The sequence below is a fragment of the Gorilla gorilla genome, chromosome 1 (assembly GCF_029281585.2).
Source record: "Gorilla gorilla gorilla isolate KB3781 chromosome 1, NHGRI_mGorGor1-v2.1_pri, whole genome shotgun sequence".
NCBI classification, from domain to species: domain Eukaryota; kingdom Metazoa; phylum Chordata; class Mammalia; order Primates; family Hominidae; genus Gorilla; species Gorilla gorilla.
In genome coordinates, this window is record NC_073224.2 from 152,140,006 (window position 1) to 152,284,184 (window position 144,179).

At 38.0% G+C, this 144,179-nt stretch overlaps 1 long non-coding RNA gene across 1 annotated transcript; it reads left to right on the forward strand.

Moving 5' to 3' along the window:
- The first annotated feature begins 38,315 nt into the window (after window positions 1-38,315).
- LOC129529452 (uncharacterized) lies at window positions 38,316-96,660 on the forward strand. The gene is made up of 3 exons (XR_008674958.2): window positions 38,316-39,073; window positions 93,008-93,101; window positions 96,584-96,660. It is a non-coding gene; the product is annotated as an uncharacterized lncRNA (long non-coding RNA).
- Window positions 96,661-144,179: the final 47,519 nt, after the last annotated feature.

Genomic DNA, 144,179 nt, shown 5'->3' on the forward strand with positions numbered 1-144,179 from the left:
TAACGAAGGAAAAAGCATCAAATTCTAATACCAGCTAGATAGAACACGTGCTGCCATGCCAGGCAATGAGCTCCTCACCAGTAGACACCATATGTTCTTCATCTTTGTGTCCTCATCTCTCAGGCATAGTGCCTGATGTCATGGATAATTAATGTTGAATGAATGATAGTTTAACAATGGATTAATGCTGGAATGAAATGGCCCTTAGATCTAAGAATGGCTTCCTTTCTAGCAGGGCCTTCTACCCATCCAGACATCCAAGAATTAATTAGAAAGCTTATGGAAAGGCATATTCCTGGGCTCTACCTCCAGATATTCTGGTTCAGTAGGTCTCAGATAGAGCCTGGAAATCTGTTTCACAAGAGGTTCTCAGGTGGTTTGACGTACGTGTTCTGTGGATCACAATTTTAGTAACTAGCTTTAACCTCCATCTCCTGATGCCAGCTATCTTCCCTAATTTTTGGCAGAAATTGAAGCTCAGGGCTAGAGATGGACAATGTCTTTTTCTACAGGGAAGTATGAAATAAGTAGCCAGTTGGAGTTTTTCCATATATGTGTATATATATTCAATATAAGAAGAACATTATAATAACCGGAACTGTCCAGAAAGCAAAAATGACTTGTGGTGTTATGAGCTTTAGAAACATTCACATGGTTGAAGACAGAGCCTCTCGGGGTGTCATATAATACATTCTTTGGCACTAAGGGATTTCACTTGGTTGGCTCCTAGGGTTCCTTCCAACTCAGACTCTCTGATTCTCTGATGAAACAAGTTGGGGGCAGAAGAGGCAGATAATGCATGTACATTTAACCACTTTGAAAAATGTGGATTTCTATAAAAATGTGAAACATTGTTTTCATTATTCATGATATGGGGCAGTATCTAACATTATTTTTGGAAGATTTCTGATCTTCATTTCTATTTTCATGAGAGTGTTTAATAAGAGAATATTATACACAAATAGGTGAGTTTGGGAAATTTGAATTTTATTTGTAAAATATACCAGGTATGATTTTTTTTCAGGACTTATTTTGTGTTTAATTTTAATAATCTTATTTTTTTCTGACTTTGAAATGAATAAAGTCTCATAGTAGGAATTTTGTAAAATTCAGAGACGTTAAAGAAGACAACAAAAGCTGTATTATCTTACTACTGAGAGGTAATCTCTATTAGCATTTTGAACTATTTCTCTTTCCCTTCCACCCAAATACACACATATACAAACACAACATTTTATGGTTGGCATTTTACTGCTATTTTATATGCTCCTTATAACATGTTCTTAACCAATAGCAAACTATTTCATTAACAAATTTATTAATGACAGCATAAAATGGCCATTATGTCAAGTTTGATGTTGTCCAATAGAAAACTGAACTCAGGAGTCCATATTGCCATCTTCAAACTGAAGCAAGCCAAACAAAACAAAACAAAATAACTGTTTTTTTAATTTGATTCCTATCTTTGCAAATTTAGATTATTTCCACTTTTCTATTATAATAAATATGTAGTGAAAGTGCTTGTACATGGAACATTGACTTATCTGTATGTCTTTAAGATGGAGTCTCAGGTATGGCAATTGTGGTTTAAGCCCTGTGAACATTTGTAGACATTCAATGCACATTTTCTTTTTTTTTTATTATTATTATACTTTAAGTTTTAGGGTACATGTGCACAATGTGCAGGTTTGTTACATATGTATACATGTGCCACGTTGGTGTGCTGCACCCATTAACTCATCATTTAACATTAGGTATATCTCCTAATGCTATCCCTCCCCCCTCCCCCCACCCCACAACAGTCCCCAGAGTGTGATGTACCCCTTCCTGTGTCCATGTGTTCTCATTGTTCAATTCCCACCTATGAGTGAGAACATGCGGTGTTTGGTTTTTTGTCCTTGTGATAGTTTGCTGAGAATGATGGTTTCCAGTCTCATCCATGTCCCTACAAAGGACATGAACTCATCATTTTTTATGGCTGCAGAGTATTCCATGGTGTATATGTGCCACATTTTCTTAATCCAGTCTATCGTTGTTAGACATTTGGGTTGGTTCCAAGTCTTTGCTATTGTGAATGGTGCCGCCATAAACATACGTGTGCATGTGTCTTTATAGCAGCATGATTTATAATCCTTTGGGTATATACCCAGTAATGGGATGGTTGGGTCAAATAGTATTTCTAGTTCTAGATCCCTGAGGAATCGCCACACTGACTTCCACAATGGTTGAACTAGTTTACAGTCCCACCAACAGTGTAAAAGTGTTCCTGTTTCTCCACATCCTCTCCAGCACCTGTTGTTTCCTGACTTTTTAATGATCGCCATTCTAACTGGTGTGAGATGATATCTCATTGTGGTTTTGATTTGCATTTCTCACATTTTCAAAGGGCTTTACAGGAAAGCTTTACAGGTTTCACCAAATTATGCTTCCACTAACTAAGGATGAGATCTCTTTCGCTGCATGGTGGCAAGCATTAAGTATTAATAAAAATAAAGCAGAAAACTTTCCCATCAAACTTAATGGACAGAAATTTGAAATCTTGTTTTCACTTGCTGATCAATAGTAAAGTGAATATGTTTGCAGATTCATACACCTCATGTGTCTTTCTTCCTTTAACCTTCTGGGTTTTAATTCTATAGTTTTCCATTTCTTCACCTAAGGCACAACTCTGGTGAAGTTTCAACTTCAAAATTCTTCTTAATGTTTTGTAGAGAAAAAAAAGGAATTGAGAATGAAAATATTTTACAGAAGATACAATTACCAAGTTATTTTAATGTTTTTATTATTGAAATTTAAAAACATTTGTGGCATTATGTGGTTCTTGCAGAGCTATGAATGGTGACTTTTTTTCTTAAGGAAAATAATATGACAATAAATATGCATGACTCTTTCAACTGCATCGAAAGAACCGTGTAGTTAATAAATATAAAATTTTCACTACCTGTTCCAAAATTTTGTTTTCAATAAACCAAAAGGTTTAGTCAGATAGAAGTAATTCCAGGTAACATTTTATTTCTATAATTTAAAAAACAACCACCTCAAATTTGACAAGTTTTCGTCAACTTCTACAATAATCAGAATGTCCTATAGAGATTACTTATAAAATCATGACTTTACTATGTGATATTTGTTGCCACCTGACAGCTTTGGGACTTGTCCTTGAAACTACATCTCTTGTCTGGGTAACTACCAACAGGTTATTGGAGATGTCCGGCTTATGAATATGAGCCCATTCTACGAGGCATCATACAGTCACAAAATTCTGAATTTCATATACAGTGGTCCCTCTTATCCATGGTTTCATTTTCTGAGGCTTTAGTTACTCAAAGTCAAATATGGCCCAAAAATATTAAACTGAAAGTCCCAGAAATAAACAATTCAGAGGTTCTAAATTGTGCACCATTCCTAAAACTGATGAAGTCTCATGCAGTCTGCCCCGCCCAGTTCTCCTTTCGTCCAGTGTCTCCATGCGAGACATGCTACCTACCCATTAGTCACTTAGTAGCCATCTAGATGATCAGACTGACTGTCACCATATCTCAGTGCTTGTGTTCACGTTCCCCTTATTTTACTAAATAATGGTTTCAAAGTGCAAGAGTAGTGACGCTGGCAATTTGGATATGCTAAAAAGAAGCCATAAAGTGCTTCCTTGACTTTTCTAAAAGGTAGAAGTTCTCAACTTAATAAGGAAAGGAAAGAAATCATATGCTGAGGTTGCTAAGATCCACAGTAAGAATGAATACTCTATGAAACTGTAGAAAGAAAAATAAATTTGTGTATAGTATATACACGGCTGGGTACCGTCCTCAGTTTCAGGCATCCACTGGCGGTCTTAAAAAGTATCCCATGAAGATAAGGAGATAGTAGTTTTCCTCAATTAAGCTTTTTCTTATAAAATAAAACATTTGTTATAATAAGTAACATAAATACAATCATGTGCTACATAACAACGTCAAGACAGACTACATATATGATGGTGGTCAGAAAAATAGGCCATACCATATAGCCTACGGGTATAGTACGCTCTACCATCTAGGTTTGTGTAAGTATGCTCTATGATGTTCACACAAAAATGAAATTGCCAAACGATGTATTTCTCTTAACTCATGCTCTAGTTGTTAAGCGATACACAATTACACATGGCTAAATTTTAACATTTCCAAGTCTATTAGAACAAAAATACAACTTTGGAGCAAGATTTAAATGAACACAACTTTCTAGACACTGCATTTTCAATAAATTTTACCCTAATTTATTATATTGAAGCTACTTTGTTTTAGAAAATAAACTTCTTTCTTTCCTTTGTAAATGCTTCAGGTGCTGAAAATTTTTTGGGTTATACTCAGTTTCCTAAAAGTAGCATTACAGTTTTAATTTAGCTTGAACCTTGTCATATGACATCGTGCCTTGTTTTACCACTGGTACTCACATTTCACTGCTTTGTGTCTTTTACTGTCTTGCACAAGGCAAAAAAAAAAAACCAATACTTTCTTCTCAATCATTTTTTTCTCCACTTTTCATGGAAAGACGTAAAATGACAAAAAACATTATGGGAAGTAAAAAATGATTTCTACTAAACAATATTTTCCAATTATTTTTTACTCTTCTGTTAGTTTTTATATCAAAATGTATAGACTATGATTCAAAATGTGCAAAAGAATTGCTGCCACTTATTTTTTATGACTAGTCTAAACTTTCAAATCCCACTATCCCATTTGGGTATTGGGGAGTACAAACTTAAACTTGGGAAGAAATCCCAGACTTGCGCATTTAAAACAAAGTATTTTGGATAAATATTCAGCTAATTTACAGTCTAGCTTCTTCTTAGTGATCTCCTCCCTTTCCTATTATTCAAGATGGTACCTGGATTCATGGAAAAGCTTTTGTGTCCTGCTTGCAAAGAGGAAGAAGTGTTTCAAGCTGTCCTTCACATCTTTGCTGGTCTATGATCTGACAAAAGCAGTCTGGTCTCCTCCAGTCACTAGGCATCTGACACTAATGGCCACCAAATTGTTGCTGATAATGCTTTTTGCCAGGGAGTAGTGGAGAGGGATAGGCATTGTGCTATGGCTGAAATTTACGTCCGGTGAACTTCAAGGAAATGTCTAGCTCAAGTTTCACTGGCCTACTCAGTTCTTGATTGTGCATAATCTCTGGTCAGCTTCCTTTCATCTGCTCCTAGCCTCACCACAGTGGTCCCGCTGAAGGTCGATTGTGTCTAATTCTGCCTTCCCGTGCCTCCTGGATCCATAACAGAACTTGTAGATCTCTTCCACACTGCCACTTACTTTCTCTGCCTCAGCATGTCATGCTGCCCTTTCTCCTCCTTAAAGGTTGCCCTAAGGCCGATGTGAGTCACTCTGCGAAGACTTCTCAGGTGCTCTCCGATTAATGACAGGCCAGAAATTTCTAAAAACACCCTAGGTGATATGGCGTGGTTATCATCATGCTGGCCTGAGGTATTTCTTTTCAGAGGTCTGTAATTTTTCTGAGCAACCCCCCGGAAAAATCAAGTCCTGATAATTTTTCAAACCTATCTGAGTTTCAGACCCCACTTTTCTTCCCTTTTGCCTTTTCCTGAGGGGAAAGCCAGGACACTCCATTTGAATTCTTGCTTCATTTCCCTTGAATTCTCTCAGAACTGCTATCAGTACTATACCTTCTGTTTTCTTTTGGGCAAAGTTGATCTTTCCCTACATCAAGTTCTTTTTCTTCTTTACAATAAAAGCATATTTTCATACCTCGAAGGCTTAATCTGGATATGTAAGAAGTTCTTGGAATTTAGAAATCTTCTTTCTTTCTTTTTTTCTTTCCTTTTTTTTTTTTTTGACGGAGTCTTCACTCTGCCCGCCAGGCTGGAGTGCAGTGCAGTGGCGCTATCTCGGCTCACTGCAACCTCTGCCTCCCAGGTTCAAGTGATCCTCTTGTCTCAGCCTCCCAAGTAGCTGGGATTACAAGCGTGCTCTTGCACCCCTGGCTTTTTTTTTTTTTTTTTTGTATTTTCAGTAGAAATGGGATTTTGCCACGTTAGCCAGACTGGTCTCAAACTCCTGACCTCAAGTTATCCCCCTGCCTTGGCCTCCCTAAGGCGTAAGCCACCACACCCAGCCAGAAAACTTCTTTCTGTTGCCACAAATCCTGATTCACAAGACTTTTGTCTTACTAAACACTGATTTAAAAAGAAAAAAAAAGACTTTCTTGAACAATGACTTTTTTCCTCTTTGTGTTCCTGCTTTAATAATGTAAATCCTGCCTGAGATAATGGATGCCTCTGGCTGAATAAAGGGGGGGTCAACTAATTTATTTCAAAAAAAATCTTATCCTTGTTATAGTCGAAACTGCTGATACTGATAAATTACTTTTATCTTTCAGTTATTTCCAAATTCATTTATTAGAAGAACCATTCCGTTTTCTGAGAAGCTACTTTTTAAAACAAAGTGTTTTAAAAGATATTCCACAGTTTATCTTCAGTTACACAATAGCTTCAATGTATTATTATCCTTAAGATTTCAATAAAAATCTGTTCATTTGTTTTTATTTCAATCCAATTCAACAAGCATCAGTTAATACTTCTAAACTAGCCTCTAATTCTGTGTACCATATAGGGAAGAGAGGTTTATAACAGGAATAAACAAGGTCATAGCTCTTCAAATGTAAGTAACAAAATGCATACATTAAATAGTCATAATAGAATGGAAGACTAAGAAATGTGTCCACATGTGTGCATTGCTTGAAATAGTTACTTGATAGATATTTATTGTTCTATATTATTTCTTGTACAGGTAAAAAGGTGTAGGTTATCTGAGGAACTTGAAAATAATATGTGTCAGGGAAGACTGTTCCAGGCAAGAAGAAAACAACATGGGGAATGACTTGGGAAATAAGCATTGTAGGTTCAGAGGACAACTCTCTTATGTAAAGCTTTAAATTGAATGAAGACCACAAGTCATTCTAGAAAAATGTATTTTCAGATATTTGTTCTTGGCATTGCCTTCCTTTTTCCCCCCACCCCCGTATTTTTCATAAAGCAAATGCTTCGTCATATTCTTCCTCTTCAGTGACTGATATTGGCTCATTCCACTGCTTCTGTTTGCTTGGTCACAGCTGTCCATGAGTCTTTCTTCTCCCCAGTGGTCTGACTAAGCGAGGCTCATAGCTCATAACAGGTAGCCCAAGGGTCAGCCCTGATGGGGCCGCACATTTCTGACTTTGGAATAAAGCCATTCTTGCTACTAGTGAGGCTTACAAGGGTTTGTTTTTCTTCTAATATTGCAGCTAAATTTCCATTGAAATAATAATAACGCAAAAAAAGAGATGCTATTCTTTCATCTTTTCTTATTCCTTTCACTGCCAAGTTTACTGGAAAAATGAGAATATGTATACATAGCTAAAACTCTCTCTCAATCCACGACTCTACTGATACTGCTTCCTTCAGAGTTCCAGTGGCCTAAAAAGACCCACTCAATGATTATTTCAATTTAATTCTCCTTGACCTCACAACCATCCTTGACACTTTAACCATATCCTCTTAAAATGTTTTTTTCCTTGGTTGATAGAATGTAGGACTCTTCTGATTTGCCTCCTATCTCTCCAGACTATTCTTTTTCTGCCTCCTCTTGCTTTCTAAATACAGCTATTTTCTAAGATTCTGTAATTATTGCCAGTGTTTCTCTCTTTGCATTCTCTCTGTAAGTAATTGTACGTACTTTGAGTATTACTTCTATGCAGACAACCCCTAAACATAAATACACACACACACACACACACACACATACACATACACTCACACATACACACACACATACATACCTCTCTGTCTGCAACTGACTTCTCCACTGGACTACAATCCAGAATTTCTGACTGTTTGCTGAATAATGCCATTTAGGAGCTCCCACCAATCACTTTAATTTTAACTTTAAATTCAAAGCTGAAGTCCCTGACACCCTTCTCAGATCTCCTCCTCTTCACTTCCTGAGAATGCTTCTAGGAGTGTTGTGCTGGAGCTGGCTCACACCAGTTTCTGAGGGCTTATGGTTTGCATGTCTTCCCAGCCCTGAAGTCAGCCATGTGGGGAGTATTTACACCACAGATAATGGCAAATGCTACAAATCAGGGGTTTCTTTTCTTTTCTAAAGGCTGATTTTTGAACATTTTTCTAGCACACTGCTGAATACTGTCATACCACCCTCCCAGTCACCCTGAGTCTGAAACTTCGGAAGTAATTTTTTTCCCCTCATGTCCTAAATCCATTCAATGTCAAATCCTTTAATTTTTAGATCAGTCCAAACCTTACCACCTCCATTACTCCTGGACTAATTCTTACCAGATTGCTCTCCAGTGCTTTCTTTATCACTAATCCACTGGGCAAATGCTGGTAAATTAATCTTCTTGAGGACCAGCTCAGACTATAATCAAAAGTTTTCAGTGATTCTCCTTGCTGACCAAGGTTAAGAGTCATTAATTTTCAGTAAAGATCACCCATAATCTGGCTCCCAATCCCACTGTAGCCTGTCTCTCAGTATTCCTGTCACAGACCTCAGAATCCTGAGCTCCTAGCTTGTACCTGAATCATAAATAGTGCTTTGCAAAATTTGGAGGATGAAACTTTTCAACTGACTACATAGAGGCCTTTTTGACCCTGTGTCTATTTTTTTTTTCCCCTGGATGTCCCTCCTTTGTCACTTCCACACACTAAATCTTACCTCTATGTCAAATTTCAGTCCAAAGCCAACTTCTTCTGTCAAAATATCTTTTTTCATCTTCTGAGACCCATCCTAGAGTGTTTTACTTTCATAGTAGGATTTATTATTCTCTGCCTTTTATTAAGATTTCCAGTGAATATGCTATATTCCATTTAAAATAAATGGGCTAGGGCACGATGAATTTCTTCTTGTGTCTAATGGTCGTGCAGTCAAAACGTGTTGACTCATTTGATATGGAGAACACCCGAGATTTATACAGCATATTTCCTTTCAAAATTACCTAGTACCCTCTCATTTTTTCACATGTTATAACGAAGGAAGAAATTAGACATTTTCTCTGATTTGTAATATTACTCATTGAGAAATTGAGGACTACTGCTAAGATTAGGTTTATCTCTGAATCTTCAGATTTCCCACCTCTGCAACATTATTTCCGATGGTGCATGCTCTTGCTCTTTACATTCCAGGCAGAGTTTATATGGCTGGATGATTGTTTCCCTGGCTATTAAAGGGAAGATATGAAGGGAGATTTAGACTATAAACTCTATGAGTACAGAGCCCAAGTCTGTCTTATTCTCCAAAAAAACCCCAACACCCTGCTTGGCTCAACATTATTTCATTAAATCAGTGAACCACACCGGCTGTGTTTTTATCAACACCATAGATAGAAAGAAGAACACTCTTCCTACTATTATTTTGCAAGTTTATAGTAGTCACCCCTTATCCATGGGGGACACATTCCGAGACCCCCAGTAGATGCCTGAAATTGCAGATAGTACTAAACTTTATATATACTATGCTTTTTCCTATACATACATACCTAGGATAAAGTTTAATTTATAAATTAGGTACAGTAAGAGATTAACAACAATAACACAAATAAAATAGCACAATTGTAACAATATATTGTAACAAAATTTATGTGACTGTGAATGTGACTATTCAAAATATCATATTGTATTGTACTCACCTATTTTCAGACCATGGTTGACCAAGGGTAACTGAAACCATAGGAAGTGAAACCGTGGATAAGGGGAGACTTCTGTATTTTCAAAAGTTTATTTTTCCAAGTTACAAGATCACTGTGTTGTAGGTTAATAACTTTTTCCCCAAGGGCTTTATTGGTTTATTTATTTACAGACTTTGACTATAGCTTGGCAGATAGCATCAGCAACTGAACACAGAGAAAGAGTAATTGGGCACTGTTTTAAAATTTACTGATGACCTCTTAGAGCAGTAATACTTTAACATGGGCAGTTTGAGTAACTTCCTTAAATTTGTTTTATCCTTGTTTATCTGTTACATGATGGCTGACATCCTTAAGTCCTTAAGTACATAAGGTTACAGCTAGTGATCGTTGAATATATTCACCTTGTTCTAAATAGACTTACTTTGTTCTAATTCTAGAGAGTTTTGGTTGTCGATGTGTTTGTTTGTTTGTTTTCCTATTTTCGTTTGTTTTTAAACATTGGTCTGAGAGATTTCTTTGTTGTTTTACTCTCTGATCTGGAAATAGCTCCACTAGCAAAAACTAAGAATCTCTTCAAAATGTATGTACACAGACTGGTTGACAATACCACTGGTAAACCATAGGACAGATACTGTAATTTAAAGAATATCACCATAGGCCAAAATGCAAAATGAGAAAAAGGCATTTCTGAATCCCATGAAGGTTGTAGATAACACATCAGGGCTTAAACAGAATTGGTGAACTAACTATTAATATTTCCCTTATAACTGCTAGTATATATTACTTTGCTTCTCTCAAAGCAGTATATTTTTATTAAATATTAGTATTTTGTCTGCAGTTGATTGCTTTAATTTTTGTTACACTACATTCGTCACCGCAATACTTATGATGAAATCCCTGGGTCTACTAAGTATACCTCTCTCATGGTAGGTTTTAATGTGCTCTACTCCTCTTGTGTAGCTAATAATTATTGGATTTGGGCTTACAAAAGCCTTTTAAAGTGCAGCTTCCACAAACTTTTTTTTTTGGTATTGTGTTAAAATGAAATAGTCAGGCCCATTAACACATCTGATAATCTGTTTCAAGATATATGATTCTAAAATATGAATGTTAAAAAAAGCATTATTTTAGCTTTATTCCTTTCATTTCTATGTGTAATATTTTCTAAGATTAGTGTGGTTGGCAGACTGTTGTTTAAACCAGTCAATGCAAATTAGCCTTGTAATTTCCTTGGTACTAAAAGTTTTGCTTTTGCTCACTAATCTGTAGTTGAGTAATTATTCTTCAGGCTGGTTGTTTTGTGTTCCTATTAAGGAAAGAGGAGTCAGAAGAGTGGTAAATATAATCATTGTCATATACTTCAGATATCGGTGTTAAATGATGCTTTTTTTTTAACATTAGTTTAACATAAAGTTTGTAGAATACTGAATGTTGTCTTTGAAAGTGCTAAACTTTATATATTTTAATACATTTCTTGGAAATTAGTAAATAATGAAAACTTTCAACACATATAATAATAAATATTTTTAAAAATACTGCAGAAATTTATCTCCATGGCTAATGACCACACACCAGCTAAATTTCATAACAATGTAGAAGGAATGTATAAATTTATAAATGATATGAATTATATTTTAATTGCAGAAAAATGATTTGTAAATTCAATAAGTCCTTAGGCCTTCTTAATGATGATAATAATAATGACCAACAACAGACATTATTATTGAATGCTACCACCTGCCAAATTCTTAACACCCTAAATACATATGATTCTTTACTTTATTCAGGTGAGGAAATCAAAGCTAAGAAAGGTTATATAACTTGCTCAATGCTTCACTTCAGACAATTATAGAGTTGGAATATAAAACCATAGCTGGCTCTAACGATTTGGAAAATGTAAAGTTGTTACATTTTCCCTCATGATCCTTCATTGCCTTAATTAATTCATAACATTTTTCTATAAATATTTTTTCTTTACAGATATTTGTAAACAGGACCCTAGCTGACCTTTATGAATTTAATTTCAGTATCCCACATTGCATTCAAGTATACCTTGGCTGCTGACCTACCCCTCAAACCTCACAGTCAACATAAATGACCTCCTTTTGAGTTAGCCAGTTGTTTATACTTCTACCTATGCTCAGAGAGACAAATACTCCTCAAACTCCTCTAGCCTAGCAGGAAAGTTGTCTCACTCATTTCTTGTCTTCAGCATCACTCACAATGTCAGTATTAAGTGAATAGATGTTTTAGAGTTAATTGCTCCCCTACATAGACAAAAACATTCTTGAATGTTAGGACATCTAACTCTTCTAATGTGTCTGCATGTCGGTCAGAGCCCACATCCACATGGCAAAATATGAAGAAGGGATGAGTCTATCATTCAATCAAATGATCCACCTCTTGAACAGAAAGAGGCAAGACAGAATAGCAACCCCCCAAAATAAAATGAGAACAAAAACCAAAATGTCTTGCCACAAGCTGGTCCTTTATGAGAATATTTGGACAATAATATTAATACCAACAGTATCAATAATAATAATAATAATAGCAGCTATCACTCAATACTCCATTATGTTCCAGAAACTTTACCAGGCCTTTTGTATATATTATCTCATTTAATTCTTAGAAAATATAGGTACTATTATTCGCATCTTAGAGATGAGGAACATGAAATTCAAAGAAGTCACTGCTATAAAGTGCAAGGTCATGATTTGAACACATTGTGATGTTCCTTCAGGTTCCGTGCTTTTCCCTCAAAACCAAATCTGGAATTTATTCAGGAAAATAAGAAGTTCCTGTGTCTTTTAAAATGTCACTTATTGTTTCACATACTTTGTATAATTACAGATTTAGAGTACTGCGGTGAGTTTTTATAAACTATTTGTATACTTAAAATATACTCTACACCAAACAATGTTGTTATTTTCATGGAATTATTAAGTGTACATCCAATATTTGGAAGCCAAATAAGGTAAGCACTAGCCACATTGTTATTGCTAAGTCTGTTTTATGGAAGGGTGAGCGTGTGGGTGTTGCAGGGTGTGTTATACACAGTTTTAAAACAATGCAATTCTTGAGCTTGATGCTTATTTTTCATATAGCTCCATGTTTAAACTAAAGAAGAAAGTCCCCAAACATATCATTTATATTTTAAGCTAGCTTATTTCCTTTCTTATGAAAGACAAATTGGGAAATATCTGAAGTATTATATGTAGCAGCATCAATTTCAGGTGATACCTATTAGAAATGCATGTAACCTTATTATGCTATTATACAAATAAAAAATGGGTATAGAAAGAGTAAAACACTAAGCAAATAATCTGTTCTTTACCTAAGTTCACCCTGAAAGATGTATCCTTTCTGATTCTACATCTTATTACAACCTCCTAATGCAGTTTGTGTTTATTTATTTGTCCATTTCAGAAAAAAAATGACCAGTAAAATGACTAATTGTTAAAAACAAACCAAATATATTTCAGAGACTCTGCCAATGTGTAATGCCTTCTAACACTGACTAAAAATATCAGTAGACTAAATTTGAAATAACTGTTTTCTCTGCAGAATGCTCAATGCTATTCTCACTTGCCCTCCTTTCTTGAATCCTCCACCTCTATACTCCCACCCCGGAAAAAAAAAAAAAGCAAAACAGATTACAGTAAATTTTGGCAAGGAATTCTATTTGCAGCATTTTCTTAGAAGTCACGTGCTTTGGATTTCCTCTTGTTTATGATATATTAAAATGCCTCCCAGATGTTTTTAATTATAAAAAAAGTTTTCAAGAAAGCAGAGTAATTCATAATAAAATTTCCTCTTTTTTTAATGGCCAATAAATTAGTATAGTCCAGCTTATCAAACTGCTCCATAATTCTGAGGTGACCTGTTTAAAGAAGGTCAGGCATTGAGTTAGACAGCTTGATTTGGGCAGAGGGAGAGTTTTACCAGGAACACTTTCAGTTCCTGTTTCCAATTGAGGCTGCTCCCTGCCTGGGGCCTACCCTAACGCAAAAGCCCATTGGCTAGAATTGCTTAAATGTCCTACACAAATATAAACACCTCGATAGTGCTGGGAAGATTAAAGGAACAGCTTATTGATATTGTATATGCTCATGTTTGGATGTGTGACGGGGAAGACAGCATTTAACTGCTGGTATGCAATGCTGAACCTGGTCTGCATGAAGAGGTTTTCGTTTACTAATGTTGGATGTGTGCCCAGACTGCCATAGTAGAATTTAGGGAAAACACAGAAAGCAGGAGAGACACAGAATGGTTTTTGGGAACATCCATGTGGGGCAGAAGAATAAATACATGTGAAGACCATGTTTCCAGAAATGAAATGACTGGCCACTGGGCAACAGTTATGAGTACCCCAAATCCCTTCCTGGTCCTCTCCATTTGCACTTGAAGGTAACTGTTCATCTTGATGTTGATTCAGGGTAGGAGTGAGATTGTAACTGGGGCTGGGGGCAGTGGCTCACGCCTGTAATCCCAGCACTTTGGGAGGCCAAGGCGGGCGGATCACGAGGTCAGGAGATCAGACCATCCTGGCTAACACGGTGAAACCCCGTCTCTACTAAAAAAAAATATAAAAAACATTATCCGGGAGCAGTGGCGGGCGCCTGTAGTCCCAGCTACTCGGGAGGCTGAGGCAGGAGAATGGCGTGAACCCGGGAGGTGGAGCTTGCAGTGAGCCGAGATCGTGCCACTGCACTCCAGCCTGGGCGACAGAGTGAGACTCCGTCTCAAAAAAAAAAAAAAAAAAAACAGATTATAATTGGGTTAAAAAAGAAAGAGGACAGGTCATGGCAAGAAGAAACCCGACATCATTTTGCCTGTTTTTCTAAGCTTAACAAGGAGATGAATGTGGTGGGGTTTTTGTTTTTTGGCTTTTTAACTAATGTTTCTGAAAGAGAAATCTTTGTGGATTGTGGACGTGGCGCCTCTTAAAATGTACCTGCTGATCATCTGTCATATGGGATAGACCAAGAACCTTTGGAAGTACTGAGTTTATGGCTCACAATGTGAATTTAAGTTTAAATGGGACTTTCTTTGGTTTAACTCAATGGAGGGCTTTCTGGTTACTCTCTCATCACCCTAACCCACTTCATCCCTTTGTCTGTAACTTAAAGCATATTTGCCAAATATGAGCAAATGTATTCATGATGATAGCTTTATAGAGGCATTTTATCAAGTAGGTGTCTGTAGGAAGTGGTGCTTGAGGAAAAAGAAAGTGAGGCAGTGTAACAGATACAAACTAGTCAGTCAACCATTATTTATTGAGCAACCACAATATACACAGAAGATAAAGTCGTATAGAAGAGGGAAATGGAAAGAAGCTTCTTTGGACAAGGGTAGAGGGGCAACAGAGGAAAGTCCTAGGGTATTCTAAAAGGCTGCCAGCTCAAAGGTGAGGAGACTAGAACGTACGGGAAAGAAGATGGGGGTTCCCGAGAGAGAAGGAAAGATCACCAATGGCTCAAGGAGACTCATCTTGCTTCACGCATTTAGGACTTTGAATTTTACAAACATGCATAACGTAAATACCAGATGGAGACAAAATGTTATTATTTCTGTGGTCAGTATGTGCCTGTTGGTAATGAGCAGAAAATACTACAACAAATGAACACAGTGTGGAGTTATCTATTAACAGCGGCATCATCTGAAGTAAGAAAGGAACTGGGTTAAAGAAATTACCATTGTAATTTTTCTAGTGGTCACTCATGATAGCCAGTTGATGCAATTTGAATTAAAATTTTAAAAGAATCTTTGGAAAATGTCACATTTGGGAAAAAAATGGTAAACAAATGCATCATGTAAAAGAGGATGAGTTAGGAAACTTCTATCCTTAGTGAATTGATGAGACTTTTGAAGTTACCGAATAGCATCAACCTAATGAATGGAGGTGAAAAAAATGTGGATTGAGTGGCTCAACAACTCCATTTAACAAACATTTATTTCCAATTTACTATGTGTTAGGCAGAATTTTGGGTGCTGCTAAGAAAAAAAGATTACCAGTGTCATTAAAGCAAGAATTCCTTTGGCTGTTTTAGCCAGCAGATGCACCTGCTGATGTAGCTTCAGCCAAATGACATCTCCCTTAGATATAAGCAGCCCACTCTAATAGTTCAAGTTTTCATCTTTAGGAGGAAATTTCAGTGGAGCAAGGAGGGAAAGAAGGGCAACTCCTCAGCCCTTCTGACTTGCCACACCAAAGCTATAGTCCATGGAGAATAAATGCCCTAACCAGATTTGCATACAAACAATATGCCCACATTGCCCAGGACATAGTCCTGGCCCTACAGGAATTGATTGTTTTGCATTTCAGGCAATAGTCGCTCAGAAATAACCTGAATGTAGCTCAGGCTACATCTTTCTTCTCCTATCGCTTCCTCCCTACACCCCCTGCTCTCTCCATTCTTGGCACGCTGGCATTTTTGCCATTCGTGGAACTCACCAAACATGCTGCTCAGGCTGGTGCCTCTGTGGTTCTTTGCCTACTAGATATCTGTGTGGTTCACATTCTCTCTTCCTCAGGTGTCTGCTCAAAGGCAGCTTTATCAACATGGCCCTCATCCCCTTTATCCTGCTTTATTTGTCCTCAGATTAGTTATTACTGCCAGATAAATTATATAATTTTAGGTTATTTCTTTTCTTCTGCCACATGAACATAAACTCAATGAAGGCAGTGCCTTGTCTATTTTTTTTTTTTTTTTTGACCCGTCATTACTGGTCTCCCAAGCCTAGAACAGCGCCTGGCTGACAGTAGGTGCCCAATAAATATTTGCTGACTATGTGAATAACAAGAGAGCATTTGGACAACAGAGGAAGGATAGGATAATTTTAGCTTGAAGAATCACGAAGGGCCTAGAGAAAATATTGTGCATTTACTATGTGCCCAGCTCAGTGGTGGTGGAGGAGAGAGAGAGGGACAGACAGACAGCAGACATTCTTATGCAACAGTGCACTTCAAAGGCTATGCAATGTCAATTATTACTAGAACTAGTAAAGGCTCTGGAAACTAAATTATTATGAGGGATCGTTTAAGAAAATAGTAATTTTCTCAGCCTAAAGAAAATAAAACAGTGGGGAGACAGGAACAGGGGTTAGATAGAGGATGAAACATCACACCTATCTTTTCATATGATAAAGATATCCTCTGAAATAGTGAGTACACTTATATTCTATTGTGGAGAGGGCAGGAAGATTGGGAGATAATTTTGTTTTAAAACTGTAATCATTATAGCTGTCTTTTAGTGGAGTAAATTCCATCACTGTGTTAAATCAGAGACAATCTAAAAGAGCTGTTATAAACTGGACTCTGGTCTTAGGTAGAAGGTTATGCCAGATAACTTAGAATTAAAAATCTTCCAAAGTAGGTTTTACACACACACACAGACACATACACACATACACACGTGTGCACGTGCATAAGCACATGAGCACGTACATACTCGTTGGGTTTTAATTACTACAAATCATCCAACTAGTTCTAGAATAGAGGATGCCCAGTTAAAGTTGGATTTCAGATAAACAGTGAACAATTTTTCATTATAAGTAGGTCTCATGCAATATTTGGGGAAAACTTATACCAACAATTTCTTTGTTGTTTATCTGAAATTCAAATTTAACTGAAATTATCTGAAATTCTAAATTTAATTTAAACTTATCCTATATTCTATGTGGCAACCTTATGCTATAGAAAACAACATAGCAAAAGAAAGGTGAGTGTGTTTCTCCAGAATTCCAAATTTACATAATTAATGTAATAAATACAAAGCAGGGGATGGCATGCCAGAATTCATTCATACATCTATGGCCATTATCGCCTTGGGCAGATTGGGGGTATTGATCTTATAGCCACAACACCAGGTGGGTTTATTTTTTTTTTTCCATTTTTAAATCATTTTTGGCTGGATTATTTTACAGTTTTTGAGAATTTTAAAATGTGTTTATTTTAATGTTGCTTTTTTTGTTCACCATGCTGTCTCTAGAATTTCACAGAGGACTTTGTCTTAAATGATTCACAGCATATCATGGTGACTATTTGGCTTTCCTAGTATCTTCGTATCAAATCTAACTTCCAATTCAAAGTTATTTATTTGGGGCACATTTCTTTGGAGCTGAAGTATTAATGCTGATACATGAATCCCCTTTTAATACATTATAATTTTAAAAGTATAATTATATTACAATTAAAATAACTTCAAAATAGTTACCAAAATAATTTGCAAACATTTTGTTGCAGGTAAACAGATGTGTGGTTCACATGATCTTGACAAAAAAAAAAGATTTCTGCTTATCAGCTAAAGAGATACTACTGTAAGACTAAAGCATAAAACTTTGAAATTAGAGGTTCTTGATGACATTTTAAAATTATAAATTAATTTTAAATGATTATTTCAAATTTTGTGCATAAAGTGAAGAGCTATTAATATTTTAACTTGCGCTATATCAAATTGCCTACTTTAAATATTCACATGACACATAACCTTGCCTTGTATAATACTGACTCTGACCTCAAAAGGCTTAGGCCTACTTTGGAAGATAATATGAAGAGAAGTGAAACAATTACAAGAAAATTTATTCAGTGTGCTATCAAGTTCTAAAACCAAAAGTTTAAAGAATGGAGAAATCACCATGGGGTAGTACCCTGAGAAACGGGGGGCCTAATGTGTGCCTTGCAGGGTGGGCTGGGAATATATCCTTGGAGAGGAAGGTACGTGTAGGGCCAAGGAAGAAGCAATATGTGCAATGCTTGGGACAGGAGAATAAGGATGGTTGAAGCCAGAGATTATGTGGAAGGTAAGAAAAAAGTAAAAATACTTCTGTTTTGAAATGGTGGGATGTATTTATGAATGGGAAGCATAGTCATATTAATTGAAATGTTAAAAGACCACACCACAGAATTTAGACTGGCTGACACAGGCCATAGAGCATTTGTATATGCCTGCCTAAGAAATGGACATCCCACGAGTGGTGTTTCTGGTGGTGCACCCTACATATCTATCTCAGTGAAACCAGATCAGAATTGCTTCTGCACTGTGCAATCAAAACTCATAGGACATCAACCGGCATTGTCATTCTTTGAGCACTTCTTTAACAAAAGTCTTCTGCCTTTACAGATTTTTGAGCTTGTAGGGTTACTTCTATTCACAGTGAAGACCCACAAACTTCTTTCTGTGGATACAAATCAATACTTAGGTCTCTGAGAATTTCATGTAGGTTGGTGGCTTTTTGACCAGAAGGTGAGAGAATAGCTTGATCCTGCATCCTCACCCCAGGCAGATCCCCCACTGACAGCCACAGGGTTATGGTCTATGTCAAGGCTCTCTGATCAGGCACTAAGATTACTTTTCAAGCATTAATCTCTGTGAAGCGAGGCACGCTGTTCAAAGCGATGTCACTTCCGTGCCATTCTCTCCAACTAAAGAGGAAGCCATTTTTGCAAGATATATTTTTGCCAGCTCGTCCATCAGAGAATATTTATTTGTTCATTAATTTCTTTTATGAACATTGTACAAGTTACACAGTACAGTACCTCCTGATCATTTATTGCCCAGATTTATACGCCATGACTTGATAGAAAGTGCAGCTCCAGAATGGAGCTCTCTCATTCTCTGTGTAAGCAGTTGTGCTGCGATTTACAGGATAAAGACATTCTTTTTAGACACTGTAATTAGCACTTGCCTTATTTATACATCTCCCTTAACATTGTGTCCCCTTTAAAAATATTTTTATTTAAAATGGCATGCAAGGAAATAGCTCGGCATGAGTTAGGAAAAAAAAGAAGAAGAAACAAACCACTGATAAATCCATCTGTTAAAAACCACAGTACACAAATTAAAAGAGTAAGTTAACATTACATGTCCTAATCTCCTAGCACCATTGTTCGTGCTTACTGTTTCTTGCAGAATATTCAAAAGCTATTTTTTCCAGCAGACCAACTCCTTTTAGTCACACCCTGGAAATGCTTTGCTTGTTTTAAATAGGTCCATTATGCTCTCAGACACCTACATATTTAGTATGTCCAGCCTTAGTAAAGTGAGTGGTCTATACAGTTTTCCTCCTCTATTATTTATTTTGTCTTCTCCAACTACCCTTTCAAACAATTCATAGTTATCAAAATTCCTCACCAAAGTTTCCCTACTAAATGCAAACGGTGGTTCTGCCTCTAGCAGAGCAAGATGCAGTAACTCCACAGTCCAAAGATCTCTTTTCTTAATTTTTAAATGTTTCCCTTTCTCCCTCCCTTGTGAGACAGGTGAGAAAAGCAATTGCCCCCACTGCTTAATGCGTCCCAACTCAGAAACTCACTCCAGCCTTGTAATTTTGAATCCCAACCCAGCTGGCAGTTCCTGGATTTTAGACTCTGAATATGAGTTCAGCACTTTTAAATCAATCACTCTGAACAGTATTTCTGTCAAATGGAAACTTTTCTTCTTTGGCAGAAAGGCTTTCCTGATTTTCAGCTACAGCCTCAGAGAACTGAACAGTCTCATAAATGAAACCGGGATGTAGGAGAAAAATTAAACTAGATATAATTTTCTAACATTATCATTGCAAGAGTCCTGTTTCCTTTAACTGTTCAGTAAGACGAGGCACCTTTTGTACCCTGTAAGATTTTTCAAACAGTTCCCCCAATTCAGGCTAATGGCTAGTTGAGGTTTGACTAGCAAGGGGTTACAGGGTTAGGTGGAAATAGGAGGAATGAAGTACTCCTGGGATCCTATTCTCTCTAACTTAAAATTCTCTTTCAAATTATTAAACTTTTTCAAGAATTAGGTTACCTAATTAATGTTGCTTGCTATCACACCTAGCAGTCCTGTTATTGGTAGAATTCGTAGGTTAGTACAAAGGCTCTTGGCTTAGCCAGAGATGACACAGCAGCTTTGGAAATAATACTTCTTCTTACATTTCACAAGGTGATATGGTTTGGCTGTGTCCCCACTCAAATCTCATCTTGAATTGTAATGCCCATGTGTCTAGGGAGAGAGCTGGTGGGAGGTGATTGGATCATGGGGACGGATCCCCCCATACTGTTCTCATGATAGTGAGTTCTCATGAGATCTGATGATTTTATAAAGGCCTCTTCCCTCTTCACCTCTCCCTCTTCTCTTTCCTGCACCATGTGAAGAAGATCTTTGCTTCCCCTTTGCTTTGTGCCATGATTGTAAGCTTCCTGAGGCTTCCCTAGCCAAGCGGAACTATGAGTCAATTAAACCTCTTACCTTTATAAACTACCCAGTCTCAGGTATGTCTTTATAGCAATGTGAAAATGGACTAATATACTAGGACAAGTTTAAATTTCAAGCACTGAAAATAAAGAAATAATGTCAAATCCCTGAAAATAGTATTAGAGACCAATTTTCTTTGGGGCTTTAAATAATAATAACAAGAAAATGTTTATAATTCATAAAGTATTCTGCACTATTTTTATGCACCCTTCCTTGAGTACTGTACACGATCCATTGTATCCAAACATTGAGGTAACACAGAAATTGATGTTTTCTATAATCTCAGCTTTTTACTATGCTTTTTATTTCATGAGTGTCACAATACATAGAACCATCTACATATCTACATAGAAATAGAAACTGTAAGATTTATTAAGAAAAGTCCATAGAGAGGTGCTAATTTTCTCCACCAGATTTCACTGGACATTTATAGCTTCATACCATTTTTCATGCAGTGCTGTGTTTACTATATCTTGATTTCTTCACAGTGCTCAAAATATTCCATATAATCCCCTAGGTAGCTTGAAAGGACTTTATAGACAACCATTGATCTATGGACATTGAACATGAAATTTTTGAATTCTAAGTTACATTGGGATTGATAGTTATAGCAAAATGTGAATACTGAGGAAAAAATATTTAAGTATATATAGAATGAACACATTTGAAAAACTTATGAAAATAATACTGAAATAAGTACATTCATTCATTCAATATTTATCCAACACAAATTTATTGAGCGTTTACTATTATTGAGTATTGAGTTCCAGGCAAGATGTAGCTACTGAAATGTCATGTAGGTGAAACAGACGTGGTCCCTGGACCTATGAATTCAGAACATTGGCCTCTTTGAAGCAGGAGGGCCAAGCTCTTAAACTCTTTAAAGAAATATTGCTGGACTCAATTGCTGTAGAATTCTGAAAGTCTAATCTAAATGTGCAGCAACAGGCAAGGAACACTAAGAAAAACACATATAAGAAGTGTATTTCAGATGGATAGCTAAGAACATTATAGAACTTTTGAGCTAAAAAGTACCTTAAAGACCTTATATCCCAGCCCCCTTGTTAATCCAACTGAAATTCTTGTTTGTGTTCACACAGTTTTTAATAACTAAGCTGAGTCCAGAACCTATATCTCTTGACATCCGGAAAAGTACCTAACAAATGAATGCCCTTTGAATATTTTTATAGTCTATTTCAATTTCTTGGTTTTTTTTTTTTCTCTTTTCTTTTTTTCTTTTTTTTTTTTTTGAGACAGAGTTTTGCTCTTGTTGCCCAGGCTGAAGTGCAATGGCATGATCTCGGCTCACTGCAAACTTCACCTCCTGGGTTCGAGCAATTCTCCTGCCTCAGCCTCCTGAGTAGCTGGGATTACAGGCATGTGCCACCATGCCTGGCTGATTTTGTATTTTTAGTAAAGACAGTTTCACCATGTTGGTCAGGCTGGTCTTGAACTCCTGACCTCAGGTGATCCACTTGCCTTGGCCTCCCAAAGCGCTGGGATTACAGGTGTGAGCCACCGCATCCAGCCAGTTTAAACTTCTAAGTGTATTCATAGCGCAGTCAAGAGGGTGTTAGGGGCTGAATTGTGTTCACCTAAAATTCATATGTTGAAGTCTTAACCTCCAGTTCCTGAGAATGTGACTTTATTTTGGAAGTAGAGTCATTGCATATGTAATTAGTTAAGATGAGGTCATGCTGGAATAAGGTGGGCCCCTAATCCAATGTGGCTGGTGCCAGTGGAGATTGGCATGCACACAAAGAGAATATCATGTGAAGATTAGTGTTAAACTGCTAGGAGAGTATACTGGAACAAATCCCTCCCTAGCACCTTCAAGGGAATATGACCCTGCTGACACCTTGAGCTCAGATTTTCAGCCTCCAGAACCATGAGACAATATATTTCTGTTGTTTAAGACACACAGTGTGTGCTACTTCATTATAGAAATCCTGGGAAATTAATATAGAGGACAATTCTATTTGAGGTTTACTCAGTTTGTCTTTTCATTCATTTATGTATTCATCAAACATAATGCATATTAGATGCATTTATTAAGCACCTAATATGTGCCAAGCACTGCACAAAACAGTAAGGATACAAAAATGAATAAGACCCAATCCCCATATTCAAACAAACGTGACTATTCCAAAGTGTTAATAATTATGTTCTTAGGTTCCTCCTATCCCAGTCTGGGATCTACGTTTATGTGTGTGGTTCTTTCCCAATAAATATTATTTATATCCCCCAACCAACCCCAAGAGACTAGATTTCACTTCTACCTTGGGCCCAGCCTCTTCCCTGAAATATGTGAAATTGTTGCTTCCCAGGAGTAGTTACTCTCTCCAATCAGTGAGTCATGAACTGGGGGTCTAATCCAGGCCAGTGACAGCCCCTTAGTGTGCCGTTAAAGCAGGCATCTCTAATCCACCCACTACGGGAGTGCAATGAGGACAGCAATGGGTATCTGTCATGCTTTATCAGGGCCATAAAGTGAGTATTTAAAATTTTAAAGTTTTCTAATGAAATATACAAAGGTTGATTATTTAGCAGTTTATCAACTTTACCCTGCTATGGCAAAGGGAACAGACAATAAAATTGCTCAAAGGAGGCTTCAAAACTACTTTCTACCATTTTATTACAACTTTAAAGAGGACTAAAAACAAGTCTCCCAGAAGGCTCCTGGCCAGCTTTGCTGCTTCCACCCCAGAGAGCATGTTTGCATTCCTACAGCTGATGCTGCTGGAATCAGTCCCTCTCCACTCTCCCTGGGACCCCATGGTCACCGCTTCCAAGGCTGTGCCTGTGACAACCAGAAGCCAGAGGAACTGGAGGATCTCTGGCCCACAGAACCAATAGTGGGACAAGTCAGGACTTAAACTGCCCCTACTTCATAATTACCTGCTGCTTTTCTTCATTTCCCAGGTGCCCCAAATCTTTCTGTCTCTACCACCACAGTGACCACTTTCTGCAAAGAACAGTAAGAATGAATTTAAGAGGAATAAAAAATTAGACAAAGGTTATATTTACCCTAAAGCAATTTTTATGAGGATAAGATTCTCACATATGTACTACAAGAGAGGCGAGAAACAAATTGTGCTTCTCTGAAAGATGAATGAACTTCCACCCTATTTATGTTTCTAGAAATGCCTGAAAGATGAACTTTTAAGTGAATTTATGAAGTCTTTATTTTCCATGATTTTTAGTGGTTTCTATTTTTACTTGAATCTACTTCCCTTTAAATCTCACCTTTTTATTAGAAAAGTAAAATATAGGCTCACAATGTCCAGAGTACCTCCTTTTAAATGGCAGAGAATGAGCCAAGAGGTCTAGTACATACGAGGTCTCTTTAGGGCCTCTTGGCCCTTTTGCGTTTTTTGTTTTATTATCTCTTCTCAGCGGCAAGAGAGCATGTTGGGAAGCTGAAATGTTTCCCCTAGTGAGTTTATACAGGACTTTCTAGAATTGAGCCTCTGTCTTAGTGGCTACCATTCTCCCACCTCCTATACTAGGTAAGACGATAGGAGGATGTACAGTTGCACCTAGAGAGTTTAGATAATTCAAAGTGAAATACAGACAAAAACACAATTTCCAGCAAATGATTATGAGGCCACAGAGAGGGGGAAAAATTAAGAAACGTATTATTAGAGTTATGTATTCATTCACTTCTTTATTCAAAAATGTTTATCAAGCACCTACTATGAGTCAGATCTTGTGCTAACCACTAGGGATATATGTTGCACAGAAACAGACATGCTTGCTCTTCCCACAGAGCTCACAGTTGGATGAGGGAGAGGCATCAATCAAATAATGATGTAAATTAATTAATTAAAAGTACAAGTATTAAGTGCTGTGAAGGAAAATTATATAATGCCATGTGAGCATAAAATAAGTCAGTTTTACCCAGTCTGGGGTGGAGGTATTGTCGGCGGCATCTCAGAGGTGTGCCTGAGAAACGTATTTATTGAACTAAGATTTGTTTTTTAACTGTAGGAATCAACTAAGCAAAGTTGGAGGGGAGGATGAGAATGGGGTCAGAAGCATATCAGGGAGAGTGCAAAATGTCCCTTGTCAAAGGAAGATGGGCACATTTAAGGATCTTAAAGAAGTCCTGTGCACCTGAATCCCTGGGGAGAAGGTGCGAACTGAAGCTGGAGTGTTGGTAGGAGGCAGCCAGTCCACACAGGGCTTGGCAGACCCTATTAAAGCTATTGGAAGTGATCCAAAGAGCAATGGAGAGCCACTGAAAGGCTTAAGGCACAGAGAGTAACGTAATAAGAAACTTGTTGTTTCTGCTAGTATCGAGGGAGTTACCTGCAACCCAAAAAACTTTGTGCTACCCCAAGTCCAGATCCACATCTTCTAGAAACCAAAGTGATACCAGTTTACCATGAGAATCCTAAAGGTTCACACTAATTTCATTTCCTTAAACACTGACTGGACAACTTCATATTCTTCGGCAAAGGAGGATGACAAATAGGTAATAAAAATGCAGCAATCTGGACCGCACACCTAGCAAGATTAGCAACTAATAATAGATTTAGAAAACAAAATGTTCCATTTGGAATATCTTAGCAAAGCCAACTACTAACAGAGTAAGTGAAACTTTTTGAGTATTATTTTTGTATTACTTTTAATTTGCTTCTATGTCTATACCCAACTTCGAACACAGCACATACTATAGACTATCAAAGATTATCAAAAGTGGTAGTAATGTAATTTAAGCTATTTACCTTCAGAAATAATGAGCTGATTCATAACAACAGAGCAATAACCACACTTCCATGCCACTGGCCAAGAAAGCCTGGCTATTACCCAAATTTGAGTAAATCACACCACAAACACATGTTAATTTTGGCCACCCCTCCTTACTTAACTAAATGTTTATTTCAAATGATCTGAGCTTCCTGCATTCACTTTTGCTCTGTTCTTCAACACACTGTGGATGGAGGGCTTTTTTTCAAAACTCCAATCTGCTCTTGTCATTTTGCCTGCTTGAAAGCCTTCACCAGCTTTCCATTGCTGTGGGGCTGAAGGCCAAACTCTGTAGCAGGGCCACAGGTGAGGCCAGTGTGGTCCAGCCTCACCTACTCTCCAGTCTCATGCTGCTGCACACTCCTTATCACTTTCTGTGCCTGGCGTTCCATGGCAGTGGGTTGGTGCTGAGAACTAGAGTCAGTCCTTGTCCTCAAGATGCATATGGTCTAGTGAGAAATATTACATTACACGACATGAATCCCATTACAGCTACATAAAAATGAACAACTTTTTAAGGAGTAAATGCAGGATGCCAGCAGAGCACCTAAGACTGACACTTAACCCAGGCGCATGGCATCTAGGAAGTTTTTCTGGATTCAGTGTCATCTGACATGTTGCCCCAGGAGTAAAGACCACACAATCTAAAACATAATTATATGTATTCTAATACTGGTCACTTGGTACCTCCTTCTTTTTTTTTTTCTTTAGACAAACTCTCACTCTGTCACCTAGGGTGGAGTGCAATTGGCGCGATCTCAGCTCACTGCAACCTCCGCCTCCCAGGTTCAAGCTTTCAAGCTATTCTCCTGCCTCAGCCTCCCGAGTAGCTGGGACTACAGGCATGCACCACCACACCTGGCTAATTTTTGTATTTTGAGTAGAGATAGGGTTTCACCATGTTGGTCAGGCTGGTCTCAAACTCCTGACCTCAAGTGGTCCACCCACCTCAACCTCCCAAAGTGCTGGGGTTACAGGCATGAGCTACCACACCTGGACTTTTTTTTTCTTCTATGCTGATCTTGTTACCCAAATTATATTGTAAACTCCTTGAAGACAAAGGCTATTACACTATATCCTGAGCACTGTTCATATATGCTGACCACATGGTGTGTGCTTCCAAATATATGTTGACCAATTAATAAGATAGTAAATTCTTACCTCAGGGTGTGTGAGGCAAGCAAGGGAGCATAAAAAGTGCTGGATATACCAAATCAACTAGGAATGAAAGGCATGGCTATGTGAAAAAGGCTGGCACAAAGACAAAATTCTATTGGTACTTATTTTTTTTTAATTTAACAGTGATAATGATATAATGACTATATGATTTAATTGGCAGGTAGGAGCCAGAAACAGACCTCACTAACTCACACTAATGAGAGGTAGGCCCATTGCTAAGAGCGACTGAGGTCGCTCTTAGTAATTGATTTTCTATTTTTAAAATATGTGCTCAGCTCACTCCAGCCAACATACACACAAGTTGACTGCAACACAGAATACACTTTGTTCTTTCATTTTGTCAAGTGTAGTTGCATTTTAATTATTTATGATAATACTTAATAGTATATTAGTAAGTGTCCTGTAGTGTGGCATGTAAAAGTAATGAAGTCTTAGTAATAGGAGAACACGATAGAGCTCTCAGCTATTAAATCTTTGCTGAGAAGTGAAGTGAGACTGCAGGGTTCTTTGTGAGAATGGGGGTTTGCAGATTAGGGAAGTGAAAATTAGCAAAGTTTTTCTGAATTACATTTATAAAATACATGGTGATATTTTAAAATGCATTGAATATGACTAATATGTTTGAATATGACAAATACGTTAAGATACATGTTTCTTTTATGTGGGCTGCTTAGTAGATACTAAGACTTCTTAAGAAACAGGCCTCGGCTGGTTTCCCACTTGATGGCATTCTTTTATATACTTTATTTTTATTTCTGACTCCCACAAAACACATTCTATCTCCATATTATTAAGAATAATTTGAGCATGTGAAGGTTTTTTAACTTTCAAATTAATCACTCTTATGGTTATGGATGGAATTATAATCATTTCCTGAGGAAAAATAAGATTAATGTTTTAAAAGTTATATAAGACTTGACTTCATATTTTTGCAATTGGTATATTTTACATAGTTTTTTTCTACTTAAATATTCTGTTACATCCAACTTTCCAATTCTAAATTCCAGAAATAAATTTTACAAGATCCAGTTGAATAAATGTCTGCCAGAAGAACTCCACCAAATTCTACCTCTGAACTCTCCCACCCCCAAAAAGGACCCTCATTCCCTGCTACTGGGACTTTGTTCTTTTCTACCATTTTAGAAGCGTTTGCCCAGATCCTTTGTCTGGGTAATTGAAAATGTTTCCCAAACCTTTTTAGCCTTTCTTTGCAGGACCTGTCTTCCCCTTCTTTGAATAGCTCCTTCTTCCTTCCTACCAATTTTCTCCTCGGCCCCCTGCTCTCTCACGACGCATCCCTCATTCTCTTTAATACCCTTGTTGGCACCATGTTCTTATTCCAGTCGGTCCTATTCCCTCACCTACTAACTTCATGGGTTTTTTTTTTTCCTCACCTTTTACCATATTCATAGGAGACTGAAATAAGTATTTTGCCCTATTATTAAAATATTGAGAATATCTACTTTTTGAGGCTGTACATTTTAAGTGGTCAACTTTTATTATAGAGTTTCCATAGTTACTTTATTGATGAGAAAATAGGAATTAAATGCTCATATTAAGAATAATCATGGAAAAACTGGTGTATTGAATTATTGTAAAAATAAAAATCTAAAGAGAATGAAAGTCTTATCTCTATTTTAAGAATGAATAGGTAAGTGAAGTTTGCAAATAAATATCAAAACTATTAGCCTGGCTGAATATTTGACAACCCATCTTCTATTGGGTGTTTTGTTTGTAAGATGAAGAGCATATATACGAGTGTGTGTGTGTATGTGGGTGTGGGTGTGTATACATGTAAATATAAGCACATATTTGACCACTCCTAAAGATTAATATTTATATTCACCTTATACAAATAGTTGATAATTACTTACCTGGAAACTTGGTTGTAATCATTAATGGTAACTCTCATAAACACAGAAAAGCTATGCAAGGCATGGTGTCCAAAGAACTTGACTAGTACAAATTAGAAAATATTATGTACCAGGTTTTCCAAGAGGAAGTCTCAGGGCCCCAGGTCAATGGGCAACACATGTGCATGTAGAATCCAAGCAAGTTATACTTGGGAGATTTCTTTAAGAGGTTTGACCATGGTTGGAGTACCTCCATCATGTTATCACCAACTGGTGGCAGGTGCTCTGTCCCAGAAAGAGACACTGGCAAGAACAAAGTGGAACAGATTTCAGATTTAGGGCTAGGATCTCTCAGAATAGGGATTTCAAGACAGTGGGCAAGCACAAAGAACTCAGTCTAGGAACTCGGGCACATGAAGAAAAGCAGTAACTCAGTAGCTCAATGGTCGTTTTAAGGGCAATGGTTCTTGGTCTGAAGAGTAGCACCCAAACCTTGGAGAACAATGGTTAGGGCAGGAGTGATCAGATTTCAGTGCACTGGGGCTGCGAGAGAAACACATATTGCCTGATCTGAATACAGGCTATTTGGGAACCATGGTGAGTGTCACCCCTCAGGAGAAGTAATTAAGAAACACAGCTGGGTAATACAGAAGTAGGCGCTGACAAGCAGTAATTTCCAAAGTGAAATATCAATGTCTATATATGTATCCATTTATGCACACAAATAAATATGCATTTATGAATAAGTATGCACATATAGCAACACAACACAGCTACTCTCCAACTTGCATCAGAGAAATTTGTTTTGTAGCATAAAGGGTCTAAGTTAATGTGTAAAGGTAGCACTCCTTTATTTACTCCAAATGCATCCAAGAACTTGTAAAATTTGACTTGTTCCACATTCTAGTGTTTTTCACTTTCAAAGCACACTAGATACATGCTATGGAACAAAAGGGAGGACAAGATTTTCTGAGGATTTCTGTTTCTACCAATGATGTACTAAGATAACTTGACATCTGTCCCAGCTATGAAATACCTAGAAATTAAAAAATATTATAATAACATACATCTTTTTAAATGCATGGCATGGGCCAGCTAACATGAAAGTCAGAAACAAAAATTTCAAAAATGAACAGGAAACATTAGCAGGACAGTGGGCTGCAGCTGATGCTTTAGTGCTGATAAGAAGGAGCCACAATTCTCAGCAGCCAAGGAGTAAGAAGCAAGGCCGAAGGAGGGAGCCCCAAGGAGGGAGAGGGGTGTTATTCAGACCCCATTTATAAGTCTGGAGCTGGACAGCATAAATTCAAAACCCTTCCCACTTGTATGGGAAAACAATAAAGATGGTTTAAAAAAATAAACATAAGCTCTAAGAGGAAGGGGGAACTACATACTTAAGAGTTTATAACCTCTTGCTTTCCCTTAGGCCAATGTGCTTTCAAAATTATACTATCAATGTAAGCAAGGATCCCTTTAAACATGGATACTTACATGTCTTTGTCCCAAACTGGAATGCTTTGTAGAAGCAAACACAAAACATTTATGAAGGGATATATCCTCAACAAGCTGAATATGATTCTCACAGATAAATCTCTATTCAAAATGAGCTAATAATTCAGAATTTACAGAACACACTAGAAAACAATTCTCTGTGCCGGGCGCGGTGGCTCACGCCTGTAATCCCAACACTTTGAGAGGCCGAGGCCGGCAGATCACCTGAGGTCGGGAGTTTGAGACCAGCCTGACCTACATGGAAAAACCCCGTCTCTACTAAAAATACAAAATTAGCCAGGCGTGGTGGTGCATGCCTGTAATCCCAGCTACTCGGGAGACTGAGGCAGGAGAATCACTTGAACCCAGGGGGCGGAGGTTGCGGTAAGCCGAGATCGCACCATTGCACTCCAGCCTGGGCAACAAGAGCAAAACTCTGTCTCAAAAAAAAAAAAAAAAACAATTCTCTGTAAACAAGAGTCATCACACACAGGAAATGGGATTATGCGCATTCTACCCTCACATAAGAAGTTTGGATACTATAAAATAATTATGTTTTAAAGTATTAAATACCTTTAAAGGCAATGAGAGAATGATTTTTAAAGGTAGTATAAAAAGACTAGTCAGCTATTGAAATAGAGAAAAAAAAAATTTTAAATAATCGTTGAAAATATAAAACTAACAATCTTTTTTTTTTTTTTGAGATGGAGTCTCTCTCTGTCACCCAGGTTGGAGTCCAGTGGTTCAATCTTGGCTCACTGCAAGCTCTGCCTCCCGGGTTTATGCCATTCTCCTGCCACAGCCTCCCGAATAGCTGGGACTACAGGTGCATGACACCAGGCCTGACTAATTTTTTGTAATTTTAGTAGAGACGGGGTTTCACTGTGTTAGCCAGGATGGTCTGGATCTCCCGACCTCATGATCCACCCGCCTCAGCCTCCCAAAGTGCTGGGATTACAGGCGTGAGCCACCACGCCTGGCCAATAATCTTTTTAAAGTACATATTAAATCTAGCTAAAGGAAGAATTAGGAAACAGGAAGATGGATCTCTAAAAATTACCCCTATAATGTAGCACAGAATGATAAAGAAAAGGATAACATGTAAGAGAACTATTTCAAAGGAATCCAGAAGAAGAGAACAGAGAAAATGGAGAATACACAATTAAAATGGTAATTGAGAAATTGTTCCAAAACTGATATGAACATGAATCATCAGATTCAAATAGTAAAAGTAGCCTCAACATGCTAAGTACAATTGAATCCACACCTAGACATATCATAATGAAACTTCAGAACACCAACATAAAAAACAAGTTTCTTTAAAGCTCCAGAAAGAAGGAAAAATCATTTGAAAGAATAATAGTATACTGACTGCAGACAGCAGAATTATCGTAGCAACAATAAAAGTCAAGAGAGTGGAATAGTACCTTCAGTAAGTTGAAGCCACATAGCTGTCAACTAGAATTATATGCTGTTGTAATCACCCCACAGCAATGAATGGACTCCCCACGTGAAACTTTGTTCAGATATCATGACTGATGGTACCATACACACATACCAAGAGAGTATGAAAATTTTTATTAATCATGGATTGAAGATTCCTGGGGAGAACAGATTCCCAAGCAGGTCTGAAAATGGTTGGGAGAGCAGAGAATGGAGACTGTCTTGGGTTTATGATGGTTAGGTAGTTAGAGGTGAAACTGAAGTTTCCCTTCATGATCCAGGGCTTGCATGGTTTAATCTTTCTGACACCAACAAAGGAGGGTACCTAAGAAACCAGGTAAAGGTATATTGCATTCCTTCCAAAGTGAAGGCAAATTGCAACTTGAGAGACTATTGAAATAGGCTCAGAACAGATGTGGACAAATATGTGACTGAAAAGTACATACCAGTTGCTGATTGTTTGGTGTTTATCTTCTCATGGAGAAAGGAAGGCTGTGTACATACAAGTGACATCTGCTGCTTGTTTCAAGTCCTAGAATTGTATGACTACCTTAGCTTCATGTGGGCCTAGTGCCTCATTCTGTTGGTCCTGTTCTTTGATTATACAGCCTGTTCACCTCAGGTACAGGTACACATCTATTGCTCTATTGCTTCCTCCAAAGCAAAATGCCCTTGATATTAAGTTCACAGAGCCTGAGGCTTTTGTCCAGATTTTACTGATTTCTCCAATTTCTGCCTAGTAGTAAAGTCTTTGCCCTTAGACTAAGCCAGCTTTGTCCACTAGAGATATGATATGAGCCATATGTGTCATTTAAAGTTTTCTAGTAGCTACATTTAAAAATAAATTAACAGAGCTAGGTGAAATTAATAATACATTGTATTTACTCCGACACATCCAAAATAATATGAAATGTTATTAAGATATTTTGCATTCATATTTTCTTACTAAGTCTTCAAAATTTAGAATGTACTTTACACTTACAGAATATCTCAGTTAAGCATTCATCAAAAGTGCTTGATCTGTGTTTAGATTTTATAAAATTTACAGTTGAAAAATTAGATTCACATACCTAAGTTATTTCAAATGTACAAAAACAGTTTCCAAAAACTGAATTGAGGGTCAATTTTAAAATTTAAATTTAAAGTAATTTAAGTTAAATTAAAAAGTTAGTTTCTCAGTCTCCCTAGTCACATTTTAAGTGCTCGGTAGCTACAAGTGGGCTAGCAGCTACTGCACTGGACAGCACAGACCATCGTGAAATGCAGGCCCTCATCTCAAAGCCTCCTTTCTGCTTGCATGTCACATCTTGAATTAGAAAGATGGGACTGCACCTCACTTCCTGAAAATAACACTCAAATATCTTAAACTGACATTCAAAACTCTTAGTAACATCTTGAAGGCATTGAAACAGCCAAGGATCTACAACTTCCTAATTAAACCAGCTAAAATTAATTTTTCCTTATTTTGTTATCCCAAAGAACTTCTTCTTACCTCTGTTTTAGCCTTTATTCCAATAGGCTCATAGTATTTTTTACTGTATCCTTGGTGAATCGCTATGTCATAATCCTAAAGAACGTGATTCCTAAATTTAGAAAAATCTAGGTTTGATCCCCCGAATGCCCATCTATTGGCTTGGGCAGTTGTGTCTTCTGAGCCTAACATTCCTTATTTACAAAATGGGAATAATAATTACTTAATAATATGATGTAGTGAGGATTATAAGTGATACAGCCTATAAAGTGCTTTACTTTGTGTCAGAGTTTGTCACCAAAAAAATTACAAAAATAATGTTAGCAAATATTTATTGATCTGTTTCTCACTAAAATGTAAGTCTTTAAAGGTGAGGGTCATTGATCTGCTTGCTAAATGGACATCACCTAGCACTGTGCTGTGCATATGGCCGTATATACAGCTCTGTCAATGGTTGAGTTTAAATTCAAACTGACTGCTACCACTGACTGGATTCAGACTTCACCCTGCTTTACATGCCCTCCTTATCTCCATTTGTATATTTCTTCCAGTTGCTTTGCCTCTTTGTCTTCTTGGTCTCAATAGTCACTAAAGTTTCAAGCAACAGGTGAGAAAAATAAAATTAAAAAGCCCTTTTTCATAAGGCAAAACAGTCATGGAATATAAAGGAAATTTAATTTTAGAACTGCATTAGAATAAAGTTGGTTAGGTATAAACCCTTAACTCCTAGAAACGTATTCAGAGCAACAGCCTTCTCCGCCAGCTCCCTGGGACCGGGCTACAGTGGAGTTGTGTCATAGTGCAAAAGTAGTGAACTGCTGATAAAAAGCATCAGCCTCCATCAGAGTGGCTGCCATTAACTGATGAAATCAATTAAGCCAGCAGCACTATCTGCTGAAAACTGATCTAGCAGAGGAACGGATGGCAGGGTAGAACAGATGAAATGAAAAAATAGTGGACTGGGTTTTCTTCTTGCTCTGTTTTTAGAAATGTTAAGTTCCGTCAGTGTGTTCTTTTGCACTGCTTTGAAGAACTCTCTCCCCGGCGACTCCCCCCCTGCTTGGCCTCATTCCTTAAACTCACTAAGTTATTACAGTTAATACCGTGGTTAATGGTTTCTGGAAAGACGATATCTATCAGCATCTGAGTGTACACATTTTGGCCTAAATACTGAGAAATCGTAGGTATGTAATACAAAGCCTGGGTGTGCCTGCCTGTAGAAAGTAGCTCATTAGGATTAATCTTTTATGGAGTGACTAATGCAAAGGGAACGAGGCCTTTTCCTCCCCAACTCGGCAGAGGTTTTGTCCAAACTTTCAAACAGGTTTCTTTGGAATGCAGCTGGTCACTATTGAAGACTTTGCTCAAACATATGGAACTTTAAAACCTTGATTTTTTTTTAACTTTTGTATACTGTAGCAATTCCCTGAAAATCAAATGGCAGAACCTAAACGGAAGACTCACTGCCAAAACGCATGCCCAGTTGGGGAAAAGTGTGTGGGGAATCATCCAGCACACTTCGAGAGCTTCGAGTACAGCCTGGTAGAACTCTGTATTACCTTCTGTTCTGATTCCTGAGCTCTGCCAGACTTTTGTTTGAAAAAGCATCTTTATGCAGCAGTACATTTGTTACGTTGTATCTGAGAATACTTTCCACCTTGGCTCCTGCTTTTAACGAGTAAAATGACTTCTTCTCTTGCTACAAAGACCAAAAGGACACAAGGTACAAGGCAGAGCTTCTCAGCAGAGATATATGTTTTTTTTCTGCCAAAATTAGTATAAGACAATAAGTTGTCTGTAAAGGTCTGGTAGTCAGATAAAGGAGTCAAGTTCCTTTTCAGGGTAATGTAATTGTTAGTCCTCATAAAAAAAGTGTTGTGTGGTGGGGGGAGTTGCGGCTTTATCAATAAAAGCATACAGAGCTGAATATCTACATAAAGAAATGTTCAGTATAATTTATGGCATTTCATCATGTTGAACTGCATTTCAAGTAATTCACCCTGGCAGTTTTATTCTCAAAATGGAAATCTCAGTATTTTCCTTGCCTTCATCAAATAAAGAGTTCGTGTTCAACTGTAGTCCGCATACTTGATAATTTGTCTGGCTGGGTAAGGTTATTAGCAATTTAAGAAATAAACCCATTTGGATTTTCAGAGTTAACAGAAATAGGAGATTGCTATGATGATCTCTTAAAAATTACAATGTAACACACAAAAGTGAGATTTAAGTAACAAGATTTTCCATACACCAATAACACCAGGGAAATTCAAACTCAAACTCCCTCGTTTAATTTCCAGGGATTAAGGGGTTGGTATTGAAGTCAATGAAAGATACATTTTACAAAACTGTTAATTCAATTCAGAAAAGCAGACCAAAGGCACACTATCTTGAGTTTCTTTGGTTGAAATGCAACTTGATCAACTGGGTGGAAGATATTTCTAATTCTCTAAACTGGTCAGAACAAAGTAGAGGACAGTGGTCCCAGCCAGAGGATCCTGAGGGTCTCCTATGATAAACTGTTAGACTTGCAAGGGCATTTAGAGATTATTTGGCCCAAACCTATAGCTTGGTAAATGAGGAAATTGAAGCCTAGAGAGTAAATGACTTAACTAACATCATTCAACTGGTCGGTATAGGTGTTCACTCACTTGCCTTTCAAATAGAGATCTTTTTAACTCCCTCATCAAATTCTTTCAGGAATTATTGATTTTCTTAGTTGGTTTCTTTTGATTTTATATTTTATCATGGAGATGATATTAATTCCAGGATAAAATACTGATATAAGGAATTTTCAAAATTGTTGCTCATTATTTTCTAATTTTCATTTAGCCTCTTGCAACATTGCAAAGAAAGCTGATAACATTTTACCTTTAGATTCACCTTTTCAATTTACAAAATACTTAATGTCTAAGACTTGCCAATGATATAAGCTATTTACTATTTAACACATTTGTAGATAAGGTATAGAGCATTGGCAAGGTTAAATGACTTTGCTAAGGTCACACAACCAGACATTAGCGAAGCCAGAACTTGAACCCAGCATTTTTTACTGTTTACACCGTGTTAGTTGTGAATGTATAACTAAGGCAAAGGGATCACCTCATAAAGTTCTTACTGATGAGGGACTGAATTGTTTATTTGCTATTTCGCTGTAAGAAGCTTTGCTTAATGGATAAAAGCGTAAGATTTAGACTCAAACCAGAAATCCACCTCTACTTTATAGTAGTATGGGGACATTGGTTAAGTGATCTCTTTTATTCACAATCGTCTCATCTGCTTAATGGTGATAATAATAAATGTAGGTTTTTCTGGAACAATTAAATGGCTAATGCATTTGAGTAAAAGCATGTATTTCATTGTTTGGCATAAAATAAACACTATATTTTTAGTAACTGTTACTATGCTATTATTCTAAGCTATACTATCAGCAAGATGTAAGTAATGCTCCTATTTAATCATAAATATATAAATACTTATGATTTTATGTATAGATTGTTATGGTTACATAGGTTTCAGTACACACTGTTAGTAATTATTCTTCATATCTTTCAGAATGCAAACTTCTTAAGGTCAAAGACATGTGTTTTATCTTTGATATAGAATATTTTCAATGACAAGATATGTTCATCTTTATATCCCCAAAACCAATCATGTTTTTGAAAGACAGTAAGTGTTAATAAACAGTTATTAGTGTTGAAATAGAGTTTTGTATTGACTTTGAAAATAATCCTTACTCTGGGTTGGTTGGCTGATTGGCTTGTTTATTTATTTAGCTCATGAGATGAGAGGGGTAGACATTTACTCTTCTATCTAAAGGTCTTAGTTCCCTCTTGGCTGTCATTTGGTGAGTAACTTGCTTTGCTGTTGTTTCTGTGGTGTTTAGAGATCTATATGTAAGTCTTGTAACATGGTCTTAGCTCCTTTCCTGGCAAGCTAATTATCTGATGAGCAACCAAAGAAATGATCTACTCTAGTGGAAGAGAAAAAAATTGACTGTGTTAAGCTTACTGAGAAATAATACTGTACATACTATTGCACTTTATGAGACTTAAAGAATTTGAATACACAGTTTTTATATGCATGCTAGCCTTAGCTGCCTGGAAAGATGCAGCATAACTGCTTAAACTTATTTTTTGTTGTTGTTGTATACTAACTTATTTTAAATGAGGGTGAGTAGATATAGACATATATATATATATTTATACACACACACACACACACACACAAATATATACACCTTCCCCCAAGTGCACGTGCACACACACACACACACACACACATGCAACTAGTTGACTGAGGAAGATAAAACTTGGGCCTGATTTACAGATGTTTCTGCACAATATTCAGGCACCATGCAAAAGTGGACAGCAGCAGCAGTGCAGCCCCTTTCTGGACATCCTTGAAAGACGGTAGTGAAGGAAATTTCTCCCAGTGGGCAGAACTTCAAACACAGCACCTGGAGATACACTGGCAAAGGAAATAACAAGAGGTAAGAGACTATACAGATATATGATCTGTGGCCAATGGTTTGGAAACAAAATGATTATAAAATTGGTAACAAAGAGGTTTGGGAAAGAGGTATGTGGAAAAACCTTTTTGATGGCAAAGAGTGTAAAGATATCTGTGTCCCATATGAATGCTAATCAAAGGGTGACCTCAGCATAGGAGGATTTTGATAATCAAGTGGACAGGACGGTCCGTTCTCTGGATACCAGTCAGCTTCTTTCCCTGGCCAGTACTGTCATTACGGAATGCGCTCGTGGGCAAAGTGGCCATGGTGACAGGGATGGAGGTTATGAAAGTGCTCAGTAACATGGACTTCCACTCACCAAGACTGGACTGACTACAGCCACTGCTGAGTGCCCAGTCTGCCAGAAAACAAACCAATACCGAGTCCCTGATACAGCACCATTCCCAGCAGTGATCAGCCAGCAATGTAGTGGTATGACAGCATTGGATTGCGTTTATCATGGAAGAGGCAATGCTTTGTTCTTACTGGAATGGACACTTACTCTGGGTGTGGATTTTCCTTCCCTGCATACGGTGTTTCTGCCAAAACTACCATCAGTGGACACACAGAATGCCTTTTTTGCCATCACAGTATTCCATCTAGCATTGCTTCTGATTAAGAAATGTACTTCATGCAAATAAAGTGCAGTAATGGGTCCATGTTCATGAAATTCACTGATCTTACCATGTTCCTCAGCATCCTGAAGTAGCTGCTTCATAGAATATTGGAATGGCCTTTTGGAAATTCAGAGACAGCACCAACTACATGGCGATACCTTCCAGGACTGAAGTACTTTCCTCCAGGAGGCTGTATGTGCTGTAAATCTGCATCTAGTGTATGGTGCTGCTTCTCCCATAGCCAGGATTCATGGGTCCAGGAATCAAGGGGTGAAAATGAGAAAATCAAGGGATGAAAATGACTCCACTCACTCTTACTGCTGGGAAGCCACTATCAGGAGTTTTGCTTGCCATCCCCCTGAACTTTTGCATTGTTGATCTAGAAGTCTTAGTTCTAAAGTTAGGGGTGCTTCTACCAGAAGACATCACAATGATTCCATTGAAGCTATTACCTGACCATTGTAAGCTCCTCATGTCTCTGAGTTCACAGGCAAAGAAGAGAGTTACTGTACTGGCTGGGATTATCAGTCCTAATCATCAAGGGGAAATTAAACTGCTACTCCACAAAGGAGGTAACGGACACTATGTTTAGAATGCAGGAGGCCCTTAGGTTGGCATCTCCTAGTACTCCCATGTCCTGTGATTAAAGCCAATGGAAAACTATAACAAACCTGAGAGTGGCCCAGACTCTTCAGAAATGAAGGTTTGGATCACTCCACCAGGCAAACAACCATGACCATCAGAGGTGCTGCTGACGGAAAAGGGAATACGGAGTGCCTAGTGGGAGAAGGCAGTTACAAATATCAGCTACAAGTGTGTGACCAATTGCAGAAACAATGACTGTAAATGTTGTAAGTATTTCTTCCTTATTTTGTTATGAATATGTTTGTATGTGGGCATATGAGTGTGTGTGTATGTATTTGTGCATGTGTGTGTGTATGTATATATATATAAATGACATTTTGATTTCTTTTTTTCTTATCCCCCTATCATTTAATATAAGATGTATTAATAATAGTTAACTTTATATCACATTATTTAAGTTACTGGATGTAAAAAAAGAAGGAACAACTCCCAAAAAACTTTGCATCCTTTTCTGGTGAAAAGGTTAATGTGTTTTTAGTTATATGAAAGATAATTGTTTCAGGTTAGGTAGAAATATATGACTTTTTTTCTGCTTAGAGATTAAATATGGTTTAGGAAAATGTGTATAACTGTCAGGTTTTCAAGGGATAGACAGTACGATTTTTGTTGTGTTAACTTGACACATTAAACTGTGATGTTGCTGTGAAGATATTTTGGGAAGTGATTAAAGTCCATAATCAGTTGCCTTTAAGGAAGGGAGATTATTTGAGGTAATCTAGGTGGGCCTGATTCAATCATTAAGAGGACTTAAGAGCATAGCTCTTTCCTGAAGAGGAAACTTCACCTATGGACAGCTTCAGTCTACCTTTCCTGAGGACGCACATGATGGATTTCAGACATACAATCATGTAAGCCAAGTCCCCACAGTCAATATCTTAATATGTATCTCATACTGGTTATTCTTCAGTGGTTAAACTCTGACTGACACAGAATATGTGTGTATTTATTTATTATTTGTAAATTGTTTTTCTATACTTTCCTGTTGGGAGGATTATATTGTCTTATTGATTTGTAAAGGCTCTTTGTATATTAAAGATATACATCAAATATGTTAAAACAATTTTCTCATCCTCCTATTGTTTTCTCTTTATTATGCTTTTAAATGTGGAGAACTTTTTAATTTTTATAAATTTATATTTATTAATGCTTTCTTTTATGACATTTGTGTTTATATTTAGAAATCCTTATATTTTATAGAAATGTAATCTGCTTAACCCATTTCTGTAAATGTAAGCAATAGAGGTCACGGATAATCCTGGCAATTGCGAAGCAACATTCCATTACTCAATACTGAGACTGAGCCCTTTTATAAAACCCTGTGACATACTCCCTCAATTATTGAATTGTTCTCTCCAGTGTTTAAATTCCAGGCTTCTCCAAGATGCTTTAATTTGGCCTGGCTTCTGCCTCTAAGCATACTATGTTACTTCCAATAGACATTTCCCATTCTAGCTGCAGCCCAATATGACTAGACTCATGGCTCTCAGCTATTAGAGTAGTTCTTGGAACAATAAGGAGCATGAAAACAATATTTTTTCCCCTATGGTGTGGATTTTTTATTTGTGTTTTAAAAGAAAATCCCCAAGTCCCCCTCTTGAGTAGCAAGAAGGTGATATGGCACAAGCTCTGCTTTCAGAAAATTGATTAGGCAAACCATCATGATAATGTCAAGTAATATGTGAGATAATAGAGGTCTATATAAGGGGCTGTAAAACAGCAAGAGGTACCACTTAATTGTGCCAGGCGACTGGGAGGGAGCTAAAGAAAGCTTCACCAAAAAGTCGACAAGTTCTTGAAGAGTGAGTAGGAAGCAACAAGTGGAGAATATGAGAAGGGAATGCTAGGCGGGGGAGAGAACGTATGCAAAGACCAAGCACATATACGGAAGTACAGAAACAGGAAAGGCCATGGCTTGTTTATGCTTAGCAGATACTGAGGCCTGGTTGCAGTGTAGATTCCTGTGGGGAGTGATGAAAATTGAGGCTAAATATGTAGTCAGGGGTGGCGCACAAAGGAATACACACTCCATGCTAAGGCGAATGGAATTTTCCAAGTGAGCCCTGGAGATTCACTGAAGATTTTGAAGTCGGAGGATGAAAAGATCATTTTGCATTGAAAGAACTCAATTCTAGAAGAAGCAGGGATGGAATGGGGTGTCGCCTGTGTTTTCCAGCCATAGCACTGTTATAAGGCAAAAGCATCATATAACACTCGTAAGGCATTATTTTCTTGATTGTTCATAGAAAACTCTGCCCCAAATTTGTTTCCTAATTAGATCTGGGAGTCTTTAAAGGTGTCTTGTCCCTTTGGTTATTCTGTAATATTCACTGTTTCCTTCCTCCCTGGTTAAGTGTGTAGAATTTTAAGACTGTCTGGAAAATCCTGCTTCCTCCACTTACTGAGTGAACATGGTTAAGTTATGAGGACTAAATAAGTTAATACATGTAATATACTTAGAACAGTGCCTAGCACTGTAGTAAATGCTTAATAAACATTAGATATAACAGCTTCAGTCCCTGTTAGAAAAGTGTTTTTCAAACCGTGGGTCACAGACCATTAATGATACATAAATCAATTTAGCAGGACTGACCAGTGTATCTTTTTAAATAAAATATGGCATAATAGAAAATATCTGTAAATACAGAATACATCAGAGTATGCACGGCAAGGGTTAGCATTGTTTCAATATACATGGTGGTATATGTACACATATATGCATGTGTACTGGATTGGGATAGAAAATGTAGTTTTTACTGTGGTTAATGGTCAAAAAGGCAGGTATTGTTGTTTTGCTATATTACTATATTCCTAATCCCTTATTCTTAGTAAGAACTCAATATTGATTGGAATCAATAAATGGATGTATTAGAACACTGGCTTTCTATGGTCATGGATCCCATGACCATGGCTCTCAATATCCAAACAGGCTGTTTTGTTGCTAACCTACTGTCAAGGAGCCTAGGGGGATGCTGCTTCTGCGGACACCCACTGGCATGTACATCAAGGTTTTGATGGAACTGAGGTGTCTGCTAAGGATACCTCTTCTGGCTAGAGAAAGTACTGAAGTCAATGCTGCCAAGGGCTACACTTCCAAAGTCCTGCCAAGATCGAGGTGAAATTAATTTTTGATTTTCACCTGCATTCACTTTGTCCTGAAACTCAGGCAAAAGGCTACAAGATTGGCTGGGAGACTTCCTGAGTAGACACACTGTCAACTTCAGAATCATCTCTCCTCTGACATTAGCCCATCTTTCTTGAACCAAAACTCCCTTCTTAGTTTCTATCTTCTCTGAATCTTTCTGTGTGTGTGTATTTTGTTTTCCTTGAAGGTTCTAAATCTATCATGACAGCAGAGGCTTGGGCAGTCTTGCCTACCTAGATATATCTCATCCGGCCTATATCCTATGGCAAACACTCCTGGCCTCACGCTGTATCAGGGCCTTTTGCAATAGCCTTGGCAAACTATCACAAGAGCCTTAACTAAGTCAGTGACAGCATTAATTGAGAAGAAGTGACATTGACCTGAAGAATTTAGGATAGCAATCACTATGCATCCATTCAAGGATAATATTCAAAATATGTAAAAATCAATTTTTCATGAGCACTGAGTAACAAAGATGATGCCACCATCAGAAAAGACTCCAAACATAAACACGGTGACTGTAACCCATTGTGCACTGGCTGAATCTCAGCATTGACTTCCATGATCATTATGTGTTATGTTTTCAAAAGTTCAAGTTAACAGAGATTTCTGAGCACTAGTGTGCAGGTGAGGGGACAAGACAGACAGCTTGATTACTAAAATGCCCCAGCAGAGAGCAGGTAGCTGATGGAATGATAAATGGCTGTGTTGCTATGGGCTGGGTCCAAATGAAAAGTAACTATGTTTGATGATTACAGTTTAAGAACCTCAGGAGGAGACCTAGCCTTAAGAACTCACTAGAAAGTAATTGCCTATATCATACACCGAGGTTAGACTTCCGCTTTCTTAATCATACAAAGCCATATGGTCCACAGACATTTCACCCATTGATCTGACTTTCCTATGGACTTAAAGAAGGCAAGGCTTTTTTTTTTTTTACAATTTATGAAATTAGAACATCATTCTTAAGCTGATGATAAGCCTGCTAAAATGTTCATTCTGACTTGGCTCAGAAATGCCCTATAACATTTCACAGTGCTAGACTTTTCAAACTGAAGGATTAATTTTGGTATAGAAAAAAATGAATTACATTCCTATTGCATTTGATCTTTGAAACAGTAAAATTCTTAATTATTTGAGGCTTTCAAACTTTTTTTTAATTCACTAACCTTGGAACATTTATCAGTAGTACACAGAACAAATAACTAACTCGATCAATTCCAGCATCTCCTTTTACATTCTCTTAAGTATTAAAATGTAACTTTAACATTTACATTAGTTAGAGTTGTATGCTTTTCATTTTTTCCTTTGAGTTAAACATTAGCTATTTTTACCCTACCCTATTTTGTTATCACATGCAGATACAAAATGTTATACTTGTTTGTTGACAGAGAGAGAAATGGAAAAAAAAAGAAGTTAATGACAAAGTATTTATTTCATAGGTATTTTGAAACCTAAAGAGGTAACAGGAATGTTGTTTGCAATTTTTCTGCACCTTGTCTATGTCCTCCCTGACTCATGCTTTTTTTCTCCTAGATGCTTTAATACATGTTAAAATGTCCAGTTTCTCTTTGTTCCCCATAAAGGCGATATGGAATGGGGATTCCAACGTGGTTAAATGTGCTCTGACAAGAACACTCACAGCAACACATAAAGCACAAACCTATTAAGAATTTCACCTCTTAAGAAATGACAGAGTAATTACAGGACAACATGTCCTTCATGAGTAAAAACAACCAAACTAAAGTGCTTTCAAGGCTGGCATGGCCTACTTCTCTTCTGGCAAGCTGCATAAATCATCAGCTATGGAGGGACTGTCTCACGGCCGTGGGGCACACGTGTGCGCACGTCTGCATGCAAGCACACATATGGGAGTGCACATGGACGCATCATGGGTTAATGCACTCAGTCTGGGTAGTTGAAACTCTGATAATAAACCCCCAATACATTTTACCTCCATCTCTTTCCCCCTTAATCTTTAAACCTCAGGCTGCTTTAAGGGGAAATTTAATCCATATATGTCTGTCTCATTTTCATTTAAATCGTCAAAAAAAGTTGTTTTAAAAGAGTTCTTTGATGTCCTAGACTCCCTTGAGCCTTTTCTTAGCCTATTTTCTTAAAAACAGGAATTAGCATTTTCCCAGGTGCAGAGAAGCTCTAACTCTCTCCCCAAACACAACCTCCTCCCCCACTCAAGGTCTCAACTGAAAAAAAAAAAAAAAAGAAAAAGTTTTGGAGTTACCTAGGGAGTGCTGGTATAGGAAACAGCTTAACTGAGGATCAAAAAACATTTACAAATATGAACTCTTAACACAGGGCTTCGCATTGAGGTTAATGATTAACGTTTCTGCTCATTCTGCCTAGAAGACCTCCCTAGGGAAGTGCCAATCTCCCCACACTTGACTGTGCCTGGATTCTGGGAGAATTCAGAGACGTGGATCTTAATGCAAGCAGCTTTTTCTGCCTTATCATATTTTTGATAGACCTACAGATATGCCCATGTCAAAACCCATATTTTTTGCCCTCCAGGTGGTACTTTACTTCTTTGCTTTGTGCCTAATGTGTATCATTTCATTCTGGCTTTCACATTCAGGACAGAACTTCTTAATCATTTTTAGATACACAAAAGTAGGCATATTCCATCTCACTGTGCACAGCATTATCCAAAGCGTAATCTATGTTTGTCTAAAACTCAAGGGTTCCCACAGTGAAGTCCTAACTTTAATCAATGGAGAAATCTCAGAAAATTGTTTAGAAGAAATGTACAGTTAGAGAAAGACAGTGAATATCGTAGTTCCTTGTCCAGAATTCTTGCTTTCTTTGAAAACTTTTAAAATAAGAGAGTTATGTTTCAAACATGTTTTCTTTCTCGTTCCTCAACACTATTGGAGTTTCACAGTTCAGATTAAGTACAATTAATATCAGAAGGGATGGGTCTGTGATAGCGGCTTCTATGAGTCATCTGGCAGACATCCACAGTAATATACCAAGTGACAAATCATTTTGGAATCTGGGTATAGGATTCCTGCTCTGGAGGCTCAGAACCAGCAAGGTGTTTTCTATATTAGCTTTGAAATGCAAGGCTGATCACATCTCCCCATTTAAAAGTGATGGTGGCTGCTGGTTGCATTCAGGATAGTCAACAAAGCTCTACAGTATCCCATTGCTGTGACACCTCTTCTCCACCTCCACCTCTGTGCTATGTCAGAGCCACAGAAGCCCCCTCTCGTCTTCACTGGCATGTGCTTGCACACCACTATGCCCTTGCTGATGCCAATTCCTATCCTAGGAGTGCTTCCCCACTTTATATGCCTGCTGGATGGTTCCCTCATTCTTCAAGACCTAGCTCAAAAGATATCCCCACTGTGTAACTTCTTTAGCTTCTTTAGGCGAAGTCATTACGGTTTGTCTCCTTACCTCCTGGTCTTGCCCATGACAACGTGAGCTTTTGGAGGGAAGGCACTGTATAGTGTTAACTGTTATATCGCCAGCACATGGCCTAGGAAGTACCTGGCAGAGTGAGGTTGTGGGGATAGTGCCTGGCACACATCGCTCACACCTATCCACAGACGTAAGCTTCAAATGCTACCAGGAGGAAGTTAGCTAGGCCGGACTCCAGGTCCTCCAGCCCACTTCCACCAGAACAGCCCAGCTTTCATTTGTTCCCACTCTAGGCATCCATAGTGGCACACATAGGCATCTAATTAATGTTTGTTAAATGAATGGATGGATGGATAAATGGGTGGATGGATGGATGGTTACCAGTGCAAAATCTCATAATTCAAATAAATTGAACGAATTCGCATATACTTAGTAAGGACTTACAGTGTTTCAGTACTAGGTCCAATGAGAACTATAAGGAGATAGATAACTCAATGTCCACTTGAGGGAATTTTAGATTAGGTAGCAACTCAGGGCTTAAATATATGAAAGATAAAAAGGAATTCCAGAGCCAAACATCAATATAAGTCCCACAGATGACCTTTGAGGCTGAACTGCTGTAGTAGATGCACTACCAAGCTGAAGTAGGGAGGGCTGGAGGGTTTGTAAATGATCCCTTAACTAGAATGAATTTTACCATGACAAGTATATTTCCACTGCTTAACATTTTCTAAAACTCACCACTACCATTCATTGAAAATATTGTTATGTAAGTTTAAAGGAAACATGAGGTAAAATAATAAATAAATATTGAAAGAAATAAGATTTTTAAAATAAAACAAAATGACTTGAAGATGCTTAGTATAAATTATTGAAACATTTTGCAGAAAGTTTGTAAAATGTATCTCCTACAAGTTCACTGTGATTGTTTAGAACCTAGGAGTGTTTTGAGTGATGGTAACTTGTACAGTGGTCACAAGAGTGGAGGTGGATGAAGGAAAGGATATGAAATTGAGAGAGATATGGAAGTCAAAATCAAAAGAATCATACACTGGTTTGGCTTTGACAGGTTAAGGGACCAGACTGACTCCCAGATTTCTGGTTTCTGCTACTGGGAAAATATTTGGGGTTTTTGTTGACAGGAAATAAGAGGGAAAAATTTAAAATAAAGAAACAAGGATTTTTTCCCCTTTTAAAAAATGATAATAGTAACAACAACCATAAATAAATAAATAAATTTACTGACCAACCCTAGTAGTCACAGCTAGATAACAGCAGAACATAGAAAGAAGAATTCACATCTCTCCACCAAGGGCAAATTTAAGTTTTGTGGGGCCTAAAGCATATACAGCTGTGGACAGGGGAAGGAGCTTGTTTTAAGAAGGAACACAGAATTACAAATACAAAATAAGAAATTGAATATTCCACTAGAATGAGAAAAAATAATGGCATAATATTTTTACTATTTGTCTAACACACATTGATGATGCTTTTTTCTTGCATTTTTTGTTTTTGGCTTTATACTCTGAATATACTTGAAACCCTGCAGTTAGTCCTGTATCCATCTGTCAGGACCGAAGTTATGGTGACCAGCCAGCCTGAGGTAGTTTAGAAACAAAGCCACTAAGACTGCGATAACGATTTGCATTCACTGAAGCTGTGTACGAGGTTAGAGCACCCTAGAATATTCATTTATAGCATCATCTACTCCCTCTCCTTGAGATAATCAGAAAGTCCATTGCGCAAAAGTGGAGAAGTGGAGTCATCTTTTCCAGATCTGCCTCTAAACATGGCATGAGGTGTGCAGAGAGCACTTATAGCATATGTGATGAGTGAATGAAGGAATGAATAGAAAAACAATGTTTTCTATTAAGGAATATCATTTAGAACAGTAATGCCTCAGTACCCGCTTCTGTGGTCTAAGGAGAGAATTTTTGAAGATAGCTAATAGACAGCTGCTGGAAAGAGTTCCCCAAACATTATCTGATAAGTAGGACAATTTATGCAGAGGACAGAAGCAGAGGGGAGGTAACGAGATCAGTCAGTAAATCACCAGGCGTTTATAAGACTTTTAGGCAATTCTCTTAGCTATACCATAGAAAAATTATTTTCATAGCTTAGGAAAATAAGTCTTTGCTAAGTCACCAGGTATTTTCTGTTGGTTTCATGGTAAATTTCTTGTTGATCACTTTCTGTCCCCCCATTTTATTTGCCAGCTTTCTTAGTTGTCAAGTGGTGACATTTTTCATTTGCTGTGAAGAGTAGGTGATGTTAGTAACAGCCCTGTATGCATTCTCCACTTCACTGTCTGAGATGTTAAAAAGGCATTCTGGAGAAATCAAGACAGCTGAGCTCTCTCTTCCCACTCCCAACTTTGCTGCTTCTTGTACTTAGTCACTTCCTCTTCCCAGTTCTCTGTTAGTATGTGCATATGTGGAGCATTTCCTGCTGACTTTAGGAGCCTACTTCCCAAATTACTTTATGTGTAATGCCATTGCTTCAGATGTAGTTCATTGGAATTTTTGGTCTTGCATCTATCTTTTCTCCCAACCATGTAACTGCAGGTCTTCTGAGTCTCAGAATGAGGAACACCACTGTATGACCAGCTCTTCCTTCCACGGAGCTCAGTCACTAACCCTGTTGCATACCAAGACTTTCAGATCTTGGTTACCCCCTTGTGCACCTTTTTAATTCTTCTCCAATGTGTATTTCCTGTAATATGATATTCATGTGGGAGCATAACCATAGGATTGATATGGTCTGACCTCTGGTGTTCAAATCATTTGTGAAATACGCTGCATGGCCTTTTCATTTTCATGTTTTCATCATTACTTCCTTGTGTTATTTTGCTTCAATCACATCTGTGTTTGCTTATTGTGCACCCAAATATGTCAAACATCTCAATGGCAAAAGAAAAAAATATACAGACACACCATCTTCTTTTCCAAGTTGTCATAGAGCATGATCCCTAAACAGACTTTGGAGTACTCTGTACAAAATGGTCCAAAAACAGAGCAATGAAATATGGTGGAAACATGAACTTACTACCGAACTAGGCTAGTCAAAACATAAGGAGATAAAGAACATTGTTAAGACTTTTTTTCAACATTTTTCATGCATTACTTTTACTTCTTTATTCTACTAATCTTTTCCTAGACAAGTTGTGCTAGCCCTTCAGTTTTCAGCATCTAAAGTGCTTTGCAGAGCTTAAAAACACCCTAAACACTCTTCAAGCTTTATAGACAATTGGTCCATATCTATTTTTCCCAATAAACTATAGACTCCACAGGAGGACAAGGAGTTTGCCTCTCTTGTTTATTTCTATATTCCAGTTCTAGAAGACAGTAGGTGCTCAATGCAAATTTATTGAAGGAATCTTACCTTGTTCTTTTCATTAGTTTTTGATCTTCAGTACAGACTTTTTCTGTTTTATATCTCTTTTGTTATGACTGTTTTTCTCCTCCTCATTCCTACTTAAGAGAGTTGTAGTACTTTTTGACCTCCACTTCATTCCTGTTTTGTCTTTTATGTTCCTTTTGTGGACCCTCAATTTCAGAGGCAGCATGATGTATTCTCCACCTGCCATTGTGTATCCCTCTACGACTTTTTGAGCAGTTGCTTTCCATAGTCAAGGTGCATCTGGCTCTTTGGAGGCCCAAAATAGAATTAAAGGTGCCACTTTGAGAACATAATTCAAAATTATAATGCAAAATTATAGACAAGCTCCTAGGGATAAAGAACTGGCCTCCGCTGACTGAACACTTTTCTGTCAGTTTCCCCAGAAGTGGCGGGAGATATTGCCCAAACAAAACATCAGGAATAATTCTGAAAGCAACCCAAACTTAATTTTTAAAAAGTCATATAAGAAGAAGATAAAAGTGGTGTACAGGACGTGTTATGAAGATAGATAAGCTGGAGTGGGAATGAAGGGATATGTTCTTCAGAAATTTGGCAATTGAAGCCAGTGTGGCTTGTAAAAATCAGTTATAGCATAGTGGTTAACAACTTTTGATTTATATGGGCTTGGGGTTTATTCATGAGCTGTGCAACCTCAGGCAAATTACTTAACCTGTCCATGCTGCTGTTTGTTTGTTTTTTATTTATAAAATGCTTAACCACACAGGGCCTCTGCAATGATTAAGTCTGTGATACATGTTGAAGCATTTAGTACCATGCTCAATTATGGTTTGTCTGAGCCATTAAAAAAGCTTTTGTCAAGGAATTGCAGAAGAAAAGAGAAGAGGAAGGAGGAGAATAATGTTAACTAATCCAGCTACCAGTTTCCTTAGCATTAGTCTACTTCTACATTACCCAACCTGCACTACAAGCCAGTAAGCAATGAAACCAGTAGAATTTCTGGCTCTTGAGGGCCCTATTTCAGTGAATGAAGTGAGATGCTTGTATTTCAGGCTCTGGCTATTGTTCCTGGTCAGTTCAAATGGGTCACAGCAGATCAGTTGGAAATGAAACATAGGCAGCACATAACAAATCTCTCTCAAAACGGCATCATCAAAATGATGAGGGTTCACATTACCCAGGCCACAATGAGTTTGCTTTGGGGGCCCTTCATTGTTCTACACTCTATTATTGATGGTCTGTCTAGAAAACTAAAGAAAAAGCTTAGTTTGCTTCTGTGGTTCCTCTTGGGGAGCAGGAGAAGCTGGAGAAGCCCATTTTTCTAAGGCAGTTTGCCTACAAGCTATAGCCTATATCATGATGGTAAAATGATAAACACTGATGATCATCACACCACATTTGCATCTAAATTCGTAATGCAGAATGCATCCTATTTAGAAAACCCAGCACCCTTGTTTATTATTTATTTGTGTAACATGAAACAGAGATCTGAATAAATAACCTTCTCCTAATGTTTAATGTTTAGGCTAGGCTCTTGTTTTTTGCTTTTAGACATGTTCAAAATGTTCAAAAGTCCTGCTAAACACTATTTCTTGTTCTTGAAATACAATATTTTGAACTCTATTATTCTGCCTTCATCTGCTCCGCATGTAATCTCATAGCACGGAGTAATTTAAAAGAAATATTGTTCCTATGTGGCTTTCTTGTTCTAACTTAAAACCAAATTCAGGGCTATTGTAAAGTTTAGAAAAGATACCTCAAATATCTGAAGACTTAGCAGTATTCACCATATAGATTTTGTAACATTTATTCAAGTACTAAACTCTAGGTAGCTCATCCCATCCATTTCTCTAAACCTTGGCTCAATAGTTCAGCAGCTGTTTTAGATGGCAAAGATGAGGTATGACTATATGAAACACTGCTCCCTATTTCTCACAAACCTTCAAAGCCAGTCTATGCCAGCTTAGCTCTGGAAAGTCACTCTTGAGAAGGTCAGAGCAGGTGTGGGAAGATTTCTAGGCAAAGATCTCACCATCACATAGTCAGTGTGTATTCAGGCTGGCTGGGAATTCTCTGGCCTCTCCAAGAGCAGTTTTGGCTTACTGTTGAATTTCTCGTGTGTTCCTGGGACCCATTAGCAATGCAAATCTAGATTTTACAGGACTTCTACAAATTGAGTGGAATCCCACAGCCTACTAGTATTACTTTAGAACTAAACTCATTTCCACAACATGGCAGGTTATGGTAATACAGCAATAATTACTCATCTTCCTTACTTATTGCTGTCATTTGAGGAGGAGGAGTTTCTTGCAGGTCCATTTAAAGTTCCCATCTCTTTGGCCTCTGCTATCTGTGTTACCTTCTATCAATCTTGAATTACAGCATGTCTTCAATATGTATCTGAGAAAACAATGCCCTTAATATACAACATTGAAAGTTATGCATAGGTGTAAGTGTCACTTACCTGATAATCAAAGAGTGAAAGGGATAAAAGGAACTGTAGCCCTGGCCAAACATGACACAGGATGAAGCATCGCTAAGTTGCTCTTGGGTTTTGAGGGTGGGACTCCTTATTCAAACAGGGTAGGAGAAACTGTCTTTAAAATGCATGGCCAGCCACCAAGGCAAAGCACGAAGGATGCCGTTTAAATGGAGATTGTATCTCTGCAACAGCCAGTAAACTTTTTTTGGAAAGAAGTGTTCATCGAGGACTTCAAATCAACTTTGTATGTAAATGTATACTAAAAATAAGCCATGCATTATGGATGATAGGTACATGGCTCTGTCTCAAGGATTTTGCAGACTAGTTGGAAAGCAAGCCTCTTACCTACAAAACATTTCATCCAAACGTCCATTTCCATTTCCAACCAATGTGTTGTGATGTATTTTTTTTTTTCCTACAAGAGCCTCCAGACTAGCTGTCGGGGTGACAGACACTCTGCCTTATCACTAGCTCCATGTAGACCAACATATGGAAAAGTAAAAAAAGGATCTGCAGCCTAAACAATGTGCTTCTGTTGCTTGTTTCTGAGTGTTCTGTTGGGCTGGTGCTCTAACTGTCCCACTGATATGTTTTCTTGTCTTAAAAAGTGATGAAACCAAACATAAGTTAGAAAAGTATCCAAGAGGAACAAAGAAAAATGTGGAAAATATCTGTGGTCTCAAATGATATGTTTTCATTTGATTTCATTGAAAATATTTGCAGACCTAGAATATTTGAAATGTATGGCTCTCCCTTGGAAAATTTAACTTTCAATATAGGCAAATTCCTCAGTAAAGAACTATAGGGGTATGACAAGAAAACAAAACAGCAGGTGACAAGATAACAAAAACTGACTGCTTTGGAGAATATACTCTGAGCATTTAAAGTATTGGCATTATAGAATCTCTTCCATTTTTAAAAATCTTTTTCTGCATATTTGGTCTCTGCCTCTGGATTCAATATGTAGTCCTTCTCTATAGCCCTGGACCCAAACTAGGAAACTCTAGTTCTGAGCTGAAAAAATGACCTCCATCTCTCTGTTTGGCTTTCCATCTGAGGTTAGGTCCATGTCCTGTGGGTTTGGCAGAGGGGCTAGTACTCAGGCCAGGCTCCATTCTCTTCATAAAGCTGCAGAGGTTACCTGCTCCTATGAATATGCTAATTTGGTTTTTTAAGATTCCATCCTGCAAGTGCAGCTAACTGGCTGCTTCCTCCGTTGCACTTTTCTAAGCACTGATTAGATAAACTGAGATCCTTTTTCAGGGAAAGAAATTCTGACTCCATACTTTGCCCCATTGCCTTAGTACATTGGTGTAGGCAAGGGAGGCTCTGAGCACAGACGATCAGCTTGTGAGAAATCCAGGGGAGGCCGAGATGACAGCCTCTGACACAGACAGGCATGGCAGAAGGGTATTAATTATCCATAACTACAGGCATTTCCATGTGCATGCTTTCCACCTGCTGGGCTAACTCTGTAATGTTCTGACTTTACCCACTGTGGGAATCACTAAAAGTCATCATCCTTGTGAACATTCTTTGAGCACTTGCAATGTGAGAACACTGTGAAAGGTGCTGGGAACCAAAGAGAAAAAAGGCAGATCTCCCTGCCTCCAAAGACTCACAACCTAGGTGAGAAAGAATGAATACAAAACGCTAAGATACAAAGAGCACTGCACTTAGTGCCACATGAATGATTGAAATAATATGATTTTAGGAAAGGAAGTATTTCAATCTGGAAATGTGGCTCTACACAAATTTGAATGTCTTATTGGAATAGGTGATTAAGTCCTTGAGGACAAGGACTTTGGTCTTATGCAAAGGTCCCTGGGGTGCTCTGTGTCAATAAGCTAAAAACATGAGTTTTTTTTTTTTATTCATTCAGTCATTTATTCATGTTAATTGTTTTGTTACCATCCCCGTCCCTCCATCCTATAGTAAAAGTCAGGTTTTTATGTAGCAGATTCAGATTTGTGCAAATTGGAGTTGTACGCACTTTTTCATAGAAGAAACTAGAATTTTACAGGCGGTCACCCCATCTCAATGTGTGCTAAGTTGGGCTGTGCAGGAGCCATGTAGATGAAGCTGCTGAGGCCCTTGTTTGCACAGGGAAGCCTTGGTAGATAAGAAAAAACACTGAGGCTGCAGACTTCTGCTTTGAACTGTGCAGATGCAAGATGTGCAAAGACTGTTACAAGCCCCCTGCTTTGACACAGATAAGAGAAACAGAGAGAAGATAGAGCCTTGAGTCAGAAGGCCGAGAGCCTTGGGAAAGGCAATGTTCATGCATTTCAACCAGCAAGGCTTCCAGCAACCAGGAAGTACAAAGAGCCAGAGAGAGAAGGAATACCAGTAAGAACTGTAGATTCAAAGAAGGGAGAGGGATATAAACTGGTGTAGAAAAAGCCAGAAACCTTAAGAATCAATTGGCCTCCTAGGAGAATCATTCTTGCCTGGAGACCTCATACCCAGAAAGAGAAAGAGAGCTATGAACTTTCTGAACTGCCTTCTATGTCTCCAGCCATTCCCACCCTGGCTGCAGCCTAATAAACTCATAAGCCCATGGTGCCTGGTTGACCTGTCAGTTCTTAATGAAATTTGATTGCAGTGAAATTGCATTGCTAATCCCCCAGAAATTGACCCAGGGTTGACTTCACTCCTTCAGATTGTATAAAAGGATTCAGTGTCCCCAGAATCACACACATTTCCAGGTGAATCAAGGTTCTTGGTGCTTTGTTCCATTTCGGGGAAGCTGATGCATTCTGGGAGACAGAAATTCTTTAAGCACTAAGTTTGTCTTGTTCTAGCCCAAGCATGATAGTGGAACCTTTAGTAAATTTTTAACTTGTCATTAAAAATGCCTTTCATATCAGAATTTTCAAGGGCACTGACAGCTGAACAAAAACAAAAGACAGGCATAGGAATTATAAAAATAAGCAATGATACATTTTGAATACAAAAGGGAAATGCACCTTCTTTCAGGGTGTTTCAAGAAATAAAGAAGTGCATTTTTCAGATAGACTGCTATTAAGGACACCTCTAAACATATCAGCCATAAGAGTATTGCTTTGCCATTCTTCTTGTAAAGAGCAAAAACAAATGAAGTTGGCAAATGTAAAACTTACAATGTGTTTTCAATTGCAGATCATGGCACTTTTATCCCAAAATTTGGGAAAGATAAGTTTTAATTACAGTAATAAGAACCACATGGGCAATGATTGATGTGCACCTGATGTGTTCTACTCCTTTATTAATCTTTTTAATTAGAAGCAAAAGAATGTTTTGTCTGCCAGGAAGGAGATGAGATGGGCAGTGATGCTCTCCCATACTTACGAGACTACAAGGCCTGATTGCTCACCAAGAGTTCACTGTTCACCTGGGGCCACAAGGTGAGGGGCCCAAAGTTGGGAACATTTGTTTCCAGCTGGGAAGGGCTTTTCTTATATCTCTTGCTGCAAATCATATGCATGAAGAGCCATTTTTTTCCCCTTTCTATTAGATTAGTTTTTGCTGGCATTGTTAAAACTGAGGAGTTAGGGAGGGCATTTAAAATTGTTGCCACACCAGTGTTGGGAGTTCACATGTACAGTGAAACTAAGAATGAAGAACTGAAACAGCAATATCAAGGAAACTGGAAAGGGAGCCCAAAGTATGATGGAAGCATGTCAGAAAGTATAGTTAGGCTACAGAAACAAAAATAATGAGAACAGCATTAACTGGGGTTGCAGGCTTATGACAAAGCCAGAACTGACAAAATAGGAAAACAGGATTGGGAAGAATGAGAAATGTAAGTAAATGAACAACAGTATGAAGTAACCCTCTTTTGAACTTTTAAGGTTGCTGGAGTCAGTACTTTGATCTTTATGCTACAGAATCATATATTCAGCCAACAAAGTCTTATTGAGATCCTACTATGCATCAGGCATTGTGCTGGGTCCTGGAGATGCTATCCGTAGGAAGAAAACCTGGAAGAGTCATAGCTCGCAAGTGGTATAGGCACATATGTGAATATGGAAACACGATGAAGAAATTATCTAACTGCCTGGTGGTGTAGAGGTCAGGGGAAACATGGCAGAATGAGTACATGAGCTGACTCTTGAAGAACAGGAATTATCTGGGTAGATACAGAGAAATGTTGTAAAGCTATGAAGCAGCATTTCCTGTTGAGAAAATGATACATAGTTGGGGGCATGGTTCTAAATTGGATAAATGGTGCACAATGAGGCTTGAGAGGCAGGCAGAAGCCAAATTAAGGAGGGACCTCATGGTGTGGGTGATGGGACTCCACAAAGGAAGCTTAAATAAGCAGCCTTTAGAGTGCAGGGGTTAAGAGGAGAAGCTGTAGAGCCAGAGAGACTCTGGATAATAGATTCACCCCTTACTAGGCGCCCATATTGTGTAGCGTAAATAACATAGACTTGTGTCTGAGTCCCAACTCTAAGCCATAGTTTACTTGTCCATGAAGTAGGGAACACACCTCCCTAAGAGTTTCGGTGAAGATAAGATGATGAGGTACGTAAAAGTGTCTGGCATGAAGTAAGTAGAAGCTTAATAGGTGTCACTTCCAATTGCTTGTAGAATTCCTGGTTCAACAGAGATTTGTTGCAGGGAACTTCAATTTTAAAAGTGCACATCATTTTCTCACATCAGGGTGCTAGCCCCATTTAGCAAGAGTTTGAAGGGAAAAATTGACGGAAGTTCAATTCCAGATTTTCTAATGAATTGAAGCAGTACCCACACAGTTAAGTCATTCATAGATCACTTATTAAAAGTATTGCAGTCAAAACAGGTCAACCCAATAGATGCTTTAAAAGCAGAAGAAGGCTTTGGGAAAGGAGTAAATCACTAAGAGCTGCACCAAGAGAATAGTCTTCATAAAAGATCTTGCATGATGACAACATTTATTCAAATAAGTAAGATCCTGCTTCTTCCCCTTCAAACCTGGTTTGGAACCATCTAGATAAAAGTTTCCTTCTTACACAGAAGACCTATGTAATACAAAGTGAAGATGGTAAGAAAAGCAGGGCATAGCAGGTTTGTTGAGGTTGAAGACAAGTCTAAGCCAGAGAAACGGAAGGTTGGACAATGCCAAGGACGGGGTAGAAGCTGCTCTTGTGCCATGTGGAAAAGCTTGGGGTGAAGGGCCAACTCCCCAGTGAATGGAGGGAAGGGACCAGAGTTGGGAACTGCAAGATGGTTTTGTAGCCATATCAGTGCACGCATGTTTCCTGACAGTGTTTCTCCAGTCCTCTCATCCTCCCGTTCTGGGGTGTTTTACTTGTTTTATGACCCAGTTCATGTTCTTGGACTTTGATCAGATGGGACACTGAGCTAAAATAGATAAATTTTGGCTCTTTTTTTTTTAATTAAAAAGCTTTTAAATTAGTGCTTTTGAACATGACCCCCTCCCCCCCCCCATTTTCTTTTCTTTTATTTTAGTATTTGGCATACCACTGTGTATGTGTTGGTTACAGGACCTACCATGGGTGTGTTCCAATCCCTTCAAGTACATTATCACCCAAAGCGAATGTCAAAGTGTCTTGGCTCTGTTCATGTATATAATGACCTGGAGGAGTCAAACTGTGGAGCACTGCAAGAGACAGAACATACAGGAAGAGAAAAACCAGCACAGGCCACCCCATAGACAAAGAGACCTATTATTAAATAATCTTTTTCCAGATAACACATGGTCAGTTTCTTCATGAGCCGCTGTTGTCTTTACTGGGATTTGTTGTCAACACACCTCCCTCCTAGAACCAGGAAGTCTCCTTTATTTTTCTTTTGAGGAGACAAACCTGGTTTGTTCAAATTAAGATACACAGAATGAGGGCACAGTACTGGGGTCAGCATTCCAGGGTTGTCAGCAGTGTCATTTGTAAGAAGTGCCCTGTATAAAGACATAATGAAATCATGAAGTAACTAACATTCATGAGAGCAGCTGCCCTCTGACTTGTGTTTTAGGGTGGCTGAGGCTCCTTCACTATCTTCTTTTGTCAACCTTCTTGGCCTACTCCTTCTTACTACTTCTGAGTTGAGCAGACCAACCTCTGTCTCTACACGGACACAAATGGCACTTGCTGATTCTCGAGAGTATGTTAACTTGCCCGTTGGAGTAGTGAAGATTCTGAGATGGTATGTAATGAAAACTTTATTTAATCCAGTCCGTCATGTTAAATTGAGTAAGCTCCAGTTTTGTGGGACTTAGGATAGAAATCAGTGGTTAAGTATATTTCCATAATATTCTGATTCTTCATGCTTGAGCAAGAAAAGCTGGTGGAAGAGACGATGTAGGGTTTCTGAGGGGTTTTGACACCTAAATCCTACCATATCAGAAGCCATCTACTCCTTTATGGTCAGGTCTGCCCTAGCCAGTTACATAGGATACCTGTGTGTACACCTGTGACAAATGCACTTCTTGGTTGCTCCCCTCTTCTTCTTGTACTTTTAGTTCTGCATTTCCAACACAGACAGTTCTCCCCACTCTTCACCAGGTGTTGAATATTTTATTTGTCTGAAGTTTGGGCTTTAACTCTAGACCTTTTAGATTATTTTGAGTTTTAGCCAGCATAGAACTGCTCCAAGACTAACTTCATCTCTTAAAGATTACAGACTTGATGGAAATTTGGAAGCCTAAAGGGAACTACGGAAAATGTTTTGACTTGCATTTTTTCCAACTATGTCAGTCCTGCCAACTGAAGATCAGTGGGAAGGAGGATAAAAGCAAAGCCCTGGTTAATTTAATCCCAACCAACTCATCTATCTCAGGATCTTACTAATTAATAAGTCATGTTATTCAACAAACTTACTGAATACTTCTAGGCTAAGTAGCATGCTTGGAGTTAGGGATACAGAAATTGATAAGACATAGTCCCTGATAGATCAGTAGTTCTTGGTTGAGGATTTTGAATCTACATTTTTAACAAGCACATCAGGGGATCTTGATGTAGGTGGTCTGAGGACCAAATTTTACTAAACACTGGTTAGTGATAATTCAGTTTTCCCAAATCCAAATTTATTTTCAAAATAGACAGATGAAAGTAGAGAATGTCAAATATCTTTCAATTCTGATGTCTAGTCCTGTCTGCAACATAGATCTTGAGCCTAAGTGGTGAAGGTTTTGGTAAACAGAAAGCATATGTTGACAATATCTCAATTTATATTAATGGCCCCAAATGAATCATCTGTTAGTGATAAGAAGTGTACAATTTAGATCCCCTGATGCCAATCTCTTTCTCTATATGTTGCCCATAAAAATCCTGTTGATTTTACAATTATTTAGAAATAATGATAACCCAAATGCTAAGAAGGGAGGAAGGAGGTATGATTCTCTCATCTGCCTCTTGTGCCTCCACATTAGTGAGGGCAGCAGATCTGAGCAGTTTGTGTAACTCTTTTTGGTCATGAGAAGAAACAGCTTTCTCCAGTCTTGGCATTGGTTTCTAATGTTCTGCTCTTGCCTGTAATTAGAGTGTTGATTTAAATCCTAACAAAGTACTTAAAAAGGCACGGGACACACTGGACCTGCTGAGGGAAAATAGAAGGCTCTGCTGTTTTAAACAAGTGCCTCTTGGACTGGACACGTAGAACTCCAGGATATAATTGTAAGTGTGCCCCAAGCAAAACATAGTCCACATTTTCAGATCTTGGAACAGCTGTTTGGTGAGGGCATCAGTTCAGCCCAAACAGATAAAAATATAATAATGGTAGTGTGTGCGTGGAGTATTATATTAAAAGATAGAACCCTATAATCACATAAGCATATCTGATTAAACAGGAGAGCTTTAACATTTGAGGATCTAACACTTAAGGTTATAGTTATTTATGAATAAATGATCCAAAGAGCCAGGCATCTGATCTGTAGGGCCAATATTCAGCCAGTACCCATCAGTTCATCTCTACTGGTTGCTCATGGCTGACATCTATTCTGATTGGCTGGGTGTCTGTTCTGATCAGTTGATGGGACTCATTGGGCTTCACAGATTTTTAGTGTCATCACTGTGATTTGTGATTTAGTAGAGATGTGCTATTGAATCTCATTTATTATGAGTGAATAGAACCAGCTAGGTTACTTTTATCTGGCATCTAGAGGGGTCTCATATTTTTCAATGAAACTTCACAAAACAATTCTTTATTGATGTCTACAAAAACAGGAATTTTCAAAGTTTGAGATACATTTATCAGGAATGTGAAGAATCTGCTAAGCTGTACTTTAAATCAGGCAACCATGGCTTGTTTCCATGTTTTAAAACCTGGGCACACTATAGTTATTATTTATAGTCTTCCTACCAAGTGTAGTTTATAAAGGGTCTCTGTAGAATCTCCCTTGATTTAAAAACTGATTCCAACAACTTGTTGAACTAGCACAGGGATAAAATGACAAATAAGACAGACACAGTCCCTGCTGTTATAAAGTTTATGTTCTAGTAGCTTGAATCATATTAAAGTACCAAATTTATAATATATTTCCATTACCTCCCCAATCATCATAGGACTACCACAGCTATTGCTATGGTTGCTGCTGATACTTTATGTTTATCACAACTGATTAATATTTGTGAATCAATTACTATATATTTTAATCATTTAATATGTATTAATATAATCTACCCAATAACACTGTAAAAGAAGTATTATTACCAAACCCTTTTTGCATATTGGGAAATTTAGACTCCCAGAACTTAAGTTGTTGATTCAAGGTTACAAAGTTAATAATGATAAAGCCTCAATTGAAATTCAGGCAGTCTTACTCCAGAGCCCATGAAGATATTACCTAACACAAGTCAACATTGAGTAAATAAAACTTTAAATATGAAGGAACTAAACTTAGTTTAAGCTATGTGGTTTCCTTTGTTTAACTGCTGAGAGCCAGGCTAAAGTTACTGTCTTTTCTGGTTAGAAAGGATGCTAGAGCCCTCACACAGGAGCCAAGAAAAATTTCCTAAGCAAGATCTCTAACTGAAGACCATCCAGCTAGAGGCTGATCGTGGAGCACCTGTCGTATCATCAGCCAACCTGTTTTACTCACGGAGGTTTAACTTTGTAGGCTATTTTTCTCCCTGAGGCACTGAAATATTCTTTTTGGTAACTTTCTTCCATGGGGCTACTTTTCTCATCTAGGGTGGTCCAGAAGAAGTCCACTCTATTTTGTTAGATCTTCTTTCCTGGCTCTGGCTCTGAATTTTCTCTTTTGCCAGCCATTTTCCAGAGATGTCATTGATGCCTATGGCCAGATTTTCCCTACAGATGTGATTCACAATATACGTACAAACAATATTGGCCTTCACAAGGATCTTTCCTTTTGGTTAAAATATAGCATATATATTTCTTTTCTTTTTATTTTTCTTTTTTCTTTTTTTTTTTGTGCTATGGATTCTTACTCTGTCACCCAGGCTGGAGTGCAATGGCGCCATCTTGGCTCACTGCAACTTCTGCCTCCCAGGTTCAAGCAATTCTCATGCCTCAGCCTCCTGAGTAGCTGGGATTGCAGGTGCGCACCACCATACCTGGCTAATTTTTGTATTTTTAGTAGAGACGGGGTTTCACCATGTTGGTCAGGCTGGTCTCGAGCTACTGACCTCATGATCCACCCGCCTTGGCCTCCCAAAGTCCTGGGATTACATGCGTGAGCCACCATGCCTGGCCAAAACATAGCAAATATTTTTTAAGTTGGGAGATTTTACTAAAATAATGAATCCCCATTTTCTCTTAATGATGATACTCTCTAGAAGCACTTTGACCATTTTGCTACATAGCATCAATTAGCTAAATAGCCACTGCTTCATTAGATGGGTCAGCCTCCCCTCCCTGGGCCCTCTCAATGACTCATCATTTGCTTACACTTTTATTTTTCTTAAGATGAAACTTAATACTTCTTGGACTTATTTCTCTATCAAAGGATAGATGAGGGAAGAAGGACTGAGAGGTCTGCATTTTCAAGAAGGATAGGAAAGAGAACAATTATTTAAGGCAGTGAAAACTATTCTTTATTGCTGCGCCGTTTTGCTCACCTTTATTACTTGCTTGGCTCCTATAAGGCTTTTGAGTCATAACCCAGCCTTTAGTTTTTTTTTTTTCCTATCCCATGTTTGCAAAACCCCTTTCCATTGTTCTTACCCTCCCCAAAGCACTTCAGTGTATTCATGTGCTTCTTCAGGTCTGCTTTCACCAGCATGGAATGCGTGGGTCTTTGAACTAGAATGCAAGTTTGAGATTTAAACTTCTTCTTGCATTCCCTTGCTATTCATCAACCCAGATCTTTTTGTCTACTTACCACATGTTAAGTGTCAAGACAAAAAAGTGAAATTCATCCAGATAATTTTTTAAGGCTTATAGAAAAATGATACAGAGACAAATCTTCAAGACGCGACATGGCAGGGTGAGGTCAGGGTCAGGTCTTAGAACACAAAATGCAGAATTTCCCTGAGATGAAGACCTGAGTTCCCAACAGAGGTGTCAAAATGTCATCAACCAAATTACAGTCTCAAAAGAGCATCTTCAGGCATCGCATTTTTAGGGGAAAAAAGTGGTATTTAATAACTATAACTGGGCAAGAGCTCATCTTTATAGCCCATTATATTGATAGAAAGAGCATATAATGACCCCTCATTGAAATCTAAAACCTCCAATTATTTTATTATTGTTATTTTATATCTATTGAGTTCCAGCTTTAATTTTACCCAGTTTGGTCCTATGGATGCAAATGTCTTTGTTGGTGTAGAATTTAATTTAGGCTTCTTTCTGACCTAATATTTAAAATGCCTTTTAAGTTTGGCATTTCCTTGCCTCTCCCAAACACACACACACACACACACATACACACACACACACACACACACACACCCCTACCAAAGACACAAAAATCTATTCCTTTCCTTGATACACCTTATGTTTTCTATTATTTCTGTAATAGAAAGAAAGGATTAAACTTGCTGGGAGAACCAAAAGGAGATATGGCTTTATTCTAATCAGCTATTAGAATAGGACAGTTAGTTTTTTTTTTTTTTACATCTACCATAGAGAAATAATTTGTACGGTAAGTAGGATATTTTTTCAAAAATAAGTCAAATTTTGTTCCTTCATTCCCTTAATTTAAACTCCAATTTGCCAGTAACTTAATAACATATTTCAGGGAAAAGAAACTAAGATAGGAGCATCATGTTTTCAAACGGAGCAGGCTGACCACAGAGTGCCCATAGTACACTCTCACTTTCTGGTAGTGTAGAAATGTCTGTTGCACCTTAAGAATTAACTTCAGAAGCAGCATCTACATTTCTATCCCCATAAGGTAAGAAAATAATGTCATGATTAACTATGACCATAATTATTTATGGCATAACAACGGTGGGTGGGGGGCTTTAAAGGCATCTCTACAATCACAACCGAGTTGCGTACCCACTTTCTCATGGAATATTCAAACTCCTCGGATGATTTGTTCAAATTGTTCATTAATTTATGGAGTGCAGGACACTTTGGGAGGCCAAGGCGGGCGGATCACCTGAGGTCAGGAGTTTGAGACCAGCCTGGCCAACACGGCAAAACCCAGTCTCTGCTGAAAATACAAAAAATATTAGCCAGGCATGGTGGCAGACCCCTGTAATCCAAGCTACTTGGGAGGCTGAGGCAGGAGAGAGGCAGGAACCGAGGAGGCGGAGGTTGCAGTGAGCCGAGATCGCACCACCACATTCTAGCCTGGGCAACAGAGTGAGACTCTGTCTCAAAATATAGATGATAGATAGATAGATAGATAGATAGATAGATAGACAGACAGACAGATAGATAGATTTGTGGAGTGCCAACTATGTGTACTAAGTATTTCAGACAGAGCAAGAAGGCCATACCATTTGTCCTCATGAAGCGTCAAGACTAGAAGTTTCTGGGACATTCATATTCAGAAGTTATGTTCAAAATATTTAGCAATAGTGCAGGCCCTGCCTGGTCAGTACAGACACCTGACAAATCAGAAAGGACTCCAGATGGTATACCATATTGGTGCACAAAGGCTGAATTATAAGCTTCAGTCCTATCCTCCAATTTGTGACTTTTGTTTTCTAAAAAAGATTTTAATCTATTTTTTTGAAAGGATATCCAAACTCCTTGAGAAAATAAAGGAAAATGTAACCTAAATTATGTGCAATGTTGTTCTCTCCTTTCCTCTTCTACCCAGCTGCAATGGGCTCTCTCCTCTTCCTGACAAAGCTTGATCATCTATTTTGAAGAAACATCCTAATCTATCACCAACCAATTTCACAGAATCCCTGTAGAGTGGCTTAGAATTACTATTCAGCAAAGTGAATTAGCTCAAGATCTGTCAATAGATTTTCTTCCAATGTCAAAGGCAATATTAAGTTTGAAAGAAACTTCCAAACACACACACGAACACAATCTTCTTTTCAAACATCTGTTTGTTCTTTGATCCTCTATCACTGTCTCTCTTCTGCCTTCCTTCACTTTTTTATTATCAATAAAATATAAATCAAGATACTAAGAAGGAACTCTAGGAGAAGATGCAGGTGGAAGGGACAGAGAGTTGTAGCTTGTCCCTTGAGGTAAATGATCCTTTTGAAAGTTATCAAGAACTGATAGTGGGGAGAGAATGTAGCTAGAGATGGGGAAGGGGCCCTCAATATCTTCTTTAGATCCACATCTTTGTAGTTCTATTCTTTTTTAAAATTATATTATCTTTAAGTGGCAATGAATAGAAGTATTCTAGAATTGCTACAGTATGCATTATTTATAGTTATTTTAAAAATAATTGATAATGATTATTTATTATAATAGGAACACATAATTTCCAAGAGCATTTTAAAATTATTTTTTGAAATGACTCATAAGTCATCAAAATAATGTTGCGCCATACTCAACAACATAACAGGCTAGAATAACAAGAAAAAAAATACCACAATGAACCAAAATGAAAAGTATTTTAAGAACTGTTAAATACTGTATGTTCTTCACAATGCTTTTAAAAAAACTTTAGTGAGGCATGTTTTACATATCATAAAATTCTCCTATTTCAAGAGTATAATATAAAGACTTTTGTTAAATTAACCTAGTTGTATAATCATCACCATAAGTTAGTTTCAGAATGTTTCCTTTATCCCAATAAGATCCTTCATGTCCATTTACTGTTCATCTTCTTTTCCACTCAATGTCTCAGGCAGCCATCATATACTTTCTATCTCTGCATAATTGCCTTTTCTGGACATTTGATATAAGTAGAATCATGTAATATGTGGTCTCTTATGTTGGCTTCTTTAACTTAGCATAACGCTTTTGAAGTTTGTTCCTGTTCGTGTATGTATCAGTAGTTTGTTTGTTTTTATTGCTGAGTAGTATTTCGTTGTATAGATATACTGCATTTTGTCTATTAATTCACCAGTTGATGGACATTTTGGTTATTTCCAATGTTTGGCTATTGTGAGTAATGTTTCTAAGATTGTGATTCATGTGGAAGTTTGGCTGAATGTGTATATCTTAATTTCTCTTAGGCAGTTACCTAGAAGTAGAATACCTGGGTCATATGAGACAGTGAATTACAGCAGAAGAAGAAAAGTAAAGTATTTGAATTCAGCTGTATCTCAGTTTTAGCTATAACTCTTGTGTTATACTGTGTATCTCTATGAAGAAAATTTTTTTACATGTAAAATGGAGATAGAATATCTATCACATTGAGTTATCCTATGATGCAAATAGTGAACTATAAGTAGAATTTCAAGTCTAAAACAAGGCACTTAGCAATTACTTAGTATTTGGTAGTTATTAACGTTAGAACACTGCACTTAGGAGGGAAGAATTTAAGATCATAATTCTTCTAAAATTACAAGAGCACAAAAGTGGCCATGTTTCAAACCAGGCTTGATCATTTATTCACTGTGGACATGAGCAGATAACTTCTGTGTGCCTTTAGTTTCCTAATCTGTATAATCAACCTTTCAAATTTGCTTGAAGGATTTGGTAGGATCATATGGGTGAAAGCAATTATTGTGGATCCGGCTCACTTTAAGGTCTCAGTAAATGGTCGCCATAAAATTATTTTGGGTAGCTTTCTTTTATATGTTTCCTTTTTCTACAACTCGATTCTTCAAATATATAGGCATTTCTAGCAGGAGGGTGGCCAGTCATACAGTCTTCCTTTCAGAGGTTACGAAGACTGAGCTTCAGAATGACGAGCATTGTAATAAAAATGACAGCTAATATTTATTGAGCTTCCACTAATACGTGAGCCACTAAGATGATCATTTTATGTGGTTATTACACAGAATTTTCCTAAGAACCCTATTGGTAGAAACCCATATTGCTAGACTCTCCTTTCTACAGGTGAAGAAACTTTGGTCTATTGAGATTATGGTCTATAGAGACTAAGTAAACAAGGGACAGAATCAGGACCAGGCTGTTTATCACCAAGACCAGAATCTAACCATTTGGCTCTAATGTCCTGTGTTCTACTGCAAGGAATGAGCTCAACCCATCTGACTCCCAGCCTGCTTAGGCTCTGTAAGACATATGCACTCTGTGAAATGTGATTTTAAAATCACATTAAATCTGACTCTTGCCCTTCTTTCCTCCCATCTTGCCTGCTCAATAGAGTTGGTGGGAAATCCAACCTCAGTTAATTTTCTGGGGTTCTTCTGTGCCTTTGAATTGGGTAGGAATCCTGGAGCTTACACAATTTAAGAAATCAAGAAATAAGGGAAGGATATTTTATCCTCTTGCTTTCAGTCCATCCTCATCACTGCTGAACTGTATGGCATCCACACTGGTCAGCGGCTAGCAAGTTCTTTGCTCATGCCATCCACCTTTTCTCTCACACCCCTTCACTGGAGACATTATGACTCTCATGGCCTATGTACTTAGGATTCCTTCCCATCTTCAGTTGTCCATGCACCCACGCCCATCAGAGATCCCACCACCTCTGGGCAGCACCACCTCTCCATACCTTGAGCATCGGAGGAATCTCTGTGGTTGGGCCACGCCACACCTCTTTCTTCTCTTTTCAAAGACCCTTGAAGAGTCTTGGTTTTACAAGCAAAAATCACTCAACTCTCTTCTGAGAAAAGGGAGGCTAAAACCCAACAAAATCAGAAGCCTTGGATACCCTCTTTAAAAATGGTTGTAAAAAGAATTCCTAATATTTCATGGTAAACCCATAAGACACCATTAATTTTGAATATGGTTATTCTACCACATTAAATTTTGAGTAAATCACTCTGCTACAGGTATGTCAGGTATTTGGAAAAGTAGATCAGAGAGGAAATTGTCACTGTGCTGATATTTTACAGTCTCTGAAGGGGCCTAGCATTTGACTAAATCTTTGATTCTTAATACACAAAACGATGACATTGTAACAGGAAGTATGTGTCTGAAGCCCTGGAGTTACTAATAGTAGGAATAGTTGCTGGCACAAGCATAAGTCTAAGTAGTGCAACTTTTTTCCTCTTAGATTCCTATTTTTCTTTTCCCAGGTGTATTTCTTTGTTTTTCCAATTATGTTTAGTGACATAATTAAAAAGTAGCGAAATGATTGCCAAAGTTGCTAATTATATAATTATGAGAATTTAAAGCAGCCATATAAAGAGTGGCTTTAAAAAGTAAAACGAACTCACTTGTTCTAGTTAGAAAATATTGAAAGGTCCTGCAACCAGACTCTGCACTGCTGGTCTCTGTCCTGCATTCACCTTTAGAGGACATTGTCATTCGGTCGTTAGTATCTTAGGGGATGGCAGCAAGGTCATCATGCTCACTGCAAAAAGCTGTGTGCCTCACCTAAGATCTTGAGTCAGGTAGAAAGCTTGAGGTAGGTTGTCCTGGGAAAGAGACTCTACGATTTCCATGAAAACTTGAAACCTTTTTGAGACTATTTATTCTGATCCTGCTGAACTGTGAAGCTCAATAAATTGTATATGGCACGGAGCCAATCCTAGAGAGAAATCGGCTCAGCATCACTTTCATCACTAATGTGTCTCTTTATCTGAAAGAGCTTTAAAATGGATGTTTTAACAGCATTTTAGGACATGTAGGGCTGAACAGGTGATATCTTTCCCCAAAAGGTTATCTTCCTTCGGCACAGAAAAGTTGGGTAACATTGGACAAAGTGCATTTAATAGATGTATTTAGCCCCCATTAAAGGTCAGGAAATATTTCTTTCTTTGCTTGCTCCTTCCTTCTCCCCTTTTTTCTCCCTTTCTTTTTCCTTCTCCTGTATTCAAATGCCTTTTTAAATTGAAAATGTTCTAAATTAAATATTACACACAAAAGAACGTTTGGAATACATAGTAAGGTTTAAAAACTAAAAATAGTTAATTATAATGTATTGTAAACTTGAAAATTGCTAAGAGAGTAGATTTTAAGTGTTCTCATCACAAAAAAATAACCCTAAAAATAAAACAAACACCCATGAAACCTACCACAGAGCTTAAGGAATAGAATACATTTTTGAAGCTCCTCCGTACCCCTTGTATTTCCCTGGAAGTAATTCCACCACTAAATTTTATGTTTTATATTTCTCTATTTTTATAGGCTTGCTACACATGTATTTTTCCTTAAACAATATATTGTATAAGAATTGTATTGTATTCTTTAGATCTAGGAATTCTTTCTGTGTGTAACATTTGCTTTTCTCATCTAACATTGTGTTTTTGAAGCCCATCTATATTAATGCCTGTAGGTAAAGTTCATGTATTCTCACAATATATAGTATATATATAGTGAGATATATAGATATATAGATGGAGACTATTCATAGTATAGAATATATATGTCAGAATGTGTAGTATTCCACTGAGTAAGTATACCATAATTTGTTTGTCCATTTGTCAATGAATATTAGGGATTTGTCTAGTGTTTTTCTTTGTTCATTTTTGGTTTGTTCTTTATTGCAAACAATTGGCTATGATTATTCTTGTTCATATATCCTAATTTATACTTGCAAAAGTTTTTAGTGCATCAATTCTCAAGCTTTCTGACCTCACTATCCCTTTTCACTCTTGAGAATTGTTAAGGATAACTAAGGGCTGTTGTTTACATCGACTGTATCTATAAAAATTCTTACAGTATTAGCAGTTAAAACTCAGAAATCTTTGAATGTTTATTAGTTTATTCAAAAATAATAACAATAATCCCATTAGATGTGGCTATAAACTGAATGTTTGTTCCCCACCAAAAATTCTTTGGTTGAAGCACTAATCCCTCGTGTGATGCTATTTGGAGGTAGAGACCTTTGGGAGGTAATTAGGTCACGAAGGAGGAGACCTCATGAATGAGATTAGTGCTTTTATAAGAATGGATGGGAGAGAGAGATGATCTGTTCTCTGCCATGTGAGAATACAGCAATAAGCTGTCCTTCTGCAAGCCAGGAAGAGTGCCCCAGGAACCAGAGTTGCAAGCTTCTTGATCTTAGACTTACCAGCCTCCAGAACTCTGAGGAACAAATATCTGTTGTTTAAGCTGCCCAGTCTTATGTTATAGCACCCTGAACTGTGTAGACACATGTTTAAATCAATAACATCTTTATTAAAGTTGACTATTTTTTCCAAAAAGAAAAAACATTAATTAAAGAATGACATTATCTTTGGTTTTGGTAAATTTTTTTAATGCCTGGCTTAAATAACAACAACTAAATTCTCATATCTGCTCTGTATTCTGTCTGTTGGGTTTGTTCTTTGGCTGAAGTATGTGAAAAACATCGGCCTTGCACAAATATGTAGTTGGAAATAAGATGATCTCTCAGACCTGCTGGAAAGGTTCTCACAGCATTACTTTGAGGACCACTGCTGATGAGTTAAATTGCTTTTCAAGGTAATATCAAATTGTTTTAAAAAGTGATTGTGTCAGTTTATACCCCCACTCACAGTGTATAAATGTTCTTATCACCCTTGCCTTTGAAGCTGTTTAACATTGTCAGACTTTTATATCATTTAAAATCTGCTGAATAGGAAATGGCATCATACAGTGGATTTAATTTTATCTGATGAATAATGAGGCTGAACATCTCATATATGTTTTTTAAGGACTATGAATGTTTTCTCTTATATAAAATACTAACCTACTCTTTTGACCATTTTAATATTGAGTTATTTTTATTGATTTGTTCTTTTTATATTTTCGATATATTCTGTCATCATTTATAGGTATTAAAAAGTATCTTTCTCCAAAGAAACATATAAACTTTTATCTTAATGATCTGCCCTTTTGAAAAAAGGTAGAGTTTAAGGAAACCTTTCCTATCCTAAGGTCATAAAAATGTCCTCCTATACGTTATTCCAAAAGTGTTTTTTCTTTCCACATATATGCCTTTAATCCACCAAGAACAGTATATGTGAGGTTGGATTTTGGCATATCTATAACTATTAGTCTCATTCTAGTTTATTGAATTGCTCATGCTTTCCCTACTGGTTTGCATTGCCAGTTTTTTTATATATTGAATGTCATATATGTTTCAGTGTCTATCTGGGCTGTCTATTGAATCCATTGCTCTATGTGTCTGTATCTCACCAATACCAAAAAATCTTTATTACTTTAAGAAGTTTTGATATATGATAATGCTGATTGCTCCAATTTCTTCTTTAGGAACATCTTGACCACTGTTCTTTTATTTTGCCATATACATTTCAGGGCCACTATACAGTACCCATACATTTGAAAAACAAAACCCAAATCAAAACAAAACAAGAAAAGCCTTGGAAATTTGCTTGGCATTACATTCAATCTATAGATTAAATTGGGGAGAATTGACATCCTTATAAAATTAAGTCTTGCTATCCTCAAGTATAGTATACCTCCACGACTTTTTGGTCTTTATTAATATCTTTGAATAAATCCAAAACTAACATTTCCATAAAGTCTATGCATGTCTTCTGTTAGATTTACGCATGCTCTGTTATATTTTGTATTGTTATTATAAATGATAACTTTTTAAATTCTAAATTTTTAATTATTACTGGTATAGAGCAATATAACCAGCTTCTCATATCTGGCACTTTAGTAAACCCTGTTATTCTTTGTAGACCGTTATGCCCTTAGTCTATTATAAAAATGTTCCTTCCTTTCCAATTTTCTATCGCACTGGATCCGTAAGCATCTGGACAGTGCAAGCGTCTTGATGAGAGCTTTAACTGTAATGAGGAATAGAAGTGTTGACACCTGGCGTCTTGTCAGTTTCCTGAATTTAAAGAAAATGCTTTTAAAATTTACCTTCAAGTATCATAATTGTTATAGGGTTTTTGTAGATATTCTTTTCATGAGTAAAAGTTGAATCTTATCAAATGCTTCTGCATCTATTGAGAAGATTTTATGGCTTTTCCTTTTTAATCTGCTAAATATGATAAAGTTTGTGTTAATAAAATTTCTAATTGTAAACCACACTTGAGTTTTTATGATAAGCCTACATGGGATTTGATCTATTTTCCTTTTTACACATGGCAGGATTCCATTTGTTTGTTTTATTTTGTTTTGTTTGAGATTTTGCGTTGATTTTTACATATAAGACTGACTTGTGATTTGCCCATCTCATCCAGTCATCATCTAGTGCTGGTTTTCAGTATACACTAATCACATAATATGACTTGAGGCATGTTCTTTCCTCTTCTGTTCTCTGACATATTTTATGTGTAAAAATTATGTGTTCCTTGAATATTCAGTATAACAATTCTGTAAAACGACCTGATCTTTCTATTCTCTTGATGGGGAATTTTTAACCTCTGCTTTAATGTTTTTTAACGGTTAATATGTTCCCTCTTTATTTTTTTCCTCTTAGCTTGTTTGGTTGTGCTTTTTCTAGGAATTTATTCCTTTCAACAATGTTTTCAAATTTATTGCCACAAAGAGGTTGATATTATTCTTCTAAATTTCTATAGCTGTTGTTGTAATGACCTCCTTTACTTCCTCATATTGAAAGGTTTTACTAGTATCTGGTTAGTCTAGTCTGAGTTTTATGAATGTTGTCATCTTTTGAACAACCAACCTTAGGTTTTACTGATTTTTCTCTTCTCTGTATTTGTTTTCTATTTCATTAATCTTTGTTTTATCCCTCTTATTTCCTTCATTTTATTTTCTTAAGGTTTATCTTGTACTTTTTTTCTAACTCTATAATTTAGATAAAGCTCATTAATTTTGAACTTTCCTATTTTTCTAGTGTTAACACTTAAGGCTATAATTTTTCCTCTAAAGACCACATTAGCTGCATTTCTCAAGTTTTAAACATCTATTACATTTAGCAATTTAATTATTTTTCTGTACTAAGTATTTTATAATCTCTATTATAATGGTTTCCTTGACTCATTATTCATCTATAAATAGTTGAATTTTTTTGAAACTTGCTTTATGGCCTAGTGGGTGGTTGACTTTCATATTCAATAATTAGATACCATGTTTTATAGAAGTCTTTTAGATAAAGTTTGCTAAGTATGGCTTTCAAATCTATATTCTTATTCTTTTTTGTCTACTTGATCTAGCAATTGCTGAAAGAATTGTATTAGAATACCCCCAATGAAAGCCGATTTATCAGGTTCTTCTTGTTCTAATATATATATATATACACACACACGTTAGGCTGTATGAATAGAAATTAACAAATCCAGAACTTTATATTTTTAAGGTATATTAAAACTTTTAACATTATATAATGATTTTTTAAATTTCCAGTAATAGTTTTAATATTAATATATATTTTGAATTATTTTATCATTACCATATACTAACCTTTTTATTGATTTCTATGTTGTTTCTTTTAATTTCAAGCATTTCTTAGTCATATATTTTAGACATTTTTCTTATAAATAACATATACGTGGATTTTTAAAAAATATTCTATCATACAATATTCATCTTTCTCCCCCACTGTTTATCTTTTAAATGAAGTGTTTAATTCATTTCAATGTTTTGTAGTTACCAGTACACTCAGAATAATTAATCTATTTTATTTTGTACTATTTTGTCCAACTCTATGTTTGATAGAACTTCATCTGGGGAAATGCTTTGAGACCTACTTTCAAGGGGCTTTAATCTATACAGTATATTTATTACTTTCAGTTTAAAACTTTCAAATCAGCATATATTTTAAATAATTTATAGGTTTGAATTAGTTTTGGCCAAAATGAAAGTGTAAATAGGTAAGGGCTACAAATTTGAGTGATGGCTGGCTTATGGATTAACAGGAGAGAATTTTTCTTTCCACTTAAATGTAAATTTCTCTATTCCCCTGTAAGACAAGCTTTCTCCTAACTCACCTATCCTCTGTGGATGACGACCCATGTGGTCTTGGCTTTATGTCAGGTGCTCCTGTCAGAATCTCCAAGTTAGGTCTCTAAGATTTGCGTAGTATCTTTATCCCTCAAATTCACCAAAACTGAACTTTAGATCCCCAAGGAGTAGCAATTGCTTCTCACTTCTCTTGGTTTTGTTTGTTTTGGGGCTTCAGAAACCTTTCTACTCTAAATTCCTGCTTTCACTAATTTTTGGTTCTTGAAAAATTTATCTACCTTCTTGACAACTCGGTTAAATGTTTTTAAAATTTAACATATTTTTAATATATAATTTTTATGTTGGGATAATTGTTTAGGATATCTAGTTTTTCACACTACTAAACCTGAAAGTTCTTTCTTATTTTTTTCTTTTCTGTGTTTTTTTTTTTTTTTTTTTGAGGCGGAGTCTCGCTCTGTCGCCCAGGCTGGAATGCAGTGGTGCGATCTCCACTCACTGCAAGCTCCGCCTCCCGGGCTCATACCGTTCTCCTGCCTCAGCCTCCCGCGGAGCTGGGACTACAGGCGCCCACCACCACACCCGGCTAATTTTTTGTATTTTTTTTAGTAGAGACGGGGTTTCACCGTGTTAGCCAGGATGGTCTCGATCTCCTGACCTCGTGATCCACCCGCCTCGGCCTTCCAAAGTGCTGGGATTAGAGGCATGAGCCACCGCGCCCGGCCTCTCATTTTTTTTCTTAAACATTTTTATTATATTTGAATATTGAAAGTCCATAAAGTTCATCAAACAATAAAATATTCATTCTTCATCATGACAAAGCTGTTTAACGGGTAGTAGATGTGGAAAGGTCCAGGGATTAAAAGATTAAAAAGAATCTGTTGTAAATTTATTTATCTGCATATATACAGTGCTAAGAGAGAGGGGAAACAAAAATGGAAGCCAGATATTCACCCATATCTGGCTATGATATTGCATGATATTCACCCATTCATCCAGTCAGTCAGTAGATAGGTATGCTGCACTTACTCAAGATCAGAAACTGGGCTGGGTGCTGGGGAGTATAGCTGGGAACAAGACAGACAGGATCCTTGCCCTCACAGACCTTACTGCCCATCTGAAAGTAGGCTGAAGATACAGAGGATTTGCTGAAGGAGTCAGAATGGAGAAAAGCCAGAGCATAAACAAGAGCTGATGTGAGCAAACAGGAAGGCCATAGACTACAAGAGGCGTGGCTGTTCAAGTAGAAGCAGCCTGAGGAAATCAGTTAGAAAATGCCAGTCTTGCACATGGCAGTGGCATTCCAAGCATGGACCTACATTCGTTAGGGGCAAATATGATCTCTTAAAGGACCGTGATGTCTAGAGATGAGAGCATTTAGAGAAATTTCTAGATTGACACAGTTTTTAAATATCTGTAATAAGATTTTTGCATCTGTCGTATGTTCCAAATTATAGTGGATAAAGTATTATGAAATAGCAATAAATGAACTAGAACTAAAATCCCACATGTCACTTTTGTTTTAGGAAGACAAGAAACCTTGTATTCAACTTGAATCTTATGAAGGTGTTACACATCCCTGACCACTGGTCACTCTTTGGATGTCAAAAATGTCCTTTATTTACACTTTATGCAGCTTAATTCAATAACAATTTTCCCGGTAAGTGCTTCTCATGTGCCACTGGGGAACAACTGCTTTGCTACACTGCACTTAAAACGAGTTTAAACTAAAGAGACACAAATTTTACCCTCTTATCTACTGTGGCTGTGAATATGCTAAGAAAATAATATTTTAAATTATTGAATTTGTACTCCTAGGAGACATCAACATAATTGCAGAGAGGCACCTTTAATTTTTTTATATACTTACTTATTAATAAAGAAGAACTTTCTATTCATACACCAAAAAATTGGTCCAGTGGAACAAAACAATAATGTAATAAAACTTCTAGTTCATTAAATTGGAATGCTGGGATTGAATTACTAATTTATGTTGTTTTTAATTTCATATTATAAATTATACTATTTTAAATTATAGGGAAAAACTGTTCCCTTGGAATCTGCCTACATCCAACACTGACTAGGAAAGTTTTATTTGTCCCTGGGGAGCTGGGAAGTACGGGGATTCACTGAAAAATTGCTGTTTCACAAGAGCACACCATGAAACATTCATAGTTATGTTTCCTGCATTACAGGAGGCTTAATAAACATAGCCAGTCACTTATAAATACTCATGTCATTCTAAGGCATCTTAAAGGCATCTTTATAAAGAAAAAGGTGGATTTTGAAAATTCGACTTCAGAGGTATCAGATATATTTTCCCAGAGATTGCCCTCTGAGACAACGACAAATGCACAGTTTACAGGCGATCAGTGCTCTGGAAGTGAAGGGAAGGAAGTATGCAGAGTTGGGTGAAGGAACCACCCTTTCTTCTCTACAAGGACTGGAAATGGGCATGACCAGGGTGCAGTGAATCTTGGCAGCCCAGCCACTTGCAGTAGAGGGCTGTAGCTGAGGGCTGTCTGCTGGTAGTGCTGGCAACTCACAGCAGCAGTCCTGAAGGAGGGTCTGTGAGGGGCATCACAGCATCCACTATTAAGAAGAATTTCAATAAAATCAGATAAACATGTGTCCAAAAGTAACAAAGGAAAAATATCTGACTTGGAAGATTTTAGTCCATTAAACATTGTCTTCATTCACTTAGCAACCATTCCTTTGGTAATTATTTTGTGCAGCCCTTTCACTGGATGCCATGGAGATGAATTAATCACGGGAGGAAGGGGTCATGAGCACTGAGCACCCAGCGCAGGCCAAGCATTTTATATAGAGCTCTCCAACCAATCCCCACAAAAACTATATGAGATTGGTACTGATTCTGATGAGAAAACCGAGATTTTGTGAGTGTTAAAAATTAGTCCAATGCCACATGGTAAGTAAGTGGTAGAACAGAGAGGCAGTCTGTTCTGCCTGAGCCAAGTCCACACTGTTCCCAGGGCAGACACAAGCAAAATAGAGCTGTGCCATATTTCAAGTACAGGCAAAGATCTGAGAGAAGTGAATAAATCTAACTAACTAGAAGAATGAAGATTAGGGGAGCCTGGAAGACCAAGTAGGATCCCCAGGGTCTGAATAAAAAGGACAAATTGAAAAAGATGCATGATGATTAGGGACATAAAAGTAATTCATTCTCCACACAGGATTCGGTGTAATCCTTCTGAAACCAAACCACGCCATACTTAAAACTCTCACCCTATACCTCAATCCAGCAGGATTCAGCTCAAAATCCTTAACACAGCACACAAGGCCTAAAGCCATTGACATACTCTGGTCTTTGCTTCCCTTGCCAGCCCCAGCCCTTGACATTCTTCAGCTTAAAATCTGCACCCAGGTTAGGCTGAACTGCTTTCTGTTCACCCAGACTTGCTCTTGCGGTCTGCTTCTCTGTGTCTCTCTCTGTCACCGTGTCCATCTCTCTTTGTGCCTTTCCCAACTTTCTCACTGTCTTCTCTGGCTTTCTTTGTTTTTTCCCTGTCTCTCTGCTGTCTCTTTCTTTCCCTCTGTTTCTGTCTCTTTCCCTCTCTCCACCTTCCTATGCATCCGTCTACTCCCACACTAGGCCTCTGAATATATATTTTACTCTTATTGGGACACTCTCCACTTTGCTGCCTCTCACCTCACAAATTCCCATTCATCTTTCAGATCTCTGCTCCAGGGTCATTCTGGGAAGCCTTCTCTGGGTTTGATGCCTTCCTACATGCCTCCACAGCTTCCTGTGTCATCTACCCTATAGCAGTGTTCTCACACTTTATTAAAACATCCTTTCTTCCTAATACCATCTGCTCCTCACCGGACTGTTAGCTCTTTGAGAAATAGGACTTGTCACATTCACACTATACCACTTGACCCATGCATGGTAACTGGTGCACAGTAGGCATTTAATCATGTTGCAAAGAACAAAGGAAGGAAAGAAAGAAGGGAGGAAGGAAGGAAAGAAGGGAGGAAAGGGGAGAGGGAGGGGAGGGAGGGGAGGGAGGAAGAAAGGAAGGAAGAGGAGCAAAGAGAGAATTGAGAATTATATTTGACAATTCATATTTATAAAATATCAACTCTTACAAGAAGCTATTGTAAAGTTTACTAATAGATTTTGGATGAAAACAAGAAAAGGAAATGTAGGCCGTTCAATTTCAGAATGTTTTCCTGTGAATGCTAAAATGTGCCTCTTGAACTAGAGGATGTTTGGTAGTAACTGGGAGAGAGAAAGCTAAAAAGTTTTTCAGTTTTTCAATCCATTTGGAGCATCTTTATTGCTATGATGTTGACATTTGCTACATTTGCTGTCTTGGTTCCTTTGGAGTTCCCCTACTGAAAAGTAGATTTTTCTTCTTTTGCTTTATTTTTCATTCAGATCCACCCTCTTACTCATAGTTTTGTAACTCTTCAATTATAAAACTATTATATGCTTATTACAGACATTTTAGGAACTGCAGAAATATATAAAGAATAAAACTCACCCCCAAATGTTCCTACATAGAGATTGCAATTATATGCGTTTTCCCCCCTTCTCCTTCTTTTTCTCCTCCTCCTTTATTACAAAATTGCAATAGAGCTATATATTCAATTTCACATTCTGCTTTTTCCCCCACAAGACATAACATAAACTTTTCCCCAAGTCATTAAAAATTCCTCAGAAGAAAGATTTTAAGTGGTATGATATATTTAATTATATGAGCACATCTTAGTTCATTTAACAATTCTCTCACTTGGGAACATTCAGGTTCTTTTTTTTTTTTTTTTTTTTTGAGAGAAGGTCTTGCTGTGTCGGCCAGACTGGAGTACAGTGGCAATCACAGCTCATTGCAGCCTTGACCTCTGGGGCTCAAGTGATCCTCCCACTTCAGCCTTCTGAGTTGCTGGTACCATAGACACATAACACCACACCTGGCTAATTTCCATATTTTTTGTAGAGAAAACATCTTGTCATGTTGCCCAGGCTGGTTTTAAATTCCTGGCCTTGAGAGATCCTGTTGTCTCAGCCTCCCAAAGTACTGGGATTATAGGCATGAGCCACCAAGCCTAGCCTTCAGGTTACTTTTTATTTTTATTTTTTTTGTTGAGACGGAGTCTCACTCTATTGCCCAGGCTGGAGTCCAGTGGCGCGATCTCTGCTCACTGCAAGCTTCGCCTCCCAGGTTCATGCCATTCTCCTGCCTCAGCCTCCTGAGTAGCTGGGACTACAGGTGCCCACCACCATGCCCGGCTAATTTTTTTGTATTTTTAGTAGAGACGGGGTTTCACCGCGTTAGCCAGGATGGTCTCGATCTCCTGACCTTATCATCCACCCGCCTCAGCCTCCCAAAGTGCTGGGATTACAGGCGTGAGCCACCATGCCCGGCCCAGATTCCATTTTTTGATAGAAACATAACTAAAAAATAAATTAGCAGTCAGTCTTGATATAGCTTAAAATTGCCTCATATTTGGAATGGTGCTTTTAGTTATACCAGACTTCTCCATTTTGGCTACAGCTTTTTTATCTACTATTCATTTTTAAAACTTCAGTTTGATATATAGAAACTAAATGCCGTTAAGGAAATTCTGAGATTAATCTGATAGCCCTTGGAAGAAAAAAGTTATCTACATTAATTTATTCATTTATCACACATTATTAATTGCTGTTCTGTGGTTGAGGTCTAAAAACTGTGGCGATTTTAATAAAGAGGACTTCTGAGAGCTTATGGTTTTCTGTGGCAACCAGTCATCTACACGAATAACACTAATGGCAGACTGTGGGCTCAAAGTCATGAGAACTCAAACAATTAATATTGTAAATACCTTTATAATATATAAAAGAGGGAGAGATCTTTTTCTTTTGGGGTGCATTAAATGGCCCTAAAATAATTACAATATTCTAGAATAATTTATTTGTTTAATGTGTTATACAATGTGTTTATGTATGCATATATGCATGTATGTATGTGCAGATGTTGAGAAGGCAAAATAGAGTTATTTTGTTCAAAATTTTTAATTATGCTATTTAAACACAGAGGCTATCTAATCAAATAATTAGTAATATTCATACAAAAATACTTTTCATAAAATAAAGTTGTTCTCAAAGATTATCAAACAAAAAACTGTAAAAGCAGTTGTAACTTCAAGATGTCCACAAGAAAAATGGGTGCTTTTCAAGATATACAGTGATTTGCAATATTAAAGTTTATCTCTTTAACATGTTTAATTTATGAAAAAAATGTTAGGTTCTATATGCACTTCAAAAAAATTGTGTGATGATTCATACTTCTGCATTGAGATTTAAAAAAAGCATATTTCCCCCAAGAAGAAAAATCATACCCTCCAACTATTGCAGATGTTTGCAGTTGAACTGCATTCATTTAAGTCTTCTGTATGTAGCTCACTCTTGAGGTGCCCTGTATCTATCTTCATCTCAGGTGGTAGCTCTCTTTTTCTATTTGCGGTAAGGTCCAACTCATTACAAGATTGTAGAGTTAGAAGGAAACGTCAGTTCCCGAACATTCCTCCTTCAAGTACACCTTGTCTTTATTTTTGGAGATCTTGTTCCTAGAATACACTAATTTGCCTCTTATTTTCAGGATGATGGTGCAACACCATGAACCTTGAATATTTCTGAAGGTTCAAAGAGGATCCTAAGCCTGAGTGCCACTGTGAACACATTGTCCAGGGCCTTTTCAAGGATTGCTTTGTTGACTAGAAGACTCCTAAAGATTGTTTTCATAAAATGACAAATATAAATGAAAAGATGATGCCAATTATCAAATGCGAACCAGATTTTAAAATAGTACAGGATACACTTTTCATTCACCTTTTAACTGTCATTTTCATCTTCTGCGTGCATGGGGGAAAGCAGGAGGAATACTAATGTTTTTCTGGTCTACATAATTTTTTAAGTTGCTTTCCTACTAAAACCAAATTATTTTAATAGCGTTCTGATCAGGATGAGAGAACAAGATGGAGAGTCATACTTCCGAGGTGAGAAACACAGCTATTCTTCTTGCCATGATTTGTTCAAAGATGAGCTCAATTAAAGGGAAACAAATGATTTATGACCCACAAGTTCACATGTGAAAGACATTGTATTCTGAGTAAGTAATTGGCTGGAGGTACAGTACAGCTAATGTACTGTATCTGTGAACATTGTTTATACACTGAATACAGGAGGTCATTATTAGCCAGAGAGCAGGGCTGGTCATAGTTACATACAGCCACTTCTGTCTCTTGACTGTTTTGGTGAAGAATATTCTTTGACATTTTCCTTTACCTCTAATTTTCACTAAAAGATACTGTTTCTTAACATTTTCTTATCTTTTTCTAATTGGGTGTTTTCCACAGCTGAGAGTAAATCGTTTAATTATTCTCGTTAGCTCCATGCAGCACTCGGAATAGAGCCCTCCTCATCCTCTAAGAGACTGTGATGTGTCTGAAGTCATTTATGGTGGATAACAGGGTATCAGCACAGCCTGAATGGGTGGCAGGCAAACAGGAGTCATCCTTCTATGGCAAAATCCTGGGTTCCTGCACAAGAAAATAACCCTGTGTTGGACTTTCAGAAGTAAAATAATTGCTCACAGATGAAATAACTGTAATAATTATTCCTAACCATAAGAATTTCCCAATTGGTGAATTAATCATATTTAACATTTATTAAAGCTGTGGAGAATTACATGAGATTTACAGAATACATGGTTGCCATTTGAGTCATTCACATGTAAGTCGCAGAAAACAGCCAAAATATTTGTAAGAAAGACATGTTTAAATCTGAGCAATGAGGATATTTTGCGGGACTGAAGGGGGGAAAGGGTGTTGGTTTAGTGTTTCCTGGGGTAAAAAGGCTTTTATCTGGTTTTGCTTTTAGACTTGCGTCTTGCCTCTGTTCACGCACCATTTTACTCAGAAAAGTAGAAATAGATTTTCCCGAAGAGGTTTTGAGGAGTGGGCTAAATAAAATAGCGGCTATTGCAGGTTGATAGAAAAAGATAGATAAGCCTCTAGCCTCCTACATTTGATTTGAACCTGGATTCTGTTCCCTCCCAATTAATCAACTCTGCGTTTGTACCAGGATAAAATCATGCTGTTTATTCTGGTGTGAGCACTGCTCCACCCACATATGGAAAACTAATGGGCCACCCACTTTCCCAAAACACCAGAGAAGTTAGCAAGACACATACCATTGGAGGAAATTGGACATGAAATGTTATGGAAAACGCCACAATTCTCTTTCAGGGTGTAGTGGTAGGTTCCACAAAACTTATGGCTTGAAAATCTAAGGAGATACTCAATTATAATGATACAAAACATTATTTTTGATAGAACTCTGAAATGTGCAGTTCTCTTCCTTGGCACTCTCCCCTATGCTATGCTGTACAGAACATGTGCAGTACTATTCTGAGTTTTCCGGAAGTGAAACAACTTTATGGTAATCATATGCAAAATGTTTCTCAAGTTTTTTTGCAGTTTACTTTTTTATGAGTCTGTTAAAAATTTAAGAGAAGCCTTGTTGACATTTTATATGCTTATTTTTCTTTCAAAGGAAAATTGGAGGATTTTAAAATTTTCATATCTGAGATGATAAAAGGTGAAATAACATCATAATTCTTATCTTGTTCAATTTGATATTTGGTTGTTTTATTTCCTTTTTATGAGTTTTATTCCCTTTTTATGAGTTTTATTCATCTTGTAACCAGTCTTGTATGTCTCATTTAAAAAAAAAAAAAAGGTTTATTTCACTTTTTCTGTTTTGAGGAATTTGTCTAGAGTTGAAGAATCTACATAGAAGCCTGATGAAAAAAATCAAAATTCTTAAACACTGCCTCTTAAAAATGTTAATAAATACTGTAAATATTTTAAATGTTGTAATTTCAATATTTAAACTAACCCCTAAAATGATTTTAGTAAATACTTTGTCCTCTGAGAAAACTAAAAAAAGAGCATATTGTTATCTTTAATATATATGAATATCACATTATATTGTTTTCCTCCCAATGTGTTTATAAAATGGAATATTTTAATGTAAGGAAATGGCTACAGGCATTTATTACTTTATACAATGTTTTATTCATCCAACTGACACTAAGATTTTTATAGTTCTCCAAATACTTTACTGACCTGAGTACTTCTTTGGACCTCAAAGTCCCTCGGTGATCTCTTAAGAGAGAAACATTATGACATTTGTAGATATAACAATTCACTAGGTTTAACACAACTATTAGTCCTTTAATTAAATATTGACTTGCACCTCCAGGTTCTACTTCAGATTAAAGAGTGATCTTTTATCCACAAATGGTTGTGCTGATTTGTTGCATTTACTCAACCAACATTTATTGAGTGCCTACCATCTGCAAGGCAATACTTAGGTATTGTGTGCATGTGTGGTGGTATGGTAGGAGATGGATATAAAGAGGAAAAGCACTCACATTTTATTCTATAGATTTTTACTTATTATTTTATTAAAAAGTTAAGAATTCGAAAGCTATCCAACAGGCTGATGCATCCTCTCTAAACAGGGAAGTTATGTAGCAGCCAGGGGAGGGAGAGATGGAGTGGTGGCATTTTTCAAAATGGTATTTGGTATCACAGATTGATGCATAAAAAATAAAAACAAGGATAAACTATAGAGTCAACAAATTATTATTATTATCACTATTTTTATGAGATGATCTTGCTCTGCTTTTGGATGAGGCCACAAATCTCAGTCACTCATTAGCATTCCTTCTTTGAAATGAGTTTAATGTGGTTGTATATTAATTTGATTTCTACAAGTTTCCTGAACTAGAAGATTGACTTGACCTGTGGCTAGTGCCAGAGAGATTGCATCCTGTGTCACATCAGCAAATTAGCACTGACTTTAACCTGTATATGGTAAAGCCTAGCACGGGCAAAACAACATCATCATTATTTTTCTAACTTCCAGCACTTCATTAACTATGGCACCACATAGGGGTTATATAACTGTGAGCATAACTTTGTAAAGTTTATAAACATAACAGAGAACGTTCTCACGGGTGTCCTAGGGCAGGCCGCATGCGTCGCTCCTTGAGGTCACCCAAAGTTCCTTCTCCCGACAGCACACCCTTTAGTTGCAAGGGGAGGCGGACTGCCCACATTGGCTGTCCCAGCGCTAACCCCTCCGGTGATCATACTCAGCAGCCCTGTACTCCTGCCAGAATGTCACCAGAAGAAGATTGATTGCCTCTTAATAATGTTTCTCATAAGTTTCACCAATCTGGGTCTTTTTCCAGTCCCTAGGTTCTCAGCACTTGACCCTCACAATGTGGCATTCCTTCAGGCTCTGGCCTGACAAAACCATGGAGTCCCTGGGAGAACCAGATGTTTACTCACTGCTGTGAGTAAGAAAGTGAGACTGAGAGGTCTACGAACATTCACTGAATCTAGGCAACCACAAACACCCAATTCAGGGCACTGGTGTCTCTTCCCCAACCTCAGGTGAGGCTTAGAAAATTTCCCCAGTCCATCCTGCCTACCCATTAGGCAGAGTGGCGATAAGCTAAGGTTGATCCTTAATCACGAGCCACCTAGTTAACCTTCCTCACCATGCAAACAGACACATACAGAATTTAAGGCCATAGAAAATAGATGCCACCAGGGAATTCTCAGAGATTATTTATCCCAGAGACTTGTGTTAAAAAATTCTGTATCCTAGACAACAGTTTTGGCCGCAATATTTTGGAATTGTGATCACCTGATTCTAAAATATCAAATATTACAGCTCAGTGGATCTGTGCACACATCTATGTGTGTGCTCCAATGGATATAAGACCCTGCACATACCCCTTTATAAGCATAGGCCTAGTGGACAGGATTGCTACCCACCTTATAGGATAATTTTGTTACATTAGGCTGTTACTCTTTGACATTATATTCCGGGATTATTACTTGAACCACAGATTTAAATGGCCACAACAATGACTTGTGCCTTACAGAACTTCACTAGGCTCCCTCCTTACCTGGTCTTCTTAATTTTTGGATCATTTGGAGTATTGTGTTTTGTTTTTAAAGACTTTTTTTTTTTCAGAACACTTTTAGGTTTACAGCAAAATGAGAAAAAGGTATAGAGATTTCGCATATACCCCTTCCCCCCACAAATGCATAGTTTCCCCCATTATCAACATCCCCCACTAAAGTGGTACACTTGTTACAGCTGATGAACTCACAGTGGCACATCATAATCACTCAAAGTCTACAGTTTACGTTAGGGTTCACTCTTGATGTTGTATGTGTTGTGGGTTTGGACAATGACCTGTTTCCGCCCCCCCTCAATTTTTGTGCTATTTTATGAAACAGATACAATTATATTTCTTGGCTGGACATAGTGGCTTACACCTGTAATCCCAACACTTTGGGATACCGAGGTAGGCAGATCACCTGAGGTCAGAAGTTCGAGAACAGCCTGGCCAACATGGCAAAACCTCATCTCTACTAAAAATACAAAAACTAGCTGGACGTGGTGGCACGTGCCTGTAATCCCAGTTACCCGGGAGGCTGAGGCAGGATAATTGCTTGAACCTGGGAGGCGGAGGTTCCAGTGAGCCAAGATGGTGCTACTGCACTGCAGCCTGGGAGACAGAACGAGACTGCGTATCAAAATAAATAAATAAATAAACAGATACATAACATTTTATTTATTTTTCAAATCTTTGTTTCCCCTATCAGCACGCTTTCATATACTTTTTTTTTCTTTTTCTTCTTTTTTCTTTTGAGACGGAGTCTGGCTCTATCACCCAGGCTGGAGTGCAGTGGCGCAATCTTGGCTCACTGCAAGCTCCGCCTCCTGGGTTCCACCATTCTCCTGCCTCAGCCTCCCGAGTAGCTGGGACTACAGGCACCCACCACCACGCCCGGCAATTTTTTTGTATTTTTAGTAGAGACAGGGTTACACTGTGTTAGCCAGGATGGTCTCCATCTCCTGACCTCGTGATCTGCCCACCTCGGCCTTCCAAAGTGCTGGGATTACAGGCGTGAGCCACTGCGCCTGGCCTCATACACCATTTTTAAATAAACAATCATACAACTCACATTCTCTCTACCTCTCTCTGTCAAAATCCAACCGGGTTGCAGGTAGCCATGTTTGATTGAAGGGAAATGGCTTCTTCCTCTGCCAGCCTCTACCTAGCTTTCAAATTGGGGACATTTCTTAACTAAGAACTCTGGCTAAAATTTGGTGGGGAAATAATTTCCAAGAAAGAGTGTAGGATCGTGGGAGGCAAGGATTTGAGTTGTAGTCAGACTGGATTTTGAATCCTAGATCTGGCGTTTAATTGTTGAGTGCCCTGGGCAAGTTACTTAACTCCTTATGCCTCAATTTACTAATCCATAAAATGCAGGTAATGAGAACTACTAGACTTGAGGATTTAGTGAGTTAAGCTATGCCTAATATTTCGTAGTGGCTGGCACATAGCAAGTGCTTAATAAGCAGTAGTGAGGGTTGGGAGGGTCATTCCTGAGGGAAAAGTGCTCCCCAGTCTTTAATTCCTATGCCAAGATATCTAGATCACTGTCTGATTTCTTTCTTTCTTCCCCTCTCTCACTTTTTTGTTTGTTTGTTTGAATAGCCGAGGTACCTTTTTTTAACCTACCCCTATAGCCTACTTACCTTCTTCTTTCCTGTGCCCTCTATGCGATCCAAAAACTCTTAGTTCTGGTGTGATTTAAGGATGGACTTTCAGCCCCAGGAGTCTCATCTCTCTCTTCTTCCCTCTATCTGCCACTGCCCCAAATTAGAAGGAGCAATGACCACATTAAATAAATTTTCTTTTGGTATCACCTTCACACCTACCCAGACCCATATGGAAGCTGAAGTCACTGTCTCTCAATGTGGTACAGACACATGAACTCTAAAGAGAGAACTAGAACACAATTTGTAAGTGATAGAATATCTTATTGTCATAGAAATTAAGGAAAAGATGACAAATTGTTCAAATTCTTCTTTGGTGAATTTCTAAGAGATAGTTCCTCCTTCTAATGGTCAACCCTGCAATTCTAGCCCAAGGAGCAACTTGCTATTAGCTTATAGAAAAATGCAAGTTCCAATCAAAATGCAACTTTTAAAACTCCAAATGGTCAGAAAAAGCAGCCATTTTGGAACAAAAAAAGCCAACAAAAATACCTGTAAGAGTAGGGTGTAAAGTTATATCCTTTAGCATCTTTCTTCTCATAAAGCTTTTGATAACAGAACTTAAATAAAACCACAATGCTAGAGTGAAACCTGCTTAACCCTGAGGCAAACAGTATCTGTTTTTCTTAAAACACTGCCATGATCTAAAATACTCATCATCACCCAGCTGGTTCACATAGTGAACCAATTCTAGCTGTAGTTGTAAAGCAGAGGTTAGGTTTATTCACTTATTCTTTCCCTCAGCAAGTACTTTTGAGCTTCCACTCTCTGCAGAGGATTAAGAGATGCCCTGATGTACATTGGTGAAGAAAATGGTCACAGTTCTTGCCTTCATGGAGCTTAGCACTAGGGAGTCAGACAATAAAATGTCAATAAACAAGTAAAGACATAGTAACACACATATATAGTAATAAATGACACAAAGTTGGTGTGATGATGAATATCTGAGCGACATACTTAGGCATTCCAAGAAGACCTCACTGAGAAAGGGCCAGATCAGTCTGGGACTGCAAGATAAGGAGACAGCCTCAGAGACAGTCAGGGGAACAGAGCATGGGGTAGAGAAAAAAACAAGAGCAAAGGCCTGAGACAGAACGGAGCTTGGTGTTTAAACAAACAGAATGTAGTAGTCAGACAGACTTACCTCCAAATCTTAGCTTTGTTGTGTTTATCTAAGCAAGTAATTTGAGGTAGTGAGTATTACAGTTAGAAGCAGGAACTATAGAGTCAGGCTAACAGGGTTCACTTGACTTCACCACTTACCAGATGTGTGTCTTTTAGCTAATCACTTACTTTTCCTGTTCTTTAGTTTCCTCTTCTATTAAACGGGGGGGATAATAATCCTAGTTTATTGTGTTGTTGTAGATTACATAAATGTAAATGTAAACATGTAGAACAGGACTTATCATATAGGAGGCAAATGATCCATAAATATGAACTATTCTTATTCTTAGCATCATAATTATCTTTATTATTAATATTAATATTAAAATTATCTTATCCTCAGAGAGTTAAAATGAGGATAATACTAATAATAAAACCTGCCTCATAGTATTTAGTTGAGGATTATATGAGATAATGTCTGTAAAATTCTTAGCACATGTTGTCTAGCACATACTGCTCAATGCTCTGGTAGCTATTACTACTGTTGTTTTTTTTTTTATTAATAGTAGTATAGGCTCTAAGTTAAAACCAGTATCAAATCTACATGTTTTCTAAATTGACTGAACCTAAAATATTCTTAGAGCATCAAAATATTCTTAGAACTGAACTTTAGCCAACATTTCATTTGGTGCAAGTCCATATTCTATACATAAAAAGCACATTTGTTACACTTGGGTTTTCATATCTGTCACAAGGCCTTCCTCACTTGTCTCCTGTAAATGCAGCAAAGTCCCTCATCAGAGCTGCCTTTACCACTCATGGGCCTCAATGCATACCTAAATGGGCTTGTTGGTATATGTTATGTTGTCTTATTAATGTTTTTCCCTTTTAGCCTCAGAAGGGAATCGAAAGAACCCAGAGTTAGACATGGCCCATCTCCAAACTTCTCACCATCTCCATCTCAGCAAGGTGTGCCACAAATAAGGCAGTAAAGAAGTCACTGGTGCAGGGTAATTAGCTAAAAGTCTTTACCATCACCAGTCTCCAGACTGGCCACTTTTATAGGATATTCAGTGTGATATACAGGATTCTGAAAATAACTTCAAAGAAAGGAGAGGAAAGAAGGAAGCAAGGAAGGGAGGAAGGAAGAGAGGAGGGAAGAGAGGAAGGAAGGAAGGAAAGAAGGAAGCAAGGAAGGGAAGGAGGGAGGGAGGGAGGGGTCAAGGGTGAAGGGAATAGGAATAGACCCACAGTAGTAAATCATAGCCATAGTCAAAGAGAGCTGTGACAATTATAAAAGCACAAGACCTCTTGTGTATAAATTAAATAGAAACCAGTCTGTAGACTAAATGGCAATTATGTAGTGTATCTAACAGAAATGTAATACTCTCACCACGTAGTCTTCATGCTATTTCTGTTTGATTTGATTTTCACAAGAATCTGTTTGTGAGCAACCTTCAGGCATGGTCTCTGCTTGCACAAACACACACACATATAAATATAAATATAGATGTATACTGCATACATGTGAGTATGTGTGTGTGTGATTTAAGTCAATTTAATTGCAATTCATCTTTTCCATTGTGATAGACACAGTTAATAAATAACTAAACAGGATTTTCCCTTTTTCCAACTCTTTTGCTGTCACATCAACTCCCTGTGTGTATTTGATGAAGGAAGTTATTTAAGCCTCCTAAGAATGATATGGGGAGACACAGAAGTCGGGGTTGGAGTCTGGATTTCAAAGGCATGGATTCCTTATGGCTGAAGTGCTTGCATACATTTCAGGGTTTATAGCATTTCAGGCTTAACCTTATTTAAAACATATTTCTAGGAGGCTTTAATGAAACTGCAAAAGTCCTTGGTTTTAAGATATACTTGTCAGTTATTTTTCCCATTAACAAAGCAAAGGGACACCTACAGTTTCTTTTCTGAGTGCTCATCCATTCACTCTCTCTGCAATGTAATGAAAGGAGCTCTGGAATTAAGGTCAGAAAAGCCAGAGACTTTAACTGACTAAACCTACTATGATACCTTAGACAAGTTGCTCAAATGCTCAAAAAAAAAAAAAAAGTTTGCTTTCCAACTGACAAAGTGACAGAGCTGGATTAGATGATGGCCAAGCTCACTTCTATCCATAAAAATTTAAGCTTCCAATTTTAATCAATCCTATGAATTGTCTCAGTCATTATGCCTTGAATTTTGATGCAATACATACTTGTAAGTACTGAATAGAGGCCAACATTTGTGAATTGGAGGATGCTGTAAACGCAGTTTTTTTCATAATACATGTTTTATCAAGCATAAGTCAAATCCACACCTCAAGTCTCCAGTAATTGCTGACTTTTTTTTTTTTTTGAGACGGAGTCTGGCTCTGTCACCCAGGCTGGAGTGCAGTGGCTCAATCTTGGCTCACTGTAAGCTCCGCCTCCCGGGTTCACACCATTTTCCTACCTCAGCCTCCCAAGTAGCTAGGACTACAGGTGCCCGCCACCACACCTGGCTAATTTTTGTATTTTTAGTAGAGACGGGGTTTCACCATGTTAGCCAGGATGGTCTCGATCTCCTGACCTCGTGATCCGCCTGCCTCGGCCTCCCAAAGTGCTGGGATTGCAGGCGTAAGCCACTGTGCCCAGCCAATTGCTGACTCTTCTGTGTGTGTGCATGGCACACTGGTGTCAAGCACTATCACAGTTGAGCATGTGGTTATTTTAGGGCATAATTCTCTTAAAGTAGGTGTAGGGCAAGGATGTTAAAAACATCCACCACCACCTTTTACTATACATGTATGCTTGGGAAGATGTCTTTAGGTTACAGTTTGCCAAAGAAAATATAATGTAGTTTAGAGTCTTCTTTTTTGCTTTATCTTCTTACTATCTCACTTGACTTAGAGTTATTCTTGGTCATTTAAAGTGAAAAGTACATAGAGAACAAAAGCAAAATCACCTCCTTATACATTAAGGAGGTGATTAAATCATTAAGCTCAGATAAGGATAGTTTCACGTTTTTCCCCTTTAAAGATAACATGTAGAAACTAAAACTGTTTACTCTCCTTTTTTTAACCCTCTTGCTGCTAGGGTAAGGGCCAGTATTTAATGAGTGTGCCATTGAGTTCATTTAATAAGAAATGTAGAAAAGTGACAACAGCTGCACAATATTCTTTATCAATGTGGTAGGGAAGAAGAGGCTGTCTTGGGAGCATTCTTTTCATACTTTGTAGCTCTGAAAGTAGACATTTAATTAGATTCCATGGTTACTGCTATTATAATATCTGCTTATTTGAAGTGCAAAGATAATCATCAATTGTACACTCTTGACTACACTATTAATGGCTTTAATACCCACATTGTGTTTACATTTTGCCTGGTAACGAACACTTAGCTATTGTGGTTTTTAACATGTAGTAATTCAGTGAACACTGTCTCCATGTAATGCCCTTGCCATGTCATTCTGCTGTACTAAGTGTTGTTTTTCTAGCGAGGTCTTGAAATGTGGGGCATTATGTATGAGTTATGCTAATTTGTTAGGGCAATGAATACATTAATTTCATTAGTAAATGGCCTCAAAGCAATAATTACCAGTGTAGGTGTGTCAGAAGCGATCATATTCAGTTTTGCCAGTTAATTATTAAGATTTTGTTCTGAGGGGCCCAGATTTGACATCCAGCTTCAATTTAGCCATAAATAAATCCCTGAAGTATGTAAGGATGAGGAAATGAAGCCAGGAACTTCTTTCGCACTTATACACTTCCACATTTTGTCCAATTGTGACTGCCAATAAGATGCCAAAATAATTAGTGTCATTGACATAAAGTTTTAGTGTACCTCAAAAATCATATTTTATTAAAAATAGCAATTATGTTTTCTCAATACCCTATTTTGCCTTCCATAACTGGATTTCAAATTATCTACAAAACAGTATGTAACTTGCAAAGATGAATTCCACTTAGAATTGTTGTCTGCAGTTCCTTTTTAAGCTAAAACTCACTTTATTTTTTTAAATAAATGGAATTTTCCTCTAATGGATTAATTGGCTCCATAAGTCTGCTATATTATTATACTACTTGAACCATTTGCTGCTAAGCAGTAATAGTAGAACCTATAATCCAGTATTAATTTCCACAAAAATTTGACATTCTTTTTTTAATCATACACCTGTTGGAGCCATCTAATGCATCTCCATTTGCTAAAATTATGTGTGAGGTCGTTTAAATCTGAGCAATCACTCAGACTGTTTATGGAATCTTGGAATATTAAACTGTTCTCAGTGTCCTGCTGTTCTGCTCTAATGGGAAAATAATACTCTCTAGAATTTCTGGAGAAAAGAAATACTGTGGAGCTTGAGAAGCAGATGACACATGTGTGTAAAGGAAGGACATGTGAGCTGTAAGAGGAAAGGGGACAAAGCAGATGCAGTATAAGAGGATGGAAGAAGTTGCTATAGAAGAAAATGCAGAAAAGTAGCAGGTAGAAAGCTTACTGTTATCAGAGTTGAATAATTCAAAAATAGCTTTGGTTGTTTCTGCAAGTGATTATGTTCATATCAAATACCAACTCACTTCTAGATTCTGCTGGTCTTGTAGGGAAATGGTTGTTGCTTCTGTTCTCTTGATCAATTCACTAGGCAGTGAATCTATCACTGTAGCCTCTAATGTCCGTACCAGGCTATTTTTTTTTTTTTTGACTGTGTAAAAAATATTTGCTTATTGAACACTTCCAAACTTCAACCAGATTCCTGGGATCTGAAGCTTGGCTTCCATGTGCAACAAACCATCCTACCCCCAGGATTTGGAAAGATAGATACTGTTTTACTCTAAAGCAAATTTTCATTTACCTGGATAGATAGTGAACCTTGAATACTATTAGTTATAACAGATCAAAACCATTTAGACAAAGGTGATATGGTCTTTCGGTTTGGTAATGGTGGTCCTCAATGTTAAGGATTGGTTGAAAAAGATTTTTTCTTCCCTCTCTAAATTAACACAGGATTCCAACCTTAGAAGAGACTGGTTTAGATTGGCAGAGTCTAGACATTATTCAAAGACATTTGATTAACATCTGTTTACCTTAAGTGGGACCTTTGGTGGTGATCTTGTCTTGTTTAGCTATTGCCTACATCAGAAACATGTTTACAGACATGAGTTACTGTTTTTGTGAAATACACATAAAAAACATTAGAGGCTGAAGAGCCCTCTTCAAACTGAAGATACGAAGACATAAGGTTTATTTAAAGGAAGAAGTTGGGGGCACTAAATTTGAGTTACAGAGCGAAGATTAAAAACTGGGGCCTCTACATTACACAGTGACAAGGTTGCCACCTTCACATCATATTCTGAATGAAACCAAGCCTATGAATTGTACAGTGCACAACTTGTGCAGCTATACATAGCAACCCTGTTTAGTAACTCTAGAGTGCAAAAGCTCTAATTTTGTCTGAGCTCTGCCATTTACTCTCTGTATTACCTCAGACAAGTTACGTAATCTCCTTAAGCCATAGTCTACTCATCTGTAAAATGGCAGTAATACAATAGTACCTGCTTCATAGAGGTGTCATGAAGATTACATGGGCTAATGCATGTTTGCAAGCCTGTCACATAGTAAGAACCTAATGAGTATTAGTTATCAATATTATTGCTCTTGGTAATGGTATTATTTTTATTAAGTGGTAATGCCAAAACTCGTGGGGGTAAAAAAAACTCTGTAAAAACTGGAGGCCTAAATATGAGGCATAACTGCACAAAAGACAAAAAGAAGAAAAAAATCTCTGCCCCAACTCCCAATGGCAGTGCAAATACTAGAGACTTCACTGATATCAACTCACTTGCAGATTCCTAGGCTTATGGGCTTTCTCGACTTAATGTCCTGCCACAAGGATTTGAAATACTCAGCTCCCCCAGTGTCCTTCAATTGTATGCCAATTTTTGTTTCTGGATCACACTTCCTTCTTTTATTTTCTGTTACTTGTTTATTTCTTTTCTTTTCCTCCCATGTTTCTCCCAGTGTCTCCACCATCCTCCACTGTTCTCTCTGCTCCTTCAGTTACAGTGATGTTTTCCGGATTAATCATATCCCTGGTATGCTCCTGTTTGTCCCCATGTCACAGACAGTACATGTGAGTTCTTAGATCCAAACCTCACAAGGAATCTGCCCAGTGTGGGTAGAGCCAACCGATTTTAAGGATTAATGCCCAAAAGCAATTAAACTCTAAGTAGTATTCCCCTAAATCTCTTTCTCATAACCTGCCACAAGGTACTTACAAGTGTTACTGCAAATTTTGAGTGCTACTATGCACCATCATTTGTGTTAAGGCTTTACATAATTTTATTATTTAATAATCACTAACTTATAGGTATAAATATTATTGCTCCTTTAGGGATGATAAAATCAAGACTTGGAGAGAGTCTGAATTATACCTACCCATGTTCATATAGCTGGTAAGCATTGAAATATTTAAGCCCAAATGTGACTTCAAACCCTATTCTCTTTTTTTTTTTTTTTTTTTTTTTTTGAGACGGAGTCTCACTCTGTTGCCCAGGCTGGAGTGCAGTGGCGCTATCTCGGCTCACTGCAAGCTCCGCCTCCTGGGTTCACGCCATTCTCCTGCCTCAGCCTCCCAGTAGCTGGGATTACAGGCGCCCGCCACCACGCCCAGCTAATTTTTTGTGTTTTTAGTAGGGACGGGGTTTCACCGTGTTAGCCAGGATGGTCTTGATCTCCTGACCTCGTGATCCACCCGCCTCGGCCTCCCAAAGTGCTGGGATTACAGGCGTGAGCCACCGCGCCCGGCCCAAACCCTATTCTCTTAACCACTACCCTTTCCATTAGATTTTATAGATTCTTGCCGTTTAAGTCAAATGCATCAACATAAGCCTTGGAGCATTCCATAGAAGAAAAAACAAGGAGAGCTTTACTACCATGCGTAAGCTATTTTTTGCCTTATTTCTTAGAATGTTGACTCTATTTCTCCTTTCCTGCAAGCTAACGATACAAAGATGGTAGTTATCCCTGTGGTTTGCAGGCATGCTTATCCATCACAGGTCTGTTTTCATCTGGGCTTATTTTATAATCTAAGCAGCCTCTGTTTTTAACACCAAGGGAATAGAAGGATGCTAATAAGCCAATCCCAGACAATAGCAAAAGACCCATTCAGTTAATATTAGTGCATTTAAGAGCAGAGCAAATGACTTCCAGCAGCCATCTTCATTCAAGTGCTTCAATGGTTAGCAATATATGGGCTCCAAAGCTCCTAGGAAATAGCAGAGTTAATACCAGAGGTGAGTAAAGCTAAAGGCAAGGATTTCCTCAAATATTATTGTCTTTCATAAAGATACATTTAATTATTTTTCTGTGTATTTGCAAAGATCTATAGATGTGGAAGTGACTAATAATGCAGATTTAAGAACACATATATGAAGGATCGTGAGACTTTATAGCAAAGTGAAATGGGTTCTTCTAATAAAAAAGATGGAGAACAATTGAATACCATCTTCTGGACTCAAGAATCTCACTTTTGAAACTTAAGCAAGACAGAAGTACAGGTACCAAAGGGCATCCTGTTTCTCTTTAATGAGAGAATGTGTACATTCATTCCTCCAAGCTCCAAAACAAATGATAGATTTCCACAGCTTTATGTAGGAACAACAGGTCCAGGTCTGTAGGGAAATGAAAAGAAAGGAAAGTAGGTGGTTTCTACCATTCAGTCTGCAATTTATGCTGATGTCACTGCCCTTCTCTTTAAGCCTTGAGTTTAGTAAAAGATAATGAGACAGGAGAGTTCCCTTGACTCCCTGTGGGGTTTTTGACAGGGGTAGCTGGTTTATTTGGTCACCAAGCTTAAACACCTTGTGGGAGGGGGAGCACGCAGGTGAGCAGGTGCAGAAGCCAGGGCAAGTGCCTTTGGGCGCCAGCAGGAATGAACTCCATGCAGGCCCGCTGCAGCGTCTGGGGGTTGCTGGTGACCTCTGGAGCCCCAGAGGGCATGTGTTACAAACAGTGCTTTTTTAGCTTTGCTATCTGCAAATGGCTTAAGTTTTAAACAGCTCAGTGAAGAGTCAGTGTGACAGCCTTTTTGGGTCCCACACCCAGTGCATCCGGAATTCTTGTCTGGCATCCAGGAAGAATCAGGTCACACGAATGGATTGAAGGGTGGTGTATGCAGAGGATCTTATTGACCAATGGAAGTGACTCTCAGTGGGATGGGGAACTGGAAAGGAGATGGAGGGGGAATATAATCTTCCCCTGGCTGTCCCCGGCTGATCTCTTCTCCAACCATAGTCTCTGATGTCCAGCTACCTCTTCTCCTCTCAATGTTCAGAAGCTTCTTCTCTACTCTCCTTCTCTGCTTTGCCACTCTGCTCCTCTGCCAGTGGAACTTGGGGTTGTAATGGGTACAATGGGTACAGGGTAGGGGGGTGCGGCAGGCCAGGGTTGTTTTGGAAAAGACAACATTCGGGTGGGAAAACAGGAATGTATGTTCTAATTTAGGGCCGCGGGTCCAGGCTTGAGGGTGGAGCCTCTGCCAGGGACCCCTCCCTAGTCGACCCAGTATTTCTCTGCCTCCTGTCTGTATCAATAAGATATTGCCAGAGTTAAAGCAAGTCATATGAAAAGGTAAATGCAACAGAAGTCTTTTTATCTTCATGCTTTACCTACACGTAAGCTATTGCTTTTCAACCTATGGCACGATGTGGAATGTTCTTCAAAGGATATAGCTGGAAATCAGTAGAAGAAATGCCTGGAGGGCCCAGGGAGGGTCTCTTGCCCACCAGATCCTAGAAACATCAAGTAGTTTCATGAGAGATAACCCTTAATGCCCAGCCCAAAGAAACCATAATATCTCAGCTTTATCTACCTCCCATTATCCTCGTACTCTGGCACCTCCCAGGTCACTGCCTTGTTCCATCATATTTGAAAATTGTCCCAACTCCAGAAGATGTGGCTCGGCAGCCGGGTTCTGCCTCAGCACATATCATCTCCTGGATTCCAGAAGTAGAACTATCCTTCCAGGATTGCCTGGTTCTCTTTGCAGAGATCTCCAAGCCACCGTGTTAAAGCCAAGTCATAGATCTCTGCCGATGGGGAACTCTGCCTATTGGGAAGACAGCACTATTGTCTTTTTTGCCTGCTACATACAAAAGTGAGGCAATGTTTTGCTAGTGGAGCTAGAATGTGAATCTAGAACTTGTTAAACAGTGCATATCTCTGCTTATTCGCATGGATTTAGATGGAATCTGAACTTCTGAATTTTAAATTAATATTTATGGCACAATTTAATATACATTTAGTCATGTAAAGAATCTGATTGAAAGATGTGGTTTGCACATAAGCCCTACCAGAAACTCATTTACTAACAGAATCCAACCCTAAGTAAAATAAACAGCTTTACTTTCTACTGACATTTTATAACCACCTTAAGGGAAAGGTGGAGAGGGGCATTGGGTTTCCATGTGGATTTAATTCAAGAACTTCCCAAGAAAGTGCTTGAAGGCAATACAGTAGTGAGCCAACGTTCTTCTGTTAAGTCACACAAAAAAATAGACTGTACCAAATAGAGGGGATCAACCCCAGCTGCAAAGAGGAAATTTAGAATTATCATCATACCAGTATCAGAAGGTCCTTTATGTTTATAGCTTCATAAAAGTTCACAGTCAGAGTATGTGCTGCCAACTAATAAAAAAGTAATGAAAAATTTTGCAGATTTTTTGTGTAGACAGCAGTTACCTAATCCCTAAATCCTGATGAATTCATATATTCAAAATATTTAAAAGGCCAAATACACCCAAGAATTTATTTGTGATCCCTTTAAAGGCATAAGTCTCAACCTCATTAATAGATAAGAAACAACTCTATTGTTTGGCTGTACATCAATATGTGTTTGAAATGAATTTTGATTCCTTTATTGCCCAAATATTTGAAAAGCCATAATTAAGCAATGACACTCTAGGGTGAATGTTATTAGGTAGTACTGAAGGCCTTGTCCCTTTAATGCCCCTTGATGTGTGTGATTACCCAAAAACCCCTGGCTTCCGTGTCTTTTTGTGATTACAAAGGAGGTCTCTTTCACATTTATTTTTTAAATGAATTTGAACAAGAGAGCTTTTGTATTTACTGTACTAAACACATCCACCCATTTAGGGAAAAATAGTTCCTATTTGAAGGGTGAAAGGAAGCACATGAAAAGTGATTGAAAATATTTTTCCTCTATTTTTGGTGCTGAGCTCCCCGCCAAGGGTATTTTTAATACAAAAGTGCAGACACCTTCTGTGTGTTTTATAAGTTCCTCCCTGTCTCCCTTCCTGTTCACATCACTCTGAGCCCTGCACCATCACCTGGCCTGGTCTGTCTAGTAGGCTTTAGTTTAGCCTCAAACAGATTGCCCTTAACCTTTATTTTTCATTACAGAGTGCAAAGCAGGAGGCAGTGGGGGAGGAGAAGAATTAAAATTGGAGGTGTTTCAAGCGTCTGTACTACATTATGCCACTATATGAAAAAGTCATATAGTTTGAAATGAAAGGTGAAGTATGGTGCTTGTGATCTGGCATTGAAATTCATTGCTGTGTAGAGCTCATAAAAATCTGTATATAAATGTTGCTGCTATTATTTATGAATAATAATTGTATGATAATGCTTCTTCTTGAGTTAATTATTTGTGTGGAGGCCTAAAGAACGTTTAGCTATTATTATTATTTATAAAATCTGTACATTTATTGAGTGTAGGTAAAACATAGTTTACCTACATTATCTCAGTTAATCTTCACAATAACTATATATGTGTGTGTATGTATATATGTGTATATATCTGTGTGTGTATATATATACATATATGTATATAATGAGTTACATAGCTGGTAACTCATCCTAAGTCACAGAACTAGTGAGTATTGAAGAGAGATCTTTGCCCAGGTCAGCCAGATCAAAAGCCCAATATCTTAACTAGTTCACTCCATAAATCCTTGCCATCCCTCGACCCATGTTAAATAAGTAAATAAAGAGTAGCCTTTTACAGCTAAAGAAATCAAGACTGAAAGAAAACAATTAACTTATAAATGTCACATAGTTATCCAGCAGTGGGCCAGGGAATGGAAAGCAGACATTTCTGAATATGGCTCACTGCCTTGACCGCAAAACCACGTAGTCTGAACTCTTTTGATGATCCTTTCTTAGGGAGTGGTTATTAACATTGGAAAGCTTGAATGATCATGATGGAAGTCTAGATTAGCACCAATTGCATTTTTTATTAACAAAAATATAAGCTTCCCCATGAGAGCTACTGCCTGGGAGGTATGAAAGAAATATCCAGACAGAGGATCAAAATAAAACAAACCCAATTGAAAAGCCCTCCTTTTACCATAAATTCAGTGCACTAGAGGTCAAATCAGACCCTTGTGTGCAAATGAAGTAAAGTATATTTCTTGTTTAACACATATGTTTTACTCTCCTCTGACCACCACTTCTTTTTGGTAACAAGATTCTATTATATATAAAATGGAAATGCTACCAGCTTGGAGTTTTAGCAAATTTCCAGGGCTTTTGTACATTTTTTTTTCCAGTGAGCACATGAATCAAGTAGAAACAGAGAAAACCACACACACACACACACACACACACACACACACACACACACACACGCACTCCAAAAAAAGACAAAACATAAAAAGCTATCCGGGACACCCCTTCTGGTCCCCACCCTGCTGTTTGCATCCTGTCCTGCTGAGATAGATTTCAAGAGGGCAAACCACCTAAGTACCCTTCGAGTTGCTCATTGTTCTGATTTTGCAGGCATATCATTTTTCACCCGAGCACAGTTGCCAAGCACCGGCAAGATGCCCTGGTAAAAAACCCACACCTCGCAGTCGGCAGCCGCCCTGCCTGTCCCCTTAGTCCCAGCCATTCGATCATCTCGCATGGAACTGCCTGGAGCTGTTTGTTGAACTGCTTCATGTTACTCTTTGACTGAGAGAGAGACAAATGTTCCATATTATCTTTAATTTCCATAAAATTGTTTTAATCTTTGCTTTATAATAAATGTATAACGGTGCCCCCGGGGGATCTCTGTTTTGTATTATAGGTGTCTCCATTGGAGTTATGCGCAAGATAGAACTGCTCAGCATTTGCCTTTCACCCAAAGGACTCGAAAGAGACTTGAAACAAAAGATTCCTCTGGGAATCATCCATAAGCATAAAATGGAAAATTTCCTTTCCCCCAATATGCCTCATCCAGTCTCCGCATGATTATTAGCCAGATCAGATCAGGAACGTAAGCAGCAGGAACTGAAAGGGATTTGCCTTCTTTCTGACCGCACCAGCTTTGGGTATAATATTTATATATATGCGTCTCTCTATATATCATTATAAATATATAATATATAAAAACATAGTCATAAAATATATTTAATTAAAGAAACAGAAAGCCTCCGCCAACCTGTAGGTTTTAAACTTTTTAGCTCTGATGGCTCCTTAATATACCAGCTTGATGAAAAAGGAGAAGGGGAGGGGGTGAGAATGGGGAAGGTCCCATGAATACATTTTTTGACATTTTTTTATTATCATTTTATCTAGGCTAGTGGTAAATGGATGGACTTGTCAGCAGAAATCTCTTGGTGAAGTAAATAAAGAATCTTAATAGGCAGGGAGGATAGAACTAACGGCAAATTGCTCACAAAGAGATCTAATTTATTGGTTTCTTTTTCACTGAGATTCTGTTCTGGATTCTGGCTTTGCCAGAAGAAACAGCTGAATGATGACATGGATCCATACGCAGAGAAAGTGCTCTATCTGGTAGAAAAGGAGAAAATGTGGAAAGATTCTCTCTGTGGCCTTACCCCAGCTTCTTTTGAAAGTTAGCTGCCTTATTACTGCCATGGTATCTCTATGTAAAGCTGGAGCTTGGAAGGTCGCCTCTATTTTTATTTTCTGGTCTCTGTTAATAAGCCCATGCTGTATTCATGGAAGAAAAATATTAAATGTGGCCACACCAGTTATAATATTATGGCAATTTGGGTTTAAGTATAATAAAGATACCAACAAGGGCTCCTCAGTTATTAATATGTTTTCAGGTTAAAAGGCAGCAATAAATCACAAAGAGCATTTCCAAGCAGTAGCACTTTTATAGAAAATTGCTTGCTATTTAAACAAAATATTTGCTCTTCATCTCAGGAAAATATGTGGATGCTTCTGAACAAGGAGCTATTTTACCTACCCTCTGCCTCCTATAATTAGCCCCATCCTACTTAAAATTTTTTTTTTTACTTTGCTTGCCTGGATCACAGGAAAGTGGGGCTCAAGTTTGCTTTGGACAAATGAGCAGTTTCTTCATTAGTAGCCTATGTTTTTCTAGAAGGTAAGGTTCTGAATTTAAATGTTTGTTTTTCTGTATCCTTCCTTCTGAGAGGGCTGGAGACCTCTGTGTGGCTCTCTTGTGGGCACAAATGACTAAGATAAACACACAGAAAGTTTTGATTCAGTAGACATGGGTAGACTTTTCTCTCCATCACATGTGAGTATAGAATTTATTTCGCTTATGCATTTAGGAAAATACCTCTCCGGCAAACCCTGGGCCCAGAGATCTGCTCAGGATGCGTGCCATTTATCTCCAAAAGTTGGATTATTTACATATTTGGGCAGAGGTTGAAGGGAGATAGTCACCCAGATATTAATCTACTTTTCTTGACTTTTGGATTACACTTCCATGTTTACAGGAAGTAAAGGATAGTTGGGGCTCTTGTGTAGTGCTCATTTGACCTTCTCCACTTCATTGTAGTCTCTTAAAGAAGCCAACAAATTTGACTGACTATACCTCACTGATCATATGGCTAATGATAGTTTATTGTTTATTCACTTACACTGGAAAGAAAACATATCGTGAATATCCGTTTAAATATTTCATTTGGCCAAAAATAACTGTGTCAATAGCATATGGGATCAATCCATAGGTGAAAAACAAACTAACCCACCATGGTCTAGGTGGATTGTAGTGCCAATTTCATATTCTAAGTTAAATATGTTTTTTTTCCTCTCTTGAAAATAAGTTCCTAAAAAGAGTTCCTAAAATTCCAAAAAATGATTGTAAATCCACCAAGTTAATTTATGAACCAATAAAGTCCTGTCAAGTCTCCTTCTCATCTTCTGGAAAACAGGTCTGCAGTGAGGAAAAAAAGGCCAGCTAGTTACTAAGGAAATATATTCTTGCTTTTTGTATATTCCTCTTAAGCCTTGCTTCAGAGTCAGCTTCTGTGCACTGTGGAATATGGAAATCCTTCCAAACACAGAAAGTATTTGGGGCGATAATGGTCTACATTGTTAGACAGTAAGGCTTTAAGGAAATTAACAATAAATGCATCATTATTATATCCAAACTGCCATCAGATTAAATTCAAAACTCTAAATGAAAAGCTGAGACATTCAGTTTCTTAGACACATAACATAAAATCAAGGCTGTTGTGAGGAGACGGTATTTAAGATGTCCCCCTCCCTTTTCTCCTCAGTAAACACCTTGTAAATTTGTCTGAAAATTTCAAATTTTGCATTAATTGAGACTCCTTGCCTGTTCAGTTGAGTTTTGGTGTGAAAATATATCAAATCATAACACACAAAAAGCTGCTCTCTCAAGCCACATTTCATAACATGATTTCATCAGATGGTCTTAATTTTCTGCATGACATTATCTTTTCAAGCTGACATAAGACTGGGCTGTGATATTTGCATACTCAAGACAGAACCATGCAGCTTAGCTATGTTTCTGCTTGTATGGGAATTTGGGGCATTTTTACTTTGAGGAATCAAACAAATAAACCTTCCAAAAAAAATTTCCTCTACTTTTTGAATGACTTTGTTCTTGCCTTTTAATGAAAGAGACACTCTGAGCTATTTTAAATGATGCTGTAGTATCCAAATCAGTTGTCTCAATATATGTGAGATGTACATATCCTTTCTCTTGAAGGTCTCTGAAGCCCAGACCAATTAGTCAAGAAATCTTGGCTATTTTAGTTGACTAGTATCCATATCATTGTAAATGTGCAAAAAAAAAAAAAAAAAAAAAAAAAAAAAAAAAAGTAGCTGTTTTTATGGATGGAAAGGTTTAATATTTTAAATCTTGAAATCCAGACCAAATTTGTCACCGACTTGGGAGTTAGAAGACTTAGCCATTGGCTTCACTACTTGGCAGCTCTGACTGGGCTAGGCAACCACCTACTATGTCAATGTCACTTAACTAGTCAATGCCAATATCTCTGTCACGTCATTGACAATAGCATTGTCATGACAATGACAGTGTCAATGTCAAAGTCTTCTAACGTGTATATTCACTTTTCATTATGCATGTATTTCTTGAGTGCTAGGCTCTATTTTAGGCACTAAAAATTTGAAAATATTTATTAATTTGTCTGGAAATGCAGAAGTTTAGGATGAGAAGGGAACCTGAAAGAGAAATCCATTCTATTCTAGAATGAGGGAAATGAGACCATGTTGGTACAATGACCCATTTAGAATATGTTGCAGTTAGAGGTGACAGATGTGACGGTTAATCATAGGTGTTCATTGATTGGATCATGGGATGCCTAGATATCTGATTATATGTTATTTCTGGGTGTGTCTTAAGGGTGTTTCTGGAAAAGATTAACATGTGAATTGGTGGACTGGGTAAAGCAGATTGCCCTCCCCAGTATGTGTGGGTATTTGTTGAGGGCCTGAATAGAATAAAAAACCTGGGGAAGGATGTATTTGCTCTCTGCCTTATTGTTTGAGCTGAGAGATCAATCCTCTTCTGTGTTTGATAGTCCTGGTTCTCAGGCCTTCAGACTTGGACTGGAATATGCACCACTGGTTCTCTAGCTCCCAGGCCTTTGGACTACCACCAAAATAAAAACTTTGTCATCATCATTGACTTTTCCCTTCCTCATGCCACACATCAAATTCATCAGCAACTCCTTTTAGATCTACCCTCAGGATGTATCCAGGCTCTGAGCATTTCACACCATTGCTTCCATTTCCCCTTTAGTCCAAGCCTCCATCATCTCTTGCTTGGATTATTACAAAACCCTCCTAACTGGTGTCCCTGCTTTCTTGCTTTCCTCCTGTAGGTTATTCTCAACTCAAAGACTAGGTGATCCTTTTAAAATTTCACATCACTTGTTATTCCCAAACCTCTCGTGACTTCCTCCTCACTCAGTACCAGATCCTAACTCCTCACCAGCTGCAATGACCTTTTATGGTTTTGCCCAGCTCCTTTCTGATCTCCTTCTACTGCACCCACATTTGCCTCCCATGGTTGCTCCGGAACACCACTGCATGGTCCCTCCTTGGGGCCTTTGTGGTGTTCCTTCTGCCTGAAACACTCCTCCACTTCCTTTAGGTCACTGCTTAAATGACCAAAGAGGCCTTCCTTGAACTCCGCATGTAAAGTAGCAACCTTATCCAACTCCATCTCTTGATTTTTTTGTTTTTTGTTTTTTGCTTTTTTTTTTTTTTTTGAGATGGAGTTTCACTCTTTCGCCCAGGGTGGAGTACAGTGGTGTGATCTCGGATCACTGCAACCTCCACCTTTCTTGTTTAAGCACTTCTCTGCCCCAGCCTCCTGAGTAGCTGGGATTACAGGCATGGGCCACCACGCCTGGCTAATTTTTTTTTTTTTGTATTTTTAGTAGAGAGGGGGTTTCACCATCTTGGCCAGGCTGGTCTTGAACTCCTGACCTTGTGATCCACCTGCCTAGGCCTCCCAAAGTCCTGGGATTATAGACGTGAGCCACGGCGCCCAACCCAATTCCATCTCTTTCTGTCTCTTTACATTGCTTTAATTTTCTTTGTGACCACAAGAAATATGCTGCTTTTTTTGTGTAGGGAGTGCCTATTTTCTATTCCCTCAACTAGAACATGCTTCCAAGGTAATGGAGACTTGATATTATTCCTTGCCTGCACATAGCAGTCATGCAGTACACCAGCAGCAAATTAATATTCACAGGATGCCAAAACAATGCTAGGTCCATTCTCTGCATTATCTAATTAGTCCTCACAACCCTATAAGGTAGGTACTAGAGTATCCTCACCTTACAGCTGGAAAACAGAGGTTCAGAGATGCTTGCAACTTACCCAAGATCTCACAGTTAATAAGTGGCAGAACCGGGATTCAACTCCAAGTGTATCTCACTCCAAAGCTCAAGCCCTTAACCCCACCTTTTTATTGCCTTTCAATAAATATTGTAAGAATAATTGATGTATTTATGGAAAAACAAAAGCATAATTAGATTCTTCTTGCTCCCCAGAGCTTTCACAGTTTAATTCCATTTGCATTGGATGCCCAATGTGAATCTCGTTTCCCCTCTTTTTTTCTAATGTTTAGAATGAAATTTCTCAAGCCTCAACAATCCTCTAAAAGCAGCCTTCTGAAATGAGTCTTCTCACCTTCTCTAACCCTGTCCCCATTATACTTCTAGAGGGCTGGTTTTATAATAGTTTGTATATTCTCTCAGCACCTTTTAAAGAAGAATACAATATAGCTGATCTAATGGGCAAGGGTGGAGGTAACAGAGGTGTATTTGTAGGATTGCCTGTTTTCTTCAGATTCTCGCTCTGTAATTTAGTTGGTTGCCTAGCATTTCTTGTGAGAAACTTGAGGGGAATTCGAAGCTAGGTTGAAGAATCTACTTCCCAGGAATGTTGAAGAATAGAATTGATAAACTATGCAAATTAGCATGCCATCTGGACTTCAAAGAAATTAGGCTGGATTTATTTAATAAATGTTTTCATGAAAATAGAAAGTTTTAATTCCTTTGAACTTATATATGTATTTTCTGTGACTGGTCCCTTTTGGAAAAAATTTGTGAAGAAATCTGGCATGCATGAACTTAAATCTACAGCATGGAATAGGAAATTTGATGATCCAAATTGCTGTGTGTGTTTGTGCGTGTATACGCTTATACATGTAGACTGTATTTTAAGGGATGGCTTATCTGAGTCAGCCCAGCAGGGCTGCTCCCTGTCACACCTTTCATTCTTTAAGACTTTCTATTGCTTGGTAACAAATATAGGCTGCTTCTTATCAGAAAACCAGAGTAGTGAATGTGGTTGGGTTCACCCAGTTTCGGCATCTTAACAATATCTAAATTAATTTTTAACTCAAGGCTTTAAAGCGGCAACAAAGAGTTAAGAGTTGACAAGTTCCATGAAAAAACTATAGATTTACCGAATCTTCAACTTAAGTAGAGAAAATCCTATAGAAGAGTAAGGATATAGCTCCTAGGTGCCTGTGACCTTATCTAACCAGCCCCTATAGTATCAGTTGGTCAGGTGGTCAGTGGGTGCAGATGCAGATTGTTTTCCCTGCCCCAGTCTCATTGCTCAGCCTCTGATTCCCCACTGTTGACTTCCTGAGCTCATTAATGGTTCACATTGGAATGGTTGATAGGTTACTATGAGGAAGTCCATATTCTAAGTAGTTCACATAAATATCAGCTAACTGTAGACCCTTTAAGGTAGGGGTTTTCATTCTCCCTGGCATGGAGCAGTCACTCAGAAAATACTGAAGCACAGAGAGGCTAGGTAGTTTGTCCAAGGTCACTCAGCTAGGAAGTGGCTGGGCCTCATTAAAACTCATGCAGTCTGGCTCCAAAGCCTAGGTACCTCATCACTATGCAATGCTATGCCCGTGAATTGCAGACGACTCTGCTCATTAGCCAGCAGCTAGCTGGTGCCTGTGAGGTCATTAAAGTATACAATTTCTGCTACAGCTAAGAGTTCATCAACTGTTCTCAATGCTGAAGTGTCATTTAGAAGGAGGTTCTGGAGTCCAGATCATGGTTTCAAGCAACAACTCTCCCACAAGCTGGTGGCATGACACAGCAGGTTATCCCCTTTTGACTCTTCAGTTTCCTCAACTATAAAACGAGGGGGGTGGGCACTAGAAGAGTTTAAGATCCCTTTCAGCTGTAACATTTTATAAGTCTGCTTCCTCTCTTATCTGTTCCTATTTCTCTCGCCTTTTAAAAGTTAGAGCAATTGGTTTTTGCACCAATCTGTGCACTACAAAAGCTGTAGATATTATTTTGCACTGATACTGAAGTGACTGCCTGTATCACTGTCCATGACTACTTACTTCCAGGGACTCAATGGCTAGAGTGAGAGACGAGCAAAAACAATGATGCCCTAGTGCCATGAGACGAATAGCACATCCTTCCTGCCCAAAGATGATTTATACAGGGAGAAGTCATGTAAAGGAAATTCACTTAAGATGGAGACCAAATTTTCATAGGCAATAGTGACAAAAAGCTATTACAATTTCATATAAAAACGAATCTAAAATATATGAAAATAAATGTGCTATTTTTTCTTGTAACAACAGAGTTTTGATTATATTCCCAACTAGTTTTAATTCTTAAAATGAAGAATGAATCGAATATTGACTTTTGGGAACTTACTTTCTCTGACATATTATATGATGGCCTGATTGAACAACTTTTATTTCAAATTTTACCTACTATGTGATCATAAAAAATAATATTTTTTGCAAGATTCAGGATACTTCATCAATCCTACAGCCCTCTATTAATCCTTAAATACTAAAATCATTCTTATTTGAAGTTTAATTTACTCTTCTTATCCATTTTCTCTGGTTTGTTAACTGGTTTGAGTTTACAAGATTTTCATTTGTCATTGATTTTGCAGGTTATTCGGAACTAACCAACATCATCATCGTCAACCTTGTTTTTTCAAGATTTTCTGTTTTACTCCATAGTGTATTTACAGTGTTTGCATTATGTGGTACAGTGTTTGACCATCACTGAAATATTGACCATTGGAAGCTTTGGCTTTCCTGGAAGAGACAAATCCTGGGGCCAAGCTTGGTAAGGATATTTGCGTGAGGATTAATTTTAAGTGTTCACTGCATTTGAGAATATTTTCACGTTATGTCAACTTTTGCTTTCCTATGCAACATCAGAACTGCAAGTGCTCAAACATGAATACTTGCTTGTTATAATACAGAAATGGTGGCAACCGTACTTCATTAGATTACAGACACACACATTTCATTGATCGCATTACTTAAACACTTAACTATACTACACGTATTCGCAAGACTGGGTTCTCTTTTATCAATTAAGTAATGATTCAGTTTAATGGTTAAATGCCTGTATGTCCACCTTTTTTGAACTGAAGAAACATTTCAAGTCTTAGATGTCCCTTACTACAGAGAAAATTTCAGAGATCATCACCACCAGCCTAAAACTGTTTCAGCCGTACCTATTATATATTTGAATAAAGACTAATTATTTAAAATAAATCCTAATATTAGGTATATTTTATAAAATAATTATATGATACATATTTCTTTCTTTTAAAGGATGAGTATTCCTTTAGCATCTTAGTGACAATGTAAATGCCAGATATGTATTTGCCTTCTGCTCATTCACCACTCTTCTCCTGCTCTGATTGTATCACAGCAACTACATTTTTAGATTTCCATGCCAATTAGTTGAAGAGTAGTTTCAGCCAATGGAAATGGATTGGAAGCAGCCTGGAGGGTGGAAAGAAGAGACAAGGAAGACGTCAGGATATCTCTTTTGATACCTGTTAAGGTGGCATCTGTGGCTGTGGTTGTATTTCCTCCACTGCTCTAGCTTCTACCTGACAGACTTCCCTTCCTGACTCCAGCTTCTACTGGGCAGCATCCTTCATGGTTCTAACCCCAAATGGTTTTCACCAGCTTTTAGGCCTGGTAGCACCAGCTTCTCCTTTTTTCCCTGGCCCTCAGGATCGTCATGGCTTCCTGCTATTGCCAATTTCCGGCTGCCACACTGTCTCCTTTATGGGTTCTCAGCTCTCCCATCATCTATATAACCACTTTCTTGCATTAAATTTTCTCTATTCAAACTACCTACAGTAGTTTTGCTTTTCTTGAACTTAGTCCCTGACTAATATGATAGGCATGCAATTAGGAACTAGTGAACCATTAGTGTCTAATGGTTCTACTTCAAAATCACTTCCTGAAAATTTCCTATTTGAGTTGTGCTGAATTCTTTGAATAATGTGTATAGCTGCTCAAACATACATGTGTCATTGAAGAACTTTCAGTGAAATGAGAACTATCTTTGGCATGTATTGTTCAAGATCCAAATGAATTTATTAAGGCCAAGAGTCAGTTCCTAATTTCTCTAGGAAATATATTATGACTTCCTATTTTGTGCCATTCTTTCAATCCATTATTACAGCACCTATTGTATTGTTGTATTAGTCTATTCTTTTTTTATCATTTTTTTATTTTATTATTATTATTACACTTTAAGTTTTAGGGTACATGTGCACAATGTGCAGGTTAGTTACATATGTATACCTGTGCCATGCTGGTGTGCTGCACCCATTAACTCGTCATTTAGCATTAGGTATATCTCCTAATGCTATCCCTCCCCCCTCCCCCCACCCCACAACAGTCCCCAGAGTGTGATGTTCCCCTTCCTGTGTCCATGTGTTCTCATTGTTCAATTCCCACCTATGAGTGAGAATATGCAGTGTTTGGTTTTCTGTTCTTGCGATAGTTTACTCTTACACTACTATAAAGATACTACCCGAGACTGGATAATTTATAAACAAAGGAGGTTGAATTGACTCACAGTTCTGCATGGCTGGGGAGGCCTCAGGAAACTCATAATCACAGTGGAAGGGGAAGGGAAGGAAGGACCTTCTTCACCAGGCAGCAGGAGAGAGAAGAGTGAGTGAAGGAGGAACTTGCTAAACACTTAGAAAACCATCAGATCTCAGGAGAACTCACTATCATGAGAACAGCATGGGGAAAACCATCCCCATGATCCAATCACCTCCCCCCAGTTTCCTCCCTCAACACCTGGGGATTACAATTCAAGATGAGATTTGGGTGGGGACACAAAGCCTAACCATATCATTTGTGCTATAGCAGCATCCTCTAACCTTAGCACTAGCAATATTTTGGGCTAGACGATTGTTTGTTAATGTAGGAGAGGGGACGGTACCATGCATTGAGGGGTGTTTAGCAGTATCCTTGACCTCTACTCACTAGATACAAGTAGCATCGCTCCTACTCAGTTGTAATAGCCAAACATATCTCCAGATATGTCCTCTGGAGTAGAGGAGAAAAGCAAAGCAGCCCCCAGTTAAGAACAGCTGTACTATAGTTATTGTATACAGATAGACTTCCTGTCTAGATCATAAGTTCCTTCATGAAGAAGTAGTAAGCTGAACATATTCTTGATTTGAATATAGTAAGCACTCAAAGCCTTAATCAATGCATGCACGAATTGATCATTTAGAATATTAATAGTCATATAGGCTGATTATATCATATTAGCTTTTCTCACAGAATTTAAAAGGAAGATAAAACGTCCACCATTATCTATATTCCTAAAGTAAAAATGAGGAACCTTAAAGGCAATTTTTATTAGTGTTTCAATTAAATCAGTTTCAGGTGGAATGGTGTAATAATGAACATATTGTTCACATAATGAATGTTTTAAATCATATTCAGGATGGTCACAAAAAATATTCTGACATGAACCTTATAACAACCTCAGTGGTACATAAAAAATCATTATCACTGCTCTAAAATGAGTATTAAAAGGCTCAGAGAGGTTAGTGACCTTCCCAAGCTCACACAGTGTATGAATAAAACAGCCAGGCTTGGATCCAGTCTTCTACCTTCCACCTTACTCCCTTCAGCGTTCTTCTTGAAATGCAAAGCTGCCTGGACTCCTATCCTCCTGAAGACCTCTCCTCCCTAAGCTTGCAGGACGCCACTGTGCTGTGGCTCTCTGTCATCTTTTCTGCCCTCTCAGGTGCCATCTTTGCTGCCATCTCTACCTGGGCCTGGCCACTAATCTCTCTACTCCTCAGTGCCCTGCCTTTGGCCTACTTCTCTTCTGACAACACGTGCTTCTTCTAGTACTCTTATGTCAACTGCTGCTGTTATCTCCAGAACACATGAACTCTGCAACCAGACTGCCTGACTTCAAACCACCACTTAGTTTACTACCTTGGAGAGTTATGTATCTCTTTGTGCATCAGATCTTCACCTAAAAAAATGATGATTGAGGCTGGGTGCAGTGGCTCATGCCTGTAATCCCAACCCTTGTGGAGGCCAAGGTGGGAGGATCATTTGTGCCTGAGAGGTTGAGGCTGCAGTGAGGGGTGATTGTGCCACTGCACTCAGCCTAGGTGACAGAGAAAGACCTTGTCAAAAAAAAAAAAAAAAAGGATGATTTAAAATAGTCCCTACCTCATGGGGGTGGGGCGGCGGGGGTGACTGTAAAGAATAAAATCGCATAATTCATATATAGAACTTAGAAAAGTGCCCAGTACACTGTAAGGTCTGAATAAATATTAAAATATACTAACAAGGTATATACCCCTCATATCCCTTGACTGTTTCTCTCCTGGGCTCCAAGTTCTGAGTAGGAGAATGGGAGAGGTCCATGGACCAGTGAGAATGCTAATGGAGAAACAGATATCAGGAGACAGACAAGAAAATGAGAAACAAAAAACTCCAAAAGCTTTTCCACTGACTCACCAAGAGGCAGACAGCCTCCCTTTCTCTGTTTGCTTCTGTACCTAACATTGCTGCTATTGCTATACTTACCATCCTCTATTTGAATTCGTGTTTAGATGTCTGCCTTTCCTCACTAGACTAGGAGACCTCTAATTCAATTAATAGGTCATATTCATCCTTCTATCTTTGGCACCTAGCAAAGGGCCTGATGTGTTGTTAGTACTTAATAAATCTCTGTGAATGAAATAATGAATGACCTGGTGAATGTGTATGGACAGCTTTTAGAAATGCATTTCCTAGGTAAAGCAAGTAATGCACTGTCTGACCAGGCTTGGATCACTGCTTGTCATTGTCAGAATTCTGCAGAGATGCCTAGGAACACCACTCAACAACCAGCTCTCCCGTTTAGAAACACTCATACATTATCTACTGCTTTATAGCTTTCACAAAACTGTAGCCTGGGTCACCGCCTCTTGATCTCCAACTCTCAGAAACTTTTTTTTACATTTCAGTACTTCTGTTTTACACCAGTTTTCTTTCTCTGCTTCTAATGTTTCCTAGTATTTCACAACCATACTGTAATGTCTTGCCTCTGCGTGGCATGAAAGCGTTTGTAATGGTACCAGCTAAGCACAGTCGTGCCCAGAGGCAGGAGGGTGGACGCAGATGCCCTCAGAGTTCCTTTCAGCAGTAGAGTCCCTGATGTGGAGCCTGACAGCAGGACAGCACGAGCATGTACTCCACTTTTGTTGACCAAAATCTAGTCGTTAAGATCATTTCTAAACACGGATGGCAGAGAGAAAGGAGGACCCAGGTAATGTATTGGTGGATGACACACAAAGTGACAGAAAATTGAAGAAAAAAAAATCTGTTTGTGCCCTAGCAGGATGAGAAACAAGGAAAGAAGGAAAGAAAGGGGCCGAGCGAAGATATTTCAGCCAGTTTTCTCCACAAATAAACAATTCCACTTTTCATAGAAAGAGGTTTCTTTTTATGTTAGCCAGCTAAAGTACACATTCTCTGCTGTGAAGTCACTTTTAAAGCATGTTTAAGGGATTAGAAGGGTCTAAAGGAGCATTTACAACTGGCTGTCTCATGCATTTATGTCCTGCTAACATCACCGTCCTCCAAATCCTTCTTTTTCCCAACCCAAGGAAAGAGCAAATTTTCACTGGTCCAGATTAGTGCTGAGTGATGACTTTTTTGGCATCCACACCAGAGTCAGCTCAGTCTACCAGTTCAATTTCAGGTTCACAGATCTGGGGGTGATGTTTTGGCTACTGACTTAAATGTGTTAATTTTTTAACACTCACCAGGTCGCCTTTTGAAGTTAACACCCTTTTAAGAAAAGTAAGGAAAATTCACACCTCTTCAGAGGCAACTGTTTCCAGAAGACTTACAAGAGTGTAGTGTATGTTGATCCATGTTGAAGCTCATCTGCTGAAAAAGCATAAAAAGTTTGCTCTGGGAATTTTAGTTTTTAAAGATCACAAGTATAAAGAACGAGTTTGTTCATTTGTTAACAAATATTTATTAAAGGCACAGCATAAGACGTCCCTGTGCTGGAAATAGTAGGGATGTAATTACTTCTATCCTCAAAGAACCTGAAGTCTCAAGAGAGACCTTGTATTTTTATATGCATGGCCTGTCTCCTCCTCCACATTCCTGTAGGCAGATTCCTCTTAAACTCATTTGTTTTATTTATTTAAATAATTTCTAGCCCTATCCTAGAGCCTTGTTTAAAGGACATCCTTAATAATATTCGCTGATTGTCACACCAAAGTCCTAGGAAGTCAAGGAAATTTGTTTTCCATCCTTACCATCTTGCTCATTCTAGTCAATAAGTCAGAAAATATCATAAAGGCCAAAAAACACATGAAAAGATGCTCAACATCATGAATCACTAAGAAAATGCAAATCAAAATCACAATGAAATAATATTTTGCACCTAATAGAATGGCTACTGTCAAAAATAAATACAAAGAAAACAGAAAGTGAGTGTTGGTGAGGCTGTGGAGAAATTGGAACCCTTGTGTACTATTGGTGAGAATGTGAAATGGTGCAGCTTCTATGGAAAACAATATGGCAATTCCTCGGTAAATTAAAAATAGAATGACTATATGATTCAGCAACTCCACTTCTGGGTATATAACCAAAATAATTGAAAGCAAGGTCTCAAAGACACTTTTGTACACCCACATTAATAGCAGTAATAGGCTGGGCACAGTGGCTCATATCTGCAATCCCAGCACTTTGGGACACTGAGATGGGCAGATCACTTGAGGTCAGGAGTTTGAGACTAGCCTAACCAACATGGTGAAACCCGTCTCTACTAAAAATATGAAAATTAGCAGAGCATGGTGGTGCACACCTGTAATCCCAGCTACTCAGAAGGCTGAGGTAGGAAAATCTCTTGAACCTGGGAGGCAGAGGTTACAGTACACAGGCGGAGATCATGCCACTGCACTCCAGCCTGGGTGACAGAGCAAGACTCTGTCTCAAAACAAAAAAGAAAAAAAAATAGTAGCAGTATTCACAATAGCCAAAAGGTAGAAGCAAACCAGGTGTCCACTGACAGATGACTGAATAAACAAAATGTGATATATACCTACAATGGAATATTACTCAGTCTTAGAAAGGAAGGAAATTCTAAGACATGCTACAACATGGATGAAACTTGAGGGCATTGTTCCAAGGGAAATAAGCCAATGACAAAAACACCAAGTATAACAGGACTCATTATATAAGGTATCTAGAGTAGTCAAATTCATAGAGACAGAAAGTAAAAAGGTGATTGTCAGGATCTGGGGGAAGGGAGAAATGGGGAGTTGTTTACTGAGTCTAGAGTTTCCATTTTGCAAGATGAAGAGTTTTGAAGATTGGTGCACAACAATCTGAACGTACTTAACATTTACTGAATCATACACTCAAATATGGTGAAGACGGCAAATGTTGTGATGTGTATTTTATCACAATTTTAACAAGATATCATTTAAAATAAGGAATGAAGCAGTTATGTAGGCAAAAGGCAGAAAGGTGTCCTAATTCCCTCTGGATTCTTAAATATGAATGATGTAGGTCACAAATAAAATATCTCTCTGGTATTTATGAGCCACAATATTGGAGTTGTATCAATTTCAGGGTCCATTAACTTTTGATAACCAGGGTGGTTAGTGACATACAGTGAATTCTTTGTGTAGATATGTGTGCAGGTGTGAGCACATCCAGGTCCCGCCCTACCATGTGTACCTTAAACATGGAGATGCTTAAAGGAAGCCAAGGCACATGTTAAATACTAAGGGGGCAATTTGCTCTTTCAGAGCAAAGAGCTGGGAATTAATGTGATTTAAATGCAACATGTCAAATACTTACTAGTAAAATGTTCGTTTTATCAGTAACACTTACATCTAAAATGAGGCCTTGAAAAATGCAGCTCTGTGTTTCTTTTATTTCACCTTCCATTGTGCAGTTCTCAATTTCTTCTCAATTAGTCATGTGAGTGCGGTTTTGTAATTCTGACATAAAAATTATGATTGTCAATAATATAGCTAGGAATTTGGAGAGTATATGCTGTTAGGAAAGAACTTTTTTCCCCTTTCTTTTCCTTTTCTAAAGGAAAAATATCCCTAAACACAATGATGAAATGTTTTGTGTCTGTACTGTCTGCAGTCGGAAGATGTGGAATTAAGGAGAGCTATAAAATATAAGGACTCTAGATCTGCATATGATTATCCATATTAAACTGAAGTAAATTTACTTTATGTTGCTCACTGCAGGTTTTTCACTTGCAAAAGAGGACTTTCCTCTCGTGGTCTAAATGCCTGGGAAGACTTGGTAACTCCTGGCTAGTTTTAGTTGCTTCTCTCCTCTCCAAATGTTTAATTTAGCTGTATTAATCTAATGAATCCAAAATGACCTAACTGGATTGGTTTTTCTAGTCATTATCTGTCAGCTGAAGATGAAAGGCAGAAATTCAAAATATCTGGATATTTTGGATAAAATCCTTTTTGATTGAAAGTTGAAAAGAACAGATTTTCATGAAAAACGTTGTGGTTTGGTTATTGAACAGAAAATATGATTGTGTTTGTGTATCTAGACACTCACCGACATATATGTATGTATGTATGTATGTATGTATGTATGTATGTTTATATAAATATATATAATCATCTCTCCCGTCAATGGAAGTCGAGATTAAACATTGACACCTTATACCTCACAAGTTGCAGATGTTTTTCAGGAACAACCATCAGCCATCTGAGTATCTTTGTGTTTCTTCAAACCCATACCCAACCAATTCCCAAATAGTCACCGTCCCATTGGGCCTTGCTTTGTTCATTACTATCTTCCTGGTTTACATTTTTAATTATTTTTCAACTCAGATAAGTGAACTCATATTTCTGACTCTAGGATTCTTCCAACCAACATATACATTTTACTGGAGAAAAATTTTCTTCAATCATCTGGCTTTGACCGTACCACTCTCTGGCTCATAAACTTCCAGTGGTCTACATACTCCTCTATATTTCATTCTGCTCCTTGGTTTGTGTTTGCAGTCCACCACAGTCTGAATCCAGACAGGCTTATCTCCCATTATCCCTCATAAACTCCAGTTCTAGACACACTTAGCTTTTGCAGTTCTCAGAACACTTTCTTCTGTGCTTTTGCTCATTCTTCCACCTGGAATCTGAGCACCAAATTTTTTGCCTACTCATTCTTTCTTCAGAACCCAAAACCAAATGTCATTTCTTTCATGAAGACTTCCCTTATTTTGTTGAATGAAAGTGATGTCTCTTTCCTCTGAATTCCTGAATCAATCTTCTTCTTCTCTGACATGTAACTGATTCTTAAAGTGTTTTGTACCTTAACTTTTTACATATAACCACTTAGCTCCCACATTTTTTTCCAGGAGCTGTACTCTATTCATTTTGACATTCTCATTGGATCTAGTGCTTTGTGTTTTACTAAGTAAATATTTATTGGTGGAACATGTTTGGTGTACTCAGTTTCCATAGTTTGAGTAAATTTGTTGTTAGTTTAATTAATCAAATTCTCAGTAAAGAAGAAATATCACAGATTATTAGACCAATACAACAAAATCAGGAAGCATTTTTTTTTTAACACCTGCTATGTTCCAGGCAACCTGTTAAGTGCTAGAAGAAGTGGTTCTGACAAAGAAACTCCTGGCCACTAGAGAAACTGAGTCAGCAAAACAATTCACAGAGAGTGCCGGAAGACAAGACCCCTGCTCAATGAAGAGGAGTAAAATGTAGCTTTCACGACTCTTTTGAACCTGACAATGCCCCGTTAGATACAGAACACAAATCTTCTTTACAGTCCCTTATTTTCTTGACTTTTTCTCTCCTCAATGAACTCTAAACTCAATCAATTTTTCCTTCTTATCTGTTGACCTGCTCTTCCTCTCTAGCAGCTTTAGAATTTACTTTTTGTCTTTGATGCTCTTAAACTTTACTATCAAATGTCTGTGTATAGGAGTTTTTTTAACCCTTGTGTATTTCTTGTTGGGCAATATGTATCTTTGAAATCAGAGGTGTTCTATCTCTAAATCTAATAAATTATCAGATATTTTATGAAATATTTATTCTCTCATTTACTTTTACCTCTCCTTCTAGCTCTTCTGTTATCCATATCTTAATATTTCTTCTTCTATCCTCCATATCTTGTGACTTTTATATATTCCATCTTTTATGCCTCTCATTTGTCTTCTGAGAGAAACTGTTGACTTGATCTTTCAATTTACTAATTTATGATCGAGATTTATCTGTCATTGGACGTATTTATGGAGCTCTTAATTTGCCATATTTTCCTCAGATTTTAAATTGACTTCTTTTTATATCTTACAATTGTTTCATGTTATCAATATTCCAACTTACTTATCTGAGAATGTTTATTATGTGTATTTTAAATTTCTGTCCTTATTGGCCTATTAATTCTGCTTCACACACAGAAACTTTAGTTTCATCCTTTAGTCTTTCACAATGCTTGTAACACCTCAAATAGTTCATGATTTCTTTTTTTCTGAGCTTATCTTACCCTGAGGATATCAACTATCATGTAGTTTTTTTTTTTTTTTTGAGATGGAGTCTCACTCTGTTGCCCAGGCTGGAGTGTAGTGGCATAATTTCGGCTCACTGCAACCTCTGCCTCCTGGGTTCAAGCAATTCTCCTGCCTCAGCCTCCTGATTAGCTGGGACTACAGGCACGTGCCATCATACCCAGCTAATTTTTTGTATTTTTAGTAGAGACAGGGTTTCACCATGTTAGCCAGGATGGTCTGAATCTCCTGACCTTGTAATCCACCCGCCTTGGCTTCCCAAAGTGCTGGGATTACAGGCGTGAGCCACGGCGCCCGGCCTGGTCATGTATTCTTTTTTTTTTTTTGAGACGGAGTCTCGCTCTGTGGCCCAGGCTGGAGTGCAGTGGCGCGATCTCAGCTCACTGCAAGCTCCGCCTCCTGGGTTCACGCCGTTCTCCTGCCTCAGCCTCCCGAGTAGCTGGGACTACAGGTGCCTGCCACCACGCCCACCTAATTTTTTTGTATTTTTAGTAGAGACGGGGTTTCACTGTGTTAGCCAGGATGATCTCGATCTCCTGACCTCGTGATCCGCCCGCCTCAGCCTCCCAAAGTGCTGGGATTACAGAAGTGATGGTCATGTATTCTTTAAAGAAGGAGTAAAAGTCTAGACCCTAGCCTATGCCCTTCTGTGAGAATTTAGAAAGTAGGAGGTAGGGGGCCAACAAATCAGGATGAAAATCGTCTGATGTTACCCTCAGAGCTTGATCGCTCCTTGTTCTATACAAAAACACATCTCACTAGGTTACAGTGACCCTCAGGGAATTCTCCTATATCATTGATTCTGAATTCTGTTCTTATCCAAGGGCTTTATCTCTTGATTATAATCCACCTGGCCATTGGGCTGTAACACAGGGAGGTAGAGAGGGAATGCTCAAGAACCCACAAGGCTGCCTGCACTTGTAGCCTTCCCCTCTCCAACCCATCCAGGCCTCTGCACTCCCTGGTATCATCCCCACTGGTAATTGCTGGAATGATACTGCCTCATGCTTTTCTGTCTCCTCATGATTTGGAAGTGGGTAATCAGCACATTTTAAAACCTTACTCCCAGCCTTTTGCTTTTCTACTACACACACTTTTGTCCACCCTGGGCTGCTCATCTTTTCCCTCTCCATACTCAGACCCCATGATCCAAACACTGTCTCCCCAGGGATATTGCATCTATTTTTTTTTTTCTGAGATCATCAACCTCCATTTTCCTTCTGTGATGTCTCCAGAGTTGACTCCAGAGGTGTGTTAGGGTTCACCAGAGAAACAAAAGCAATAGAGAAAAAATGTAAATACATGTTCTCAGCCTCCATAATCACATGAGCCAGTAGTGAGATTTATTATAAGGGATTGGCTCATGTGATTATGGAGGCTGAGAAGTCTCATAGTCTGCAGTCTGCAAGCTGGAGGCCCAAGAAAGCCAATGGTGTAATTCAATCTGAGTCTGAAGGCCTGAGAATCAGGGAAGCTAATGATGTAAATTACAGTCTCAGGGCAGGAGAACATTGGATGAGATGTCCTAGCTTAAGCAGTGAGGCAAGATAAAAAGGAAGGAATTTCTTCTTCCCCCACCTTTTGCTCTATTGAGGCCTTCAGTGGATTGAATGATGCCCAACCACATTAGAGAAGGCAAACTACCTTAGGAGTTCACTGATTCAAATGGTAATCTCAGACATACACGTAACAATGTTTAACTTGGGCACCCTATGGCCTATTCAAGTTGACACATAAAATTATCACAAGGAATATCAAGCCAACAGATTATTAGATCATTAGCTTCTCTCAGAGATTTGTATATAATTGCCCAATTAAAAAATCTTACCCAGTTTTAATGTTCATTTGCCAATGAGCTATTTTAAGGAGAGTTTCTTTGCTTTTAATATGATAATCAAGATTTGGTCTTGGCTGATGTGTTCTTGGCTGGTGATACAAAGAGCATATCCAACTTAAAGGGGATATACCTGAAGCTCAGGCTTCCAAAAAAGCCTTAGACAGTCTATCAGTCAAGATTCAATCAGAGAAAGAAACAACCACCAGGATATGTGTGTGTGCCTATGTGTGCATCCGTGTGTGTGTGTGTGTGTGTAGATAGATAGTTAGAGATTTATAAATTATATTTTAGGTTATATATAGATATACATAGATGTGCTGGGAATGGATCCCAGCACACACACATCTATTCCCACACACACACACAGAGTATTGCAAGGATATAGATAGCAAGATAGATAAACAGATACGCACACATATATCTCAATGAGACAGAGAGAAAGAAGTTACAAAGATTTGTTCTTACACAATTATAGGAGCAAGCTAAACAGTCTCTGTAAGGCTGTTTCCTTTACATTTTATACTAGAGCTTGAAATCCTCAAGGCAGGGAGTTGAGTGGGAAGATGGAGTTATGGACAGGAGAACAAAAAGAAGCTGGAACCCACCAACACAAGTTGGAAGCCACAAGCACAAACTGGAAACTGTCAGTTCTCCCTGCTGCTAACCTTGATGACAGTCAGGCCTTGCCTTGCCAGAGAAATTAGTCCTCCTCATCACTGTGCTTAACATCTTTCCCAGAAGTTAAAGAAGCTAAAGGAGAATTCAGGGGAAGATAAAGCAGTTGCAGGCCCTGCTGCTGTCCCGACACCAATGAAGTAAGTCAGTGCATAAGTGCATGAGCAGCAGACATGCCTGGTGACCCTGCCTGGACTTTTGAGAATATAAAACAATATGGCTGCTATTTTGGTTCCACATTCCAACTGTAATGCAAAAACAAAACAAAACTAGTCTCTCATGGCCCTCCTTACCCTGTAACATATAAGGAAAAGAATTCTGGGAAATGTAATTCGGCCTAGTCAAATCTCTATGGTTCCTCGTTATCTCATCATATGCCATCTGCAAGTCCCATGAAATTAAGAATTGAAATCAGGATCTTGAAGAGATATTATCACTTCTATGTTCACTGCAGCACAGTTTACAATAACCAAGATGTGGAAACAGTCTAAACCTCCATCTGTGGGTGAATGGATAAGAAAAGTTGATATACAATGGAATGTTAAGCAGCCTTAAAAAAGAAGGAAATCCTGCAATATGTGACAACATGGATGAACCTTGAGGACATTATGCTAAGTGAAATATATCAGTCCCAGAATTCTCCGTAATCCCACTTCTATGAGGCAGCAAAAGTTGTCAACCTCATAGAAGCAAAATGGAATGGTTGTTACCAGGAGCTGAATGGAGGGGGACAGAGGGAATTGCTAATCAATGGGCATAAAGTTTTAGTTATGTAAGATAAATAAATTCTAGAGATCTCCTGTACAACATTGTGCCTGTAGTCAACAACACTGTATTGTACACTTAAAAATCTGTTAAGAGAGTAGATCTCATGTTGTGTTCTTACCACAATAAAATAAAAAATAAATTAAATGTTAGAATATCTTTCCTGGCCTGGTGCAGTCGCTCACACCTGTAATCCCAGCACTTTCGGAGGCCGAGGCAGGCAGATCACAAGGTCGGGAGATACAGACCATCCTGGCTAATGCGGTGAAACCCCCTCTGTACTAAAAATACAAAAAAATTAGCCTGGCGTGGTGGCGGGCACCTGTAGTCCAGCTACTCGGGAGGCTGAGGCAGGAGAATGGCACGAACCCGGAAAGCGGAGGTTGCAGTGAGCCGAGATCGCACCACTGCACTCCAACCTGTGTGACAGAGCGAGACTCTGTCTCAAAAAAAAAAAAAAAAAAAAAAAGAATATCTTTCCTATGGCAAGGAAAATGGTGAAACTGCTATAAGAATGAATATATCCCCCACCCCACCTTAGAATTTCTACCTTACTTTGACCTCTCCTCAAAACTTCAATAATCACTTTCAACCAATTGACAAGACACATATAGTATATCAACCAGGGTCCTGGCAGGAAACAGATGGCACCCTCAAATTAGGAAGATTTGAAGACAATTTACAAAGGGACTATTTTAAAAGCAGTGGGCAGGATATAAGCAGGCCACAGGAACAGTCAGTGTTCTGTAGCTAAAACAGTGGTGCTTTTACCATACCTTTGCCCAAAGGGAGGAAAGAGGTCGGTTACCAGCACCCTGAAGGAAAGAGTCACATAGGGCTACCTTGAGAAAACCAAGGACCTTCCATAGAGTGACACAGCCAGTGCAACTCATCCCTGCAAACGAATGAGCCAAATGAACACATAATCTGACCTCTCTTTGTTCTCTCCCTCTGATCAACCACAAGGGCTTCTCATTAACCAAACATAACCAAAGCCAAAGGGCAAGAGAGCCTGTTGTCATTCTTCCGGGGTAGAAAGTAAGGTCGAAAAGAATGGAAAATAGGTGAGAAGAAGCCACTGGATAAGATTCAGCAAAATAAGATAATAATAATAATAACCCACACAGAAATTAGAAACAGCTAAAAATTACTTGAGCTAATTCTGTTATTTTAAAGGTGAAAAAGGCAATGTGTTGAGTAGTTGTGATTTGTCAGAATAAAAGATCCATTAAGGACAGAAATATCTTGCTTATTTCATATCCCTAATACCTACTACAATGTCTGCCTCATAGTAGGTGCTCAATAAATGTTAATTTAACTGATTTGATTGAATCAAATTGGATTATATAAGACAGAGGCACAATTTAAACCCTAGTATCCTGACTGCCAATTGTATACCACCACCTCCGGATATCATTTTCATTTTCAAATATCAGACATGCTAGAAATTGAACAATATAACTTCCTTGTTTTACTCCCACCCCTACTATAAATGGTAAAAGTCAGAGAGCAGGAAAGAAGAAAATTAAAGGGCTTGCCTGATTTACCAAATGTGTAATTAGCCTCCAATTAGATCTGAATAGGCTGCAGCACTTTTTCTCCTGTTGAATCTTTTAGTATTGAGCATATTGAGTGTTTTATCATGCCTTCGCAATTGCACAATAGCCAGCCAAGCGCTGAAGGCTTCTTATATTTGGAAAATGAATCCATATTTCTAATACTCGTTTTTCTTTTAACCTATTTGTAAATGATTTATTGTAGTAGCAAATCAGATCACGATAAGATAAAGCTTTTTAGACGTCATTAAAGAGTTTTGAGGAAGTTCCTACAAAGATGCTAGTTTTACACTGTCTGGGTGATAAGGCAACTTAACAATTTATGTGAAAGTTTGCAAAATGTGTTTGTCTGATAAACAGTTTGTTCTACGGGCATCAATCATACTTGCTCTCAGTGGTGTGTTGTATTTTTCATGAAGTGAACTTTAGTGACTTTGCCCATCTACAGGTTTTTGAGATTGCAGCATGCTAAAGAGAGCTTCCCATCTCCCCTCTGCACAGTTGCATTTCAAATCTCATAATGCAGCTGCCATAATGCAGGTTGACAATGTAGGCAACCTCAACAAGATTGGTAAGAAAGGTAAGTGTGGAAGCTAGTGTCGTTGGGGAGGGAAGAGTCAGTGTTTGGATCGGGGAAAATAGAAACGCTAGAGTAAAAAATTATAAAGTATGCATGCGAAGGCACACTTATACAGGCACATTGTCTATGTGGTATAAGGATCAAATGGATATGATAACATTTTGTAGCATTGTAAATGTTCACAAATGTGAGGGTTACCTTGATGTGAGGTAGAGAGCTGATTCCCAATCTCAGCTCTGATCCTCACTATGTGTCCTCATTTATAAAATGAAGGTAATAATACACCTTGTAGGGTCATCCCAAGATCAGACACAGGAAAGCAGATGAGCCCACTTCGTAAACTAAATTACTATGCAAATATAAGCCATCACAAAAAAGGTTGGCTCAGGAGAGAGGATATACTTATTATTCTTTCATAATTTAAAACATAAAATACCCAGGACCGCAGGACAACTCGGTTAACATACATTTGGCTTTCTCAAATCTTACCATTTTAGAAGCATTTGCAACTGCTTATAAATCACTTCTCAAAATTGCCCTGAGCTGAAATGATATTTCTAAGCGCATGTTAAAAGCCTATAAGTGCTTCTGTTCTTGAACAAAGTGAAATCAGGTTACGTTAATAGAAGTATTAATTAATTTGCTCTAATTTTATTCAGTAGTATTAGCATTATTGAAAAGTCTTTACCATCTTTGAGTACCCTAAAGTGTGTGAGGCGTTAGAGATGGGGGCTCCAGCTGCAGCACCTAGCAGTGAGTATGAAAGTGCAGAAGATTATTGTCTAATTTGGAAACCTGAGATGTTACTGGGAAATGCTGTGGGGTGTGTTATAATGAAAATACCAATCCACATTAGCCATGGTTGCCATAAGCAAAAATCTTAATATCTTGGCCAAACCTACTTAAGGTTCATGTAATAAACCCACATTCCTAATTTTATTAGTGATGTGCCAAGTTAAGCACTTTGCTGGCCTTTGGACAGATTTATAGCTTGACTGTGCTGAATTAGTGGTGACTGACAAGAGGACATTGTTTTATAGGATGCTATTTAGATAAAAACCTGCAGGGTGTTTCTGTAATGTTGTCACTTCAAGTCCAAACAGGAAAAAAGAAATGTGTATTAAGGAGGACTCTTCATTAGCTTTTATGAGTTTAATCTAGTGCAGTCAAACACTTCCTTATAAGGCAAGACATTTTAATGTACAGACAACCTTATCTCTGTTCCAGGTTTCAGAATAAAACAATCTCTTAGGCTTAGTATTGCATCAAAAGAGAAAGTTCAATGAGTTAATATTTGTTAAGCACTTAGAACAGTGCAAGGCACACAGCAAGCATGCTCTATGTTTGTAAAATAAGTTAAATAAGTGACATTAAAATCCAGTTTTCTCATTCCACAGTGTATATCTATATGTTTACCTCCCCACAAAAAAATCACATATAGTCCATCTTCCCTTCCTTGCCGGTATTTTCTTGCTAGTGGATTTTTCCACATTTGTTAGTCATTATTTCTTCTCATGGTTTTTAAAATTCAGATACTTCTTACAAGGAGGAAGATCAGAACCTTCTATTTATTCATAGACATAAGAACTAACATTCCTGCTGGGTTTCTTACTGAAAGCAATCTGCCTGTGAGATATGGGAGATCATATTAACTTCAGACAGTTTTGGTGAGGATGTGAGGTTTTGGATCTCACTGTACCTCACTCTTAACAGCTGAATGATTTTGTGAACACAGACCCTGGCAGCCCCTTGGTTTGGTTTCTTGGAGGAACAAGTCTTCTTTAGAAACTAAAGCCAAGGGCTCTAAATGTGTTTTCCCTATGACCTAAACAGCTTATTGGTCTGAATGTCAAATTTATTAATCCAAATCCTGACCCATTTCTCTTTTCTCATTAGAAAAAAAAAAAAGAAAGACTCTCTGAACTCACTCTTCCCTTCTGAGACCAAAGATAAAGATAACTATATAATTATAATCTATATTCTTGCCACAAACCATGATTGTGAAACTCAAAACTCCAGATGAAGGATCTTAAAGGGTATCTTAGAATCACGTTAAACTCTTCCGAAACAAGACAAACAAAAGAAATCAGCTGATAATGGTGATATTATTCTCACATTTAGCAAAAATAGGCTCCTTTTGCCAACATAGCATTAGCAGAAATACATAACAAGCAGATTCTAACACCCCCAAGAGGTAAATTCTGAAACTTGTGTTTGGTTTTACTTGAACATTCTTGTAGACACTTAGGGTCAAGATAGGAGTTTACCAGAAGTACTGTAGTATCTTTCACCAACATTTTCATATCTCATCTGAGAAGCTTGAAATATCCAAAAAGTATTTATTTCTCTCAGCTCTTTTCTAGTTGTACATTATTATCTTAATTCACTCAAGCATGAACCCAGAGGTTAAATCATATGTATAAGGTCACTAGGGAACCAGAGGCCAACCTCTGCCTTTTATGGGGTTCATCTCCACAAAACAGAGCCTCTCCCCTTAAAGGCTCTTAGCCACTTTGATAATCCAGGTAATTAGGCATCATCTGTTCTAATTCTGGTTCCTGATGTTCCTAACATTTTTGGTCCAATGTCTGGTTTCAGAGTATAGATTGGCCAGACACCGTGCCTCATGCCTGTAATCCCAGCACTTTGTGAGGCCAAGGTGGGTGGATCAATTGAGGTCAGGAGTTCGAGACCACCCTGGCCAACATGGTGAAACCCCATCTCTACTAAAAAATACAAAAATTAGCTGGGTGTTGTGGCACGCACCCACAGTCCCAGCTACTCGGGAGGCTGAGGCATGAGAATCGCTTGAACCTGGGAGGCAGGGGTTACAGTGAGCCAAGATCACGCCATTGTACTCCAGCCTGGGAGACAGAACAAGATTCCATCTCAAAATAATAAATAAATAAATAAATAAATAAATAAATAAATAAATAAAACTTCCGACTGCCTCTTCCATGAGCTAGTGGTGTGATCATTCTGAGGCTCAATTTCTGCATCTGTAAAATAAGATTGATAATAGTATCTTCCTAATTGGATTGTTTTGAAAATTACATAGGAAAACCAATATAAAGTCCGTAGAACAATGCCTGGCACACAGTCAATTTCTAACAAGTACTAACCTAAGTATGGTTTTATTGTTACTGTTTTTTTATTAATCTCTTTCTTTGAAATGAAGAAACATTTAAGTTAGACCAGGCATGACTCCTGCTCTGTTTTATCTGCTTGGTTACATCCTAGTCATGCACAGTTATAAGCTTACCATGCACAAATGCAGGTACTGGAGACAGAGTCCTGAAAACTCATTGTATGTGATATCCCATGTCTTGATCCATGCTTCTGTACTGCCTGACTGCTAGATTTAAAAGTGTGTGTGTTTATAAACACACTTATATATGTGTCTCCATGTATGTACAAATGTATGTATGCATATATTGCATATGGTAGAAGTGATAAAAGCATATGAATGGTAAACTGGCACTAAAATATTGTTTTAGAGGTACTGTATTATAACCTTTATAAAACTGCTTCCACTTCATAACTTTTGTGTTTTGTGTGTGTACATATACTTTGACTCCCAGGAAGAGACTTACCTGTTTCAATTCAGGTTTGAAAAGCAGTTCCCATCACCATATATTGATCCTGTGGCTCCTCCTCTCCCGTCCCTTCCTCTCCTCTCCTTTCTCTTTTCCCTTTCCTTCTCTTGAGTCCTAGATAGAAGATGAGCCTTCTGTTCCCCTTGTCTGCCCCATTAAGTGTGTTCCTTGCTTTCTGGAGCCTGGATAAAGTCACATGACTAGAATGCCATCTCTAATCCCATTTTCCATTTGTATACTGGATTTTGTTAACCACTTTTTAAATAAAAATACAGCATGATGCTAATGTACTAAGGAGTTCCAGGGATAACCATATAATTTCAAAACGATACTGATTTTGTTTATATGCAGCATAATCTTTTACAGTCCTTAGTCTTTATTTGAAGCATTGCAAAGTGGATTTTTATGAAAGGTATTATAAAGGACTCCTTGTTTCTTCATAACAGATCTGAACGTTAACTGATCAGAGTTCAGATAAATAGTCTTTACTCTCCATTAAAATATTAAAAAGCCTTTGGTAAGAAACTGGCATAAAGATCCTTCATTCTTGCTTAATGAACACTTGTTGGCAAGTATAACACTTTAATAGCTTTGCAGAATGAATTTTGTGTGTGCATCCTCCATTTCCCTGTCAGACACTTGTCCAGGTGCTGGAAATTTATTGGGGGAAGCATATTTTTACTCATTAGTTTTGTATTTGATTACAGAATAGTAAAATATGAACCACCAAGTCCCCGAGGCATGGCTGTGTACATTGAGATTAGTAATTGCGTGTCATCGTGTTTTCCATTGGAATTTATATGGACAGATAGGATAGGTGCTTCTTAAGTAGGTTTAAAAGCAAAGCAAATTTGTATTTAATCTTTTTTGCAGCTATAGTTTCCCTAATGGAGAAAAGGTTAGGCTATATCATATATTTTAAACATAGTTTTAATTTATTTTTTTCTCTTCTCTATTTTTTTCTTCACAGTTGAAGCATATCAGATTTTCATGCTAACCACTACTAAAAAAAATCAGTGCCTATAAGAATGATATGATATAAAACCTGTCAACAGAGACCAGTTTTGCCCACATTCCAGCAAGCACAATGAGAAGGGATGATTATAGGTGCAGACAAGCCCCAACATTCAAACAGGGAGCTTAAATACAAAACAGAAATTACACATTGATCTTCAAGATACATCTTTTATTTATCTAGAAAGTTGAGTATTTTTAATATGAAGATTGTAGTTTTACCCTTAAACAAGTTGTGTGTTTGGAGGCTGAGATTGTGAGTTTTTTTTAGTTATGCTTGCAAAGAGAAATTATCATTTTGTTGTTTTGTGATATAATAACAATAAAAGAGCTGCATTAAATAGGTGATTTTGCCTTAGATTGTGCTGTGGTTAAGCAATGCCAATCATGTTGTGCTCTTTTCTATAAAGATGCTCATAAATGCAATTTCCAAAACAGAATCTAATGAGGTTCTTAATGGTCACAAAACTGGCACATTTGATAATTAATGTTCCTTACTGATTTTTTGCTGATGCTGCATAGTGATAAACAGTGCTATATGTTAACTAAACATATTCTTGAACCATTAGTTAAAATAAAATAAGAGCACAAAAAGAACTTTAATAATGTTATTTACTATAGAGTGAATGAACACTTCATGGCATCTTTCAAGGACCAGCAAGAAAACTATCCACAAAGTATTGTCCACCATGAGAAGCAGAAACCCCTTCTTCACATGGAGGGTATAAGAGAGTTGTGGCAATTTATCTGCTTATATTGTCACTCTAATAAAAACTAAGGTACTTCATTTCATAGGTTCTCAGCTACCAAAAAAAAATACAATTTATTGAGCACTTACTATGTGCCAGGCACTTAGCTATACATTTCTCATTACATCCCCTTAACAGTTCTATATGCAAATTCTCTTATACAAATAATTGCCCCCATTTTAAAGATTAGGTACTAAGGCTTAGCAAAGTTAAGGTCACATAGCTTGTTAGTGAGAGAAGTCATTTATAAGGAAAGCAGTGGCATGTAATGAAAGTGCTGTCATTTTATTGAGCGTATAAAACCTGAGTTTGAATTCATGATCTACTATTTATTTTGCAGTTATGTGAAGCACTCAGCCTCCTTCAGCCTTGGTTTTCTCATCTATAAAATGAGAATAATAATACCTTATAGTGAGTAAAGTTAGAAATCATATCTGTAATGCAGCTTGGGATATGACTTGAAGATGTTTAATGATCACAAAATGGTCGTTCTTTCCCCCCAAATACACACACACACACACACGCACACACGTGCACAGACAGAGACAGAGAGAAAGGAAAGAGAGAGAGAGAGAGAGAGAGAGAGGGACTCTCTCCATGCTTTCAAAGAATTCAGCAAGTGGAATTGAAAAACAGGTATCTCTGCCTGCAAAGCTCAGGACCTTTCCAGTATTCTATTTTGCCTTTTATAAACATGAGCTATCAGTGATTCTTTGTCTCACAGCACACAAAGTAAGTTTAAATCATAGCTGATAGATACCTGAGTCTTCAAATGTGACACATGACTTTATGAGTGTCTTTAATAAAAGTACATTAAAGGACTAGTCAACCTCACGACTCTAAACCTAACTTTGTGTGACCTTTTACAACCATTTATAATAATATTGCAGGAAATTCTGTTGTTCAAAAACGCATGCAGAAATCAATTTCTCCTTACCCCCAGTTACTAATCACAGAATCTGATTTTGGGTATGCGAATGTGTGTGTAATTCTTGACATTAGTTTGATTGGTTGACTTCAACACACTTTTAATGGAGAACATGCTAGATTAAAATAAAAATGTAGAAAGGTTTGGGGAAAAAGTATGACCTAAAATCTTCACTAGACATTGCTTTTTCAAAAGAAGGAGAGATAAGATACTATAGTTTATAAACTACCAACTTCTAGTTTTTTCTTAAATTGCATCAATGTTTGAAGGCAGATGGATCGTGTTTATTTTTTATTGCTGTTGTTTGTAAATTCCCATTGACTTCAAAAGGGGCATGCCTACTAAGAATAGTGTGCATTTCACAGCTGAGATTTAACGGATTTGAGGGACTCAGAAAAGCTGAGAGATAATTGAAGGCTCACAAGGGAGGCATAGAAGGGATCAGAACAGCAAAGGGAGGCTCAAGGAGGATTGCAGGGGCTCCAAAGGAGTTGCAACTGGATCAATGTAACAAACAGAGGTTAAAGGAGCTCCTAATGGCAGAGGAACAGTGAGAGAGAATTAGAATGTCATAGGGGACAAATAAGAAAGAGGATACAAGTATGGGCTAACTACACTCAGAATGCTACACTCATCTGGACATCTTCCCCTGTCCCTGTGGACTAGACCCAGCCTACCTGCTAACTCATCCCTAGTGGCAGACCATAAATCCAACTGCTTGCTGAATGTCTCTATTGGATTGGCCATAGACACTTTACGCTTAGTATGCCTGCGCTTGAATTAATCATCTCTTCTTCCCTGCCTGTGACTTAGGTGTCAGAGTATCTCAGAGAATTTCTGTGACTCATACCTTCCATTTAGAATCTCCTGGTTCTGAGTGGTATTCTTGTACCTGGATTATCTGCCTGCTTAGCTATTTAAATTGACCCTTTGGCTCTAGTGTCTGTCTGGCCTTCAGTTTCACCTCTGTTCTATGTTCTGCAGTCCTGCAGGCCATCGCTGGGCTTGCCAAGCCCACATTCCTAGAGAAATTGTTTCTGGCTTTCTGTTAGTCTAAGAAAGAAATGTATTCCTTTATTTGATCTTAAAGTTGGGCGTTCTAAAGTTCTCCCTCATCCTTCCCTTCTCTATCTAATAAGCCACCAGGTTTTATCAATTTCAGTTCCAAAATATTTCTCCTATTCTTTTATATGGCTCACCTTTTTCCTCAATGCCATTTCTTGTAAATTTATTATTTCTTTAACCCTGGACTGAAACATTGTCATCACCTCCTACCTGGTTGCCCTGTCTGTACTCTGAATCCCCACCTCCCACTCTATTTACCTAAATCATGTTTCTAGAATATAAATACAAGTACATCAAATTAGTTAATTCAATTAAAAATCTTTCAGTGTCTCTCTATTGCTTTAGGACAAAGTCCAAACTCTTTAACACAACATATAAATTCCTTCTAAGTACATCCCCTTCCTTACTTCTTCACATCACACTGTGCCATTCACTATCTCTTTTGGTACTCCCCAGCCATACTGAACTACTCGCAGTTTAATGGCAGGCCATGCTTCCACATCTTTGCTATTCCCTCCATTTGAAATGCCTTTATCTCAGCCTCCTCCCCTCCCATTGTCATCCTGATGAACAGCTCTTATTCTACAACATTCAGCTCAGGTGCCATTTGGTAGAGACACTTTCCAAGGCACTCTTCCATTCAATCTCTATAGTCATGGCCAGACATACCCAAGTTATATTTCCATGGAAGCAAAGGGGCCAGCAGGTTCACACCATATAGAATGAGAATAGTTTAGGGGTGGGGGGCCATACCCAGCTGAAAATGCTGGGAGAAGTCTGGACCAGCACATTAAGCATGGAATGTTTGCGACAGGCCAATGGCTACAGATGATAGTTCAAATCGGAGGAGAGTCAAATGAAATGTGTGGGTGTCCTAATAAAGACATGGCACTCAACAAAGGAAAATCCAATAGCAGTCAATTAACTTAAGTAGGTAGATGTTTGGTTGATATGGGAATTTTGTTAGAGAGGGCAGAACTACAGTTCCTATGCTTAGAGATAGCTGGATTGCTTAATAAAATGGGGTCTTGGGCTCAGGAAACAAGACAAAAATAACCAGTAACCAGGACAGGGGTAAAAGAGGAAAACAAATCTGGAAATAGGCAAAAGCCAGTTGTAAGAAATTGAGGCATACATTAAAGAGTCCATCCAGCAGCAAGTGACTTGATGCTGAGCCCCACCCAGCATGCTGTGGGAGAGTGGCTCCAGATCGTGGCCTAAGGCCTCCACTTAGGGACTGAGTAGGGCTGGATCCCGGCAGAGAAAAGTGTGGCTGCAATCTTGCTAAGAGGGGGCTGTCAAGACAGAGCCAGGGAGGGCCTAAAACCCTCCATACTCTAGCTAATATTAATTCTGTCAGGGTGGTGGTTTTTCTTGACATTTGGCCTAATTTTTTTCCTTAATTTTATTCAGTGTAATTATTATACCATTATACCTCACTTTTGTTACACCTTTTCATGATCTTTTTAAAGAAAATCTCTCCTCGATATTTGTAGACTTCCAGTGTTTGTAAATTGTTGACACATCCCTGTTAATTGTTGCTTAGTCAGCCCTCTTTCCAGTTTACATCCTTAACCTTTCTTTGTATTACAGGCCGTTTGTTACATGAGCATTTCTCTAAATCAGTTTTGCTCTCATCTTTCTGACATGGATATACCCTCATTCAAATGGGGAACTCAGGAGATGGCTCCCTCAGTTTTGTAACCATCGCCATGATCAACAGGGCAAACTCACACAGAAACATAGTTCTTCTCCTGTCTGAAAGAGACCTGGTTCCACTCTGCTCCTCTAGAAAATATCTCAGCAAATTATAATGATCTTCTCACCTGAGATGATAATGAGTACTGAATCTTCCACCTAAGGAATCTTGTTAGATTTTATGGCTTAGCGGTTACATGCCACAGCTTTAAAGACAGAAAGAAAGGTCTATTCTAGGTCTATTTTTGCTGAACAACTTTGGGCAAATTCAATTTTTATAGGCCTCAGTTTCCCTGCCTATAAGATGGCCATGATATCTAACTTAAAAGGCTGTTGTAAGGAGAAAATATATGTTAACACTTTGGTACAATGTCACATACGTAATAATTGTTCAATAAATGGGTTGGTAATTGTGACGCGTGTGGAAAATCTCTCAGATCCGGTTTCTCAATTAGGATATTTTTTTTTTCTCCTCAGAGTTATCAAAGCTGACACTCCCTGCGACTGTAATCATTGACAGAACATGTTTTTCAGGCTTTGGGGATTTTAGTCCCCCAAATTCATTGTGTTCTCCTCTTTCTGTGCCAGCAAGGGAACATTTCTCCGCCAGTTTCACCTGCTCTTTAGAAAATTGCCTAATGTGAAATTCTAGGAAGTTTCTGTCACCTTTCATTCAAGATCTTTGTTGATATGCATCATCCCTGGCTGGAAATTCATGATTAAATATATTTCATAATTGCTGCCCATTTCTTTTCCTCCCCAAATCACAGCAAAAAAATGTTGAAAGGATGTTATAGATGAAATCAAAAAGAAATCAATTGCCCAGAAGGTCTTTCAGCATTGATTGACAACCTGCCTGGTTCACACACATCTAACATCTTGTTTCTTGTCATTTTCACACACACGAGTGTTATATAAGAGGAAACTGAGGCTCCCTAGTTTTAGGTACATTATAAGTAAATTAACTGTAAAATCCTTATTTCTTCAGACATTTCCACAATAGGCTCTAAAATGAGTGGACTTCAAGACTTCCTTGGCCACCACATTGTCTCTCTTAGGAGGTTTAAATATGCAACCAGCATTTCTGGATTTGAATCCTGACTCTACCTCTTAATGAACTGTGTGATCCTGGGCAAATTACTTAGCTATTATAAGCCTCATTTCCATCTGTAAAATGGATATAATAATCCCTGCATGGGATAGCTGAGCAGGCTTTCTGGTGTGTAGTGTGAGTTGGAAAATCGTGGCCCCTTCCTGCTCTTCCCGCCTACTTCAGGTCCTTGTCAAACATTCTTAGCTCTCCCTTTTTTTCTTCTTCTTGGACAAACCTCTTCTGTTCATGAAATTATTAATAATGTTCAGGTACATTCAGAGTAAAAACTAAATCCTTGGCTCTCTGTGAAGTGTCCAAATACCTTAAAATATCCTTTCTTAAATTCCACCCAAAATGCTTTGTGATTTTTAAGCATATTGCCTTATTTAAAGAAGCTGCAATCTGATGTTTAGGAAGAAGTGAAAAATAATATGGTGTTAGTTGGTGTGGAAAGTCAGAAACTAGTATTTTTATTTTTATTTTTATTTTAAATATTACAGAAAGTAGGACCACCTCCCTCTGCCCCCCTTCAGAACTTGTTACTATAGCATTTAAAATCTGTATTCAATGCCATCATTAAATAATTACATTAAATGATTTCTGAAACCTCAGAAACTGTCAGAATTGTTTGGGAAATAATCAAATGATTTCACTTCCTACCCAAGTTCAATGTTTTGTTTTGTTTTGTATGCTCAGAACATTCAAACCAACTTCCTGAAGCCGGTAAATATCACCGACTTTTCTTTCTCGATTTGATCTACACCCAAACTTGATAAAGCTAGTATTTTTGGGTTTTTAAATGACCACATAATCTCTATTTTGAAGCTGATATGGTTCAGTACAAAGAGGACTGCAAAGTTCTCAGACTTAGGTTCAAAGGGCTGTTCCACCACTTAATGTTCTGTGTGACCTTGAGCAAGATTCTGAGTCTTAATCATCTCACCTCTGAATGAATCCTCCCACCTGAGCATCCATTCATTTTTTTGTTAATAACCACAGCACAATGGGACTGCTCCAGACACTCAGGACACAGCAGTGAACCCAACACAAAAGTCCCTGCTTTCAAGAAGCTTGTATTCTGGGTGGGTAGGCAGACATTAACAAGTAAACAAATAAATAATACATAATTGGCACTATGTCCAGTGGTGAAAACTAACATGGAGAAAAATAAAGCAGGGTAAGGGGGACACGGAGTGCTGGGCCGCTGCCAACACTAGGAAGCCAGGGGTGAGCACAGCCTGCCTCCTGCAGTGTTGGGAAAATTACCTAAGAGAATGTGGGCAAGAGCTCTTGCAAACTTTGGTTGATTATGAAAATGGAACCTGAAGCGGTAAAAATGAAGGTAAAATAGGCAATAAAACAAATACTTATTAAAGACACACGTTCCGAGAGACCCTACAATTTCAAGTTTTTGTGTGAGATGAGTGTATTTGCATCCTGTCCGTGATATGGATCATGAGTGCTTATGTCACTGCATCTCTCTGCACCTCAATTTCCTCCTCTGTAAAATGGGAGTAATACAGTATCTCCCTCAGAGAAGGGCCCCTAGGATTATATATAATCCTTTCCTATGTAACTATGTGAAATAGTTATTACTTGTAAAAAATAGCCAACATTCTAGAACTAGGGAGATAAAAATCTATCTAACCCAGCACAGGGCACTGCTCCCTCTCCCTCGACCCTTTGAAGCATCAAAGTAAGATTTCATTGTTTAAATTCTGATAGTCAAACTTCTTCACTGAATTTTCAAACCACTGACCCTCTTCACCAGTCTGCAGGCTCTTTTAAACTCAAGTGAATGGAAGTGTTTCTTGTGGCGTTTCAGTTGTGCTGTTGAATGAAATTGAAGTCACTCCAACAAATGATGCAAATAGATTGCTGTAGCCTGGGCGAGTTTCATCCAGCCAAACAGAAGAGAAATAACGTATAGAATTCTTAGGTATGTCCTTCCCTTTTCTGAGGCCTAGTCCCTCTGCCTGTTGTCATGGATGATATTCAGCTGGCAGGTGCTGTCACTTGCCGCTTACGATTACGGAGGTTTTTCAGCCCAGAACGCTTGAGAGAGCTCTCAGAAGAATATTGCCATTCTGAGATTCCATACTTACCTCTTGTGCGATTCATCTCCACTTGAAACTGAACGGAATCCCATTAATTATCACTTCAGGTAGTAAATCAGTTTCTCCTATGTGAAAGGAATGCTGTAACCAGAGTCCCTCTTTTTGTTTGGGATCGCCAGAGGGTTATTACAAATGGTATTGAACTCATAAGAATAATTTTAGCATTACTGCAACAACAAAGCATTTTGTAAATGTATAACCTCGTTTTTCTTAAAAAGCCCTGAATAACTGTGAAGTCACGTTGCTGGCTTAAGTGTGATAGCTCTTCTCTCTCTCTCTCTCTGTTCCCTCCAACTTTAAAAGCATGTATTCAGTCTCTGGCTTTAAAGTCAAGGCAATCTGCTGATTGACTGTGCTGACATAATTGTGTTAATGACAAGACACGGAGGCTACATTGTTAGATAGGTCGCTTATCATCACTATTTATTTAGTTCACTCTGCCAAGTCTGAATTATACTTTTTATACATTGTGGTTAGAGCCAGTCATTTAAAGTGCTTCAGTGTTGAAACAACAGTTTTTTTACAAGTCTTTTTGCTGTAGTTCAAGAGGAAAAAAAAGTCTTCTACAGCGTCATTAAACAGGGTTCAAAGTAAGTCCTTGCTGAAAGATGTGAAGTTTGAGCTCTTAGGAAATGAAATCTTTGATCTCCAAAATGATTAGCAAAAATATTTTTGTACACAGGCTCATTTTTATTTCATGTTAAAGAAAATAATACAGTTTAATCTACATATTACTTTTTATTCTAATGCCTCAAGTCAATCTCTAACTGCCTGAAAGCCCTCTGCTCACTGCTGAGGGAAGAAACTGGAGACAGGCCTATCTTTCAAGGCATCAGAGCTATTTGGCTGAGTGCAGAAGGACTTCACTTATATGGTGCCACTATCATATTTTCAAAGGATGGTATTTCAAAAATGCAAAATTCTTTTTTCAGATGACAGTTGTGGAGAATTAATATAAAAAATAAGTGAATAACCATGAGTCATTAGACTGAGCTGTTGAAGCAGCAGGCCATCCTCAAACCATTCTATGAAAATAGCAAGGATGGCCTTTGGGATGAGAAAGAACAGCAAATGCTAGGATCATTAGTACATAGGCTGAGCCAACTCTAGATTGGCCTGCTGAAAAATGATACAAGAGTGGAATGGTTGTACTGAATGCTCAAATTATCCTCATGTACATAGAACTGACTTTCATTCTTGTCTTGTCTTTGATTTTGCTTGATTTAGGTGCATTTTAAAGCCATATTTATTTATTTACTAGGTGCCAGCCACTGTTCTGGGTTCTGGAGTATGGTAATGAACTGACCCAAGCAAGCCCCTGTCCACACAAAGCTTCTGTTCTTTATAAGAGACACATGAGCATTCTTGTACATGAATCCCATGCACTTATACTAGAATTTTTCTGGGATATAATTCTGAGTCATACAATAAGCTCATCTTCTGTATTATGGATAATGCCAAATTTCTCCCCTGAGTGGTTAATTCAATTAACTCAGCAGTCCCCAATCTTTTTAGCACCAGGGATTGGTTTTGTGGAAGACAATTTTGCCAGGGACCCATGGGTGAGGGGTGGTTTTGGTTTGATTCAAACACATTATGTTTATTGTGCACTTTATTTCTGTTATTATTGCATTGTAACATATAATAAAATGATTGTGTGACTTATAATAATTATACATCTCACCGTAATGTAGAATCAGTGGAACCCCTCAGCTTGTTTTCCTGCAACTAGATGGTCCCATCTGGGGGTGATAGGAGACAGTGACAGATCATCAGGCATTTGATTCTCATAAGGAGCATGCAACCTAGATCCCTTGCATGCGCAATTGACGATAGAGTTCACATTCCTAACAGAATCTAATGCTGCCACTGATCTGACAAGAGGTGGAGCTCAGCTGGTAATGCGAACAATGGGGAGTGGCAGTAAATATTGAGGAAGCTTTGCTTCCTTACCTGCTCACCTCCTGCTGTGCAGCCCTGTTCCTAACAGGCCATGCTCAGGGGTTGGGGACCCCTGAATTGACATATATGAGAGTTCCCACAGATCTCACCTTGGTATTTTCAGACTCTGATTTTGCAAATCTAATGGGTGAGAAATTTTATATTATTATAAATTAAAATTGCATTTTGTGACTACTAGGGAGGTTGAGCATATTTGCTGTTCAACCTCTCAGTCTGTTGCTGGTGTTTGGCCACTCTGTTTCCTCTTTTCCCCACAGCACCTGCTCATTCTGTTTTTTTACTTGCTTATTTTTAAGTAGAGATTCTTATCTTTTTTCATTGTTTTGTTAGAAGTTTTCATATATTCAGATAATGCTTTGTCAACTATGTGTTGCAAATAATTTCACCCTGTCTGTGTTTTTCTGTTCTTTTTTTCTTTATAGTATCATTTGCTGGACAGAAGTGTTTTTTGTTTTGTTTCTGTTTTGTGAGACAGGGTCTCATTGTGTCACCCAAGCTAGTGGTGCAATCATGGCTCACTGTAACCTTGACCTCCCAGGCTCAAGTGATCCTCCCGCATCAGCCTCCTGAGTAGCTAGGACTACAGGTATATGCCACCATGCCCAGCTAATTTTTGTATTTTTTGTAGAGACAGGGTCTTACCATATTGCCCAGGCTGGTCTCAAACTCCTGAGCTCAAACGATCCTCCCACTTTGGCCTCCCAAAATGCTGTGATTACAGGCCTGAGCAACCATGCCCCAACTAGGCAGAAGTCTTTAATGTCAAACTTTTCCATTTTTGTATGGCTTTACTATTGAATTGTCTTTTCCTACACTCAGATCAAACAAATATTCTCTAATTTCTTTGAAAAGTTTTTAAGTTTTGCTTTCACATTTAGGTCTCTGATTCACCAGGAATGGATTTGTTGTTTGTTAAGAGATAGGAATTCAAATTTTTTCCCCATATGGTTAATTGATGCTAGCATGTTGGATCATGGATTTGTAGTGCCACCTCAGTCATCCATTATAATTCTGTCTGTTCCTGGATCTCTTCTGGGCAACCAATCCAATCTCTTCTGTTCCACTGGTCCAACGTGTTTATTCCTAACTCTATATTACACTGTATTAGTTATTATAAGTACAATTACAATAATAATGTTTCTTTCTATGCAGTATAGTATGCCTCATCTTATTCTTCTAAATCATCTTGTCCCTATGCATCTTCAAGTTAATTTTATAATCATTTGTCAGATTATATTTTTAAAGTCTTATTCAAATTTTAATTAGACTTTATAGATTAATTTGGAAAGAAATTGTAGCATTATGACGTTTTCTTACACATGAACATGACGGATCTCTCCATTTATTTATTTATTTATTTATTGTTTATTGAGACACAGTCTCACTCTGTCACCCAGAGTGGAGTACAGCTCACTGCAACCTCTGTCTCCCAGCCTCAAGTGATCCTCCCACCTCAGCCTCTGAAATACATGGGACTACAGGCACATGTCACCATGCCTGGCTAATTTTTGTATTTTTTTGTAGAGATGGGGTTTTGCCATGTTGCCCGGGCTGGTCTCAAACTCCTGGACTCAAGCCATCTGCCTGCATCGGCCTCCTAAGATCCTGGGATTACAGGCATAAGCCACCACGCCCAGCCTTTCCATTTATTTAGACATTTTTAATCTTAAAAAATTTTCTCCTTTAAGATTTCCTACTCCTTAGCTGGGTGTGGTGGCTTATTCCTGTAATCCCAGCACTCTGGGAGGCCAAGCAGCAGGATTGTGTGAGCCCAGGAGCTGAAGAGGAGCCTGGGCAAAAAAGCAAGACCCAATTGCCAAAAAAAAAAAAAACAAAAAAAAGGATTTTGCACTCCTCAAAATTTTTGTTAGAATCTTTTTTCCAAATGAAATACCTTTTCTAAATATTTTTCCAATTGTTGAAATTTACAGGAATGCATTTCCTTTTGTATATGAATTATTTATCCAAAACTATGTTGAAGTCTTTAAAGTCCCAAACCTTCTCAGTATATGCTTTGTTTTTATTTTTTATTCATTTTTATTTATTTATTTATTTATTTTGAGATGGAGTCTCACTGTGTCACCCAGGCTGGAGTGCAGTGGCACAATCTCGGCTCACTGCAACCTCCACCTCCCAGGTTCAAGCAATTCTCCTGCCTCAGCCTCCCGAGTAGCTGGGACTACAGGCACGTGCCACCATACCCGGCTAATTTTCTGTATTTTTAGTAGAGACAGGGTTTCACCGTGTTAGCCAGGATGGTTTTGATCTCCTGACCTCAGGATCCACCTACCTCAGCCTCCCAAAGTGCTGGGATTACAGGTGTGACCCACTGCACCCAGCCCACATTTTTATTTTTTTTAACCATGTTATTAGTGAATTATAAATGTTGTTATCCTTACTTCTTTCTAATTAAAAAAAAATTCTTCATCATATATTGTAGACATAACTAGAGGCTTCAGCACAAAATGAATGCAAGTGGTATTAATGCTCAACCTATGTTCTCTCTTAAATTTGTAGGAGACTTTATCATTAGGTATATTTGCTGTGGATTCAGCAAAAACTTTTTTTATTGTTGTTTGAGTGGTTTTCTTTCCATTTCTAGATTGCTATGAGTTTTTATCACAAAGAACTGTAAAATTTCATCAAATACATTTTCTGCATCTGATGAGTGGTCTCATATAGTTTTTCTTCTTTAATTTGTTCATGGGGTGAATTATCTCAGTAAGCTTCCTAATGTTAAACCAACCTTGCATTCCTGAGATATACTCAAGTTGGTCGTGGCATACTTCTTTTTTTTTTTTTTTGAGATGGACTGTCACTCTATCTCCCAGGCTGGAGTACAGTGGCATGATCTTGGCTCACTGCAACCTCCACCTCCTGGATTCAAGTGACTCTCCTGCCTCAGCCTCCCAAGCAGCTGGGACTACAGGCCTGTGCCACAGTGCTTGGCTAATTTTTTGTATTTTTAGTAGAGATGGAGTTTCACTGTGTTAGCCAGGATGGTCTCAATCTCCTGACCTCATTGTCTGCCTGCCTCAGCCTCCCAAAGTGCTGGGATTACAGGCGTGAGCCACCATGGCCGGCCTACTTCTTTTAATATATCATTGAATACATTATTTAAAATCTGTTTTATTTTATGGGAAAATATACAAAACATAAAATTTACAATCTTAAGTATACAGCTTAAGTGTACATCTTAAGTATACAGTTAAGTATTTCTGTGCAACCTATCTCCAGAACATTTTTATGCTGCAAAACTGAAACTCTATGCCCATTAAACAACAAATCCCCATTTCTCCCACTCCAGTCCCCAGCAACAACAATTCTATTAATATTTTCTGTCCCTATGAATTTGATTACTGAAGATACTTCAAATAAATAGACTCTTACAGCATTTACCTTTTGGTGACTGGCTTATTGCACTTAACATAGTGTCTTCGAATTCATCCATGTTGTAGCATGTTTCACAATTTCCTTTGTCTTTAAGGCTGAACAATATCCCATTATATATAATGTATGTATGTGTGTGTGTGTGTATATAATATATATTTTATATATTTTTATGTATATATATAAATATATATATTTTATATATTTTTATGTATATATATAAATATATATATTTTATATATGTATAAAATAAAATCTATATAGTCCCTTTTATTTTATTTATTTTTTTTTGAGACAGAGTTTTTGCTCTGTTGCCCAGGCTAGAGTGCAATGGGGCAATCTCAGCTCACTGCAACCTCTGCCTCCTGGGTTTAAGCAATTCTCCTGCCTCAGCCTCCTGAGTAGCTGGGATTATAGGTGCCCGCCACCACGCCTGGCTAATTTTTGTATTTTTAGTAGAGATGCGATTCGACCATGTTGGCCAGGCTGGTTTCAAACGCTTGACCTCAGGTGATCCAAACGCCTCAGCCTCCCAAAGCATAGGATTACAGGTGTGGGCCATGGCACCCAGCCCCTTTTATATTTGCATATAAATACATATAATTATAAAATAGAATATATATATATAAGTCCACTTATATATGAATATTTTTCAATAAAGTTACACCAGGTGTGCCTGCCTCTTTTGCCTCCTCCTCTTCCATCTCCTGCACCTCTTCCACTTCTGCCACCTCTGAGACAATAAAATCAATCCCTCCTCTTCCTCCTTCTCCTCAGCCTTCTCAACATGAAGATGATGAGGTTGAAGACCTTTATGATGATTCACTTCCACTTAATGAATAGTAAATATATTTTCTCCTCTTCATGATTTTCTTAATAACATGTTCTTTCCTCTAGCTTACTTTATTGTAAGAATACAATCTATAACACGTACAACATACAATATGTGTTAATCTACTGTTTATGTTATCAGCAAGGCTTCCAGTCAACAGTGGGCTATTAGTGGTTAAGTTTTGGAGGGAGTCAAAAGTTATATGCAGATTTTCAACTGGGAAGGGTGTTGGAGCCCCCAACCCCTGGGTAGTTCAAGGATCAACTGCAGTTAGAATCCTACAGTAGGCAGTGTTTTCAGATTAGCTTCATTCACTTATTAATATGTCTTTAAGTTTTCTCCATATCTTTTCATGGCTTGATAGCTCATTCCTTTTAATGTCTATTAATACTGCATTGTTTTGGTGTACTGTAGTTTATTTATCCATTCATCTGCTGATATGGTTTGGCTCTGTGTCCCCATCCAAATCTCATCTTGTAGCTCCCATAATTTCCATGTGTTGTGAGAGGGACTCGATGGGAGGTGATTTAATCATGGGGGTGAGTATTTCCTGTGCTGTTCTCCTGATAGTGAATAGGTCTCATAAGATCTGATGGTTTAAAAAACGGGAATCTCCTTGCACAAGGTCTCTCTTTGCCTTCTGCCATCCATGTAAGATGTGACTTGCTCCTCCTTGCCTTCCACCATGATTGTGAGGCTTCTCCAGCCACATGGAACAGTGAGTTCTCCATTAAACCTCCTTCCTTTGTAAATTGCCCAATCTCGGGTATGTCTTTATCAGCATCGTGAAAATGGACTAATACCCCTGCTAAAGGATATCTTGGTTTCTTGGTTGCTCCCATGTTTGGGCAATTGTTAATAAAGCTGTTATAAACACCCATACATCCAGAAGAAGTTTTTTATGTTGTTTATTTTTTAGAGACGGGGTCTTGATCTGTCACCTAGGCTGGAAAGCAGCAGTGCAACCATAGCTTACTGAAACCTTAAATTCCTGGGTTCAAGTAACCCACTTGCCTCAGCTTCTGAAGTAGCCAGGCCTACAGGCACGTGCCACCAAGTCCAGCTTTTTTTTTTTTTAGTTTGTTTGTTTGTTTGTTTGTAGAGATGGGGTCTCACTATCTTGCCCAGACTGACCTCAAACTCCTTACATGAAGTAACCCTCCTGCCTTGGCCTCCCAAAGTGCTGAGATAGGCATGAGCCACTGCACCCGATCCCATGAGCAGATTTTTCTGTGTAAAACATAACTCATCAACTCCTTCGGGTAAACACCAAAGAGCATGATTGCTGAATCATATGGTAATAATAGGTTTAGTTTTGCCTATTCACTGCCTTCAGGGAGATTACAGTCTAGTTAAAGTGATGCTAAAATAGCTAAGTGAAATACGTGTGAAATGTAAAACTCTCGAGAACAAGGAGCTATTAGAGAATGTCATGGATTCATGCCAAATGGAGGAAATTATATCTAAGTCAAGAACTAAAAAATGAATAGTAATTATTCAAGCAAAGAGAGTGGGAAAAGAGATCCAGGCAGAGTAAAAAGAATGTACAAAGACTCCTTGGCATGAAACAGATATAATTAAAAGGCTCATTGCAGACACTGTGAAGAGAATCAATGGGAAAAGGCATGGCAGTAAATGCTGGTGTAGCTCCACTCAAGAGATGTTGCCACAGTTGGACCCAACTAGACTAGAATTAGCTACACAAAGAAACAAAACAGATAAACTAAAAAATCACAAAACTCAAGGGAAGTCATCCTCATAGTGGCCTAAATGTCCTGTGTAATAAGAAAAAAACAGTATGCAAAAGACAAAGATAGGAATTGCCTTTCTTGACTTCTGACAAGTTGCCAGACTGCAACATCTCAGACAGATAAATTATATTGTTCAATAATTTCTCACGTGTTTCTTCCTCATATTCTCTCTAGCAGATTCTACGTTCCTTGAGCACAAAAATTATGTCTAACTTATGTCTAAATTCCCTTTAAATATAACCCAGAAAACACATTGTAGATATGTTAACTTGCTTTTCACTGGTGAGCAGCAAGTCCCTACATGATTATTTACATCTCATATGCTTTGATAACATTTTTCAAGACCTTGGTGTCTTTGACCTCTAAGAAAGAAAATAATAAAACTTTCAAGACAGGTATGAGTTAGTATATTATCCTTCTTTGAAACAATCTGTTGAAAGTGAATTTTATCCCGTAGAATATAATGTCTCCTTTACACTCATTATGGTGTAAATAAATATGGATTTCCATATGATTACTAAATTGACACTATGTTTCCTGTATTTTCCTACTGTTACAAGAATGAATGGGAAATATGTAATTTTTTTTAACACATGATTTTCCTTCTCCCTTCAGAAAAACTCTAAGCCCTTTGGGAAATCAGCATTTTTGGCACTTGTTAAAAACAATGTACATTTTTACCCTGTGAAGTAAAAAAAAAGATGGAGGTTTTCTCAAATGTGTTGAGTACTTTTGAGAACACAAGGTCACTCTGGTCATGTCACATAAGTTCAAAGATTGAAGTACTTTCTTAATTTTCTTTAATCTAATGGGGACATAGTGGGCAATAAAGTATCATGACCCCTATTGTCCTTACTTAGCCCTGTTTTGAGGACACAGGGAAGGGACACAGGACACACAGTGAATGACTTTCCTAGAAACTATTGTAAAAAGTATTCACAGATTGTGTGTATCAGTAAATACATACATGTATTTTCTCTCTCTCTTTCTCCCTGTATATAATATATATGTGACACATATAAATTGATAAAAGGTCATCAAGAAAAAAAGACAGATAGTTTTCTAGATGGCTTTGTTTTAGATTGATACAAGTATCAAGAAAAGACTGATTCAACTATTTGCAAAACTCAGGTATCATTTATTCAAAGTATAGTTGACCCGTGAACAAGGCAAGAGTTAATGGCTCTGACTGCTGCGCAGACAAAAATCCACATATAACATTTTTTTTTTTGAGACGGAGTCTTGCTCTGTCTCCAGGCTGGAGTGCAGTGGCACGATCTCGGCTCACTGCAATTTCTGCCTCCCGGGTTCAAGCAGAGCCTCCTGCCTCAGCCTCCCGAGTAGCTGGGACTACAGGCATGCCACCACGTGCAGCTAATTTTTTGTATTTTAGTAGAGATGGGGTTTCGCCATGTTGTCCAGGATGGTCTCGATCTCTTGACCTCGTGATCCGCCCACCTCGGCCTCCCAAAGTGCTGGGCTTAAGGGCGTGAGCCACCGAGCCCAGCCAAAAATCCACATACAACTTTTGACTTTCCAAAAGCTTAACTACTAATAGATTACTGTTGACCAGAAGCCTTACCAACAACATGAACAGTCAATTAATACATATTATATACTGTATTCTTATGATAAAGTAAGCTAGAGGAAAGAAAATGTTATTAAGAAAATCATACAGAAAAGAAAATATATTTACTATTCATTAAGTGGAAGTGGATCATTGTAAAGACCTTCGTTCTTGTCATCTTCACATCAAGCAGGCTGAGGAGGAGGAAGAGAAGGGACTGGTCTTGCTGTCTCAAGGGTAGCAAAGTCTGAAGAAGTGAAAGAGGTGGAAGGGGAGGCAGCAGTGGCAGGCATACTTGTGTAACTTTGAGAAAGTGCATATTAATTTCTCTCTAACATTTTGCTTTTCACTTCTTTAAAAATGTTTCCATACAGTACCAATCCTTCTTCCACCATTTGCTTTAGTTTCAGTGCCCATATCATAGCAGTGTCCATTATTATAAAAGAAGTCAAAAGCAGTCTCAAATAATCAGAACCCTTCTGCCAGGTTGTCTAATTTGTGTTCTAGCAGTGCTTCTTCTGTCTTCTTGCTCATTGTCTGGCATGGGTGCAGAAGCACTCATCTCCATTAAGTTACCTCCTATTAATTCCTCTAGTGTAGTGTCTGTTAACTCTTAAATTTCTCCAAGATCCAAATCTTGAAACCCTCGCCACACCATACCATTTTTGCCATATCCAGAATCTCTTTCATGACTTTCTTGATTGATTCTGTCATAAATCCTGTGAAGTCATGCACAACATCTGGACACAGTTTTCTCAAGCAGGGACTTATTATTTTGAGCTTAATGGCTTTCACAGCTTTTTCTGTAACAACAATGGCATCTGCAATAATGTAATCCTGCCAGACAGTCAAGGTGTTCTCTCTAACACGGTTCTCTTTCGCGACATTGGAGATCCTTTCCATAGAGTACCGTGTGTGATGAGCCTTAATGGTCCTTATGACCTCCTGATCTAGAGGCTGGATTAAAGATGTTATGTTTGGGGGCAAGTAGACCACTTCGACACCTTTGGTGTCAAACTCATGAAGTCCTGGAGGCCCAGGGGCATTGTCTAATTTCAAAAGAATTTTAAAAGGTAGTCCTTTATTGGCAAGGTACTTCCTGACTTCAGGGACAAAGCATCAATAGAACCAATCCAGAAAAATGATTCCCATTGTCCAGGCCTCCTCGTTGTACAACCAAAAGATTGGCAGCTGGTATTTATTTACATTTTTCCTCAACGCTCCCAGGCTAGCAACTTTATAGATA